The sequence below is a fragment of the Crocodylus siamensis genome, chromosome 2, assembly GCF_052110815.1.
Source record: "Crocodylus siamensis isolate JL-2025a chromosome 2, ASM5211081v1, whole genome shotgun sequence".
Classification (NCBI taxonomy): domain Eukaryota; kingdom Metazoa; phylum Chordata; order Crocodylia; family Crocodylidae; genus Crocodylus; species Crocodylus siamensis.
The window spans coordinates 122,972,536-123,080,902 of NC_143396.1; the positions used below are offsets into that span (position 1 = coordinate 122,972,536).

At 42.3% G+C, this 108,367-nt stretch overlaps 1 protein-coding gene across 2 annotated transcripts; it reads right to left on the minus strand.

Annotated features, from left to right (window-relative positions):
• Positions 1-315: 315 nt before the first annotated feature.
• EGF (epidermal growth factor) lies at positions 316-104,459 on the minus strand. Of its 2 annotated transcripts, XM_090036692.1 has the most exons (25): positions 103,857-104,459; positions 88,711-88,842; positions 83,053-83,252; positions 80,000-80,181; positions 75,577-75,807; positions 74,092-74,294; positions 57,835-57,960; positions 57,277-57,399; positions 48,466-48,588; positions 47,134-47,259; positions 45,200-45,336; positions 41,151-41,299; positions 39,796-39,900; positions 37,387-37,610; positions 32,174-32,341; positions 31,013-31,162; positions 29,263-29,409; positions 25,489-25,605; positions 23,570-23,695; positions 20,923-21,045; positions 17,903-18,053; positions 14,957-15,121; positions 10,029-10,131; positions 5,477-5,579; positions 316-3,241 (listed from the first exon to the last, which is right to left on the minus strand). In XM_090036692.1, the coding sequence occupies exons 1-25, from the start codon at positions 103,981-103,983 to the stop codon at positions 3,018-3,020; spliced, it is 3,765 nt and encodes a 1,254-aa protein (XP_089892818.1). In that variant the 5' UTR covers positions 103,984-104,459; the 3' UTR covers positions 316-3,017. The 2 variants fall into 2 exon arrangements, with proteins under 2 accessions (XP_089892818.1, XP_089892819.1); XM_090036693.1 differs by lacking the exon at positions 25,489-25,605.
• Positions 104,460-108,367: the final 3,908 nt, after the last annotated feature.

Consider the following 108,367-nt stretch of genomic DNA (forward strand, 5'->3'; position numbering starts at 1 on the left):
ACATTTACTTTGTAACATACTGAGGCTGGGATCAAATCTTGAGGTGTGGAGGATTTCCATTAATGAGGACTTCCCTTTAAACAGTCAAAAACAAATAGGTCCCACGATGTCTGTGCATTCTTTACATACACATTACTTTTTACAGCCATAAACCTTTTGGAGTCATCAGTAAGCAGGACCTATGGAGCTGAAGGCATCATTTTGTACTCTATCTTATAAAAACAATGGAGACATTAGGGTTTTTTATTTTATAAATCCCAAATGTTATAAACATACATATAAACCAAATATATTATATTTAAATAGATATTTTCCTCAAAGTTTTAGCACTAAAAGCATTTGTGTTTAGATCTATGTGAGTTTAAGAAATATAAACAAGTTCAATTCATCATCACCAGCACCTTTGACTAAAAACATATACAATTTTACTTTTCAAAAACTCTCCAGTGAAAACCAGTAAATTAGAAACTAGACATGTTAACAAAAATAGACAAAAAGCCTGGGATAGAATTTGAAGAATCTATCACCTTTTGTTTCAGAGATGGTCTAATCCTACAAATCTCAATATCCCCCAAACAGCTTAGATCCACACTTTGATCCTGATTCAATGACACATGTACATGTTTGACTTCAAGCATGTATGCAGGTCTGATTGAGGCCAACAAGACCATGATTAAGGCCCAGATCTACAAAGATTCTTAGGTGTCTAATTCCTACATAGGCACCTAACTCAAACTGAAATGATTTTATGGTTTGGGCCTAAATTCTGGGGGGAGAGGGGAAAGGGGAGCAGAAGCTGGGGGCAGAGGGGCAGGAAGGGGAGCAGAGACAGAGGGGGAAGAGGAGACCCAATACGGCAAGTGGGCTAGCAGAGAGAAGAAGTGGTAGGGGCAGATAAGTAGGAGGTAAGCTGCTTGATCTCCCCATATCACCTGCCTCCTCACATTACCTGTCCCACTACAACAGTTGGAAGCATGAATGGAAGATGACGCTCCAATAATTCAATTCTGTACAATGAAATTATACTAAATGTATACATTTTCTATGTATAGAATCTAATTATTGTGGGGGTTGTTCTAAATTCAGGGTCATCTTAGATTCAAGTAAATATGGTAGATGGCAGCATATCCTACCTACTTAGCAGGAATAATAATAAAAAAAGATTGGAGATGTATCTCAACAAGGACATTTGCAGGCAATGTCCAGACTAAAGCATTGAACCTTTCACACTTTCACCTAATGATGTAATGGGATCTATTCTCTGATCTGAACAATTGCATCTTATGTCATGCCACACATGCATGGGACATGTGATTTTAGGATCAGGAATCAGATGCCAGTTGTACCATTACTATCTGCCAGTGTGGAGGGAAACCAGGATCAAGATCCTGGGCTACCCCTGCACATACTAGCAGAAGGCCAGTTGTCTGTGAGCTGCTGATCAGCTGAATATGGGGCTTAGCCTTGGAACCGCACTGGGGCTGGTCCCAGAGCCCCATCATACAGTGAGCATCAGGCTGGATGGCGGTGATCCTGCTACACCTTCAGTTTAAGGTCTGATGGAAATCAACCACAAAGTTATTATACATATTCTGCAGAATAATTTTCTGGCTTGTTTCCCATTTTATCATGCTGTTAATTATATGAATGTGTGGCTGGGTTACTATTTAAGAGGTGATTAACTGGTTAATCATATCTCACACAGAACGTGTATACCAGGGGCCCAAGAAACTGCAGGCAGTACTGGTAATGAGCAAATAAGTAGAGTATAGAGAGGAGGCTCTATATCAGTGACAGGCAAACCACAGAAAAAGGGGATTGGTTTTCATGGCCAGTACCCAGACGCCTGCATGAAAGGAGAAAGGATTCACAGTAGGAATATTCATATTGTAAGTAATACAACAGACACTTTAGAAACAATCCCAGCAATTTTGAATTGAAATAATTTGAGACCATAATCAACTTTCTATAGAAAAGAGCTTTGTAAGTATGTTAGTTTTACTTAGGTGGTAAATAAGAAGTGAAGTGTAACTACTTGGATGTCAATAACAAACAACTAAAAAAAAGTCCTTGTATATGTTTACGTGGAAATTAATCCAAACTGGATCTTAATTTTTTTTTAATAATTGTATATATTGGACATGGGAATTGGTACTTTTCATGTGCCAAACCCTCCATAATGAACTTCACTCTACTGTCAAGACTCCATTGGAAAATGAGAATAACTCCAGCACGTTTGCTGCTAGGATTGAGTGTACAATTTGGCCCTTTGTCTCACTCCAGAAACAAAACATTTAAAGATCTGAAGGGCTTTGAAGATTGTAGATAGGAAGATTTAATAAATGAAATAGCTTTCTCCGCTGAGGTTGCACCTTCTTTGTTGGGTGTATTTGAGGCTCATTTGAACCATATGTTCACAAACATTCTTACAGTCTGAAAAATACAGAGCCTCATTCTGCTCTCACTTACATACATATATATCAGATGTAATTCCACTGAATTTGAAGAGTTACACTGGTAGGAAGAAGCATAGGAAAGAGGACCAACAGGTCCATAGTGTCCCTCAACACTAAAAAAAAAACAAACCCTTATTCTACTGTATCATATTCCTTTAGAGAAAGGCACTTTCATCCTGGTTGTCCTTGTTCTAAAATTGTTTTCATGACTTTCTGTGTATGTAAACAGAGAACAAAATATCCCAAATTACAACAAAAGCATCTAGAAGATATTTGTTTCTAATGAATAAGTATCAGTCTGAGTGTCCCTTCAGTTGCAAGGTATTGAAATTAGTAGTACTGACCTTTAAAGTGACATTAAAAATATAAGAGACTCTTTAGCAGTGGTACATTCACCACTGATACTTCCAAGCAGAGATTATGAAGAAAGCCTGGCAAGGTAGCTTATTTGTTTTGTTTCATTTAATGCACAGTTTTAAAGAAATTGTTCCTTCAGTGGTCTGTAAGCTTCAATTCCCACTGAAGCCACTCTTCCCACCTTCATCTCAGACCAAGAATTCCTTAATCTGGCTGCATTAAGAGGCTGGATGATGCTGGGGTATGAAGCTCACTTTCCAACAAGGGAACGGAGCTGATGTTCCAGTAAAGCTGGTGAGGGCTCCTTTCTGCATCACCAGACTGCGGTGGCTCCCTTCCACTGGAAAGCTGTTGTGGACAGCCTTGCTCTCGTCCCTCTTCTGCTGACATCTCTGCTTCTTTGTCATACATTGGAGGCTGCACATGTGCTGCATAAAGTAAGAAACCTATCTTTTAAAGCCATTTATAACTTTCAAATGTCTAAGCAAGAAGACATGTAGGAACTTTGAGAAAAAAGATTTGAAAAATAAAATAAAATTACTAATATTATATATAATTGTAAACTAAACAGTGTTAAAAGAGCCTGAAAGACCACAGAGCCATACACTCTATAATTAGGAAATTCTTGAGATTTTTTTTAAAAGTGACTTTTCAAAGTCATATTTCTTAGCCACAGTTTGAGAGAGTTTTTTCCCCACCAAAATAAGAAAAGGCACATCCCTGATTGAAAGGCCTCCTACTTACCAAATTTCAAATCTCTGCTCCAGACTGAAAGTATTAGATCTATTCTATGATACAATGTAAAAATTTTACTTTAACAGAAGCAAATCAACATATTTTTCATAAATCTCATTCATTTTCTGAAACAGCTATGTTTTTAAAATATTCACCCTAAGCCCAAAACCTAGTATACAAAATGACCCATAGCTAAGTCTGTTATAACATTATAAGTTTCTGAAAACTGGGTACTATAATGGGAAGTATAAGGCACCCTAACTGTAGACCGTGCTACTAGATCTATCTATAATACTGAATGAGAATGCTCTATATATACAGTCCTTCATCTAAACTTCTCAAAACACTAGAAAAAAAGTATATAAGTATCACTCCCATTTTCCAGATGTATTTACTGAATTGCACAGAAGTGCCTGGTGTCAGACACTTTTGAAAGTCCCACAAGGAGCCACCTCTAGGCACTAAAAATACCTTTGAAAATTTAGCCATATCTTTATAAAAACATTCTACATTTGTTAGTAGCAATCTGTCGGTGCCATCATGCTGTGTTGCTCTAAGAGTGTCAACTATAGTTGCTGCGAACATCAGGTTCCCTGATCATTGCTGTAGGTGTGAGTAAAATATGGACAGTAAGAAGACTACTACAGTATATGAAGCTTGTTCTCTGTCTGTCACCAGTTAATATTCAACCCTAGTCAACAGTTAGGGAATCCATGGCTTGACCCCAACCCAGACCTGCAGGGGAAAGGCCCAGCCTCAATCCAGATGTAGGGGAGAGGTTGTGGCCCTGCTGTGACCAGCTGTGCGGAGTTTGGGGTTTGGGCTTTTGGCAAGGGAAGGACAACCATATTAATGGCTACCACTCCCCCCCTCTACCAAATGTCCTTCCCCATGGGGAGCTCCACAGATCAGGTGCAATGGTTCTGTTGAATGCATTTGACTTGTGGGCTGAAGGTTGAGCACCACTATGCTAGATCAATAAGGTTCATGAAAAAGCCAAATTCAACTATTCTTCATACTCCATTGATGTAAGGGACTTTACACCTTGTCTAAGGCAGCAATCAAGGAGATGCATCCAGGCCAACTCGAATTAGGATCTGGAACCAACTTCCAAGCGAAGTGGTGCTGGCTCCTACCCTGGGGGCCTTTAAGACAAGGCTAGACAATCACCTCGCTGGGGTCATTTGACCCCAGTACTCTTTCCTGCCATGGCAAGGGGTCAGACTTGATGATCTGCTCAGGTCCCTTCCGACCCTACTAACTATGAAACTATGAATGCTGCACCTGAATCTAGTGGAGAATCAGTCAGAGAGTGTATTTATAGCTATATTTTTATATATAGCTATAAAAGGTTCAGTGTTCCTAACACTACAGAAAATGTTATTGACCCCAAAGGAGTGATATTGAAACCACTGGGAGAGAGCATCAGTGACATCAAAAAAGTGGTCTTTGTTAAAATAAGAGAACAAGGTTTATGGTATGTTTGCAGGTAAAATTGATGCACTTTTTCATCCAGAAACTAAGGATTTAATGGAGTGTTTCAAAAAGGCGTCCCTCGTGATTCTCCTGACAGAAATATTCACATTGCAGTAGGCATCTCACTTAAGGACCCCCTCTGAACCTGTAAACTTTAAAATGTTTAAAATGTAAACAACAGTTTACCTCTCTCTCAAGTAGAAAGATGGTGCTTACACCTCAAATAAGACTGTGCTTGCCAGAATATTTTATATTACAACTCCAAGCTGTCCATGAAGATACAGAAATGTGAAGCTGCCTTGCTTAGGAGCCAGAAATGACCTTTTCCTCCTTGTCTAACTACTAATGTAAATGTCCTTCACTTAATTAGATTTTCAACAGGTCATACTCTGCTTCCATATCCACTGGATTTTTTAAGAGGCTCTCAAAGACTGAAAAACAATCTCACTCACCAGGTTCTGAAATGCAGGAGGGTCCTAGCTCTGCTGTCTCACACTCAATTAACTCAACAGCTCTAGCTCCCTTGTATCCATTACAGGCCGTCACAGCAATGAGCTGCAAGAAAAAAACAACACAAATATTCCTGTAATACAGCCTGCTATTTTTCTTGATGTAATGTATAGTGAAGCATACCATTCCACTGTGCCTGGGTAGCAAAATACTCAGCCCGCGTGGTAGAGCAAAATGCCTACTTTCTTCTGGAGTGACCTTTCCCCTTTCAAGTAAGGAAATGAGCTGATGACCTAGAGGAGTGGTGCCCAACCTCCAGCCCTGGCACACAGTTCCATATCCAGCTCACAAGACTACCTGTGGGTCCAGAAATTTGACAGCAGGGGAGTAGCGGCAGTGTCAATTGCTGCTCCCCTGCTTCCTAATTTCTGGACTGTGGGGAGCCTTGCGGGCCAAATGACATGGCCCTGCGCACTAGATCACTGGTCTGTGGTGAGGCCAGCACATGCTTGTATCTGACATGCAAGATTTAGCCAGCATACTCCCTGCATGTTGATCCCATGCACAAGATTCCACTTTTTCACTCAGCCTCTCAGGATTTGAAAAGACTGGACCTGAAAACCACCTAGAGGCTCTGCCCTCCTAGAAGGGCTTGAATCCATATTTTGTTAAGTATTTACATGCCCAAAATGCAGATGGAAACCATCAGAGATGATCCCAGCACCTAACTCCAATTGATTTCAGAATTAAACACTTAGGGCACTTCCACACATGCTGGGAGGCTGCTTCGATGCACTGTAAGTCCATCACGTTGGAGCAGACCCAATTAACGGAGTCTTCTGCAGCACAGAAATTAATGCACTCCAGCAGCCTCCAGGATCACATGTATCAGCATCCCTGTGCTGAAAAATGGAGGCGGGGCACTTTGAGCTTGTAGAATGAGCTTTAGTTCAAAGTGCCCTGCTGTTGCTTTTTCAGCACAGGAACACTGATACACATGATGCTCAGGCACTTTTAATTAGTGCAGCTTGCTTACTGAAGCACCCCCCTGCCTCCTGGAGCTCATCTAAAAATGTCCATAGGCTTTTTAAAAATACTATTAGGTGCCCATCTGCATCTTTAGCTACCTAGGTATCTTTATAAACCTGACTGTAACACCTCTCTTCTCTCTAGAAAGCTATACTTCAGATGCTCACTATCATGGAGACAGCTCTCCAAAGCAAACAAGCTGCAGCTCAGAACAGGGTGGAAATCTTTCAGAGTGGGCTGGGAAAGAAGCAATTTTCAGAACATACCCTGTGGGAATAAAAGCTCTAAAGGGAAGGCAGCCTCAAGAGAGCCAAGTAACCTTAATAAGGTGGTGAGACTCAGAGAGCATAAAAGGAAGAGGGGTAGTGAACTGAAGAGGGAAAATTACAAAAATATAGAGGAAAGGGGAAATTGATAGGGGTAGAAAAGATGATCAGAGAGCTGAGCCTGGGAGAAGGGTACACAAGGATGCTGAGAGATGAGCTGATAATTTTATCATGTTGAGTGGCAAACTGATGAGTTAATGCAAAGACTATGCAAGTGTATCAGGATATACACACACACACACACACACACACATATATATATATATATATATATATAGAGAGAGAGAGAGAGAGAAAGACAGAGAGAATTGTGCATGGTCTACTTGCATGGACTCATTTGCCTAAAAGCCTAGCCAACTATAACAGACATGATGAGCTCTGAAGGTGATGCAACGACAGCCTTGCAAAATGTCTGCAATTGTGTAAGGTGAAACAAAAATTGCTGTATGACAGGCCTCAGGGCAGCTTCAATACCCAGGACAGGTTTATCCAGAAATTTGCCAAACCACTCCCAAGCCTGGAACCAGTGATATAACAGTGGCAAGCAGATCACGAACCCTACGATGCCACCTAAAGGGAAGCACTGGAATGAAGATAAGGTGGTTCCTCACCCTCTTGTTCTCCTCTTCTTCCCATGTATCCTCTACCTTCCCTGAAGCAGCACCAGCTTGTATAAGAAAAATACATAACTCACAGGTGACAAAATGCTAAGAAAACATTATTGGGGTAGCTTTGGTCCCTGATTATATGGCAACTGATTTGAGGTGGTGGGGAAACACTAAACCCTTTGCACACCTGCAAACTTATCAGGTTTATGTGAGCTGTAAGACATGACCAAATAGTGATAGAAGGATGGAAGCCAACTTGCAGTTAGCCTTGAAATAAGGGTGTAGATCCCATCCCCTAAACTTCACTCTGGGTGCAGCAACACCAAACAGTCCTACTGAATTAAAAGGGTGCAGAAGGATTTACCACTTATTAAGATGAACCATTATAGCTGTTTCATGTTTCTGTTCTATCCTGCCATAAATGAAAGCTTAATAACTGTAATTTAGTGATCATTTCATTCATAGGTAAACTGCCCTGATTTAACTTCTACTTATTGTGGGATGGAATGGACATACAAAATAGTTACCTTCGATTAGCTACCGTGGTTTAAATCCCTCCCTCTCCCCACTTTTACCTTGGTCTAAATGTTTCATCTGTTCATCCCTTAGTTAGCTACACAAACTGATTATCATATAAGCACAGATAAAGGAGTAGCCTCTAAGTCAATGGTTCTCAGCCTTTTGAGGCTCAGGGCACCCCTGGATAGATTTAAGGCACCCTTGGATGGGCTTGAGGTACCCCTCAGAAAATGCCAGCTCCCAGTTTTCTTTTTTTTTTTTTTTGACTACAGAAAAATAATAGAGTTGATTTTCTGTAGCAAAAAACTCAGAAAGGCCACTAGTAGGGATCCCTATTTGAAATCTCTCGGTTCTTGTGAGTTGTGTTTGCAAACCTAACATTGTAAAGCACCCTGCTGCACCCTTGAAAGGTCTTCAGGCATCTCAGGGTGTGATGGCACTATAGTTGAGAATCACTGCTCTAAGTGAACCATGGAAATGGATTACTGCCCACTGCTTTTCTTGGCAATAATGCCATTCCAGTCCCAAGTGCTTCTGAAGACCCCATGGTATTTAATTCTCTTCACTACATCTCCATTGAAAAAACTTCATGCATGATGCAAAGTAATCAAGTACTTGTAAAGTAATCAACAAAATATCAGTGATTGCTTATCTGAGCCAGCAACAAGTCATTTGCAGTGAGTTACTTATATTAATATATTTTTACAATGCCCTAAGATAAAAATGCAAGTGGTGCAATTCTTCCCTAGAATGTATATAACAGCTGAGTTGGTCAGATTCAATTTTGTCTCAGTCCACTATTTAGCTGCTTCATTACACCCATACTCAATAAAAATGTCATTAGCTGTTGGTATTAATTGCAGTGACAACTGCTAGTGAGGGCAATGTTGATCAGCTGTAGGCCTCCTATTGCACAGACTCAAGCCACCATGCTGTTCTCAGTTCCAACAAATGTTTCTGATTTCCCAAGCACTAGATACTTTGCAAACTCTATTTTTCTTCTCCCCCATGAACAAATGCTGGCATGGCTAAGGTTCATCATATTTGTTATCTGATACCTGCCGGAACAAAGTGCTGACTGGCTTGGCAGCTGAAATGTTGGTAATAAAAGGTCCACAGGAGCAGGAGTTCTCATCAACTAAGGAACTATTTCATACCACAACTCTAGGCAAGTCTATTTAATACTCTTTGCATATATTTGATTGCATGTTTCTATGACCACCCAGTTAAAAATACAGCCAGACCTTTGAGCCAGTCCACTTGTAAAATATCATTCTGGCATTGATTAAAAATATTCTGAGCCACAGTTCAGGATATACACATTACATGCTCTTTAAAATGCTTCATCCCTTCACAGATATATCAGTCTATGAAGAAACTGAAATCTCTCTGGACTTACAGATTTGGGGCAATAGTTTAAAACAAACATTATAAACAGGCTAATCAGACCTATAAAATGGTGTTTTTATGGGGCCAAAGTTTTTCTCAGATGTGAATTCAACCCCAGAGATGTCAACAGAGATGGACCACAGGGAGAATTTGTATCCTGTGTTAGGACAAAAGGATTAGAAGCATGTATTATATTTTCTCTCCGTCTCCACCAAAGTCACCATATAATATATTGATTATTATTCTTTCTGAGGCTGCTTCTGATACAAAGGCATTTAGTGGCATCAAATGCCAAAATAAAATTCAACATCTCACATAGCATGCAGAATGCTTGGCTTCCAAGAAACCCTGTAAAGGGAGGGCATAGTTTCCTGTGAAAATATCTCAGTGATATGCCATGTCATCCCATTGCCATTTCCTTAATTTAGAACACAGTGCCCCAACTGTTGTGTTCAAAGCTAACAATAACACTGGCTAATGGTTGCAATACATTCAGGCAGCTGTGAACTTAGAGGGATAACAATGAGGTAAGATGAACTAGGGTTCACAGCAAAGCACTTGATGACTCTAGCAGTCATTTAATATATTTAAGATGTGAATTATTTGATGGATAATCTCAAGTGGATCCCTAATGTCCTTTGATCCTTCTTACTTCCCTCTCCAGTCCATATTAATGTAGTTACCCGAGGCTTGTTGCTGGTAGGTGTCACGTTCTCACTGTGAGCACTGCTGCTGGCATCTCTTATCGCTTCTGCATAGAGATTCTTCTTATAGAACTTCTGACTTCTGCAAGAGAAGAAAAGCTCAGACAAATTAACTGCTGTTGGAAAAAACAGATGTAGCTTTTCTTTTATGCTTTATTCCATTGGTGAAGGGTAATGTTTTGCAAATGTTTGCCAATGAAGGGATATATTTTGTTTTCTGACAAACAGATCAATTTATACATTATTGCTAATTTCAAATTCATGGTTAAATAAAAATGGAGTTTATAACAGTAGAATGTACTGACAACAGGGAGTACAGAGGTAAATGTTTTGTACCAATGCAGCATGGATAGTGTGCTGTTTCTGGGTCTCATCAACAACCTGGAAGATGGGATGAAGTGCACTCTCAGCCAGTTTGCAGATGGCACCTAGCTCAGGGGTCTAGATACTCTGGAGGGTAGGGCTAGGATTCAGAGTGACCTCAACAAATTTGAGGACTGGGCCAAATGAAATCTCATGAGGTTCAATAAGGAAAATTGTAAAGTCCTGCACTTAGGATGAAACAATCTCATGCACCGGAACAGCCTGGCGACTGACTGGCTAAGCAGGAGGTCTGCAAGAAAGGACCTGGGGGTTAAGGTGGATAATAAGCTGAATATGAGGCAACAGTGTGTCCTTGTTGGGAAGAAGGCTAATGGCATACTGGGCTGTATTAGTAGGAACACTGCCAGCAGATCGAGGTAGATAATTATTTCCCTCTATTTGGTGAAGCCACATCTGAAAAACTATGTCCACTTTTGGGCATCTGCTACAGAAAGGATGTAGACAAATTGGAGAGAGTCCAGCAGAGGGCAGTGAAAATGGTTCAGGGGCTGGGGCACATGACTTGTGAGGAGAGGCTGAGGGAACTGGGCTTATTTAACCTGGAGAAGAGACAGCTGAGGCGGGGATTTGATAGCAGCCTTCAACGACCTGAAGGGGGCTTTCAAAGAGAATGGAGCTAGACTGTTCTCAGTGGTGGCAGATGACAGAACAAGGAGAAATTGTCTCAAGTTGCAGAAGGGAAGTTTAAGTTATATATTAGAAAAGCCTCTCTTACTGGGAGGGTAGTAAAACACTGGAACTGGTTACCCAGAGAGGTTGTAGAACCTTGGAGGTTTTTAAGATCTAGCTAGACAAAGCCCTGGCTTGGATGATCTAGTTAGAGATGGTCCTGCTCTGAGCAGGAGGTTGGACTGCATCACCTCCTATGGTCCCTTCCAACCCTAATTTTCTATGATTCTATGCTTACAAAAGGAATAAAAACTCTGATAAGGAAATGGAAAGGAACCGTTAAGATAGAAAAATTTGGTTGCTTACAATTTTGGCATTTTTCCCTTCATTAAGATATTCAGAGCTACCCATATGCAAATTGTATAACTGTGTCTTGTCACAGAAATTGTGCTTGCATCTCAGAAAAGCAAATCCAAATGTTATCCTGCACACTCATTTGAGTGTTTGCAGTTCTGGAAATCCATCTCTGCAATTACTGATGTATGGTAATTCATACAAAACTATGACTAACCTCTGAAAATCCTATAAGGAAAATATGAATAATACAAAGTCCTCAAAATTCTAAGAACTAAAATTGGTGCAAGACTACCATGGATAATTATATGAGAACTGTTTAGTTCAAAAAAAGAGCCAACAATACCATTAAGAGGAGAAACTAGGATACAAGGAAACAGATCTAAGCAGTCAGTTTCAAAGTTCAGACATGCAGTTGTTTTAGCAGTTGGAAGCTAATTCTACAGTACAAGGCTGCAGATTAACATGGAGACAAGTCAGAAAACCATCCATAAGGGAGGGCTTGGGACTGTAGGCAATATATATATATGTGATAGACCACACCTACATCATCAACCATGTAAACTAATTTAATCATCATTTCTTTAAAATGTAATTCAGGATGTTTTCCAATTAGCTCTAGTAGAAACCGAGGCTGATTCTAACTGCCTTTGGTTAACTCTCCTGATGATGAAATTTAACAGCTGATCTAGGTTTAGGTTAGATATCAGGAGGCGCTACTTCATGGTCAGGGCGGCTAGGGTCTGGAACCAGCTTCCAAGAGAAGTGGTGCAGGCTCCTACCCTGGGGGTCTTTAAGAGGAGGTTAGACGAACATCTTGCTGGGGTCGTTTGACCCCAGTACTATTTCCTGCCATGGCAGGGGGTCGGACTAGATGATCTGCCGAGGTCCCTGCCGACCCTAGAAACTATGAAACTATAAATCAAGGAAAATGAAAATTTCCCTCTTCATTTTCATCCTGAGCTTATATATGAATTAGAAAAATGAACAATTCCAATAATTGTCAAATTTTGCTACATTTATATAAGTTAAATATGAAGCAAGAACTGCCTCCTGATGGAGATGAGAAAAACCCATCTCCACCATTGATAAGTACCTTCTGATCATAACTGCTGATCAGCCTAGAGATAAAAAGGGAAGTTAAGTAGATGTGTCTTGCACCTAATGCTAAATGCCATCAAACCAGGTCTCTGTCATATCACCAAAGGAAGTTAATTAAAAAACTAAGGCCACTCCCCACTAGTGTTTGCTGAAGGCACCCAGGAGCTCAATCCTGGAAAGCTGTTGCATGCCCCAAGAGAGGATAGACATGCAAAAGTGTGAACTACTAAATTCTCTAGTCATGTCAACACTTTATATCCACAGAATAATGCCACATAATGTCTACATAATAATAGAGATCTCCGTGTGTAACTTTGAGAAGAAGCAGGAAGAGCCAGGTGAGTGAGAATGGGCTATGAGCCACAGACTTCTCAGTCCTAATTCCAGCTCTGCCAATGACTTGCTCTAAGACCTCAGCCAAGTCCCCTTTCTTGTGTATGCTTTAGTTTTTCCCCCTTTGGAAAAGAAGGATATTGTTTTCCAGCTTCACTAGGGGGACAGGAGGCTTATCCACCTCCTATCATCTTAGAAATGTAAAGAGCTATGGAGTATCATTGATAATAATTCTATTCTACCTGACTAGATCCACTGAACATATTGATGCCCTATATCAGTTGTTGTAGTTTCTAGATCATACATTTTTGGAATGAGCCAATATGGATATTCTAATTTAGGTTCTTGCAAGAATCCTATTAAACAAGAGATAAGTTTGCATCTGGGGAGGAGGGTCAGGGTGTCACCAACTTAGTCAATATGTCTCAAAATATACTAGGCAATGAGCAAAAGTGAAATTGTAATTCCAATCCAAATATTGGTTTCCAGCCTCCAGTTAAATAGGGATTTCAGATCAGCAGTTTCATTTTGATCTAGTTAGGCTAGTAATAGTTGTAGTACAAATTCAGTCAAGCATGTAATTGAAAACTTGCTCTTGAGGTAAACAGTTATATTGATCAAAACCATTTGCTAAAGAAGAAAAGTAAATCAGGGCAAAATGACAAAAGGGATTTTAAGGAGATGAAGCTTTGCAAAAAAGAAAAAAAAAGAAGAGGAAGAAAATTATAGTGTGTGAATGGGCATTCTTATACCTTAAAGCCAGCTGTATATTTGGCTTTAGTTTCAATACATGATACATAAAGAATCTAAGAAACCTGAGAGTTGTATATTTATTCCATATACATCATACAGCTGATTTGGCTTTTGAATCCCAAGTCAGGAGAACAGACCAACCTGCAATTAGGTTTAAATCCAGAGCTCTAAAATCAGTCAATAGAACACGAGAAATGTGCCAGCACTTCCAGCTCTGTGGCCTAATATGCTATGAACTGTTAAATAAAAATAAAGAATATTATAGTAACTTCCATGGCTATTTGAGCCTAATGGATACTGATCTTTAAAAAATGAGTAGGAAGGTACATTTCCTTTCTTCTAGTATATGCAGCAGGAAGTTGTCTTGATTTAGCTGCTGGATATTTTTCTTCAAATACTAACACAGGGCACAGTTAAACCTTAGCCTCAGAGAAGAGTTGGCAGAGGAGGTCCCTGAATTTAAGGGATTTACATGAGGATTCCTTTACCCAGAGGCCTAATACCATGAGGTGATGAGCAGAGGCATAACCAGGCAATTCTGCACCCTGGGCAGTAGTGGTGCATGAGATAGCAGCCAGTCAACACCTCTAGCAACTATTTTTGCACCGCCGACTTAGTTATGCAATTGGTGCTGAAGACAGTCAGCTCCTAATAATAACAGGGGAACTTGAGTGTGATCAGTATGCCACAACATTGGGTCCTCCTATCATACACAGGAAGAGCATATTTATAAATAACAGATAAATCATAAGGAATCTTTCCATCAAGAGAAAGCTCACTCCTGTCCATTTCTTAGTGTCAGGGAAAATCCATGGAAGAATTTTGCCACAGGCGCACTCTATGCTTGTGTTACTGGTATTGCTGCTTTTAATATCTGTAACGTTGCTGCAGCTATCACTGAACAGCCTTGGTGGCAAAAGAAGAATGCATCTTTTTTCCATTTCCTCCAACATAACTCCTCAGACACAACAAAAAGCTAAAGGATTGCTGTCAGAGAAGAGGTAAAGCCCTCCCAGTTGCTTTACAGAACTGGAGTACTTAAGAAGAACACTAGAAAATATATGCATTAAAGACATGATTCCTGAACTCTCTTATCAATACAAATTATGGATCCTCTTCAAACCTAACAAGTTCTAGTCTTCATCTCCCTAGACATGTGCAGCTCTCATTAACACCAGTGTGAGTACCCCAAACAACAGAGATGCCTAATATTTGTGAATAATTCATAGACTAAATTATTTAAAAGAAAAAATAGCTAGGGTGATACACCAGTTTATGCTTGGTGATGACCTGGCCAATATACTTTACCGTTAGTAATATGCAAAAGCTGGTAGCAGTTTCTTGGTACATAAGTTTGGGATGGGAAGTTTTACCTGTAACAGTAGGCACAAAGAGATCCCAGGAAGAGCAGCAGAAGCAGCACAACTATGCAAACTGTAACTGTGATGTTCCGCATCTTCATTTGCTCCACGTGTTGCTTCTCCCACCACTCCAAGTCACTGAACTGACAGCGTTCTCCCACATAACCTGCCACACAGCTGTCAAAGGCAAATGAGATTACTGACTAATAACAGAAAAGGAAAATGTCATTGTTTTAGTCACCTTTGGTATTGATTCATCAGTCCTGAGGGAAATGTCCTGTAGAATTTAACAGGCACAACACAAAAAAGGTTCTACAGAAACTGCTGTAAACCCCCCCTATAGAAATGAATAATGAATGGGATCTCTTTACAATAGAATGTCCCCCGTGGTTTTCCAATTAGCATCTACAAAACAGGGAGTTCAACTTAAAGTTTTGCAAACTAGACAAGGCAATAAGAACGTGTTGAATAATTTAATTAAAGAACACTGACAACCAGATTCATTTTGAAACTTAACTGTTGGTTAAAGACAGTGGAGGAAAAAGAAAAGAGGCATTGCAGAAGCTCTGATAGAAATAACTTTGCACCCTTCCTTAGTTTTAAGCAACAATTTTTGGTTGCTTTTTAAGACACTCCTTTGTGAAAACAGACACAAAAATACATTACTAGCATCTGAGAACAAAAATTATAGAAATAGACAAATAAAAGGGAATCTCACCAGTCTGGTTTCATTGTCCAAACTCTGTGATATGCAAAAAAAAAAAGGAAGAAAGCAATACAAACAGTGAAAGGTAAACTGGATTCTTAGAATTATCTCAATGCTAATGATGTAGCATTGAACCCTACTCTGGAAACTTAAATGACTAGCGTTACTAGAATCATACAAGTGAAATGAAGAGGATTTGGCCGGTAGCACCTGATCTGAAATTGTCCTAAAAACATGTACTAAATCCACGCACTTTGTTTCTGTCAAAAAATATGACAAGCATATGCTCAAATCTAGAAAAATACCAAAACATTTTCAAGGTAGAATCACAATATATTCTGTATAAGCCAAACAGATCACTTTGAACAATGAGCACTTTTATCAAATTAAAATGTTTGGTATGTTACTGCTAAATAACACATTTCTCCACAACTGTTTTTATATTATTTCATACTACCATTGTCCTATGTGAATGAATACTGCCATCTAGTGTGCAAAAAATAATCTTTAAAAATAAACTGCTAGATTATATATGGAGAGAGGTAACATTACTCTGAAGTCAGGCAAAAGGCAAGGCAGAGGGATGCCTTATAAACTAATAGTTCAGCACAGTGGAACTTGAATTCATTAAATGCATCCCATTCTGTTTTTCAGTTTCGAAGAACATGTATATTGCAGGCATTTCACTGTATGGCGAACTCTGGATAAAATACAAAGTGACCCAATGAAAAGTGAAATTTCTTCAATAAATCTAATAGAAATCCCTAGAAGGAGAAAATATAGCTCTGAAGGATTTTTCACTTCTGTAACAAAATGAAAGCAAATATCAGTTATGAACATAAATATCTGATATTGTTGCATCTTCCTTTATAGATCCATGCAGCATGAACTGTCTGTTCAAAAAGGGCCACAGTACAAAACATTCACTTCATAGGATAAAATTTCAGGGAAAAAACACCTTTCCCTTTTCTTATTTTAACCTTGTAGTACCCAAAAGTGGTTCAGAGGGGTACAGCCTGCCCCTCTCTGCTAACACAGAGAATGTCTGTCAGATGAGCAAAAGGATGGTTTCAGATTAAAAGGGTCATCCAGGAATAGCCTGGTCCAGAGCCCAAATCCATGAAGTTCCCTGCATGACCACTCAGAGGGGTGTCTGGAGAGCAGCAAAGGGAGTTGTCAAAGGAGGAATAATAAGAGAACAAAAGATCCTTCTGTGCATAGACCTTCTGACACTTCACTCCGAGGGTTGTGCTAGGGCTGTAGAAGATACTTCTGACATTATGAGAGGTTCTTCCGCTACTGCATAGCTACTTACCCATCTCCCTGCCCCACACGGACACACACACATCTCCTCACAGATCCTCTGAAACTCTTGAGGAAGACACAGGTACTATATTTGTCCCACAATTTGTCCCACAATTGTCTATGCTTAGTTTTAAGTAACCTATAACAAGGCTTCAAGAATGCAATTCTAATTTCTCTTCTATGGTCCAATACATAGTACATACTAATCTACGTGGTTTTGGAGAAATGTTTAAATCTGGTCATATGACTGCCTAGTTACATCACTTAGGTTTCCTTTGGAATCTTATCTTGTAACTAAGCTGGGTACTTTCAAGCAGATTTCCCCTACAAGAGACAAGACTTGTTTGGTCTCTAATGACTGATTCCCCACTCCTTGGTCTCAGTCAGACAGGGTCTGGACATAGGTATTCACTTGTATCACACAGTATCATGGAGGACCAGCAGCCGTGAACATAAGAAGCAAGCAAAACAGCTAAGGGAGAGATGGGCCACAGCAGGTGTATGGGTGGCAATTGCAGCTAAATAATTATTACTGATAAATACATAAAAACATATGTGCAGAAGGAGAAATGAGGAATAACTATTTATGTAGCCATTACTCCACAAAGCCCTGATCATCACTGTGTTTGGCCACTTACCTTACATAGATTCTGAAACAAATATATACAAAAGAATCAAGTACTCAAGCAAGAAATTAAATGCTACTTTTAACTCGAATGTTCGTAACTATAATGACCACCAGTGAACTAAATAAAGTTCAGGCTCAGGCAACAGTTGCAATGATCAGTAATGCACAGAAAATATAGTAAAATATTTTATTGCTTGTTAAGAGGGGGAAACAGAATTGGGGTTAGAAGAGACTTCAAACGTCATGTTGTCCAACTCCCAAGTGCACGTGGCAATATCTGCTCTTCTTTCGTACAGATGAAACAAAGGTCTGTACTTACTTGCATGCATAGTCTTGTAGATCTGAAACATAAATACAAATTCCCCCATGGAGACAGTAGGAGTCGTGTGACGATGGGCAGCCTATGAATTCATCCTGCGCAGTGGGAGTGGCAATACCCCTGGTACTAGAAGTAGAAGGCACTGCTGATTCTGAAATACAGGATTTAAATGCATGCATGTCTTGGGGATTGGTTAGACTGACAAAATGGCTTGCTACAAGACCTCAGGAAACAAGTAAGACACTCATCTCAATTAAGAGATTGTGATTTGAACGTAACACACGATAAAGATAGAACTGTAGTTTACGGTGCTATTTTGTTACCTTAACATAGCCTTGTCAAACACCAGTGAGCAAGATTTAAGAGGTAAGGGCCATTGGATGAGATACCATGCTTTATACATGCTATTTGGTCTGCTTTGATCCCTCTCAAATAACAGAGTATATTGATGCGTACACGGCTACGGGCAGAAGTTACACATAAACCAGTATAAGTGACTGGAAACCAGTTCAAATCTGTAACACAACAGAAGTTCAGAGCACATAAACTACTTTCAAAATGGCTGTAACTAATTTAAGATAAACCTGAATGGAAGTAGGCTCAAACATATCTGATTTAGGTTAAATCAGTTTATTGAAATTCTGACCCAGATCCCCTCTACATTCAAATTAACACACAGTCCTCCAGAATCCCAGGATGCTTTGTACCTTCCCTGCAACTCTCCCCCTTGCAGGGTGGGCAGGCTAGCCTTAGCCAGAGCTGTCTGCTCCAGCCAAGGAGGGAAGTGTACTCTAGCGCCCTTCAGCTTCTGGCCTGGACCACTGCAGGCATGTGGCTACATTTCTGAAAACAAAAGTGAATGTTCACTTGCTTATTGGTTCAATCTATGCAGCTTAGACTAACCTGTGAAGATTGAATTGATTTAGCCTCAGACTTTTTGACTGTCTGTACTTAGCCCATGTGTATAAATAACAGATTCACTTGGGTGGATGGTTGTACTTCCACATACATGTGGAAGACATACTAGCTGCATCTGTGTCAATACACCTTGGATCTCTGGTTACCTAAAGATTCAGAGGTTCCTTGAACTTCCAGAAAATTAAGTCAGGCAACTGGGGAATTAAATCTCCATACAGTCATATTCCACCAGAAACAGTCTCAGAGGGACCTACAGTTACTATAATGAACTTCCATCATGAATGATATCTTGAAGTTAGACAAACTCCACAGGGGTGGCTGTGTGTTTCACACCTAAGGGCCTCATCTACCAATTTTCACAGGAAAGCTGCATTTCTTTCTCAAGTGAATCTGTACTGGAGTCAAAAGTATCACTGGAGCTTGTATACCTGAGCTTTTTTTAAGATACATCAATAATAGTATAGTTGTGGCAAGGCAGAGCTCTATGTGGTTCAACCACTTAAGTATCCACTTGCAGGTTTACTTTAGCAGTCCACATTAAGTTATCTGTTACACTTGTAACAGTATAGGCTGACCAGTTTAAAGCCAGCTCAGATAAATCTACATAAGCTGTGATCATACCTACACTGCTAGGACTACAATTCTGGGTTCATTTACTATGTGAAGACTATTTTTCTATGGAAAGTGCTGTAGTAGTGATATAATAAATTTAGGCATTGCCCAGGCAGCTGCGTAGTTTGTCAAGCACTTGTGAACATAGCGCATCTTGTAAAAAACAGATCTGTACCCATGCTGCCAGAGAACTGGTTTTAATTTATTTTTGTGTCTTTTCTCCTCACCTACATTAATTTCATAACATATACACATGGAGATCGCACTTGTATTTTAATGTAGGTGTAAGGATATGATTGGGTAGCATTATATAGCTCTACTTCAGCACAGGTTCTTGATAGCAGCTACAACTTACTATAGGGTTTTTGCACTGTGATCTGTAGTAGCAGTGATGATTTTTTTTTTAAATTGAAAGTAGTCATGGCATAGAACATACATGGAAAGAAACAACTTATTTCTACATTTGGGCTCCATGTGTGATTAAAAAGGTGACAATTCGCAGTAAATAAGCATGTCAAATAGCAGGTTAGAACATACCAACATATTAGAGCAAATTGACAATTTGAAGTCTTTAAAACACCATTCCTAAATCAGATGTTATTTCAAGTCAAAGTTTCTCAGTTACAGCTCAAAGATTAAACCCCTGAAGGAGGAGATGAGATCCTGCACTGTATCCTACATTGAAACTTTCATTGAGGTCACTGTAGGCATAGACTTTTGATAGTTTTACACAATTTTTTCTGGCATACCAGCAAAATGGCTGTAGCGTGCCAACACAAAAACAATGAATCATTTAGTTCCATATTTTTCAAAACAGCTCAGCTCTCATTTACCCAGCTATATAAGGGTCACGTATTAGGAAGCGTTCAGCTTTTATCGGCTCCCTTTGTGAAATGTATGGCCAGATTTTCTGAACAATTTAGCAGCCAAGACACAGAGCTCTTCTGAAAATCTGGCCATTTATATTGGTAAATTAATGGGAACAGAGCTCACACGAAAATCTGGCCAAGAAACTCTGTTTGTTCTGGGGGGCAGAGATGGTAGCTGAAATTATATGCCAGACTTTTGCTGGCCTTCTGCAGAAGGTCAGAAACCATGGATAGCCTGAAAAGTGACTTAGCACAGTGAATCTGAGCTGACCTCAGAAAAGGGGCATAGTGTTACCCCTAAAAAGACTACAGACAACATTAGTTACACATTATTACAATTAAAGAATGGAAATAAGATCTGATTATCAGTGCCAACGGCTTCAAACAAAAGGAATCAAATCCCAGGCTTTGTGAAACCTGGTCTCTTCAGCCCATCTCTACAGAGGAATGTGCAGTTTGCAAAACAGCAGCATCCAGAACCAATCCAATTAGATTCACTTGCTGCCTGGTGTATTATTGTTCAGCAATTTTTGAATTTCCCAGTGCAACTAATCTGTCTCATCACTTGATCTTCCTTCATCAAGAACCACATTATTTGGCTCATTTACTAGCTTTACTCACCAGTACAGTCAGCCCCAGTTCCAAACAAACCATTGGTGCAAATGCAGGTGTAGTTTCCTTCAGTGTTTATGCAGATAGTATTTTCCCCACATGTGTGGATCCCCAGCTTGCATTCATCAATATCTGTTACCCAAACAGGTTTCAATTAGAAGAATGAATGCCTCAAAACATCAGCCTAATAGTGGCCTCAGCTTTACAGCTTCCTACCACCAGGAAAAATGCTTCAGTTTTCCTCCATAAACTACCTTCAGCAGTGAGTGGAATGAAATAGCTGGAAGTGTGAGGTGGCTAGGTAATCCCACCTTTGCCTGCACCTTGAAGGAAGTGAGTGCTGAAGGAGGGATTCTCTTCCACAACAGGAAGAAAGAAGCAGCATCTCCCATAAAGGTAATAGACCAAGACAAGAAGAGAAGCAGGAGATGACTTTAAAGTGCAGTCTATACAAGAATGTTTTCTCTTAATATTTCCATCACTGCTATGCCTATTCCAGCTTCACCAGTGATAGTTATTAACAATTGGAGTACTAGGGTAGAGAAGCTATTGGTGTTGTAATCCTGTGTTGTCCAGACCTTGTCTAATCCAGTTAGACAGGATGCTTTTACATGTGCTCTGGGAGGAAGATCGGGGGGAAGCTGTAATTAAAGTTCCTGGAGCATCTCGTGTATCAGCATCCCTGCGCTTCAAAATGGCAGTGGAGGTGCTTTATCTAAAGCTCATCAAACGAGCTTTCATTAAAGCGCCCCCACCACCATTTTGAACCATGGGGACCCTGATACATGAGACGTGGAGGCTGGCTGGAGTTCAGTAATTACCATGCTCCTGCAGGCTCAATTAATTGAGTAATTACAGTGCATCGTCACCGCCTCGGCACTCTTGTACAGGCACCCAAAGTGTTTAACAACCTGGCAGATAGTGCACCAAGAAATGCTTAAATCCATACAGAATGTTACACAGTCTAAGGACCTGTTCAGTTCACATGCACTTTGACTTAACACCTGAATGCTGAGGTGAATCTATCACTACTTTATGCTGTCAGCTGTCAGTAAAATGCATATGTCAAGTTTAATATAGGGCCATGAACTTAATCTCACAGTCCTAACTCATGTTAAATTCTTATTGAAATCTTCTCAGGTTTTGCCTGAGTTAAGTCTACTAGATCAAAGTTAAAATATCACGGAGAACTCAAAGTAATTCCTTAAAAACCAAATTATAGGAAAATATCCTCAGTAATGTGAATGCAACAAAACATTTCTGGTGACTTCTGCAGTGTCCCTTGCCATATTGGCAAATTTCCAGTTGTTGTTAAATGCCAAAAGTCATTTCGGTTTTGTTGACATCAGGATTCTAGCACTTGGACCATTTCAATAAAAAGTAGTGGTATACTGTAGTCTTAAAAACTTTGGGGAGAAAATTAATCCTTTCTCAAATAATTGTATTAGGTTCAGTAAGCAAATCTCAATGAAGAGTTAAAGCCCATTTGAAAAAGTGCAGAAGCATGTGATTACCATAAGTAATTACCACATGGGTCTTCACTCCATCAGCAGCACTCTCTTTGCTTCTAACCTGTGCAGACAAAATACCTGCAGAACACTTACCCCAGCGTGGTACAGCCAGAGGTACAGTAGCATCCCAGACAGCTGCACGGCACCCAGGGAAGCACCAGCTCCTGCTATGCCCATTGCAGCAGTCCAATCAGTGACTGCTGTGGCAACAGCTGCTTTTGGGTCCCCCATAAAGGTGGCACCAGAGGTACTGACCTGTCATCCCCCCTCAGCTATTCTACTCATTACCCTCTATCATCTGTCAGTCAGGAGACAGCCCTTTATTTCTTAGTCATCTTGTTTTGCATTAAAAATCTGACCTAATCCCAGGTCTGTTAATGGACAATTTCCCCATTGACTTCCATGTGCTTTGACTTGGGTCACAAAGGAAAGAGACAAAAAAAGGACATAAGAGAAAAAGAAACTCACATGGAGCTTTCAGGAAGCTTTTTTCTACTCTTAGATTGATGTTCTTGATTCTTATTTTAATGCTAAAAATGCACTAGAAAAAAATTGAAGTATAGGAAATGAACAGAAGATATGATATCAGAATCAAAGTTCTGGCCAGCAGGATCAGTGGATCTTATTATTAACATGGCTTGAAATGGACTCAGGTTGTAAATATCAACACCCTGAACCTCTTGTCTATTAAGCTAACATAGCATTATGCTTATTATAACACATTCAGTAACTACTTTAGTTTATATGCATGGAAACAATTTCCAGTAAATCGCCATTCATTCATCCATTTCTTCCTTAAGTATATGTGCCAAAGAAAATGTAAACAATGGGAGGGAGTAGCCATTGACAACTATAGGCTTTGTATATTGATTAGGCACTGATGTTCCTACACTTCAAACAGTAAAGGAAGAGCCAAAAAGGAAAAAATGATAGATGTCAACTGCCTTGGAGAACTTACTAAACTACTATTAGTACACAGGTCCTTACTCCATTTTTCACAAAGAACTGAAATAAATTATCATCATGGACAAGTGACACCTCTCTTGTGTCTTGATCCATGGCTGGTCAGACTCATTAGACACGTTTCTATTACTCACATATTCTGTCCCTACCTAATGCAGTATCACCCCCACATGTTCCCATACCTGAGCAATGAAGTCCATCTCCACTGTAGCCCTCTAGACACTTGCAGACGTAGCCACCTTCAGTATTGATGCACTCAGAGGAGTTTCTATTACAGCGGTCCATATTAATAGCACACTCATTGACATCTATGAGGAAAAACACAGGATTAGGAGCCAAGGGGCACATTAGCCATGGAGCAATTACTGTTATGTCAAGGGATGAAATGATTGAAAAGAGAAGCTTGTATGTAAACCACCTGCAGACTACACTATTACTTGTACCTTGTACTTCTAAAGCATGGGGAAATAAGGAAGTGGTATCCCTACTTCTGAGTCTGAAATCAGATTAGATAGTTAAAGGATCCCATTCACTCAGATGCCTGACCTTTAGCTACTTTGAGAATTCCAGACTTTTAAAAATTTTAATTTCTATCAAAAATGGTATGTATAGGGGAAATCTTCCCTCCAAAGAGTTCCCCAATCCATAGCTCTGACCTCCATTGACAAACTCTTGAAAGCATAATACTTGTAGATGTTAGAATGTAAATCTTTCAAAGCAGAAGCACTTATCCCTTCATGTTATAACATTTCACCTAATCATTGATCATGTGAATTAAAAAAAAACCCTACAAAACTACACGTTTTGAGACACATTCCAATAAATCAGTCTTCCTTCTATGACAATTAAAGTAGATGTACTCTGCAGAGCATGTGGGAGGCCATTTTGTACCACAAAAGTGTTCTACCAGCACCCTCATCTCCTTTTCTGTCAGCTTGCACAGCCCTGCTGATCTCAGTGGGGACACAAAGCATATTTTGAGAAAGCACCGCTTTTTTCAGGGGTTGTTGGCTCTAGCCATGTTGATCTAAGGACATAGGCAGACAAGGTTCTTTGGGTAAATGTGATCTCTTTTATTAGACCAAGTAAATAGTTGGTCTATTTTTTCCAACTATTTAGTTGGTCTAATAAAAGATATCACATTTACCCAAAGAACCTTGTCTGCCACTTGTTTTAGTGGTATACTTCCCTGAATGCATTTGTTTCTGTCTGAAAAGAGCCATAAGTGGAACAAGGCAGGATAAAGTATTTATTTTGGAAACTACAATTCAACTACAAGGGGTGCTGTCCTATAAAGATGCATAATATGCACATGTATTTTACATACAGTCTCTCTGCCAATCTACAGTGCCTGGGTTTCCAAGAAATGTAAGGATAGGCTTTGATTATGAGGGTGTAATTTAGGCTAAAGGATTAAGAGGTAAACGTGCAATGGTTCAACACATGTGGTGAGATGCAGTTTCTCTTCCCAAGTGTTGTTCTTTAAATAATGATCTAGGCAACCACTGTGTTTTCCAGTCAAATGCTTGTCTGTGCTTTATTTTTGTCCCTTTCTTCCCCTAGACATTTGTGATATGCCAAAGTGCTTCCTGGTGCTGTTTTTGCAAGTCCAAGAATGGGTTAACTGTACTATACTTGGTCTTATTGCAGGAGTACCCAACAACATTTTCTAATAGCAGAGACAGACAGACACAGGTGCTCTTATAAAAATACAATATAAACATTATATTAGGCCTAAAAGAATCCCCAGTTCACAGGTCTAAATTATGCATAAGTATAGTTTCTATGTGCCTTGAGCTTTTATAATTAGATGGAGTTTATTAATACACACATTTGTGTTTTTATTATTCCCAGTGCATCACTCATTAATATTAATAGGATTAGCACTCAGGACTCAAGGGAATATAATCTATGCAACCATTAGGTATTTCATCTCACTTGTTCTCTGTTGATCATCCTTTGCAACTAAAATGATGCGTTTAAACACAGATGGTCTCATCAGCCTTTCTGTGATGCTTTTGCAACAGATATGTGGCAAAAAGCAAGCAACTCTTTCAGTTCTATAATTTTCCAGAAAATTGTATTTAATTTTTGTTCTTACCAAGACATGATTTCCCCTCCCAGGTAAATCCCTCCAAACACTGGCACATAGCACCATCTTCCAGTGAGACACACTGGGCACTGGTATTACACTCTAACACAGCACAGTCATCTAGATCTGTCATAGAAAGAAAATTAAAACCTGTCATATTAACTGCATCGCCAGTTCTACTAATTCAAAGAGGTGATGGATTTTAACAAAACTGCATACAGTGCCAAAGTTTTAATATGTAACCATCACTAGACGTAACAACAACCAGCTAACATAATTTTCTTGGTCTGTCTACATGAGGCATATATGGTGTTTAACAACTGGTTTTCCCAAATAAGCAAAATTATAGACTGTGACAAGTATTCACTACTTTCTGTCACAGAGTCATTTAGGACTCTCTATAGTACATCATCATTGGCAGTCTCTCACAGTCAAAGATGATCGTCTTCCATGATTGCCTTATCTGTGGGTCAAAGATGTCTGACAAGGCCAATCCAGGATCAACACGTTGTAGTGCAGCTTGGGCACATATTTCCGTGTGGGTGGGTGGATCCAGATTCTTGATTTGGTCTACAACACGCTGTTTCTGCCACTCCCACTTTTCCATCTCCTATTGTCAGCATTAGGTTTCAAAGTACAGAGATCCTTGCAGCAAACTCTTCCTCCATTTGGGGCAATCCTAGGTGATAGTCTCCCATGAGTTGATGTCGATGTTGCATTTTTTCCAAGCTGCCCTTGAGGATGTGCTTGAAGCACTTTCTCTGCCTTCCTTTGAGCACATGCCTTGACTGAGCTGGAAGAATAAAACTTGTTTTGGGAGTCTGGAAGCAGATATCTAGATGATGTGGCTGGCCCAGAGAAGCTGATGTTGGATGATCATTGCCTCAATGCTCATTAGAGAAGTGTGAAATGGGCCATATTCTATTTAGATTTGGCCCAAATCAGGGACAGTGATTTGATTTGTTGATTCGGACCACTGCCCTGATTCAATTTGGCCAAATCTGAATCTGAAGATTCGATGCTGATTCAGAGAATCAGCAATTCAGCCATAGACACAGCTTTAAATGTTTTTTCTACATACCTCAAGGTACTAGGCGTGGCTCATGAATGCTGCAGTGCTGGGATGGATGGAGCATCACACAGGAGCATGGGAGGGGCCCCACATGCTTGGTGGTGAACCCAGAAGTGGACCAGAAGTACTTCCAGTCCACTTCTAGGTCCATCAGTGAGCATGCTGGGAGGCCCCCCCACACCTCCCAGCTCAGTGATTGGCTGTGGGGGGACGCCAGGAGCCTTTCTGAGCCAGGAGGCACCAGTTGCTAAGCTAGGAGGGGTGCAGGAGGCCCCTGCGTGCTCTCCCGTGGACCCAGAAGTGGACCAGAAGTGCTTCTCGTCCACTTCCAGGTCTGCTGCCGAGCACTCTGGGGAGCCCCCCACACTGAGTGCCCCTGTGGGACACTCTGTCCACCCCAGCATCACAGCATTCATGAGCCACCTGGTACCTTGAGGTATGTAGAAAAAACATTTAAACCTGTGTCTATATCTAAATCTCCAAATCTTTCTGAATCTCTCCAAATCAATTTGGAGTGTTCCAATTCAATCTGGACAGATTAAAGCATCTCCTGATTCAATTCAGATTCAGAGATTCAGCCACCGAATCGGGCCAAATCTCCACCAAATCGAATCAGGGATCAAAGCTTCCCTAATGCTCTAATGCTCATGATGTTTGCTTGAGACAAGACACTAATGTTGGTGCATTTATCTTCCCACCGGATTTGAAGGATCTTCTGCAGGCAGCATTGATGATACTTCTCCAGCAACTTGAGGCTTCTCCTATACGTTGTTCATGTCTCAGCTCCATACAGTAAGGTGAAGATCATGGCTGCTTGATAAACAACGAGCTTGGTTTCCTGATATTGCGATCTTTGAACACCCATTTACTCAGGTGTCTGAAGGCTACACTTTGCACATTTGAGGCAATGTTACAGTTCTTCGCTGAAGTCAACCTTCTACAAGAGATGACTTCAGAGTTATGGAAAATACTCAATATGGTCCTGAGTCTCGCTGTAAATCTGAATGACCAGAGCTGGGGACTGGTCATGAAGAGGTTGTTGATGGAGGACCTAAGTTTTCTGACTGTTAAGCTTCAGTCACAATTTATTGTATACCTTGGTAAAGACAATGATGATTGACTGAAGACCTGCTTCCAAGTTAGCACATACTACAGCATCATAAGCATACTGGAGTTTGATGATTAAGGACAGAGTGGTCTTGGTTTGGGCTAGGAGTCAGCTGAGGTTACAGTAAATGCTTTTACTTTGATTAAATGGATTGCCAAGCTGCAGCTACTTGACCCAATTGTATGGTCTGGCATGGACAGTGGACACTCTTCATAAGTTTGCTCCAAGCTACAAATGTAATAATCTTCATCTTAGGCCAAGTGAACAGTACAAAGTGTTGCTCACATAACTATGTCAGTAAGGAGTGTGAAAAAGTTACACACCTAGCTGTTGCGTGCATCTAGTCTGACAAATTCCATCTGTGTTGAATCAATTTACAGTTAATGTCATTCAGGGAAGTAATTTAGCCCTACCACCCAAATAATTATTTTTCCAAAAATAAAATCTATTACTGCTAGAGGACATGCTTGAGCAGCAAGGTCTTTTAAGGGAAAAGTACTCATTGTATTGAACCCAAGACTATTTTTGGATATGGATTTTTACCACAAGGTAAAAAGGGAGGGATTTACCATGCGGTAGCTGTCCTGTGATAACTGCTGGTGTGCATGCTCTTACTCTGCAGTAAGTACAGTAGAACCTACAGACTTCTCAAAGTTAGATTCCTTAACCCACTGCAAACATGAGAGGTTAAAAAGTAAATGAATGCATATAGAGCTTCAGTAAACAGCTGTACAGAACCAGTGAGGTGCTCCAGCTGTTTGCTCCTGCTTTCATTTCAAAAAGCACCACTTCTCTGACCAGCTGCATGGGACCCTCTGATGACCTCTCTTTGAAGTGGAGTAAAGAAACAGTGCCCTCTGAAGTAAAAGCTGCAGCAAACTAATGAGTGGTTCATCTTATTTTGCCACCCACTTGCACAGCAGGTTGCCAGACCACCTGGATGTAAGTGATGTAGGATTTATTGTAGAGGCTAATCCACAAAGGGGCAAGGATTTATTACATATCATCTGTTCTGTGGTAACTGCCCATGTGTATGCTGTTACCCTGCACTAAGCAGAAGCTAACCTATGGAAACTTAGCATTCAATGAAAGAGAGGTAAATTATTGTGGGTTAGCTTCCACTTGCCATGAGCTAAGAGCTTGCTTGTAGGCAGCTACCAAGGAGCCACAAACATACAGTAAAGAGGGTGGCTTTTTTACTTCATGGCAAAGTTTTTGTCTTTTGTCTACACTAAGTCCAAAGTACCATTAACTGCATCGGAGAAATTATTTTTAAAATATAAATATTTGTAACAATTAATCTGAGGGGGGAAATGGCTAGTGAAGAGAAACTCCTAAGGAATAATGACTGTCGGTGCTCACATACTTCCCAAGTTCATATAATTCATTCCTGCACTATAATATAGGTTTCTTTCTTTCTTCTTCTTTTCTTTGCTGGTTTAATATTCAGTGTAAATGCTACAGATTAATGTACTTCCCTTTTTCCTCTCAGCTCCACCACTCTTCTCTGATCCAAGTGAAAAAGCTGATTTCTATCCTGCTCAGAATTGCACCTTCAGTTGAGTGAGATAACCCATGTGAACCAGGGAACTATGCACCTTACCAGATACCATGATTTCAGCCATCAGCAAATGTTGGGTTTGCTGCTTCTCCTCACTGGTAGTATCCCCACTATCCAGTGGGCTCTGGTACAAGGGTTCCAGTATTGCTGTTTGATTCTTTGGTTCCACCTCTTTTTGTACAAAGACTCCTTAAGAAAATATTGTAGAAAAGGTTGAAGTAGATCAAATCAGAGTTCCAATTTTTGGTCATGCATATATAATTTCACAAGAATCAGATTACCTGTGGTTTTCTATTTTCAAAAATCAGTTTGATGGCATTCTGGCATTCTCAGTGCCGCCCAGCATGCCATCACTGACTGATTTTCTCAAATACGAAGGGAAAGGAATTCAACTCATTGCCTGACTTTTCCTTGCTCTTATGAGCATCAATATCAATATGTTAAGGAAAAGTGGTCAGTTACATATGTTAGTCCCCCCAAGGTTTAGTGTACTGAAAATTCCCCTTAACAGTATTACTTCCTTCATGAGACAGTAGCTTGTTCAAGTGAGCATGACTACAAGTTTTTTGTCTAATCCATCCTAAGGCAGGTGGTGAAGAATTGTGCTCTTCTTTATATAAATACTAGTGCTTGATCATATGCTTTGTTGCTCTTCTCAATTTTTGCAGTATAAATAAATGTGGATGAACAGGAATCATTACTCCCTACAGGGCATTCATGTGTAAGGACTTTCTGCTTAATTTTAACGGATGAATTTTTAGAGCTGATTTTTTAAGTTTATTAAGGGAAAGTTCTATTTTCCAAGCCAGATGTTGTGAATTCTAGTTCTTCATTTGAAATGTGCTGTTACATGCAGGTCCTACCTGCATTTGAGAATAGGACCACGTTTATATAATAGTGTCCCGACAGTTACAGTTAACAGAATTCAGTGGAAACAAAGTAGTATTTTTTCCAGCTCAGCTAATTTGTCAGCCATGCTGGCTTCTCCAGACACTGCTATTCTACATCACCCTTACATATAAGTGCATTCGGAAATAATCAGTTTTCTCAGATATCTCATCTACTGATGCTAGGGTACCACTAATGTTGTTTCACATGCTTCAATGCACTTACAGAGACTGCCTTAGGTCAGTGACAGATGTTAAAAAGAAGGCACATTAGGATCTGATGCAGGATCCCAGCAATCACACTTCCTGTCATGCCACATGTGCATGACAGCTCTCAGGTGCAGAAGAGAACCATGTGCTCCTGTGGCTGGGAGCTCTGTCAGCTGATAGGGGCTCCCAGCAAGGGCAGCTCATTGTGCTCCCCCCAGCTGAAAGCCATGACCAGCTGACTAGTTCTCCTAGCCTACAGTGCACAGAGATGAAACACAGTATAGTAAAATATATAGTATTCATCATTCTGTATGGATAGGAACTGTATGTGGGGACAGCTGGATTATAAACTCAGTGATGCTCTGTCATACAGACAGCATTAAATAACATATATCATACAGTTTGCTTCAGTGGATCTAAACGTCCTGCATAATGGTGGACAAGCATCATTTTCCACTTACCAGAGATGGGGAAACAAGGCATAAGAGGTTAAATGACATGGAAAATCATACAGAAGCCATGCTGATTTGACCTATGTTCAAACCCCAGAGTGGGAGAAGGGAAGGAAGGGGAAGCTTGAAGCAGTGAAGAAATATTTATAGGGCAAAATGAATGCTATGTAAGAAATTATATAGTATTCATCTATAATATGAGAGACAGTTTGAAAGACACTTTTTAAATTAGTAACATCATACCTGGTGTTGTAAAAGCAGTATTTAGAGCTTGACAGGTTTTCCCATCTTGTTTTCTCAAAAAGCCTTTGTGGCACAAGCAACGGGCAACTCCAAAGCTGTTTTCACAGATCTGATCACAGCCTCCATTTTCATGAAGGCAAGGATCTGCCCCTAAAGGAGAGATACAATACATGTTCTTCAGCAGGGAGCAGCCAAATAATAGTGGAATCTGCAGCCAATATCTTGCTGATAGTACAGATATGGAGCATCTGAAAAACTGGAGCTAACAGAACAGCTAGACCTGTTCAATAAAGGATTCATATTTCTTTTGATCTGTGGTAGAGAAGTAAAACTGCATTCTCTCAAGCAAATACAGATATAGGTATTAAAAATGTGTTTTAATTTTTCAGTAAACATCTAGAAATCCTCTAGAAGGACATGGAAAACTGGTCCAAACCATGACAGCAAACAGAATTTTTTGTGCCCTGGCCAGCAACAGCCCTGAACAGCAATGACAGCTGGGTAGGTGGTAGCTGCTAATCCTGCATCCTCTCTAAGTCAGTACCTGGTGTGAAACCCAGCTCACCCACACGTAGCTATCACTACTGATTAGAAAAATAGTCTACCTGAAGTCTATAGTCACTTCAGTAAGGCAGGCACAGTAGACAAAGTTTCCTGCAAATTCTCCTACTGGATGGAGTTTGCCCCTACAGAAAAACAAGTGTTTCAGCCCCAAACTAATGGATGTTAAAAGATGTTTTCAATTACTACCCAATAGCGTTACTTGTTTAGAAGGGTGCTAAAACAATAATTGAGATCGTTATAAAAAAAAGTCTGATGGCTTTAGGGCAACTAGTCAGGTTTCAGATACAGATTGCACCTCCTTAACTAGAAGAAAGCAATTTATATATAAAGTTCTCTTTGTCTTTGTGGGAGTTATATGTCCAAGTAAGCATACATCCAGCTGAAAACAAATCTGCTAAAGTTCATGGGGTTAAGAAGTAGCGTACAACAATGACAAATTTCCAATGATCTCAAAAAGTCAGTCTCATTGTGTTTTTGAGGCTTTTCAAAGTTCCATACAAGATGAACCTTCTTACCCAAGAATATCTTATTCTACTGACATCAGTGAACAAAAAAAGGAAGCTGGTAAGGGAATGACTGCGTAACTTTGCAGTATACCTGGTTTCGCCAAAGGATGAACTACAACCACTGATGAGGGTCTCAGCATGCTGCCTCGAAGACGTACCCTGTTTTGGCTGGTCTTCTTATCCATCCTCCTTAATGATGGCTTATCCCAGTCAGAGAACCAAATGTGATCCTCAAACACTGCTATATCAAATGGCTTGCCTAGAAAGTGATTTAAAAGATCAGAAGTTGAAGACAGTAAATTGCCCAACTTAAGAACTTTAGCATATGACTAAAATAAGTATTCACACACACAAACTTATTTCTAGCAGGGTGGCAGTGCTGTACACAGATATCCATGCATGCACTTTTATTGATGTATTAGCACATCTTCCTGCTTTGAAAGCATAGGTCCATGTCCCTCAAGATTTTCTTTTTGCTGTTACCAATATGGCAAAGGTATCCATAGCTGAGCTGGGCTAACTCTATCCCATAGACTGTGATGTGTGCCTGCCTGCATATTTATATACACATGCCTACACAAGACATTCCATCACACATTAGCTCAAAAGTGCTCCATGCAACAATTTTGCTAGATTTCAAAATTTAGAAATTAGGGTTTGATTTCAAAACAAAAATGCAGGAGAGTTCAGGGGACATGTTTGACCCCTGCTGTCTCATCCTGGCTAAATTAATATCAATGTCAGAGTAAGACACTGGTGTTGGCTTGCTGTAGGCCTCTACATTTAGAGAAATCAATTCTCACATTTCCGTGATATCCTGAATTGCAACAACCCAAAGACTAGGTACACATACAGAACCTTCAGATTGTTCTAGGAGTTTTCATTCAGGAAGCTTCCAGAACAAAATGCTCTTACCTCTTCTTCTTTTTCCATAATTTGAATAATTTCCCCCAATTTCTGCCTCTGTAATTTAAAACACTGCTGTTGTGTGAATGGCACTTTTTGCAGGAAAACTTTTGTTTTTCCATTTGGGGGAAAGCCTTGTCTATAGGGAAAAGTTTTCCTAATTATACCATTTCAGGTAAAGTGACATATAACCTTCCTAAGCATTGAATAAACTAAATTTAAAAAGACACAGGGGATTATACTGCTATGAATATATTGCCTTAAATCTTCACACCTTTAGCATATAACTAAAATAAATATCCACACACACAGATGTCTTTCTAGCAGGGTAGCAATGCTGTACACATGCTGACATCCATACATAGTTGTAAACAAGGCCACTGAATTTCTTTTAATTTTTTTTTGGGTTGCCTCTGCACTCATCTTTAAATCCTCTGTATCTGACTTTTGTATGATCTGCAATTCTTTCATTGTAAGAAGTTTGATTAAGATGTCAGTACCCTAGATACTGTTTCTTTTCTATTACAATTATGTTAATTTACATCCCAATTATGTTAATTTGCATCCCTCACATTTCTGACATCAGTAGTTTAGCCTTCACATCTTCACTTATAATTCCAGTTTAAAAATTGAAAATAAAAGGAAAAAACAGGATCAAAGATAAAATATGATGATCCATCCTACATGGATGTCTAAGCAGGATTATATATATCCCAATTGCATGAACAAGCAAATTTCTTTGTTTGGGGGCCTATTAGACCACGCACTTACCAGTTGCTTTTACTCAGACCTACAAAGCAGGATTAACAATAGAGCAAATCTAGGAAAACTGAATCTGCTTTGTATGCGGCCACTGTTGGATGTCCATAAATTCCACCCATTGGCCACAAATGAGCTGTAACCACAGTGGCACTAGGTGGGGCTACAGTAATAAGAGTAAGTGCTTACAGTCAAGCACGTCTATTTAGATCCTGTTGGTTAGGTTTGCAATTATATTTGATCTGGATATGCTGTATTAATCTTGCCTGACATGCTCCAAGGTGCAGCTGTTCCCATAAAAGCATTACCCCTTTTGAAAATGTATAGTAATTTTATATATATATATATGTATGTATGTATTTATGTGTGTGTGTGCGTGTATATATATATAGATATAGATATCTATATCTATCTATCTATATCTATATATATAGCTATATACATGCACGCACACACACATAATAATCTCTGGCCACACATTTGCAGGAAGACATTTTTTAAAAGACAATCAACTAGGAAAACATTCCATTGGCTTTAGTTAAAGACAAGCTTTTCTGCTTCCTTTCTTGATGACCTGTAACACCAAAAGTGAAATCTTGGCTGGACTGAAGTCAATAACAACACCCACACTGACTTTCAGTTACATCTTTCATTTCTCATTCCTGCACTCAAGACTTATGATCACCTCCTCTCTTTTGCTCCCATCTTCGCACCTTGGTTTGTTTCACCCCTCTGCTCCCCCCCACACACACTCTCATCTCAGACCCATCTCCTTTCCTTCACTCTTGTTTCCATGAATGTTGTGTGCCTCCTGAGGCTGGCAGGGCATGGCAACCACCTGCAGGCAGCAGTGTCAGCGGTGGGGGTGTGACGGCGGGGAACGGGGAGCTTCCGCAGACAGCTGCGGAGGTGTCAGTGGCGGTGGGGGGGAAATGGTGAGTACCGACCGAAGATCAGCAACCACCTGCAGTTACTGCTGGCAGCAGCAGCCAAGAGTGATCAGCAACTGCCTGCAGATGCCGCTGGTGGTGTAGGTGGCAGGGGGTGGAGGGGTGGCAAGTAGTGACTGCACACAGGTGCAACTGGCAGTGTCACTGGCGGCCAATCTCAGGGGGTGCACTGCCAATAAGGAGTGGACGTGCACCTACATGCATCCCCTACACATCACCAATGCTTGCTTCTGATGCTGCTTTTTGTCCTATTTTGCTTCTCTTCCCAGGCAACATTCCCCCTTCGTCACTGACTGTGGAGTGAAACTTGCAGCAGACTATAAGGGGCTCAGTATTGCTGACTTGTACATTTGTGATGAGGAATCTGGCACAGAAGATCACAAAAGCCACCCCAGAGAACCAAAGCTACCAAGGACTGTAAGTTAGCTGCTTAAATGTAATCTCTGATAGAACAGCAACAGCATGAGGTAAGTGGCAGTGTGGTCATTACCCATGGAGCTCCTCTGGAACCTCATCTGGCCTGTGGTTTGAGTACAAAACTACAAAATATACATGGTCACCAGTAAAATATAATGCATAAATGTTTAACATCATCAACTTTTCCTACCAAATTTTTCTGTCAGTTTTATTCACTTGGGCTAGTGACAGACATTACACATAAACTGGTTTAAGTGATCAGAAACTATTTTAAACCTATAACAGAACAGATGTTCAGTGTACATAAACCAGTTTGAAAATGGCTGAAACCGGTGTGAGATAAACCTGGTTGAATGTAGTATATCAGACTTAACTGATTTGGGTCAAACCAGTTTATGCAATGTCTGCCAGGACCCCTTGCTGGTTTAAGATAAATCAGACTCCCCATGCATTCCAGCATGCTCTCTGGGTTGGGAGGAGCTCTTTACTCCACAGCAGGGCTGGCGCCTCCCCTCTGCTCCCTGGCTGCAGCTCCAGCAAGACTGCAGGCTGTTTCCCCCCTCCCCCTCACCACTCCTTGCTAAGCAAGAATTCCCCGCTCCCCTCTGCCTTGCTAAGAAGGTGTCTATGTATTAGCTAGCAGACCACATGCTGACTACCCTTTCTGTTGAATCAACAAGTAGAATAAGGCAGAATCAACAGGTAATGTCCCTCTGTCATTTTCTCAGTGAGGTGATGAACACTGTTATCAATTCTCTGCCGGCCTAATCAAAGCATCCTGCCAGGGCCTGGCTACACCACTCCCTCATCTCAGTGCTTTGCAAGGGAACAGACAGCTGCTCTAGCAACCCCCAGCTTCAAGCCTGAGCCACTGCAGGCATGTGCCTGCATTTCTGGGATGTCTGTCTAGTTACAAAATTGACTTAGCCTAGCCAGGTTAGACTAACTTGCAAAGATTAAATCAATTCAGGCTCAGGCTTCTTGAATGTCTGTCCCTAGCCATGAACACCTGGCTAATTCTACTCATGGTACAGTGCCAGTTACCTTCTAATGAGACTTCTCTTTCCTGGTTCACAGGCTGATGCTATCTTGTCTCAAACAACATTCCACCTCTATCACCACCATCCTGTTCCATAAAAAATTTTCTATTAGCTATACTCTGCATGTGTCTACACATGCACATTTAATGTTCATTAGCCCAATTTAGGCAAATTAAGGGCATGGATCTACATGCGCATGCCCTTAATGCACCTTTAAAATGGCAATTTTAAGCTATTCAAGCCTAAATTTGATACCTGCATAAAGCAGGTATCAAATTTATGCACAAATAGCTAAGTTGCAATAGAGAACGTGTAGACATGCTAATACTCATTAACACAGCGTGTGTCCATTGACTTGGGAGTAACTTTAGTCCCAAGTTAGTTCACACACCCACATTAATGCACCTTCGCACATGCACATGTAGACACATGCCTAAATCACCTTAATGATCATTAGGCTAATGCACATTAAGTTTAGGCACACATAAAATCTCATGTAAACACACCCTCTGTGTTAAGAGACACATATCTAAAGCCACTCATATGTCCAGTACTCCACAGGCATAGTATCTTTGAGACAAAGAGATAAAAATCTAACAACAGGTCTATTCTACTAACTTAATATGTCAGGCAGTATTCTACTTAAGCATACGGGTCTGCATACCTTACTTCCTGAAGCAGTATAAACACATTTGCTCAGCACTGTGGCTGTACTAATTAGCTGCCAAGCAGAATAAGTGCATGACATGCAGCTACTCTGCTTTCAATTTGGGAGCTAGCATGTTGGAAGCCACAGGGCATGTGACAGCATAGTATTACCTGCACAAAAGGTTGGTAATACAGACATGCCCTTCTTTTCTCACTTGCACTGGTATTGCTCCAATGACATGTGTCTGCAGCAAAACCTGAATTAGACTTAACCAACTACTTAAGAAATTAAAAACAGCCTTCTAGGTGGAGATGGATCTTTTTAGTAGAGGCAGAACAGTATTAAGTGCAGTATTCAGTTTACACTAATATTTTAAAAGTGGAGGGTACCTAAAATGGGCGGGTTTTTTGCTGAATCAGCAGAATTCTGCATTGACTTATCCTGACTGCAACCCCATTGATCGTAATGCAGTCACATGAGTTATAAATTTGTGCAGAATCTGGCTCATCATTTGCATCTACAAGCATGCATACACACATGTATAGGGATGCATAACAGGAATTCATCAACCCCAAAACCTCACCTACATCATTCTGTGCAAGTATTCGGCGTTTAGAACCATCCAAATTTGCACTTTCAATAACAGACTGTTTAGCATCACACCAGTACAACTTGTCTGCTAAGTAGTCGATAGTTATTCCACTAGGCCAAACCAGGTCCGTGCTAGCAATAATCAGACGATCATTGCCCTCTAGAGAAGTACTTTCAATCCGTGGATTGGCCCCCATATCGGTCCAGAAGAATCTCCTTCAGGAAGCAAAACACACAAGAAATTGGTAAACAAATATATTTCCTTCACTGTTTTCTAGTTTTCTGGAGTTCTAGCAAAGGAGACTGGAATCTAGGCACACAGCAGATAATAAAATATTTTTTTTGATACTGACATTAAGATTTTAATATAGTCCGATCTTTTGCCTTTTGAAGCAAAACCTTTGAAAAAAATAGCTCCCAATTTTGTTACCCATGTGATTCCAAGCCTGTTTCCCCTGCAAGAGATAATGATGCTATAACAAACCATAACAAATGAAGGGATTCCTTCAGTAGGCATTGTAACAACTGCTCTCACAGAGAATCCTAAATGCACATTTATGTAAGGCAAACCAGAAAGGAAATTATTTTCTTCCATTTTGTTAGTAAATATATAAATATATTATTACACCCCGTAAGTAGATTCTGTATATGGAAAATTTACAAATTTGTTACAATTTTCCAGGTATAAAAACTAATTATTTCAGGTTTGCCTTGAATTTGTCCCCTTCCCACAACTACAGCAGGGGAAATACATTGGGGGGAGTCAAGTGGCCCCTTTGCCCTCTGCCCCCCAAGTCTTCTACCCACCTGCAGCCCCCTTCTCCCCTCCCAAGTATCAGACCCTGCTCTCCTTGAGCATATGGAAGAGCAAATTTGGAAACACTGACTTTGAAATAAACATGCCTGGAGTAATTTGTCTATATGCACATTACTATAGGTAGCCATAGACTTTATTCATCCAGAATTGATGTATTTAACTTTTTTTTTTAAACTGGTGCAAGTTTTAACACTGGTATTACATAAACATACTTTAAAGAAGCACTTTTATACTTACTTATATATAGTACAAACTATGCATGATATTAGTTCAAAACCAAATGGCTAATTATTTGCCATGTAGTTCATTGGGCTGGGCCCTAACAGAATCACTGATGTTCCAAGCAATCATGACCCCACAGCTCAGCACTGCTCAGGACGTGCATGTGCTCCAGAAACACCCCCCCACACACACACACCAAAGGGGAGCCATGTGCTAAATGGACCCCTCTCTCATGACTAGAACTGAGTGTTCTTGGTCAGGTATTGTAGTAGCTCCAGGCCCAGTGCCAGTCTCAGCCTTCTGGCCAATCAAATGTAACATTTTTGGCACCAACGGGAGGGTGTCAGGGCTGGCTCTGACCCCCTGGTGTTGGTGCTGGTATTGCAGTACCTCTAGGCCCAGTGCTAGTTCCCTGTGGAGGGAACACCTGCCCATTTTTTTCAGAGCCAAAAAAAAAAGGTTCCCATAAGCATTTTTGGCACCAGGGGAGGGTGTCAGACCACTGGCCTCTACAAGTGCTCACCTAGTAGTACAGTACCTTGGTATTGCAGTACTTCCAGGCCCTATGCTCCTTTCCTTCTGCCTGTTTTATTAAATTTTTTTTAGAGGGCTACACACACACACACACACACACACACACACACACATACGCAAATAAAAGGTTCCAGTCACCATCTTTGCCCAATATCGGCCATGTGTTTTATAGTCATGCTCACTGCTGGCTGCATTTAATCATCTTCATGGTTGGTTTCCATTACTGAGCACATGCTGCTTTTGGCAGCAATTTAATTATAGACAATGTATTTAATGAGGTTTCCTTGTATTCGAATATAAGATGAGGAATATATAAATAGTTCTACACTTCTAGATTCCTATTGTTACAGCTTCCCACAAGTGCAGAATTTTTCCTTCCCCACAAAAACAGGGAGAAGACATAGATTGTGCAAATCTGACAAACATAAAGGCTGATATAGACTTACATACATATACATATACACCTCCCCCTGTACCCTGCCCCTCTCCCACACGCACTAGGTAAATGGAAGCTGAGCTAAAGAGCAGTCTTCTAATGGGGTCCTCAAGCTATTGGAGGACTGATAGGACTGTGCCAATCCACAGACAAGGATGCAGGTGGTCTGCAAGCTTAAACCACACAACTCAATCAGTTTTCAACTATGACATCCATTGTTGCAGTCCTGTGCAGAGGCTGCACACAATGGGAAGTAGACAAATATCCTTGGAAGAGATCAACAAACTCAGTTCGTGTGACTGAAGAAACACTGATATCCTGATTAAATAATGCTTTAGAAATTACCTTCAGCATCACCTACTCTTTGATTTATAGCATTTATTACATCTTACTTAGCAAGTGGATGAACAGCAATCCCACGTGGCTGGAAGATGTCCTCCTTGACTATCACTTCTCTATACAGTCCATTCAAATCACTCCTCTCAATGTGTGACTTCCTGCAATGTACATGATACAGCTCAATCTATTAGGCAAATAGTTCCATAACCTTCTCTAGCAAAATACATTCACTCGTTTTTTATCCTATTGCTTGCTTTAATAAATGTAGTGGATTATATATCAAATATAGAAGAAAATACAGGTTTCCCTAGCTTTATGCAGGTTCTGTATGTGCAAATTCGTTCTTATGCAATGACCATTTTAATACCAAAAATTGGTTATATGAGAGGTAATTTCACTTTTCCCTGCTTAAAACACCCCCACCCTCAATTCTGGGGGGCTGATTTTTCAGATGTGTGTGAGAAAATGCAGTAAAATCCTTCCTGTGAAAGCACGGTGAGGAAGATTTAGCTTGCAAACAACTGTGTTGGGAATGAAAAGATCTGGATAGACAAAACAGCTCTACTGATTAACAACGGGAGGGAAGACTCACTGATACTTAAATTAATCCAGTGTAAACATTTCATCTATTTCACGGTAAGTAGGACCTAAACAACAACACTTTACTACCTGTTTCATTCAGGTTAAATCATTGCAGTTTGACTTCATTTACTGCAGGATAGGAGCAGACCGAAAAACAGTTACAAAGCATGCAGCATGCTGCTGACACCTGCTTCTGGTCAGAACATCTCCCCAACATACATTTTTTACAGCAGTAAAATCAGTTGTCTGTTCACACCAAAGATCCTAAGTTCTATCCAGATGTGCCCTACATGAATCATAACTCAAACCCAGGGTGCTTACACACAGCACATATTCAGTACAACTGGGCCCTCCTCACAGAGACAAAACACCCACTGAAATCAGTGTGGATTTTGCCTGTATAAGCCATACAATATCACACTCGCAGGACTACTGCTACTGCATTGTAGCTCATTGCTACTGCACAGTAGCATTGCCAGGGACTAACCATGATGTAACATTACTGCGCAGTAGCTCATTGCATTTAGTACTCGCATAAGCAAGATCAAGGTTTTTTCCCCATTATGCCGAATAGCCTAAGCAAGTACTAAATGACTGCACAGTATTAACTGCACAGTCCACCGCATGTGTAAACACAACCACAAAGTACTTTTTTGTTTATATGCTCCCAGCACCTGGGCATCGATTTTTCAGAGGGCACAAACTTTCAGTTTCTATATTTAAAAAAAAAAAATTAAACAATCATTGTTGTTATTCACAGTTCAGTTATTCCATATATATTATGACATTTTATTTGACATCTAACAGTGCAGCAAAAAGATCATACCCTCTATCAGTCCAATACAATTTACGGTTAATCCAGTCCACAGCAAGCCCTTCAGGTATATCTATCGCTTCACGCATAACTTTTTCACGATATGAGCCATCCAGATTAGCCCGTTCTATCCACTTCAAGGCTGTGTGGGCAAAATAAATCTGTAAATAGAAGACATGAGGGTTTTTTCTGATTATAAAATAAATCTGTAAATATGAGGGGGTTTCTGATTATTGTATATATAAATTCCATCAGGTTTCCCTGATCTTATCATGTTCTCTCCAACTAAGAATTTTCTCTTTAGCTACGTCTCTGTTCACTTCTTTATAAAAGTGACCAGTGATTACTGTTCACAGATACTTATCCTTCAACCAGACTAACTTCTCCAGGCTGAACATGCTTAGCAGTAAATCCTAGTTGCCCTATATACCACCTCCTCAATGTCCTAAGATTTTCTTTCAGCCATCAATCTCCTAATGTGAAACACAGACTAGAAAACAAAATGAGTAGGAGCCTCTCAGGAGCAGGAAAAAGGAAATGTATTAACGTTTAGCTACCAGTTTATTTTTAAAAAACAAAGCATTGGTATGGCATGTTCATAATTTGCTCCTGTTCCATATCTTTCAGCAGTACTTGTTTTTAAATATTTAAATAGCATGTCCCGATCTTACAAAGTAATCCATTTGGGCAGGCATCCCAACTTTACCCCGTAGAAAATCTTGTAAAACTGGGACCTCAATCTGAAGTTCTTAATTGCCAGGAGTTATAGGGTAGGTCTACACTACATTTGCAGAGCTCTCAGCTCCAGCTCATCTTCTCCCACTCACAAATCCCACACTCAGAAATGCAGAGTTGAATCCCCTTCAGGGGCATCCCTGCTCTTGAGATTTCTGTCTCCCCTGTGCTTGAAAGTGGCCCCCAAGAACATTCCTAGAGTAGCTTTACATTATAACCAGTGGCAGCAGGTCTGGTGAATGCAACTGAGAGGCGATCCATAGGTGTGTAAGCTTAACAATGCATCTCCCCAACAGCAGTGGGGGGACATGGTATAAACATACATATAGTTTCACTTTTCATGGGAGGGGAAAATGCCGTCTTATATTGGGTGTCAGTGCGAATCACGATACAAAATAAAATGAGGGTTTCACTGCAAATACTAAAAGCAACAAAACAAATACCTGTGCATCAAGAATAATTTTTTCTTTACTGGTCTGTAACTCAATTTAAGTAAAAATTCCATTAATTTCATAGGTATCCTGGTAGGAGTGAGGGCCAGGCGCAAGGCAGGTACACAATGACCCATAAGGCAAACTTAAAAGATCTATATAAGGGTTTAGTTTTAAGCATGAGTTGCCCTTTTTAGCTCAATGCTTACAGTTGTGTGTGCATGTGTAAATTGCTATATACAAAGGTATGTAAGGCTGATATTTTTAAAATCAGGATTTCAAACCTTTTCTACTACTACTCAGTATTTGGGGAAAATCTCAGTTACTATACTATTTTCTACTATACTAGAAAATTAAGGTTGGAAGGAACCTCAGGAGGTCACCTAGTGAGTCCAACCCTCTGCTCAGAGCAGGACCATCCCCAGCTAGATCATTCCAGCCAGGATTTTGTTGAGCCAGACCTTAAAAACCTACAAAGATTGAGATTCCACCACCTCTCTACGTAACCCATTCCAGTTGCCATCTTGTCATTTCCATAACACGAAGTAACTGCTGCAAGTATCCAATTAGGTCTCCACCCTGAAAGATACTCAGGATCTGGCCCTGGAGCAAGCCCACTTTTATGGGCCTTCTTGCACTGGATCAGGGCCAAAGTCCTCAGGACCTTCCGGGATGAAACCACAAAGAAGTGCTGTGTATGTCTACAATGCATAGTGGTGCAGTACAGATAATCCCTAGCTACAGGGTTGCCAACCCAAGAAATATTTTTACTGACAACCTGCAAACTTTTACTGACAACCAAACTTTCTTTCTGACATATGTTTTATAAAATGTAAATGTTATCCTTCCATTAGGCCCCGGACAGCAGCAACAAAGGCTGGGTTCAGATTTAGGGGTTTAACACCAACTTTCTAAATCTGGTTCAAGCCCCAGAAACCTGGGAAAACAAATTTTAACTGGATGTCATAAAGTGAATAAACTTCCCCTACTCACCCGATACCACAATACTCTTGACCAAACCCTGTACTGTGCTACCTGACCAACCAACCCCTCAATTTTACTCTAGCCAGCCTCATTTCCCACTGTCCCAGCACAGACCCCCACCTGCAGCCTCTCTATCCTCCCAGCTCCATCACAACCACACTACCCCCATATCTGTCTTACCCCATGCCTCAGACTGCCTGGAGGCACACAGCCCTGCCTACCTTGGAGGCAAGCAGCCCTTAAAGGCAGTGGATAACCCACAGAACATAGCAGTAGCACATGGCTGGGAGGAAGAAGGTGCTATGGAGACACCCATGGGCCACAAAGCTCTGACAGAGAAACCCCTGGAGGACACCAAGCTCTGCACTCTCATTCAGTCACAAGTTGGCACTGCTGTCCATCGACATTTGCATCCAGCCTCATTCGGGTGACAGACCTTCAGAGTAGCTCATGGTTTCTTTTCTCTCCCTCTCTCTCTCTCTCTCTCTCTCTCTCACTCTGTTTAAATAAACAGCTAATTTTTTTTAGAACCTTATGGACAAGTTTCTGGGTTGTTTTTTTTATGGCTGTTGTAAATGTACAGACAGTTGGCAACCCCACCTAGCCGGCTCTAAACAAGCTAGCTTGGGCAAAATAGCTGTGATAGTTTGGAGCAAGAAAATTTCCATGTAAGACAATTTCCTCTCCATTTTACTGCAACTAGACTGCTTATGGTACCTTAGGTACCAGCTTAGGTACCACCGTACAGCATCATAGCATGCAGTGTAGTCACACTTACAGTGATAAAAACACAGGTATGTCTCAGCAGAAGAATAGAGTTACCTGCCCCACTGAATAGACTAACTTCCAATTACACCGATCTAATAAAGAGCTCTATTTTATGATGGAGATGGCTACATTCCAGAGTGAATTACACTTTTCTTCTCTGCTACAGAACCATTACACTTGTGTTTACTTAGTTTTGGGCATCCAGAGTCTGTTCTCCAGCCTATTGAATTCAGTGAAGATTTTTACATTGAATTCAGTGAGCTGTAGATGTGGTCCACCGCGAGGCTGCTTTCTCCCGTCGGTTACTGGTTTTTTAAAAAATCCTCATTTTTTTATTGCTTTAGATAAATTCAGAAATCTTTACATTCAAATTCTAAAATTTTTTTTCTCTACACTTATTTTTCCCTATTGGAAAAAATATGTAAAACTAAATTTATAAAAAATAGTTTTATAACTGGATTTCCAGGTGTATCTTACAGTGTAATTATTATCTCACAGCCTAATAGGTACAGGGTAGAGTAGATTTTGCAGCATTTAACCACTCCTCATCCAAATTCTCTAAACACACCAAACAACAGTTCTAAAAGGGGTAGAGTGAAGAGCACATTTTATAAGGATAAGAAGTCCACCAAGTTTTCAGCAGGTCTGTTTGATAATACTGGGCAATGTGAATGTAATTCTTGTTAAAATAGCTTTTACACATAATATGGATTGTGGTACATATCAATGGTAGAGATGACTTTGTTTTTTATGACTGCCCAATAAAAGCATATCATATATTCCAGAAAATTATTCTGAAATCTAAAATAAGAAATGAGTTGATTAGACATGCATGTTTTGGTTGTAAAAATACAGTCATTAAAATAATGCAGATTCCCAACTCATGACGGCTGGGGCATGTTTGCTTACAAACCACATTAAATGAAATGCAGAACTGAAAAATGAAAATTAACCCTTCAGCTTGTCTTTATCACACTACACATGGCAGAAGAATAAGTCACTCGTGCTCCTGGATATTCAACAGAACGATGGCAAGTCCAACATGTGATCTGGATCACTGACAACCAAAAACGCAAGGCATAAGGTAACAAAATCCATTTGTCCTTGTGACACCTCAAAATCCTCTCATTTTTAATGCCTTACCTTATTTTCAACTGGGTCATAGTCCAGTGCTAAGACTGCTCCCATCTGCCAATCGAGTAAACTTGAATAATCTGTTCCATCAAAACTGATGCGTCGGATGTCTTGACCATTTGCAAATAACAAAAATGGCCTGGGACCTGTTAATGAAGTTTTACACATGTGCATTCTTTTAGGTCCAACATAATCTGTAGTTAGGATGCTTTAAGTGTGAAAAACAACTAGTATATACATTTCTCCTCTTCGTTTCTCCTCTCTGCTCTTCTTTTTTCCTCCGTAAACAGCAAGATTTTTCAGTGAAAACAGAAAAAAGCTAATGGTCTTTTACTGGAAACAGTAGCCTCTTTTCTTTCTTTTGCTATGTTTTAACTGGCATTTATTTATCTCTTCTGCATCATGGAATGAAGGCTGATACTAGGCTTATGCTGACCAAATCATGATGTCCTTACTTAGTGATTACTCAGTATTTTACTCAAGCGCACTTCACAATTAGTGCAGGGCTTGTCTCAGGAAGGACAGCAAGATTGAAGCCCAGTATTAAAAAACTAAGCCAGAAAGATTTCCGTTGATAAAAATGTATAAATGGAATTATAAAATAAAAGAGACAATAAACATCAACTGAAATCCATGCTCCAATCCCTGCACTGCTAGAAGCAGGAAATGAACAAATTAAAATGAAAAAGAGTCAATGCTTTATTTTACTGCACTTGCTTTTCAGTCATGGGTACTGCATTTTAATGCCACATAGATTACCAATGAAGTTAGTCCAGCTGCTTCCATCAAACTAGTTACAGTTGCTGTTTCTGTTATTAGGGTAAAAATGAGGTTAAGGTCTCATTGTGCTGGGCAATGTACAAACACACTGTAGGGAGCAGTACCTGCCCCACAGGGTTACAATCTAAATGGACAAGGATGAAAGACAGGATGGGGAACAGAAGCACAGAGAGATTAAAGTCCAAACTGCAAGTGTGCAGATAAGAGTAAAGGTAGGCACATGCATAAGCAATTTGCAATGTCAGAAGCTTAGGATTTACCCAGTATCACCCAGAGACCCTGTGGTAAAGTCAGGAATTGTTCTCAGATTTTGAATCCCAATCCAAGTGACGTGGCCACCAGCAAAACTTCTTCTTACATAGTGTGTGTCTAACTCTAAGCTCATCACAGCATTACCACACAAGCCAGCTTATGTGAGAGTGTGTGTTGATTAGGAGCCTTGAACATAGCAAAGAACCCACAGATCCATAGAGACACACTGTGAAAAAGCCTGCACAGCACAGTTCTGTACTGTTGAATTGCTGTGTGCCTGGTGTGTACTGGTGGGTGCCAGGTGTTTGCCCATACAGTATACACATCTTTAATATACCAAATAGAAAATAAACAAAGTATTTCTGTAAGATGTTCATCATACCATGTCATTTGGACTAAAAATCTAAAAGTAAAGGTGCATCCAACAAATCGAATGCTACAGAGGAAACCCATGCGCATGTCATACTGATATGCACTCAACAACTCTGGTTTTGGGGGGGTGGGAGAAACAAATTATGGGAAAAGGGCTCTCAAAGGGCTTTGCCCCACCCAACTTCCAAATATAAAAGCCTAGATCCCCATATTAAATCACAAAGCATGTGGACAGACTGTTGGACATATATGGGTCACCATTTATTTGTGTGAAACAACCTAGATTCCCCAGTGCAGAATCAAGAGCTAAGGTAAATATGGGCATTGGCTATGTGGGGAAGACTGAACTATAACATTGTGTATGTCACAATAATAATTTCATTAGCTTTTATGTACTCAGTCCACCAATATTGCCCAAATTCATGCCAAGCAATTAAAAAAAATTAAAAGACTGATCTAGAACAGACAATCTACTTCAAACAACAATAGAACTTTTGACTTTTGTTGCTAAAGATATACAAGAATATTACAATACTGACCGATAGCTGTACAGTGTTTTTTATCTTCCTGCAGCTTATATCCCGGAAAACAAGCACACTCCCAGGAGTATGGGCTTAAAGGGGTACAAATCTGGCTGCATCCACCATTATCTGGAGACGTACAACCTTAAACAGAGCATTTTGTTTCAAGTTATCCTGTAGTTCTAAGGTAAAATATCATAAAAACGCATAAGGATAAGCCACAGAGCAATCTATCACACAGCTGCGAACTAGAGCTGATACTGATTTCAGGAAACTGGCATTAATTACTGAAGTTTAGTCACATGAGTGGAGACGAACTGTCACAGCCCTTCTTGGCACTAGAAGGGAGTAAGACATATGAACGGTGCTTACATTTGATGAGCATTACTGCAGCTCACTTTAGTCAGCAAAAATCCAGTCCAGCCTACAGGGAACTAGTGATTTCTATCTGATGCTGAACACCCATACTGGGTGCAATAGTAGGGCCAATGAAAGCCATTCTCCCTCCAGAAGGTAAAATGGATTAGAATCATGACACAAAGGAATCTAGTAATCTTCTCATTTGACAGACCAGAACTTCATGTTTAATTTAACCCACACTGCTTTTTTAAGATAATGGCTCATGCAATATCCAGAGATGAAAAGTGTGAGCTTTTTAAAATCATTACACAGTTGTACTCATAGCAAAGAGACTATTCCTTCCCCACATGGACATGTAAGGATATTAACTACACTAACTTACTGAACCTTGTGTACCTAGCACTGTGCCTGACTAATCTATCCCATGTAAACCATGGTCTAATGCAGACAGAAGCTGTGAAAGGGCCACAATGGCTCTGGTATTCCCATGGCACAAGAGCTGTAGGGAGGTGGAATAAACAGGTCTAAACTGTCTCTTAATTATTGTACCTGGTGTGGAGGACATGCTGGGAATGGGATAAGAGCTGGTGAGCAAGTAGAAATAGCATAAAGCAGCACACACAAAGCCCAGGTAAGACCTCTGCATGATAAAACAGCCCAGAATCCAGAGCATGTAAAGACAGTGTTAGGTCACCTTTAGCCCTCCAAATCTTAAGTGTGCTCTCTAGAAGAAATGCCTAGACTACCACTTGCAAAGCTAGACAGCCTAAGAGACTTCTTCAATTGTAACAAGCAAAAAATGCCAATTAAGTGACAAAGATGAGTTCTGCTGGTCAAGTCAAAGATTCTCCATTGCATTGCCTGACATACAGTCATCTACAGCTGTGCAAAATGAGTGTGAAATATTATTATTCAGTTTTGGCTTTTAGCACCAACAACAAATGGAGACCTTGGCGGCTACTAGAGCAAGAAATATGATAATATACCTACCCATGCATGTCTTGCCATCTGCTTTAAGCACTGATCCCTCAGGACAAAAGCAAAGTGGCCCTTCAGAAGTCTGAAGACAACCGTGGCTGCATTCAGTGTAATTATCTGTACAAGAAATGAGTTCTATACCAATTTGGAAGAGAGAAAAAAAGATGATTTAGAAAAACCCATAGTTTAGCAGCTCAAAAACAATTTGTTAATTAAGTGACAGTATAATATTTCCAGTTTGCTTTTCAAAATCACTCCATGCTATGTATGGTAAAGGAAAAAGTTGAAAGTTGTTGTGCTCTGATGCTGTTAAACTTGCAATCTGAAACTTTATGACACTTTACTAAAAGGTGTGAGCCAAGTAGCAACACCTTTATAAACTAATCGAGACACACTCACCTACTGCATGAGAAACTTACCAAAACACTGAACAGACAGGAGTTCTGAAACTTTAAGAAAGGTTAATACAGGCAGTCCTCGACTTACAACATTTCAAGTTACAATGTTTCGCAACATTACAACATTTATAAATTGACACCCTGTTTCAACTTTATGACATCAGTTTCGACTTTACAATGCTTGGTCCGATGCAATGCCATGCCAGCGAACTAGTTCGCTGCGTCGCTCATCTCCCTGGAGAACATCTGTCCAAACTTCCTTGGACACTTTCTTTAAGAAAGCAGACAAGACTCCAGAAAAACCTGCAGCCAGGACTCCTGGGAACACTCCAGCCAAGAACCCTTCAAAAAGTCCAACCAAGAGCCTTTCAAAAAGTCAAGCAAAGTCACTTCAAAGAAGTCCTTCCAAATCAATGTGATTGCTGTTTACAATATAAATACATTAATATTACTTATCTATAATTGATAGAGTACAAAATTCTGGGGTATTTTTGGTGAAAATAGGGTATCAAGCCTTGGTTCAGGAACCAAGCCCTATTTATAACATGTTTCTTACAAGAAAATTAGTTCTGAGTTACAACGTTTCGACTTAATACAGGGTTTTCAGGAACCAATTGTGTTGTAAGTCCAAGGACTGCTTGTATATAGGTGGAGATGGTCTTATGGGTAAGGCATTAAACAGCAAATAAATCCCAGAAACATAGAAAATGAGGGTTGGAAGGGACCTCAGGAGGTCATCTAGTCCAACCCCCTGCTCAAAGCAGGACCGTCCTCAACTATAATATCCTAGCCAAGACTTTGTCTTGCCAGATCTTGAAAACCTCTGAGGATGGAGATTCCACCACCTCTCTGGGTAACTTTTACCACCCTCCTATTGAGAAAGTTTTTCCTGATATCTAACCTAAACTTCCCTTGCTGCAACTTTAGACCATTGCTCCTTCTTCTGTTATATGCCACCACTGAGAATAGTGTAACTTTAAACGAAGAGACATAGATGCAGTTTCCAGCTCTGCCACGTACATTGTGAAGAAGTCATTTAACCTGCCCAGTGCCTCAGCTCATTATCTGTCTAATAAGGATAATAGCACTCACTTTGTTTCCTGCACACTTTGCTTTGTCAAAATTCTCACAGCCATGTCAGCACTGAACTATTCATGTGCTTAGAGTGAGGAATCTCGAATCTGAACCTTAGAATAAATCATCAGTTCTTCAGGACAGGAACAATCTCTAACTGTGTGTAAATACAGAGCCTCACCCAGTGAAGCACTAAGTGCTACTATAGTAATAACTACATCAGGTGACACATAAGTGCCGACAGTGGGGAGGGGGCACAACTCCGCGCCACTGCCCCCACTGCTGGTGGGTGTTGGATCCGGCTGGTCTGCACCCCCAAGCTCCACTGTATAGGAGCCCTAAGGTGCTACCTTGCCCTGCCTTCTGCCTGTCTCAAAAATTGTTACACTGCTCACTGTGCGCAAATTGTTTGTTATTATAACCCTTTTATTGTGTTCATTTATAGCCTCATCAGAGGCTACAACATAGGCAAGTATTTATTAATACATAACATTTATAAAAACAGTCCATTATATATAGCTAGGGCAATAAAATAGGCTTCCCACAACCACATAGTCTATCACAGAACTACTTTTACAGCTTTCAGCTTCAGTGGGGCCAGATCACCACCTAATGTAAGGCAACTCTGCTGCAGACAATGGAAGTAAGAGGTGAACACTGATCAGACAAGATTTAACTCATCAATGGATAATTCTTGTGTGGCAGTTAACACTTATTAAAGGTCAGTGTTTACTTCCTCTTACAACTGTTGATAGTACCAGCTACTTTTTAGGTGTCTTTAAATTTAATTTTCTTCCTCATTTCAAACAACTAGGCAGGAAAACAAACCCTAGGTCTCCTCCTTTCAGCCAACATGTTGCTGTAACACTGTTTTTCCTTGTACTACCCAAAGTGCCATATGGCAACACATGCTAGAAGGGACTGAGACTGGAACAAATACAGGTTTCCCACAGCTGTTTCCTTGAATCAACAGTACGTACTGGCTTGAATGGTACAAAGCTGCCATAAATATTCCTTCTCCAAGGCAACTGCAGTGTGAACTGTGTTGTTCCGACCTCTTAAGTATCAAGAAAGAGATCTAGAAATTGATCTCATATTTATACCCTTTATACTCCAGTAAAGCCTCTTGGCTTTAGAATTAAAAGATTCATGTCATAAATAAGAGGTCATCAAAGCTTCAAGCTGTTGTGTGGCCTACATTTCTGTTCTGGATTGAGACAATATGCTGCTGCTTTGGTTATGTGAATACTTTCTGGTGTGGGAGACATTATTACAGAAGTTTTGGAAGTAAATGAAGAATTACATTATCAATATTTGGCCTTAAACCTGGGCCAAAAGCATGTTACTTTTTTGTCATCCTTACCTTACTGCTCAGCACTTGGACAATAAGGGGTAGGTGCCTGGAAAGCTAAAATTATTGACAGACAACTGACCTAGGGAGTGATGAGCAGCATTGGAAATGTTCGCTATCCCAACTAGTTGTGGTGTCAGAAAATTCAGCAGATTATCCCAGAACAGGGATATATTGTGCTAGGGAAGATGCAGAAATAATCTTCCTCCTACCTCAGTGCACAACTGCAGTTCTCAGCCATAAGAACAGCTCCATCTGTGTACTGCTAGCGTTTTATTGCATCTCCTCTATAATATGGAGGAAGACAAGCACACCAGCAGGAACATACTGTGCCACCCTAGAACATCACAGTATAGCCTTTCCCACCTCATTATACATTAAAATGGGACTTTGCCTTTTTTGTGGCATGCTAATCCTAGGGCAGTGGGAGTCCTTATCACACCAATGCTGGCCTGAGCCTAAATGGCACAATTCAGCCCATGACTCTTTGAGCTGAGACTCCTGCTACATATTCAAATGAAAGCTGTCTAGAAACCAACTATAGAGTCATTACACATTTTCAAGCACTAACTTCATAGCTGGTTGGCTCCTTTTATAGCTGGATAATCATTTTTATCATGTGACAATTACTTTGCTGTGTGGTTGGTCTAAACGTATTGAGTGATTAACCAGATAATTCTGTGACAATTACTTTGCCTCTGTGGCCAGTCTTACTTTGCATGTGTAGCCAGTCTAAATTTATTGCACGATTACCCAGTTAATTTTGTAATGTATGTAATGTGTAGTAGGGGCTCTCAGTTAAATGAAACCCCTTTACAATCTGCCCAAGCAATAGAGGCAGTACTAACATTTCACCACACAACTACATCCCAAAAGAAACTACGCACACATTATTCTTTCCTCGTGAAATACCTGTAGAATGTGAAGGCAAGGTACTTTCCTACTACTGTCTAAAAATGAACATATCATAGGTAGCGGTGAGGATTCACAGAGCATAGAAATCCCTATCCTAATCAAGCCAATAATGAAATTTATTTAAAGAGCTCACTAATAACTACATTTTAGGCCTATACTTCCAAATACTTTAAGTAGGAAATCAATATGAGTTAAGTACCAAGGGACTCCTGAAAACACCAGTTGACCTGCATCTTATGATACCTAAATAGCTATGGAAATCTGAACTATAAGGCCTGATTCTGCTATAAATTGTATATATACAGAAAGTTACAGCCACCATAAAAAGTGAAGGTGGAACTTTCAAGCTTAATTCTTACCAGAGCTAACACACAGTCCCCAAACATCACAGGATGACTGATCTATTGGAACCTCCCATCACTGTTCACCTTTCTTGGTCAGGTCTGTGGTCTATTCACTCAGCTCAATCACATTAAACCAGCCTTAAATGGATTTCTTCCTGGTATCTCCAAAATTCATCTGCAACTGTATAGATGGCTATTCTCTACACCTAGTACTTACTTACCAGCTATGAGTGACTACCCAGACAAAAACAAGAGAATATAATTTTACACTTGTGTTTAAAACATGGTTATTTTTATAGTGTAGATACAGGAGGGAATATTAATTATAATGGTCCTAAAGCAGGACATGGCTCCATGCAATGATTTAGTACATACTTTTCAGCTTGCCTGTCACCTGTTCAGAAAGCTTCTGGCAAGATTCATTGCTAAGATAAATGCTAGATTGTCTTAACCTTATTGAAGCTGCCATATTCCCAGGAACTTAATCCATAATGAAAAGATTTTCATCCTTTTAACCAGTGGGCTTGTGGGCAGCCCCAAACAAAGGAAAGTATTAGGTTGTACTTTGAGCAAATGTATGCAAAATTTCTTTAGAAGGTAGATATGCAAACACTGTGCACCTGCCTGCTGTGCTCCCAAACGCATCTAGGTCTGCTTCATCTGGGAGTAAGAGTTCTGTGAAACCAGCAAGGACAATGTCCCTCTGAGTCCTTGCTGGCTTAAGCATGGGAGATAGACACTAGGGCTGTGCGAAATGGCACCGTTCCATTTCAATTTGTGTTTTGATGTTTTGACAGAACAGCGTTTCATTTTGAATTTCATTTTGATTTGAAAATGCTGTTCTGTTTCGTTTCATTGAAACAGTTTCACTGTTTCGACACTGTTTCGACATTTCGCCCATAGACTATAATGGGGAAGCTCAAAACAGCCTGTAACTTGTCATTTCTGGCCTGATTTAGATAAAAGCTGCAGGAATGGTAGCCCCTTCTGAGGGCATGAAGCCTGCCAAGTTTCAAGGAGATCGGTGCAGGGGCTTTAGGGAAACTGTACCTCAAAGTCTTGAAAGCAAAACTCATATTACGTATATGTGTTAAGACACAGCAGGGTCAAACCTGCAAGCATGCTAGCCCCTGCTCAGGCCACAAAGCCTGCAAAGTTTCAAGGAGATAGGTGTAGAGGTTTGGGGAAAACTGCACCTCAAGCTGTGGACAAGCAAAGTTGTGACATGGGTGACAATGTGTGTGTGTTAAGGCGCAGCACGGTGAAAGCTGCAGGCATGCTAGCCCCTGCTGACGCCATGAAGCCTGCCAGCTGTCAATGAGATAGGTGGAGCGGGAATCTGGGTTCCACGGTCCTGCTGCTGACTGGCAAAACATGTGTCATGGGTTTTTGTGAGACTGTGTCTGTCCTGGGGCATGGAGTGGGGGGTGAAAACTGCAGGTCTTCTAGGCCCTGCAGTGGCCACGAAGCCTCCCAGCTGTCAAGGAGACAGGTGCAGGGGGAGTCTGGGTTCTGGGGCCCTGCACCTCTAGCTGCTGACAGGCAACACTGGAACACCCAGCTCAGTAACTGTGGCAGATAGGAGGGCAGTTCAAACAACGCTGCCTTTTATGCAGTTTTTCCATCCCTCCCCCAGATCACAGGGATTGGAAGGGACCTCAGGGAAGGATGATAGTCACTGGCCAGCTACACAGTCAATAATGTGAACAGTCCTTTTCCCCATCTTCCCCCCTTTCTCCCTCTCTCTCCTTATTTTAGTTTCTGTTTCCCTGAAGGCAAACCCAGCTTGAGCTTTGAAATGTTTCAAAAATTTGAAAACGTTTCAACTTGCTTCGTTTCATTTTGAGGCTGTTTCAAAGCTCTCTGTTTTGTTTCAATTTCACTGTTTCAAGCTTGAAATGAGTCGAAACAGCATTGAAACAAAACTGCTGGCAAAATCTTGCACAGCCCTAATAGACACTGCCTTGAACCATTGCAGAAATTGTTCCTGCTGAGCAGGGATCCTGGTTTTTCCTGATAAAAAAACCTGAAAATTCTGATAAAAAAATAGCAAATGCTCTAATAAAAGCCTTAAAATCTGTGATTAAAATTAAAGGCCCCCCTCCAAACCTCCCCTCCCAGTCCTCCTGGTACCCCTCACTTCCCACTCACAGCCCCCTGGCCCTGCTCATGCCTTACCCCTCACTCCACAGCCTCACAGCCTTGCTGGTGCCCCTCGCCCCCCACCTCTGCCTCTGCTCCCCCAGCCCTGCCAAAGGCAGCTGCAAGCTGCCAGGGCTACGGATGTGGGTCCTCAGTCCCCCTGCCCTCACTCCCCACTGCTGCCTGCTGCGGACTTGGGCAGCAGGAGGCAGCTGACTCCCCACCTTGCTGAAAACTCCCAGACTTATGTGTGGGGTGGCTGTGGGCTCAGGCTTCCACCCTGCTGTCCTCCCCCAGGGCCTCTGCAGCCCAGCAAGTGTAACCCAGAACAGCAAAGAACAGCAGGACTGCACAGAGAAGCTGCCTGCCACTGCAAGCTCCATGCTGCCCTGGCAACGCGCCCCCTGTGTGCGGCTGCTTTGAGGGGCGCAACCCCATGCGGCTCCCCTCACTGCAGCTGTGAACGCAGGGGGCACATTGCCAGGGCAGCTCACCGCTTGCAGTGGCAGGCAGTTTCTCTGCACAGCTCCATTGTTCCCTGCCACGTCGGGTCAGCCCGCTGGGTGGCGGAGGCCCCAGGGGAGGACAAAGGGTGGGAGCCTGTGTCCTCAGCGGACAGCCTGTGCCTGCACCATGCGTAGATCTCGGGGGCCCAGGTCCCCCTTGTTCCCCTTGGGAGTGTGCACCACAGCAGAGAGCCAGCCCCACCTCATCACATCACACCCACCCCCGCTCCCTGGACAAAACGTGGCCCTATCCCACTCCCCGCTGGGGCCCCGCAGCTGCGCATTGTGGCCCCAGGCCCCGTGCACCACCCAGCTGGGCAGCAGCCCCAGCCCCAGCCCTGTCCAGCTCCATCCAACTGCCAGCCTGCAGGGAGCTCATTGCAAAACTGCAAAATCCCCAGGCTTCTCCAGTAAAATGAGAAATCTGGGTTTGCTTCCAGTAAAAGGTAAAATCCTCTGTTTTTCCATGGGAAACGGAAAATCTGGATACCTGCTGCTGAGCCAAACACAACCAAAGAAGAGGGTTAGGGAAGGTAAATTGAAGTGCCCTCTCACTTGTTTTAGTGTAAATTTTTATCCTTCCACAGTAACCTCTCTCATTGTCTTACTGGAGTTGGATACTGTTCACCACATCATGGTGTTATATGCTATATTATGTTGTACTAATAAAGCTGAGGCCTAACACTTTATCCAGTTTTAGTGCATTCACATGAGTTTCCTAATCACTACAGCTAGATGCACGTGACTTTCTGATCCCCATGTAGAGATTTAGCTGGATAACACATATTCCAAAATCTTAAACTTGATAACAAGCTCAGCCTCATAGAAGTAGATGCTGACATGCTCAGCTTCATAATGATACATATCAGAAAATTACTGTCAGTTTTTAGTGATATGATTTCAGTTTTCATGCTTTAGGTTTTTATTTGCATTATTAATCAACCACAACAAACAATATTATGATATATATTACTATGTTTTATTGAACTGACTAGGAGCCATTTGAAGTTAGATAAACAGAAAGTGTATTTAGCATTTAAAAATATATTATAAATACACATTGCTTGTTTTCGCATATTAAGAGTTATACTGCTTACAAAATACCTTGATCAATTAAATAAACTGCTTCACTTCACAAAGAAGATTTCTTAGATAAACGGAGTGTATGACCCTAAGAAGTGAGAGTATGATATGCTTTAACCTAAGTCCTACACATTTTTGTGAATTCTACACAGTTCCAGTAATACATGCTTGAATGAAACAACACTATAGTTGCTCTCGTACATTTGTGCTACTGTAACTCACCCAATATTTGATAAGGGTCAAGCTCTGTGCTAACAATTTAAGACAAGAGCCTGTTATAATCTTTTACTGGAGAGCACTGGCTCAGGCCACAGCAATTTATGCTTTTAGCTGTGGAAATCCTTGCTTCAAACTGTAGCACATTAACCAAGATGGAGACTATTGGAATTAAATAATTTTCAGCAGTGTCCCTATATTGCACTTTTTGAAAATGATGGGTGTTTCACAGCTAGGCTGTTCTAAAAGTTCTTTTAGATATACTGTGATATACTAGCATAACAAGCTTCATAGATTTCACAGATTTCGTAGACATTAGGGCTTGAAGGGACCTCAGAAGATCATCGAGTCCAGCCCCCCGCCCAAAGGGTAGGAAGTCAGCTGGGGTCATAGGATCCCAATTGCTTCACTGCATTTCATTGTTGCAATATCCCACTGTGAGCACTGTATAAGTACATGCAAAAGTAGCAGGAGGACCCCAAAGATTGAGGTTTGGCAGTGGCTCACTGAAACGTCCTACAATTTGGCAGTGTAACTGAACTATCAAGGATATATGTAGATATCTGTAACTGCTCATCCTGGTTCTTGTCTGGGCTCCTATTGGCTATGTGATTCTCACACTTGCTTACCAACTGGCAACTTATATCCCTTTAACTATGACCTCCGCATTTGGGTCATAATTTACCTTTCATAAGAAGAAAGAAACCTAACAGCACCATAATCACAGGTCATGTTGTGCAAATGATAACTTTCACAATCCACGCCTCATATGCTTATCTATTATTACTACTTACCATGACACGTTTTCCTGTCAGCCAGCAAAACAAAACCTCTTGGGCATGTGCAATAATAGGAACCAGGGAGATTTACACACCCCAGAGTGCAACCATGGTTCCAAAAGGCACATTCATTGACATCTGACAAAAGAAAACAGAGTTGTGTATCAGAATATGGTCATCAAATCCAATACATACAAGTGCTGCTCTCTTATGGAAATTAAACCAACACAAAGTTCAAGAAAAAATTCATATTCAGTTGTTCAAAGACACAGTGCATCATTCTGAAAAATATGCTGGTCTGACATTATAATAAGCAGGATAGTAGAGTCCATGCAAATACGCTTTAAAAGTTCTCTAGCGAACGTAGTAGTTTATCACTATAAAGGGTATGAGTTTTTTTAAAAATGCAAAATGGCCAGATTTTTAAAGATATTTTGGATGTGCATAGGCACCCAGTGTGATTTTCAAAAGTGCCTATCCATTGATTTCAATGGGATTTAAAGAGTGGGGAAAGGGAGGAAGAAAGCTTAGCCCCCTTGTTCATCCATCCCATCTTTTGAACTTATACATTACCTTCACAGTACTGCTTATTTCTACTCAAAGCAAATCCACTAGAACATCTGCACCAATGGGTCCTGGAGTCCTGCCTGCAGATTCTTCTCTTACAGTTTTCTTTGTTAAAATTGCAGGATCGTTGTTCTGGAAAAAGAAAATAGTCTCCAGGATGGAAACTGTTTCATAACATACAGGATATATCGTTAGACAGAAACTAACGTTGTAGTCAATTCTTGGGTGGAACCACCAAGATCTACAACAGAATCAGACCCGGGTTATTAAGTCTGGAAAGGAACACTAGTATCCTTCCTCTCCTTATCTAAAGTCCACTTCAGAATTCACATTGGTCACTTTGTTTCCCGATGATGATTTCCTCTCCTGTTTTCTGTGGTTTATGCTTCGTTTTAAGCGCAATCAAGAATCAGAGCCCCATTTTAACTGACATTGCACAAAAAGATAGTCCTTGTCCCAATGCTTGCTCTGCCTTCATTTATTCTTGAAAACAACATAACTTACCTGATTTTCTTGCTGTTAAAGTTGATATGGATTTTGCTTTATTTTTGTCTCCCTCCCCCTTTCCCTGGAATCTTCCTTTCTCTGTTATCTTTATCTTCTAGGTTTGCTCAATTTAGGCCCTTCAGGGAAGGGATTACAAAGCCACTGAAAGGCATGTTAAACATATGATTAATCAGAATTTGCCCCTCCCTGATCACCGATCTGAACTAAGTTGATCTCCCATTAAACTTCTCTGCCCCAAAACAGTCTCAAAAGTTCCAGCTATTACATAAGCTTGACAGCCTCCATTGACAGCTAACAAATGGATGCTATTTGTAACCAAAGGATGGAGCTAGTTCCAAAGCTAAGGTGTCCCCCCAGCCCTCCTGGATTACGTCCCACAGCATATTCCCTTGCTTTTAGTCAGGAATGGGCAGCTTTAGTGGCCCCATCAATCACAGGAAGACCTGAGAAGTGTGGTGGGATCTCCAGTATGTAGATATAAAGGTTTGTCAGCCCATATTGCATTAATTTGTCAGTTTCAAGGAAATCCCTCCTCTTGTGGTAGGCTGTGATTTTGATCCTGTCAACAAAGAGCAGAGATGCTTGGGCCCTAACTGTTTCTTCTCATCAGTTGTTTTTTTGAATTGGGAAGATAACCCTCTTTTCCTGATGGTAAAAACAAATCAGAGAGCTAGTACTTAGATTTATTTCATAGATTTATTTCATAGACATTAGGGCTGGAAGGGACCTCGGGAGATCATCGAGTCTAGCCCCCTGCCCAAAGGGCAGAAAGTCAGCTGGGGTCATAGGATCCCAGCAAGATAAGCATCCAATTTACTCTTGAAGGTGTTCAATGTAGGTGCTTGAACCACCTCCGCTGGCAGACTGTTCCAGACCTTGGGGGCTCGGACAGTAAAGAAATTCTTCCTTATGTCCAGCCTGAAACAGTCTTGCAGGAGTTTGTGACCGTTCGACCTCGTCATCCCTTGGGGCGCTCTGGTGAACAAACGTTCCCCCAGATCCTGGTGGTCACCCCGATAAACTTATAGGTGGCCATCAGATCACCCCTGAGCCTGTGCTTTTCCAGGCTAAAGAGTCCCATGGCTCTCAGCCTATCATCGTAAGATCTGTTTTCCTGACCTCTGATTATGCGCATGGCTCTCCTCTGGACTCTCTCAAGCTTCTCCACATCCTTTTTGAATTGTGGAGCCCAAAACTGGACGCAGTACTCCAGCTGCGGCCTCACCAAGGCCGAGTACAAGGGGAGAATGACGTCCCGGGATTTGCTCAAGAAGCATCTATGGATGCAAGCCAGCGTTTTGGTCGCTTTACTAGCCGCAGCATCACACTGGAGGTTCATGTTCATCTTGTGGTCAATGATGACCCCCAAGTCTCTTTCTTCTGTAGTGCTATCCAACGTAGCACTGCCGAGCCTATACGGGTGCTGCAGGTTTTTCCTCCCAAGGTGGAGAATCTTGCATTTTTCGGTGTTAAACACCATCAGGTTCTCATCTGCCCATTTGCTGAGCTTGTCCAGGTCAGCCTGGATCACCCGCCTATCTTCTGGCGTGGACGCTTTGCCCCAAAGTTTGGTGTCATCAGCGAACTTGGCCAGTCCACTCCTGACTCCAATGTCCACATCATTAATGAAGATGTTGAACAGTATGGGTCCCAGGACAGAGCCTTGAGGGACCCCACTGGTCACAGGGCACCACGATGAGTGACTGCCATCAATTACTACCCTCTGGGTCCGACCACGGAGCCAGTTTCCCAGCCAGCGGATCATGGTGGAGCCAAGGCCACAACTGGCCAGTTTGGCCAAGAGGTGATCATAGGATACCAGATCAAAGGCTTTTTTGAAGTCAAGATATATGACATCAATCTCTTCTCCCTTGTCCAGGTGATAGGTCACCTGGTCATAGAAGGAAATGAGATTGGTCAAACAAGACCTACCCGCAACAAACCCATGCTGGCTATCCCTTAGAATGTTAGCCTGGGCCAGTCCATCAAGGATGGCCTCCTTAATAAACTTTTCTAAGATCTTCCCCAGGATAGAAGTCAGGCTAATGGGCCTGTAGTTAGCTGGATCCACTTTCCTCCCTTTCTTGAAGATCGGCACCACATTGGCCTTCTTCCAGTCTTCGGGCACTACACCAGAGCACCAGGAGTTTTCAAAGATCCGTGCCAGGGGCTGGGCTATGACGCTCGCCAGCTCCTTGAGTACCCTGGGGTGCAGATTGTCAGGGCCGGCTGACTTGAAGGTATCCAGCTTCTCAAGGTGTTCCTTCACAAGGTCAGCATTTATGGAGAGTAGAGGATCCCCATCACCCGGATCTCCCTGTCCCATAGCAGGCATGGGCGTCCCATGGGACTGACGAAAGACTGACGCAAAATACCTATTTAATAGGTTGGCTTTTTCCTGGGCGTCAGTTGTCAGTTGCCCCATCTGATTTAGCAGGGGTCCAACATTGTCCTTGCTTTTCCTCCAGCTCCCCACATATCTGAAAAAGGACTTTTTGTTGTCCTTGATGCTTGAAGCTAGTTGGAGTTCAGTTGTAGCCTTGGCTTTCCTGGTTTGCTCCCTGCAGGACTGGACCAGTGCAAAATAATTCTCCTTGGAGGTGAATCCCGTCCTCCATCCTTTGTAGGCTTTCCTTTTTAGCCGTAGGAGGTCCGCTAGGTCCCTAGAGAGCCAGGAGGGCTGCTGTGCCTTCTTGCTGCTTTTCCTCCGTGTTGGAATAGATTTAGCTTGTGCATTGAGGATCGCTTCCTTGAGAAGCAACCACTCTTCTTGAACTCCCATCTCCCTGGGGTCATGGTCCCTGAGGGCCTGACCGACAAGCCTCTTGAGCTTGTCAAAGTCGGCTTTTCTGAAGTCAGGGACTTCTGTGTTGCTGACTGACTTGCCAGCTTTACAGCGGATGGTGAAGGTGATCAGCTCGTGGTCGCTGTCACCCAGCTTCCCATCGATCACTAGGTCGCCGATTAGGTCATCCCCCGTAGCCAGTACCAGGTCGAGCAGCGCTTTGCCTCTCGTTGGCACATAGACTTCTTGAGTCAGGTAGAGGTCATTCACGCATGAGAGAAAGCTTTGCGCCCACTCGGATTTTGCTGAGCAATCTTCCCATGAGATATCCGGGTAATTGAAGTCACCCATGACAACCAAGGTCCTAGAGCAAGTGGTCTCAGTCAGTTCCCGGGCGAACTCCTGGTGAAGCTCAGGACTTTGAGTGGGAGGTCTGTAGTAGACTCCCACCATTGTGTCCCCTGTGCTGTTTTTCCCACAAATTTTTACCCAGAGGGTCTCTAGCTGTCCATGCCGGTCGCCAACATCAGCTTGCAGGGACATGTAGCTTTCCTTCACATAAAGAGCTACACCCCCGCCCCTTTTGTCAACACGATCCCTCCTGTACAGGGTATAGCCCTCTATACCCGTGGTCCAGTCATGGGTGGAGTCCCACCAGGTCTCCGTTATCCCAATGATGTCATAATTCTTTGCACTGAGCAGGAGGACGAGCTCCTCCTGCTTGTTACCCAGGCTCCTGGCATTAGTGTACAGGCAGGCAAGTGTGCCCTTGGGGGCTCTTGCCTTGCCCACAGATTGTGCCAGGGCTGGGGCAGGGGTGGGCTCCCTTAAGTGCCTTGGTCTTCTGGCTTTGCAAGGGTCGCTCAGTGGGCCAGCAGTGGCAGTAGTCCCCCCATCCCCCAGTGGGCTTAGTTTAAAGCCCGGTAGAGCAGGTCAGCCAGCCTGGCTGAGAAGAGCCTCCTCCCCAGGGGAGAGAGGTGGAGGCCATCTCTTCCCAGCAGCTCGCTGCCTCTCTTGCCAAAGAGCGGGCTGCGGTCATGGAAGCCAAAGCCTTCCCGATGACACCAGCTCTGCAGTCTTTGGTTCACTGCATGGATTCTCCTCTCCCTCCTCAGCCCATAGCCCAAGACTGGGAGGATGGACGAAAACACCACCTGAGCTCCCAGACACCTAATCCCCGCTCCCAACTCCCTGTAGCGCCTCATGATCTGGCTGGGGGTGCTCCGAGCCATGTCATTGGTACCCACGTGAATAAGGAGCATGGGGTAGTGGTCTGTGGGCCGGAGGAGCTGCGGGATCCTCTCCGCAATGTCTCGGATGCGGGCCCCCAGGAAGCAGCAGACTTCCCGGGCTAAGGGGTCGGGGTGGCAGATTGCCCCCTCAGTGCCCCGCAGGATGGAGTCTCCCACAACAAACACCTTTCGCTTTGACTTGGGGAGAGCGGGGCCAGTAGATGTGGTTGAGCCTAGGTTGCCTGCGGGAGCTGGCAACTGAGCAGGCTCTGCTGGGGCTGCAAGAGGTGCTAACCTGTTGCTAAGCTCCGGCGAGGGAGGGGCCTTTGTGCGGCAGGCCTTGAGGCCCTTGACCACCTGGGTCCATGCCCCTGACTGGGCAGAGCAGGAGGTCCCAGAGTCCTCCTTAGTCATGGAGGGAGACGATGCTCTACCCTGCAGCTCCCGGGGGAGAAGGGCCTGGCAGTAGGAGTCTATCTCCTGCTCGCAGTCCCTGATGGCACGCAGTCTCTGGACTGTGGCCTGGAGCTCCTCCCGCTGGCGCGCCAGAGACCCCAGTAGGGAGCAGACCCCGCAAGGGGAGGTGGCCATGCTCCCGGGCCCCAGAGCCTGAAAAAGGGACAGGCAGCCCCCGCAGCCAAGAGCCAGGGGCTCTGTCTGCATGGAGCCTGGAACCATGGGCTCCGTCTGGGTGGCCGTCTCTGCGGTGGCCATTGGGGGGGCCGCAGAGCCCAAGGGGACCCTCGGGGTGCGGCGCGTGCCCATCCGTGTCATGCCTCTGGTAGGCTGGCTACGGCTGGGACCGACTACTCTGGGGGGGTTGCAGGCAAGGTCTCGTCTCCTCCCGCGCCCTCCCCTGCGCAAACTCCATGCTAACTCGAGCGCCTGTTTACGCAGCCTGTTTGTGCGGCTCCCGTCGCGTGGCTCCCTGGGGGGCTGGGCCAAGTAAGGGCCTGGGTGGGGGCTTGCCCTGACCCGGCTCCAGGCAGCGGCCTCCTCCCAGGGAGCGAGGAGTTAACCCCTTCCCACCACGAGCCCGCTTATCTCCGGCTGTGCTGGGGGTCGGCAGGGGGCTCAGCGGCTGCTGAGGGGGTGTCTGGGGGCTTCGGGGGAGCGGAGGCGCCGTGGGCTTCACCCGCGCATCTCTCACCGCTCTGGATCCTAACTGAGCTTTTTTTTTTTTCCCCCTGTTTGGCAGGCCCTTTTAAACTGCGTGCATGCGCAGTGGGCCTGCCGTTGGGGAACGCTGGTTTCTCAAGCCAGGGGGGCCCTGCCCGGGATTTGGGGGGCCCTGCCCTACAGGAGGGGGACTGGTGAGTACCCCACTCTTTCTCTTGTCACTCCCTGGGGGGCTGGGCCAAGTAGTGGCCTCCTCCCAGGGAGCGAGGAGTTAACCCCTTCCCACCACGAGCCCGCTTACCTCCGGCTGTGCTGGGGGTCGGCAGGGGGCTCTGCGGCTGCTGAGGGGGTGTCTGTAATGACCTTCTTATGTATTAATAGTCTAGTTGGCATGACTGCAAAAGATCTTTTCTGGCCACCTGTCAGCTCAAGTACTTTCTGGGAACATCTGGAGCAGAGATGGGACTGATTTCACTAGGGGCACATGGGCAACAATTAGAAGCTCACAAGGTGATTTTTGCTGATTGTCAAAGCCCAAATGGTGAGACTTGTATGTGACAAATACAGGACTACCCACACCACTGCATCTTCTCCCCTCCACATGTTCATGCACAAGGGAGTGATCCCTTCACACCAGGCTTATCACCTTGCCAACAAAATGTGCATGGTATATTCTTGTTTTATATATTAAATGTAATTTCTTTGCTCCTGTTAATCACATGGGACTGGTACTAATCATCTACTTTGCTCTGCTGAATAGACGTTATGGAAATTTTATGGCAATTATCTTCCTTGTCATGTTAACTGTCATTTTGGATGGTGGGGATCGTGTTTGCCTTGCCTACTATACACTATTTATACTGTCACAGTTGCAACTTTTTCCTAGCAGGTGCAAGAGGGCTTTATGTGCCAGGAAATAGGAGTTAAGTGTTGACAAAACCACAGGTAGAGGTGTTCTCTGTCTACATTACAAAGGGTGTGTGCTTAGGGGAAGAGGCGGGGGAGGGGAGGGAGTGTGCTTAAAGAAATTAATTGCTGTAAAACAAAGTTGTACCATTTATACAGATGAGGTTGTAGACATCTCTACAAGAACTAATTTTGTATCCACTTTGGCCAGAGCAAGGAGCCAAGTCAGATAAACACCCAACATCAAAAGGAATGGAATTTGGTAATCAGTTTCCAGTAAAGACCAACAGATCAATATATGGAGATGCAGCCTGAAGAGGGGTTATGCTCCCTCAGAAAGCATTATTTGGCAACCTATAGTACCAGTGCCAAAGCAAGCTGCCTAAGGAACATTGCACAGTTTCAACAATAAGGAGCATCTTCCTCTATCTAACACTGTATTTCCCAAACTTTTGATACCCAGAAAACACTTTTTTCTGGATTAAAATTGGCAGAACACATCACTCTTACACCCAATAAATGTTTTTACACATCTGCATATATCCATATATATATATATATATATATATATATATAATATTTTACACACTCACATATCCATATTTTTTTTTTACAAAACATAACATTCCCCATTCTCCTGCCAGGGGAAATAATACCAGTGCTGAGATGTACAGTTAGAAAAAGAACAACAGATACATCTTTCTTTAAGCAAGGATTCTCAAACTTTTTTAGCCTCAAGGCCCCCCTCTATAACTTTTCTGAATTTCACAGCACCCCAGTTAAAATCATGGAGACAGATCTACATTCTGAAAAGTTATGAAGGGTGGCCTTGAGGCTAAAAAACTTTAGGCTCACTGATCTAGCTGGTGCCACTTAACGGCAGGAGGGGCACTCTGCACTTTTCAATGCCCCCCCCCAAACCCCTGATCTATACCCTCAGGAGGCAAGGGCAAACCCCCTGCTGAGGCACTGCAGAGTCCCAAATGCCAGCAACTACCACCACGGCATTTCCTGCTGGCCCTGGGAGCATATGAAGAGTGGAAAGGATGCAAAGCACAGCTCCATCTGTCTTTCACCTGCCCACCTGCTTGCTGCAGAACATGCTGGTGGGTGGCCAACAAGAGCTATCTGGGGGTGACAGTCCTCCAAGAAGAAGCTGCAGGCACTGCTGGAGTAGCTGGGGCAGGCTCAGGGTGCCAGACAGGAGAGAAGAACATTTACTGCCTAACACAGGGGGGTTTTGTGGCACACCTCTTGCTCCTGTGGCACACTAGTGTGCTGTGACACACCCTTTGGGAATCATTGCTGTAGCATCGTAGTTCCCAAGAAAGAAAGAGAGAAAGAAGAAAAGACCTTTTGGAATCAGTTTATCCATAACAACAATGACTAAATGTCCCCTGCTGACTTTCTCCTTTGGAAAGGTTTCTCTCATTGAGCCAAGAGATTAATTCTCAACTTGTTTGTTTTTGTATCACTTGAAAGTCTCTGAATATAAGGTTGCCCAGGATTCAGAAAGGTTAAACATGCAACACTGGGAAATCTCCTTTCTTTCAGCACTATTGAGAGTCCTATGCCTGTTAAAGAAATCAGCTCCTACATATTAAAAATTTGGAACTGGTTTTACTGCTCTTCTCATCTAGGTTGAATCATGGTACTCATGCCTTTAGGAAATAAGAGCAGACTCTCCAAGAAGATTCCATTGTTTCCCAGTGTCTTGGAGGAAACACCAGAGTTTACACTACAGTTCTTATCCCACTACATCTGGCATTTTTTGCTTTTATTCTGGGAGCATCTTGAGGTCTGACCTCTCTTTTCAGAAATGAGTAACTCAGCTCCCATAGCAAGTTCCCTGTGCCCTGCAGTAGGAGAACTGGAGCACAAGCATTCATGTTAACCATGAAAGATTAATTTCCTACATTGAATTTGCTTTCATGTTCCTTGCAAATTCCAGTGATTACTGATACAAAGCCTGAGGTAGCTTTCACATATGGTGTATGTATATATTCAATATATTTGTACTGCATATATAGAAAAGAACTTTCAAGACAGTTTTTTAGAAAAATCTGGCAGTTTTCATTTCTGTTCATTGCAGGGACTGCTGTTTTCCACACTGAGGACTGCTATTTTGAAAGTATATTTCCAATAAACAATCTGGTTCTCATTGTTATTGTATCCAAAGTTGCATGGGATTGGCCCGGAGCCCCACTCCAGCATAGACTGGGCAAACCCCAGCCCGGAGCTCTCTCCCCTCCTTTTTCTCCCTCCCTTTCTGCAGACAGCACCAGGGGCAGGGCTGGGCTGCATCAGCCCAGCCAGGATTGTGCACAGGGACAGCACAAGTTAATGAAGGTGCTCCACTTTGAACCACTTTCATCTGAACCCTCATTACACGAGGGTTAATTTGCTGTGTGATCAGGCACTTTTACAGCGCTCTGCAGCCATACACTTCTGTCAGCACATGGCTGTACAGCACTTTCAAGGGGTCAATCATGCAATAAATGTCACTTTTGTCAGTGCCCTAAGGAACAGGTTGGCCAGGTGTCTGAGAACATGGATAGCAAATAGAAAATAGCTACAATCATATAATAATTGTTGGTTCTGTTCCAAAAGACACTGAAGCATGTTAGCAAGGAAATCCAGTTATCAAAAGGTATTAACATCTGAAAGTCAGTTTCTAGAATCTGCCCTCACATTGTTAATTCAGTCCATAGCCTAAGCTCCTTTTGGACTGGAAAGCTATTGGATCCTCAAAGGGCCACAGTAGCAAAAAACACTACTTCTAGCTACAATTTCCATATCCATCTGATCGGACACGGGCCACTGTGATCCCAGCATAACTCCAGCTGAGATTACTGCAATGGACATCCAGGAACAAAATCAAATATCCTACAAAACAAACAACTGTAACAATATACACAGTTGTTGTGAACACATCACTTCAATGCTTTGCTTTCTGTATTGGCTCATCCTTGAATACAGAGTCCTGTTCAAAAATCTGTCCCAATGTTCACATTTTAAGGGACTGGCCTTACTATCTACTTAAAAGATGATAATCTCCACTACCCTTCCTTAACAATCATGACCTCTGCCCACAGCTACATTCTTGCAGAAGAAGACATAATTAGAGTCCTTCAGGCTTTGACTACACTGTCAGAAACGTGGAGATTAATCTGCCACATGGAGATTAATTGTGCCCAAAAAGAATGATATTATTATTAAGGTGAACTTTTCCAATCAGGAGTTAGCCTTGCTGACCACATGGCGAAGCTAATATTTTGTAAGAAAAAGTAAAATTGAATTCAGGAAAAACTTCTTTACAGTAAGGGTTACCAGAATCTGGAATGGGCATCCAAGGGAGGTGGTGCTTCCCCCTATCTTGTGGGTCTTTAAGAGAAGACTGGACAAGCACCTGGCTGGGGTCATGTGACTCCAGCTCTCTTTCCTGCCCAGGGCAGGGGGGGCAGACTTGATGATCTATCAAGGTCCCTTCCAACCATAACAACTATGAAACTATGAAACTATAATGCTATATACAGAAGTTTAGGGAAACTAGAGAGAGGTTTGATCACATTAAAAATTACAAATTAGTTTGACCAGGTGCGGACTTTACACTTAGATCTCTAGTTACATCAATCTAAGAGTGAACTTCGCAGAAGTTCAGGACAGTTAGATTGGTCTAAAAATGGCTGACCCAATCTAAATTAATACGACCTCTGAGACTGTCTAATTTAGATTGGGTTGGCCATTTTTAGACAGATCTAACTGTCCTGAACTTTTGTACAGGTCCCAACAAAGCCCCAGAGCTGGGAAAGCCTAGCCAATGGCCCCATATCCAGGGCCACTCTTTTCCTACCCCCTCCCTGACACTGGTATTCTTAAGCTCAGCCCTCCCCGCACTCTCAGATGGACAACCCCCTTCCCCCCCATCCTGAGCCCACTAAATCCCCATACCACAAGCATCTCCCAGTGTCAGTTTTACTAGTGTTTGCCAATGCCGGGAGCTGAGGAAATAAGTCAGGGGAGAAGAGGGAAGGGGAGTGGCGGGTGGATGGGGGGAGTCGATTGTCTGGGTGGTGGGGATCAGGGGACTAAAAATAGCCCCTGGTCCCAAAGTGTTGGAAAGAGCCCTCCCATCCCCCCAAACTTCCCCATGGACCCCTTAAGCTCCCCTGATCCCACCAAACCATCCCAGACCTCACCAACCCCTTGAAGACCCTGTCTGTCCCCCTGGGAGCCTGCTTACCTCCCCAGTTCCCCCAAGCCTCCCCACTAGCCCCCCCCATCCTGACTTTCCTTAGATCAGGTGGCCATTTTTGACTCAATCTAACCTCCCCAAATGTCTCAATATACCCTTAGATGAGATGCATTTCTGCATTGGAAAAAGTCATTGTTTTCCTCACACTATCCTGGGCCAACTGGGGATACTGGGGATATGTAGCAGAACAGAGTTTTTATGTCCTATATGCTCACAAAAACTGGTTGGATAAACCAACTGAGCCCAGCAACATTTTATTGAGACAGAAAGGATTGCCTAAGTCTAATACAGAATTCTTTCACTAATCTGGGCTTTAGTTTTTGGATTGTTATAACTAGAAGTACTATAAATTATGCACTGCCCATAGAACTTTGAGTCTTTATTGCTACCCACAATACATGCAAAATAAATAGAAAGCTAAGCGAACCCCCCCACTCTCCCCCCAGGATCACTCTCCCTCCAAATTAAAAATAGCTATCCAAACAGCTCTTTTAGCAGGAAGGGTTTGCAAACTCCCTTGGCTGGCTTGGCCTAGCTCTCTTCAGCAGCTGTGCTTCTGTAGTTACCAGTCAACGTTCTCAGTCTTATTTTTGTCTCTCAAACTCTTATTTTTGGTTTAATCTTCCTAATCTTCTTCTGGGGTTGCCTGCCCCCTTATCAAGCTAAGAATAGCCTGTTGCTGCTGCTGCTGAACATGAGTATGCAAACAAATGCACGCACGCACACCCCCGTCTTCCCTCTTCATCCTGCCTGGCTGTGCAAAAGGCTTCCTGTGACCACACAGACCACATGGACAAGCTATCTTGTGCTATTTTCAATTAACCATCTCAATTCAACAGTATTACAGTTGGATTTCACAGGCTACATTCTATTAGCTGTAATAGAGGAGATACCTGCCAAATGAGTGGAATGGCACATTTTTAAAAAACTATTTGATCAAATAAGAAAACCAGAACCCAAATTTAGATTTGGTTCAAAGTCTCAGGATTTGATCTGATGCAGATTCATTCTTATGTTCTCTTGTCTAATAGCTTTTGTTAAACAAAAAAAGTTAGATAAACATATATAGATAGTATCTATGTGATTAATTAGATAATAGACTATTAAAGGCTTAGCTTTTATCATAGCTTTAATACAGACTCTATTCTTACAGCCATAATTTTTCACAGTATTCACAAACTGAACCCATATTTTCTGGCCATAGAGAACTGAAAATGTAAATATTAGCAGTTAGATGCAGACAAAAAAGGAAAAGAAAAAACAGTTAATTTTCTCCCTTTATGCCCACAATTCTTTACAATGACATGAGTGCAATCATGGTTCAAAACCATGCCCACAAAAAGAGGCCAAAAGCTGAAGAAATTTTAGAAAATTAAATTTACTTGTCAGTGTTAGTTCTTTCTGTTAATTTCTGCTTTTCTCACATTTCAGTCAGAGAAAATATTCAAGTCAGGTTCTCATGCACTAACCCAATACCTGCAAAACACTTAACAGTTTATGTACTGAGAACCACCATGTTGGTCTGTATGTCTATAAGTTATTTGTGTTACACTTGCACTGGATGCTCTGTGGATAAGTCTTCGTGTTCTGTGTTTATACAGTGTCAGAGATAGTGAGGTCCTGGTCCATGACTAGAGTTTTGATAGACACTGCTTTACCAATAATAAATAATAAAAATGCTATAGTGTAGCAATGTAATCACTGCTGAGGTTGCCATTTATTTGTTTAATGCACATGAAAATTCTAAACTGGACCCCAAAATACTATATGATTGGCTTAAAAGTTTTGAGATTTAAAAAAGAACAGATATTGTTTCTTTGATTTTTGGTGTTGAAGACTTTAGGATTCATATTTTCAAGCTTTTCTTCACAGCCAAGAGAAACTGAAACGTTACTTTATTAAAATGAAAGCTGAGATTCTCAGGACACAGTGATTCCAACAGAAGGAGCTTTGAGAAAAAAGTCATGTTGTAACTTTTTCAGTAAAATTACAAGTCAGCAACACTGCAAAGCATTGTCATGGGACAGCTTCAATATCATGAAAATATCTGTCAGTCTCAATTAGCTTTGATTCATCACATAGGCCCTTCTTTGATTATTATTTCTGTTTCGATGGTCAGTGGACACCCTTAAGTTTCAAAATGCTTTTATTTAGATATCCAAATATTAATTTAGTATTTATGGATTTAGGTTTTGTGGATTTAGGAGCCAGACACTAGCATTTGAATCTTTTGGTCATCAAATCTAGAACTGGGGTTAAGCTTCCTTCTGATGCTAATATCCACTTAAGCAACTCAGCATCTGCAAGAACAGGAAGAACTGCTAAAATCAGTTAATCAGTTAAAATCTATAAAGGAGAAATGCTAAAATCAGTGTAAGATGCTAGGACAATGGTGACATTCTATGAAACACAAGTAGCAATGGCAGGTTCCAGTGAATTAATAAACATATCATCTGTTGAATCTAGGTTAAGTCAGCATTTGTGTAGAACACATGTGAAAGAGGCTGTCTGTCAGCTTTCCAAATGGATCTCCTAACTGCAGCAGGCAGTGAAAACCACAAACCATCTGCACAAGTCCACTCTAGTCATAATGCCAATGCTAATGTGTGTGTACAAAACTGTCTAGGTTTGTAGCATTAAATATTTACATGATTTGCTATATCAATATACAGAAACAGGGATTCCCCCTGAATAAAAGCACATGCTCCCTGAGGTCATGAACACATGTTTTATATTCATGAAAGCATTTACCATTTTTTAGGCTAAATACAGACAGAGGCTGAATCGATTCAATGTTTGCTGGTTAGTCTAAGCTGTGTAGGCTGAACTGATAATTAAAATGAACTGACATTCGCTTTTGAATCTGGAAAGATAGCCAGACGCCTCCAGTGGCCCAGGCCGAAAGCCAGGGGGTGCTAGAGCATGCTTCCCAGCCTGCCGGACACTGGCAAGGGCACCCGAATGCAGCTGAGAGGGACCCATCCCTGATTGGCTGCCCAGCACATGCCCCACCCAACTCCTTGCTCCCCCAGCCCCCAAGGTGTCCCTCCAGCCCAGGGCCCAGCCCATGGTGGGGGATGACCAAAACTCAGCAGGGATTCTTGGCCAGACATGGTCCTCCAAACCCTGCGGCTGGTGCAGAGGGGGAATTCACCCATCCCACCCCTCAATATGGTCCAGTGCTAGCTTAGTCCCTCCAGCCCAGAGCCAAGAAGGTGCCTGGCATCAGCCCACGAGGGGGATCCCCAGGCTTCAGTGGGGGGTTCCCCTTCCCTGGGAAGGGTCCCCTGATCTCAGCCCCAGGCTGGAGGGACTGTCCCTCCCCGACACCTGCAGTGGTGGGAGTAAGCCAGGGGTGGGCAGAATGTGGCCCGGGGGCCAGATGCAGTCTGCCAGGCCATTCTATCCAGCCCACAGGGCCCCTAAAAAAATTAGAAAATTAATATTAATCTGCCCTGGGCTGCCTGTCATGTGGCCCTTGATGGCTTGCCAAGCCTCAAGAAGCAGCCATCTGCCCAGAATAACTGCACACCCCTGGACTAAGCTGTCTCCGGACCACAGAGAGGGGTGTGAGGGGGAAATTCCCCCTCTCTGCAACATGGCAGAGCTCAGGGGACCCTGCCTGGGAAAGAAGATTCGCCCCATGTGGGCTGATGCCCAGTGTCAGCTAGGGTCCAGGCTGGAGGGACTGTTTTCCCTTGTACCCGTGGGGGCAGGGCTAAGCTGGTGCTGGACCATGCTGAGGGCTGGGAGGAGTGACTTTCCCTTCTGAGTGGAAAGGCTCAGGCCACCCTGCATGGAGTGGGAACCCCACCTCCCTCTGTTGAGGCAGAGGGATTCCCCCATGTGGGCTGATGCCAGGCACCAGCTCAGCCCCAGGCTGAAGGAACTGTTTCCCCAGCACCTCCATGGAGGGATGGGAGGAGGGAATTTTCCCTCTGCATCAGCTCTAGGAACCTGACTGGGGCAGAAGAACCCCACGGAGACTCGGGGCTCTGGGCTGGCCCTGGGCTGGAGGGACTGCTCCCTCCCCCCTGCCACCTGCGCATTAGTGACTCACGCTGACCGGGAGGGCGGGGAGGGCAGACCCTAAGAGACCAGGGCTCTGGCTGGGGCTACAGGAGGCTGTCTTCCCTCACCAGGCTACCAGGCACAGCTCTGTGACAGCCCAGGGGAGCAGACAGCTTGAGCCAAGCCTAGCCCATCCACTCTGCAAGGGGGGTGGGGGGAGGTGTAAAGCAGCCTGGGATGCTGGGGGACTGTGAGTTAACTTAAGTCAGGAGAGCATCTGCGACACAAGTTTGATAGGCTGGTTTACCCTGAGTCAGTTAAGTTTGATACATACACACAGGTCTATCTTAAACCAGTTTCAGCCATTTTGAAAGCAGTTTGTGTGCACCGAGCTGCTGTTCTGTTACAGTTTAAACCTGTTTCTGATCACTTATACTGGTTTATGTGTAATGTCTGTCCCTAGCCTTAGTTACCAGCTTCTTTGCTGAAGCAGAACAAACACCTGCAGTGAAAGTGAGATATTTCTGGGGAGATCCCTCTGGAAAATCTTAGTTTCTACCACCCAGCCCACAACACAGGAGGAGCAGAAGACATCACTGTGAAGGAGTGAGGGGTGTGTACTGGAATAAAGGGGATGGAGGTTTATTAGGAAAATAAGAGATTCAAAATTGCTAAGTGCCCAAGGGTTTGTCAGATATTCATAGCTTGCTATTTTCACCCCTCAAACTACTCTTCATTTCATGGACCTTTATTCCCCCTGGAAGTTCTGGAACTACCACAGCAGAATCTCAGGTGAAGTGGTTTCCAACACTTTTAGGCTCCAGGGAACCCCTTGCTAAACTCTTGGCACCTTTCAGAAAATTACAGCTCTTAGCTTTTGCTCATTTCTTGACTACAGAAAAATAATAATGCAATTCTTCTGTTGCAAAGACCTCAGAAACACAACAGGTCAGAATGTTCTTGACAGTGGGCACACTTACACGAGGTGCTTAATGAGCCAAAGACTAATTCTACTACGCATTAGCGTGGTGGGCAAAGCCCATCCTAATGTGTTAATGCACAGTAGATTTAGTCTAATGTGTAGTAGCGTCACAAAAAAACTATTCATCAGCGTTAATGTACAATAGCACTGATTACAGTGCATTTAGTACCTGTCATTACAGGTACTAAACCTAATGCACTGTAATTACAGTGCATTAATGATCTTGTAAACACACCCACTATGTATTACTCCTTCACATCTCTAGATTTGTCTTGTGCATAGGTGTTTGCATGCCTAACAGCGCTAATATTACACAGCTCCCCTGGGTACACTTAAAAGGATCTCATGGCTTCTCAGGGTGAGGTGGCACCCTGGTTGAGAATCTACCCCCCCCCCCAAAAAAAAAAACAGGCTATCTTATATATATATTCTTGTACATATTAAATGCCATTATGCAGTGACTTACCAACATCTTGAGAATTCATTCTAGCACCGGGCTGTTTAAAGGGATGCACCACTTTTATATCTGCTGGTGGCAAATAAGATGGTTTCAGGCTAACTGTGACTGCAACCTTGCCAGTAAATTTGTTGGCTCTCCAAATCATACCAGTTTTCAACTCTGTATAGTACAAGTGCTCAGCAAACAGAGACATGCCAAACAAATGTCGTCTGAAGCAGAAAGAAAACAACAAGTAACATGTTATTTCACTGCCATTCATTCACCTGCTCATAAATTTATCCCGAGAACATAAAAGCTTGGCTCATTTTTCTATATCACTTATGTTTACTTTGAATACCCTGACATTTTTTATCACAAACTACAACAATGTGAACAACATTGTGGAAGGAACCAATCCAGCTAACTTCCCCTGTTTCCTTGGAAGAATTTAAATGCCTGCTACTGGCCCCCTCAGAAATTAATAACCCAGGAGAAAATACCTGACATCTCCCTAGAAGCCCTGATCTATTATAGAACTGTACTCCCCTTCTCACTGGAGAGTGTTAATCTCTTTGCACACCTCAGTAGTGCAGATTAGGAGGAGTCAGAGGGGGCCATAAATCTGTGCATCCACCTTGAAGCGTAAAAAAGAGCCAGGATTCTGGCTTTCATGTTCCAGCCCATATGCCGTTGGGATAAAAGACCTAGAAACAGGTGGAGAAAGTCATGCTGCCTCAGGGAACACATGGAAACTAAAAAATGGTATCATAAGGATGGCTGGGCAAATTTGATATGAGCCCTTGACACTGCCTAAAGGGAGAGAGTCAAAAAGGAGCTAAGCCAAGGTGCCCGCCTTCCCCTGTACTTCCCAATTCCCTCTCACCTTCCCTGTAGTGGCTTTGAGTCCAGCTCTGGAAGCATGAAGGCCAGAGCAGCAGCAATGACACAGGAGAAGGAGCCAGAGACTCAATAATGTTGTGAGACGTTGCCTCATTTTTTTTCCCTAGTGAAAATTCATGGCTTTGGTCGCTCAGTGTGTGTCAGCAACAACAAAAATTAGGTGATATCTACTCCTGTGCTATCACTGCTCTTCTGCCCTTCCCGATGCCAGTGCCAGATCCTGGGGGAAGGCAGAGGGAGAAGGAAGGACAGGGGACTGCCCAGTACTGGCAGTACTGGCCACTTACACCTCTTTGCCAAGAAGGATTCCTAATCCTCCACAGAAGATTCCTCCTAAGGACTCATGAGTTGTGATTGTTTAAGGCTCTGAAGAGATGAGCCAAAAGGCGGTATTACCCAGGCAGCAATGGAAATGGGTTCTGTTTGGTCTATTTTCCTGTCATCTTCTCACTATATATCTGCTGTTATGAGAATGCTTTGTCATTTTCCATATCTATTTTATATTCCTGAATGTTTTCCAAAGTCACAAAATAGGGTGGGAAGAAGATGAATTTATCTCACAAAGCCTAAGAAAATATTTTCTTTCTTTCTGTCTGGCTCAGTAAAACTTACTGTGCAGAATGCTTGAGCAAATGAATAGAGCCACCATTATAGTCACATGATCCTACATGTGAAATATCTTCTTCACTGTCATACTGAACCCAGAAAATTCGTACATCAGGAAAATCCAATGAGATTGCCTTTATTTTTTCAGTGGTCCTTAAAATGCCTCTCATGTCAGTTCCATCAAGCCTTGCCCTAAGAATGCTGGGAAGAGCACTGTCTGAAGACCAAAATACGAATCTAAAAGCAAAAGAGAGCCATATTTCAGAAAAGTAATTTGATAGTCAGTGAAGGAGACGATGCAAGTTATTTAACCCAGACTTCATTCACTTTTATTCATCTTTATTCTGTATGCCCAGATTTGAATCATCTCATTCTGAAGTGCAATACTCACTAAGATAGCTGTGGCACAAATGAAAAACCAGCTATGCAAAAATCCAAACCCAAAAACTATATTTACAAGATATTCTTCTTGGATTCTTAATTCAGCAACACCTGAAAATCTGCCAAAGCCATATGCCTAAGAGCATCTGAATATTACCCTTGACACATCGTTGCCATTTTTAGAGGTGCACCAATACATCGGTCCCATATCATATCAGCACCAATGCATGGAAAATTGATATTATCAGCAATTGGCTTTTTTTGGCTGATGTGGCAAATAATGTCACCAATAAATGCCCCGTGCATGTGTACAGCTGCAGGGCAGCATGCTGGCAGCCAGGAACACAGCCTGGTAGCATGGAGGGCAGCTTGTGTTGTGTGGGAAGGGGCCAGGGGAAGTGAAGGGGCATGGGGGGTCCAGACCAAGGCCCCCATAGTGAGGGAGGGAATGGAGCTGGGGCAGAGGCAGGCACTGCACAGCCAGGGCTGGACAGAGTGGTGGCACAGAGAGGAGGGGGGATGGCTCCTGCTGCTTCATGCACCCCAGTAGGGTACGGGGGGAGGGTGCCTCCGGATCTGTGTATGGGGCAAGGGCAGGCTGAAGCTGCAGGCTGGGACCTGGGCTGTGCCAAGTTCTTCCTGGCAGGAGGGCTAACCTAGGCTGTGCTCAGGGTGGGCAGCAACAGCACTGGAGGGTACAGCCACCCCGAAATTCACCATAGCCCCCATCACAGCACAATCGGATCAGTATTGGCCAATTTGGCTCATTAAAAATCAGCATTGGTATCAGCCCAAAAAGTCTCTATCGGTGCACCCCTAGCCATTTTGCTTTACAACTGTTAGAGAAGTTTGAGACTTGCAGGCTTTAATGCTTTTTGTTGTTAGGATGGAGTTCGGTGGGCGAATGGTCCTGGTTACCAGAATCACTTAAAAAACACAAAAAAAATTCCTATTTTTCTTTAGCAGTATCAGAAATGTCGTATCTAGTCTCCTTCTTCCCCAACCACAACCTTGCTGGAGAAAGTACCAGTTGAAAGCTGTACATTGTCAGTTCTCACCTCAAAATGCCCATTAGTTAGTGCTGTTAAGTTAAATCATAAACAAAAGAAGGAGGTCATACTTTTTAATCAACTGCTTCCCCTTTCTTATCTTTATTTTTAACCTCTTGGTTCCTATAATATTTAATTTGTTTTCAGGTGATGATAGAGCAGTTGTTCTCAACTTTGTTAGACTTAAGGCACCCCTCAGAAAATGCCAGCTTTTAGCTTTCACTTGTTTCTTGACTACAGAAACATAATAAAGCAATTCTTTCGCTGCAAAGAGCAAGCCAGAATTTTTTTGACACTATGGATTCCTATTTGAATTCTCTTGGTTTCATTTTTTGAATCAAGTACAGTGCTAATATTACCATGTCACTGGTTGAGAATCACTGTTATAGAGACACACAATGTAGATGAAAGCTTCATGTGTAATGTAGAAGACTAACAAGAAAATAAAGACTTAAACAACAAAGGTAAATATGTTATATATGAAAAATAAGAAGGGCAAAAGCCTCAAGAGGCTTACAATGCAATTACTGATATACATTCTATGACTGCCACAGTCTATTAGCCATGGATGAAAAAATGTTTTAGTACAGACAATTCAAGATGGATATCATTACCATTTTTAAACACTGCAATAATAATAGCTCTTACTTGTTATCTAATGCTTTCAAAGGTTGGGTAAGTACTATAATTCATCTCCATTTTACAAATAGGAAAGCCAAGGAACAAGAGTGTGCTTAGAAATCACATAAAAGTCAACAGAATTTTTTCCCTTAATTTTGGTGGGAGTTAGATTGGACACAGGAGCGTTGCACGAGATTATGCAAGAAGTCAGTGGCATGAATAAGATGCAGAAACCAGATCCATTGACTCACGATCCTTTGCTGAACAAAAGTGTGCTCTCTTACAGTTTCTTGATCATGTCTAAACTTTTTACAGAAAACTATTGGGTACAACAATCATAGAATTATAGAAAATTAGGGTTGGAAGGGATTTCAGGAGGTCATCTAGTCCAACCCCCCACCCCCGGTCACAGTAGGAGCATCCCCAACTATATCATCCCAGCCAAGGCTTTCTCTAGCCAGCTCTTAAAAACGTCCAAAGATGGAAATTCTAAAATTTCTCTCAGTAGCCTGTTCTACCGCTTTACTACCCTCCTAGTGAGAAAGTATTTCTTAATATCTAACCTAAAATTCCCTTGTTGCAACTTGAAAGCATTCATTATTCCTTGTTTTGTTATCTGACACCACTGAGAGCAGTCTATCTCCATTTTCTTTGGAACCACCATGCAGGTAGTTAAAAGCTGATATTAAATCCCCTCAGTCTTCTCATCTCCATACTAAGCAAACCCAGTTCTCTCAGCTTCTCCTCAGAAGCCATGTGCCCCAACTCCATAAACATTTTTGTTGCCCTCCACAGAACTCTCTTCAATTTGTCCACATCATTTGTCATGCTGGCAAAACTCCTACAAATGCAGCCCAGTATGTAGTTAGCCTTCTTTGCAACAAGGGCACACTGTTGGCTCATATTCAGCTTATTGTCCACTGTAACTCCCAGGTCCTTTTCTGCATACCTGATACTTAGCCAGTCAGCTCCCAGCCTGTACTGGTGCATAGGACTTGTTTTGTACTAAGTGCAGGCCTTTCATGAAGTCCAATAAGGACAAAAGCAGATTTCATTTGGTCTAATCCTCCAATTGCCTAGGTCTCTCTGAATCCTAGACCTACTCTCCAGCATACCTACTATGCCCCCAGTGTAGTGTTATCTGGTAACTTGCTTTATTCCATCTTCCATATCACTGATTAAAATACTGAACAAAACCAGCCCTGGGACCGACACCTAGAGCACTCCACTTGATACTGGCTGCCAACTAGACATTACTACTTTTGGAGCCCAGTAATATAGCCAGTTTTATATCCACCTTACAGTCCATTCATCCAACCCACATGTCCTGAGCTTGCTTGCAAGAATGTAGGAGACGGTATCAAAAGCCTTGCAAAAGTCAAGATGTATCACGTTCACTGCTCCCCCTGCACCCACAGGCAGTCATCTCATCATAGAAGGTAATCAGGTAGGTCAGGCATGACATGCTCTTGGTGAATCCACGAGTACAAATAAATTTATTCACTACTTGACAACTAAATTAATATTATACACAAAAGCATCAGGACAGACTATTCTATAACATAAGAATAATAAACCAAGTCCTCCTAGAAGTCTGTTTTCTTAACAGTTAAGTATTAACTTATGAGACTGACCGGTATGTATATGAATAATGCTTTAAAATGCATCCATGATGAAGCTGTCTATAGAGTTTATCAGTTTAGCAACGTTTATATTCTTCATTAAAATATTTCTATATGGTTTTAGGATGCAAAAGTTCAAGCGCTGTGGGAACTTCCAAATCAGTAAACTTACCAGTAAGTAGAAGATGGGGGGGGGACCCCAAACAAATAGCAACCTGGCATTCAGAGCAATAACAGTAGCTGCAGAACAAATATGCAAAGCTATCCAAGAGCAGAGGCAATATATTAAAAGAGGGGAACAAAAAACCAAATATATTTAGTGCTGCTTTAAAAGTCACCTATTTCTAAATAAACACTAATTTCTTAATCAGGACCATGGTATAGACCATGGTTTCCCAAGATTTTCAGGCAACTTTACCATTTTACCTCCACCTCCTTCTCTTGAAGCCTCATTGGCTGGCCCTTCCCTTGCAGTGAACAACATCCTCATTTCTCCTCTTCCTTGCAATCACAGCCCTCCCTCTGTTGTTTTAACAAGCTAAGAAGTTGAGTTTCTGTGCTGAAGTCCAACATGCTGCTGTCCCCTGCCACTCTTAATTCTGTGCTAATTACTCTTCATTATATTTTTGTCAAAGTTGTAAAAATTATTTGGCTTTAGGATCAATCTACTGCACACGGTCTGTGTCCCATTAGCCTACAACTAATAACAAAAGCACTTCATTTATTTTGTGAATGTATAAACCCATACAGATTTACCTTTTTCCAGGATCAACAGCAATACTCGTGGGATGACCTACATCTTTTAAAAGGACTCGGGAGTTGTTTCCATTCATATTGGTTGTTTCAATGGTTGCCTTCTGCTGGTTGGCCCAAAGAATATCTTGATTTATCCAATTGATGGTAAATCCTGAAACACCTTTTCCTACATAACACAGTCTCTGTAAAAAGGAAAATAAACCACGCCAATAAAAATACAGCCAAAATTATCATATTGAACTCATCCACAAATACAACTGGATAAGGTACAAATACATAAAGAGTTCCACCTCATTTCACAGCACCGTACACCGAGAATTTTCTCTCTCAGGACTAGTCATAAGGCAGAACAGTCAAAGTGCCTCATTATGTAGCAAAAGCCCCTTGTACATTTCCCTTCTGGACATGGATATAGCAGAAGCCCCTTCTTACCTGCACCCCCCACCCAATATGGTGCATTTCTTTTTCTTCTAAGTATTGGCAGAGACCTAGCACACTCATTGTATGGGTGTAGCAAGGCTCAGAGCAAGCCAGAAAGCTCACAATCACTACAGCAGCTACAATACACTATACTAGATGGGTTTGAACGACATGGGTTTGAATGAGTGAGTGCGTGCATGCATGCGTGCGTGCGTGCGTGTGTGTGTGCTAAGGTGACCTGTACCACCCATAACTCGAAGTTTCCATTTATGATCTTACTGGTAACTTCACATCCTGTCCAATAAACTAGAATTTATTATGATCCCGTGACTTGGTCTTTTATAGCCAACAAGTACACCTCCAGAGGTAAGAGCCAGGATTATCCCAGTCAACCCAGCTGTACATGGGTACCTGTGCATTTGGACTGAACAACCAAGGTCATTGGCTGCAACTCTTTCATGACTAGTCCCTTCATTGCCAATTCAAAAGATGGCATTTCCATGGCTAAAAATGAGGAATGGTGCAGGATTTAGGGGAATGTCATGCTTGTCATATCACTTTCTTGTGATCTGCTGTGCCTTTACCGTGTTAATCTAATGTGTCACTAGGTACAAGAATACCGGTGACTTTAATCAGCTTAATTTCTTCTGTATTTCTCCATGTCTGCCTTTATACTCACACCTACATTTATAAATGCAAACCGTTAAGTTAAATGATGCTTAGAATGACCTGTTCTCTAGTGAAAACTGTCTAGATTTTTCTTCTTCCTAACATGCTACTCTGCATGCGCTCACCGTAAAAGGACTCAGCTTCCCAGTCCTACTCTAAGGTCCAAGATCCTTCAAGCTCATGCACTCAGAGTAAATTAGTCACGTCTGCAGGAGCAGAGGCATTTGCCTGGGTAGCACCCACTGGGTGTGTCTACACAAAACATTTACTGTGCAGTTGATTAATTAACTCTGCAGTAAATATCTCAGCCTCTATACATGCACCCTAAATACAAGTCTTACCCTGCTGCGGAGCTATCTCATGCACGGCACCACATGTGTAGGTGCTGAGCCGACTGACTGGGGTACTTGGGTGCTTCAGTGTGGGGGTTGCCTGCTGATTAGCCCCACACTGAAGCAGTCTTGTACCCCGGACAGCCCCCCCCACAACACATTGATCCCAGTCAAGGAAGCCCCAGGCTTACAGACTGACCCTCTAGGTCCCCTGACAGCCAGGGCTGCTACGACCTGGCTCAATGTGCTGCGCTCCAGGCACACATGTAAGGCACGCACCCGAAGGCAATTAGCTCCACAGTTTACTACTCCCCGTTAATGGCACTGCTGCCAGTATATGGACCCAGTCAGTAGCAGAAAAAAGCACCCAGTCAGTACCAGAAAAAAGTTCTAGAAGTGCTGGCCATCGTTCAACATACATTAGCCATTGCCACCAAATACAACATACTGTGCAGCTGTTTCTGAACCAAAAACAGAAGGCTCAAAGGAGCGTTTATTGTGACTACAGGTCGCAATAAATCATTTAATACGTTCAAAAATGTGAGGGAGTATGATCTCTTTAATTTAGGTTTCTGAAGATGGAAAATTCTCACAATTCCAGTAATATATACTAAAAGCCAGTAGAAATTCAGAGTTAGAATCATAGAAAATGAGGGCTGGAAGGGACCTCAGGAGGTCATCTAGTCCAACCCCCTGCTCAAGGCAAGACTATCCTCAACTAGATCATCCCAGCCAAGGCCTTGTTTACCCAGGTCTTAAAAACCTCCAAGGATGCAGATTCCACAACCTCTCTGGGTAACCTGCTCCAGTATTTTACTACCCTTCTCATGTGAAAGTTTTTCCTAATATCTAACCTCAACTTCCCTTGCTGCAACTTGAGACCATTTCTCCTTGTTCTGTCATCTGAGACACTTAGAACAGTCTAGCTCAGGGGTGGGCAAAATGCAGCCCACAGGCCAGATGCAGCCCACCAAGCCATTCTTTCCGGTCCGTGGGGTCCCTAATGATTTTGGAAAATTAATATTAATCTGCCCTGGGCTCCCTGTCATGCAGCCCTCAATGGCTTGCCAAAACTTAGTAAGTGGCCTTCCACCCAAAATAATTGCCCACCCCTGGTCTAGCTCCATCCTCTTTCTAGCCAGCCTTCAGGTAGTTGAAGGTTCAGTGCTGCCTTCAAAATTTGGTTTGTCTGAATTTCTTGATTTTCATTCTGTTTCCAGTTACTCACACTGTGGCAGCCATGCGCGCTATGAATGCCAATGGAACAGTCTACTAAACACAGTTCTCCGAGTTTCTGCTGTGGTCATTATGCCAAAGCTCCACACTTTAAAGCTTTGGGAGCGAACCAATAAGTATAAACTGCTAACACAAGATGTGAGGAGCAGCCACACATCTGATGTGTTTGTTATACCTGGTATCCCAGAGAATTCTGTCAAAATTAGTTATCTCGAGTTAGTTCAAAATTCCGTAGAGAATGCAAACAATGGCAAATTATTCAATAGTGACCAATTATCAGAGATTCACAATGGGGGACAATGGGGGACTGTCAAGGAACTGGAACAACAATGAATTAAACCATAGTGGCAAATTATCCCATAAGCAAATTAACCAAAAATTACTGTATTACCTTACCTCTTGTTTTGTGCCATTTAGGTATACTCGTTGCAGAAGCCCTTTTTTGGTGTCTACCCAATACATTTTCTCTTCTTCGTAATGAAAATCTATGAGGGTTGATTCACCAGCATTGGCTACTATTCGCTCATGATTAGTGCCTTCACTATCAATTCGAAAGATGGCATTTCCATGGCTAAAAATGAGAAATGGTGCAGGATCTAGGGGGAAAAAAGATGTGTTCATAACTATTGTACTTTTATGGGACTAAATTCCTCTCATCTCCATGTTAATTGTAGAGTAAGTAGAAACTGATGATACTCCTAACACTCAAATGTTATGCATTTTGTGGCATTGCCCATATAAGTCTCATAATTACCAATGTGTCACACAAAGTTGATGTTACCTCACTTTGATTGTGGAAAAATAACTACTTCAAAAATAAAATTGAGATTACAGAAGGAGGAAATACAGGAAACCCATGCTCTTCAAGGGTTCGGCATTCGCTGTTTCAAATATTTGTGAATGCCAAACCCGCTTCTTAAATACACTTAACGGAGCTCTGCGGGAGCTCCATGGTTGCTGCTGCCACTCTCCCACCGCCATCGCCATGCTCCTGCCATTGCTAGGGCAGCCGTGCACCCGCCTAGTCACTGGGGGCACTGAGTTTATGAACGCAGATGGAGTTTATGAATGCAGTGCCTTATTTGCGGATTTCGCCATTCACGAGGGATATGGGAACGCATCCCCCACGAATGGTGCGGGTCGTCTGTCTCTAATTCTACATACTATAGTCAAAGTGAAGGGGGGAGGAGGACAATGTTCTAGTCCTGGCATGGCCAGCCTACAAAATGAGTGCCATAAGTGGCATGGGCACCCTGTGTGTGGCACATGGCAAACCAGGAAGTGAGGAGGCAGCATAGTGACAAATAAAGCAGGGAGCAAAAAGCCAAGTAGCAAACTGAACAATAAGCACAGGGAGGGAAGCAGAAAACAGAGCAGCAGATCAAGCAGGGGAAGGGGACTGGAGTGACATTTGGTAAGGATGTGGGGCTAATTTGAGGCATGCTTGCCAAAAAGGCCCCCTCTACGCTAGTCTATGTTTCTTTGGTTAAAGTTCTCCCAGCTATGTGTATCTGGTGAGAACAGCCCCAGCCCTAGAGGAACTCTAATGTCTCATCATCTCCCCAGACTAGGAAACTAAAGCTTTTAACAGGAAGAAGCATCTGGAAAGTAATCATAGAATTGAACCAGATGCTCTTACAAACTGTTCCAACTGTTAGTATCTGAACTTTTATTAATCATAATAACAATTAATTATTAAGATTAATTCCCAAACAAAAATTATGTTACTGAAGAGTTAAGAGTGACAGCACATTTCATCAGCTTTGTGTCAAGTACATCCCAAGGATATTCAAATGATCGCCAAAACCCAGGAATCCAGACATGTGGAAATGCACAGTTTGGGCACCTAGACAACCTTAGGTAAAGATAGGGCAATTACTATGTAGCTGGGGTTTTTTGTATTTTAGCTTTTGTGGTCCTAGATTAAGCTAAATCAGTTTATAAATTCACATTAGATTTTTTCCCCCCTCTCCTGGTGTCAGTAGAGGCCAGAGCATGTAATGCTCTTTGGGTGCCATAATTCTGCATTTTTGTTACTTAACATGCTTTCAAAGATGCGTTCTGCCCCCATCCTCTTTCCCTGATAGACCCAATTAGACACGTGCTGTACTTGGACGTCCTTAGTGCCAGTACTTGTACTTCTCACTCTGATAGTGCAATCTAGCCATACTCTGCCTGCCCACTGAGTGAGTATGCTTGCAAGAGAAAAGATTAATTTGTCTTAATTTGGCTTTCATTTAAAAAAAATGTTTTGAAAAAACAAATCCAATGACTAATCACCAATTTTCTGACAAAAACACCTTTAGAGGTGAAAGCCATAAACCTTTTGGTGGCAGCTTTCACCTGTATGAGATGTCTCTCTGTGACTAGTTAGCATATGAAGGGATAAAAGATTCATGATAAATTTTATTTAATCAAGTTATTAGGAAATGCAACTGTGAGATAGATACAGAAGATAGCTAACTACCCAAACACCTATTGGATTTTGTTTCCAAGGAAAAAGAACTCCTAGATCAATCAAACCTATACCCTACTGCCCGCTTTCATTGATGTGCTTTTAGCATGCGCAAGTATGAATAAGTACACCCATTTTACTGTTTTCAGAAAAGTTTTTTAAAAGTTCTTATTTGCACAACAAAATAAAATTGGGTTCTGAAATAAGTTGACATTTAATAGTATTAAGCTGGACAACCCTTAGATGGACAAACTTTTACAAGGCGAGGGCAAAATAAACCTCCAGGTCTGAACCGTCTCCCGTCAGAATAATGGAAAACCTCACACCTCAAGACTGAGTTTGAGTCCCCTTTCATAAAGCATGTCAGGCATCAGGTTTTGACTAATACGCAATATATGGTTTACTGTTCTGTAAGAAGAAATTTACCAGTACATTTATCTTTAGGATAAGTTGTGCTGTACTTGGAGTTTTCAAGGTATTATCCAATTATAACAGCTGCTTTTAGGACATTGGTGATTCTTTTTTTCTGCTGTTGTTTGCATTGAGCATCTCCATGTGAGAATATTTGAACTATGTAGACTTGGTTTACGTAAATAGTAAATGAATGCTGAGCTGTAGCAAGGTTGATTTGTCTCAGGAGTCTGACAGCTGCACTGCTGGTATTTTTGCCAGTTATTCCCTGGACCAAGAGCTTACATGTATTTTGTTTTTGTCCTTTCCAGCCAATGAATTTCACACTAGGAGAGTCAAACTGAAGGCTCTCAGTGTAATGGCACTGAATATACTTGGGGATTCTGTACTGTTCGGGTTTTCCATTGCCATTTAATATTTACAATGCAGAATCACCCAGAAGCTCCCAACTGGGTTTGAGGCTTCATGCTATCAACACACTGTATCTGCAGAAACAGATAAGCAGTCCCCTAAAGAGCTATAAAATATGAAGGAAATATGTTTGGTGGACTTCCTATTGTAGAAATTATACCCAGAGTAGGGGTCACAGTGAAGACTAGGTCCCTGTAGAACCCCTGAAGAGAAGGTCCACATCTGATAAAAAATGTTTATATCTGACAGAAGTGGATAAAGTAGTAATATTTGCATTATTCTTGCAGAGAAGCACAAACCGTCACCCAAACAAGAGTACCATAGACCCTACCGGGGTACTCCTTTAAATCTCAGAGCTATCTTTATAAAACAATAATATCTGCCAGTATTTTTTATTCTATAATGTGTGTTTGTTCTTTGAAAACCATCTATGTACAAACAGTATTGGAAGATTACATGTTAACTGTCACCCTACTGATGTTCAAATCAAATGTACATTCCTTAAAAATAAATCCAAAATAAAAGAATGCTTCTTTTTAAAGAGCTAGCCTTGTAAACTCAGCAGGGCAGACCTACATCAAGCTTGGTTCTTTCTCGTTATAGCCCCCAAGCCAGAACTGAATTAATAATTCTGTTTATTTGTGAGCCAAGCAAAATAAGGCTCAGGTCCCCTTAAATATACTGACGTGGGAAGGCTAACGTACGTCAGCAAAAAAGTGTTAAAATGTCCTTTGGTCCTGTGCTTAAATACCACAGCACTGGAAACCCAAGAGAGAGTAAAACAGAGAGTGATGAGTATTAACAGCTGTGCCTAGTAACCTCACTGTGCTAGACTTTAGGGTTGTGCGAAATGGGCTGTATTCGATTTGGATTCAGATTCGGCACCAATTGGGGACAGTGATTCAATTTGCTGATTCAGATCACTGTCCTGATTCAATTCAGCTGAACCTGAAACTGAAGATTCAATGCTGATTCAGAGAATCAGTGATTTGACCATAGGCACAGTTTTAAATATTTTTTCTACATACCTCAAGGTACCAGGTGTGGCTCATGAACGCTGATGGAGCATCCCACAGGAGCATGTGGGGGGGGCCCCATGTGCTCAGTGGTGAACCTGGAAGTGAACTGTAAGTACTTCCAGTCCACTTCTGGGTCTGCCGCTGAGTACACGGGGGACCTCCCCCTGTGCCCTCCTGGCTCGGCAATCGGCTGCAGGTAGACCCCGGGTGTCTCCCCAGAGCCAGGAGACACCAGTCACTGAGCCAGGGGACAGGGGGAGTCCCCCACGCACTACCCGGTGGACCCAGAAGTGGACTGGGAGTGCTTCTGGTCCACTTCTGGGTCCACTGCTGAGCATGCTGGGGACCACCCCCCATGGTCCTGTGGGACACTTCATATGCCATCTCAGTTTTCATGAGACACTTGGTACCTTGAGGTTTGTAGAAAAAACATTTAAAGCTGTGTCTACTTCCAAATTATCGAATCTCTCCAAATCTCTCCAAATTGCTTCAGAGGGTTCCAATTCAATTCAGAGAAATTGAAGGGTCTCCTGATTCAATTTGGATTTGGAGATTCAGCCACCAAATCGGGCCAAATTGAATCAGCGACTGAAGCTTCACACAGCCCTACTAGACACTGTACATGCGCAGAGCAGTAGAAAGTCTATCCCTCACAGGACTTGCACTCTAAAGATGTCTACACAGAAGACGGCAGTGTCAGATGGAGAGCCTTGATCTAGATTTAAGCAAGCTATTGGGACTGTAAAGTGAGATAATGGAAGATAATTAGATTCTGAAAGCAGTCCAGTGATGACAACACACCTGTTTTTCAGCACAGCATATAATCCTTCACACAGTTCTGTGCTGCCAGAGTTAAAAGATGACTTTAGGTACCCAAAACTAGCTCATAAAGTCAGTGCAGGTATAGACAAGATAAATGCAGGGTAACAGAAAGGGGGACAACATACAGCAGATTTGAGAATATGAAGGCAGCAAATGTCTTGTGAGTGCCATGATTGTTTTGGGATGGGAATGGTTAGGGGAAGGCTAGGAGGGTACACTCATGAGAAGAGAGAGAAAGAGAGATGCTATCATGAATGGCACATGCTCCCAGTAGCTGGCGGGGCATGACTGCACTGGCAGTGGTGGGAGTGCAGCGGCAGGAGTGCAGCAGCAGTAAGCACAGAGCTCCCACAGACACTGCCAGCGTTGTCAGCAGCGACAAGCCGCGGGTGGTGAGCACCAACCAGGGGCAATCGCAGACTGCCCGCAGACACTGCCAGCAGTGTTGGTGGCAGGTTGGCAAGTGGCAACTGCTCACAGGTGCCACCAACAATGCCAGCAGCACCTTTTTGCAAGGGGTGCACCGCCTTACTCAGGGAGTACACATGCACCCACATGCATCCCCTACGCATCGTCCATGGATGCTATCTATGACTCTGAAAACAGGTAGGGAGTAAGTCAGCTAAGTAAGAAGCGTCCATCTTAGATGCTCATTTTCTTACCACAACCACACCTATGACATCCATGAAGTATGAAAAATAACTCACTAAACCAGAGAACCAGCCCATTTCACTTTCACCTTCCATTTGATTTTTATGTTAGAAGAGGCAGCTGTACAGAAAGTGAATGAAACTGGCCAGGCACTGTCCATTAACTGAGGTATTTTGAGTCTGTGCTCTGAACAGAGTAGTAGACTCTTTCCACACTGTAAGCTGATGCTAAGAGCTAGAGAAAATTGTAAAGCTCTTTTCAGCCATTAAAAAAGGATCACTTTACCATCAGCATAACAGGACCACTTGTCATTATCCAGTGTGTAGCCAGGCAAGCAGGAGCAGATATAGGACCCTGGAACATTGGCACAGATTTGGCCACAGGTACCCAGGCCACCTTGAAGGCATTCATCGATATCTGAAATGCAAGTATGTACAGGTCAGGACAATTCAGAATGCAAGAGAAAAACAGAAAACAACATAAAATGCACTTCTTAGGTAATATGTTGGCTACAATTTTAATCTCCCATTTTTAAACTGGCAGTGCGGAGATATTATTCCCTGTTTCCACAAAAGCCCTGAATAAATTTTAGATGTAGGAAATAATCAGAGAAACCACGCACCTGTCTAATGACTATGTAGTCTGAAGTACCTTTTAATAACCCTGCAGACAGAAGGAATGCTCTGTTTGTTTTTGTGGCTTGCACCATTATGTGCTAAATGATTAGGATGCAGAATTTATCTCAGTTTGCTGCTGCAAGCTTTTTTTTTTTGTGCAATTCCCTTTGCTGTCCCTCACTACCCCCCACAGAAATTTCACAAATAAATCACTGAGCTTTATTAAAACATGCCAAGGCATTCTTATTTCAAAATGCAATGAATGGAACAACTATAGTTTAGATTCAGTTGAGTCTTAAAAAAAACCCCAACCTTTTGCTTCCTGAGCACCAACTGTTCAAACTAAACACCAGTCCTGTGCAACGAGCAAATCAGAATACCAACTTCTAACTGCTGGATTAGCCTAGAGCTGTTAAGAATTAAAAAGATGCTTGGTGTATTTACACTGTATTATTACGGCTTGACGCAGTAACTGCAGGGCTGAAGAAGGTCATTTCTGAAGAGAAGGTTTTATTTGGGTTGTGTGTTGGAGGAGGATTTAAGCACTTAAGAACCAATCCTGCAAGCTGCTGACCACATCCAGAGACATACAGAGAAACCTCAATTCTCATTGAAACCAAAGGCAGCTGATGGCAACTCTCTGGAGGTGTCCTTCTTTTGGGAGCTTCCTGCTCTTGTGGTACGTGCTTGCAACAGAGGCCTAGACCTAGAAGGTGCTCTTAATGAATGACTCTTAGCCTGCATAAGTTCCAAGTTTGTGCCCATTATATATAAAATCACAAAGACTTCTGGTTTTGGATGTTGTTAATAAAATCAAGATGTGATAAGCAGGGAAGGAAGCAGGAGGGAATTTCAAAAAGCATGGGATCAATTGCAAGTAAAAAATAGATAGCTATTCATGACCAAAAATATTTTCCTAAGAAATTCAGTGCACCTCTCAGAGTATAGTAATCCAAACACAAGTTTCTGAGAATTTACCTTCTATGCTCCTGCCCAAAATGTACAATCAAAAAAAGACTGTCCCTGGAGAACCTACATAAAATCTGAGCCTAGTGCAAAGTGACATAGAGTTTTGGGAGTTCTGTAAGTGCTGTGTGAATACTTCTAGCAAACAGAAACAATAAGTATCAAAGACGTGTGCATGACCTGATATAAGAAACGTTCAGTGATTTGGAATGCAGCTGCAGCACTTATACTCCAAATAACTCAAGACACTGCTGATGACCTCTACACCATGCTAGAGGTCCACGTTTTTCACAAAGTATTTGTTTTTGCATACTTTCTTCCAATTTTTTAGGTCGAGTAAAACCAGATCTAACAGATCAGTATCAGGTGTTTTTGTTTCCTTTTTTCTATTCTTTGTTCATAGAATTGTAACCCGGGTGGTACTCCAAGAGGTACCCCTTCTCCAATTGAAAGGATCAAAGCAGGTGGACAAGCGCTGTGGGAGGTGTAGGGACTCTCTTCCCCCTATAGAGCAGAGCCAGACCACCAATGGGGACTTAACCATATACCTTTTAATGAGAGAACAACACTGGGAACATAACAGGCATAAATCAGGGGGTATAGGGGACACTACAATGCCCCAAGGGGCAGGATTCAATCAAAGGTTAGACACTTACAATCATAGACATATTCATCCAGTTGACAAAAGACAGGGTTAACCAAAATGTAAAACAAACAGCAGAACAAACAATACTGGTTGGTGAAATATAGAAGGCACAAATACACAATGTGAAATGACAAGGAATATAGGGCCTTGGTACCTGCAGGGGGAGAAAGGGGAAAACACAATGGCCCCTTTCCACTGCAACAAGAATTTCTCCTGTTAATTTCACCCCACCTAGGACTTGAACTTGGATCTCCTACATAGTCAGCAGAAACGCTACCACGCAGCCACTAGCTATGGCACTAAGCTGCAAGGGGTCTTGATCATCCCAAAGCCCTGCCTCATGTTGAGTTGCCTGGCCTCTGATTGGAGGAGCTGGAAGCAGAGCTGGGAACCTCTCAAGTCACTGCTCAGATTCTTGCTGTAGCAGGGGAGCCTCTCCTGCTGGCTGCAGCCTCCCTAGGGGATCCTGGAGCCCAGCAGGGAGCCTCTCATGCCAGCCGCGCACCGTGCTGCTGAGGGTCTAACTGCCGCATGCAGGTTCCACTCCTTCAGGCTCTTTTGGAGCAACTGCTCCTACCTCGCTGGCCCAGCTCTTGCCATCTCTTTGAAGCTCCTTCCTTCTGGTCCCTGACTGGTGTCTCCTGACTCTCCCTCCAGGTGACCCAAGGGACCAATCAGGGGACAACGGGGGGGGGGGGGGGTAGGGGGTCTCTGGGGCCTGATTGGTGCAGAAAGGGAATCCCAAGTCCTCCAATCATCTTTTGCCCTTTCAAAACCCCTGGGCTAAGTCACTTCCAGCTAGCCCATCACACAATGAACTTATTTATTTAATACTGGCACCTGACGTTGCTTCCAAGAATCAACTACAACTATTTGATTGGCTCCTTCCTGAATAATTCCAGTTCAGACACTGGTGAATGTAGCTTCTGCCTTGTTCCTTGCCATTACAAAGTTACCTAGAGTAGATAGCATAGATAGGTCTAGGTACCTAGAGCAGATAACACAAAGACTACAACTTCCAGTGTTTCCATTACAGTAATAGCTGTTGGCACGAAGTAACTTGCCAAAAGGTACTCCAATACTTTCCATGCCCACTGTGCCATAATGGAGAAGCTACTCTTCTGAAAATGTGACTTCTGTATAAACATGTGCACAGAAATAATTTGTACAGTTAATTTTTCACAGTATTACTTTGAATAATAGTAATAATTATTCTTAATATATGTACTAATAAGTTAGCACTAGAGGCCCTTAGCTGCCTCTGCAGCTATCTTCATCCATTCCTGTCTATTCTGTATCTTTGTCCCCCTGTCATCTACATTTAATTTTTGTAGATCTGATACTACATCTCCCTGTATGCAGTGCTTCCCCCTCTATGCGGTGCTGGTCAGGCCGCAGCTGGAGTACCGTGTCCAGTTCTGGGAGCCGCACTCCGGGAGGGACGTGGAGAACCTGGAGAGGGTCCAGAGGAGGGCCACTCATATGGCTGAGGGCCTCCATGGCCAGCCCTGTGTGGAGAGGCTGAGGGACCTGAATCTCTTCAGTCTCTGCAAGAGGAGACTGAGGGGAGATCTTGTGGCTGCCTACAACCTTATCAGGGGCCAGCAGCAGGGACTCGGGGAAAGGCTGTTCACCAGGGCCCCCCTTGGAGTCACCAGGAACAATGGCCACAAGCTGAGGGAGGATAGGTTTAGGTTAGATATTAGGAAGAACTACTTCACTGTAAGGGTGGCCAGAGCCTGGAATAGGCTTCCCAGAGAGGTGGTGCTCTCACCTTCCCTGGAAATCTTCAAGAGAAGACTGGACAGGCACCTGGCTCGGGTCTTATGACCCCTGCCACCCCCAGTGCTCCTTCCTGCCCATGGCAGGGGGTCGGACTCGATGATCTGTCTCGGTCCCTTCCAACTCATTGATTCTGTGCTTCTATGATTCTATGATACATCATCTAGCCATATGGTCTTCTCCCCTCCTGTACCCTAAGGAGCATTTTTTTGGTGTCCAGACTGCTTCCACTCTTTTAGAGTGGCCCAGCTAAAAGTAGTCATTGTGCTCAAACTGAATGCACTTGCAAATTCTGTAAGTAGTGAGAACTAGTAATAATGCAACAACTTGATGCTTACAAGTAATGGTGTGCAGAAATGACAGCCAAATCCTGATTCTTTGAAAAGTTAACCCAGAAAATCCAAACTTGTTTCTCCTTATTTCTACGCTTGAACTCTAACTTTTCTTAATTTTTACCTGAGTAACATTCCCTCGGCTCTGCTTCATACCCCCTGTCTGGCTGTCTTGACCTTATACTCTGAACTGCCTCCCACTTCTCTTGTGATACGCAATTTTTCCTCTTTGAAATACATTCTTGGCACAAAACCTTTCAATGTCTTTACCTAATTTTTTAAACAGTAAATGTTATGTACCTGAATTAGTCTGCAAGATCCTTATAGAAATATATCAGTGACAAATAATGATAAACCACATGCCCAGCTCCTATTGAAAGTTCTGTAATTACTAGTAGGAACCATACAAGACATTCCTTTTATTCACAGACCACAGGTCTGGTTGGGCTTCTCTTCCTTAACATTTACCAGAAAGCTGTGATGGGATCCAGATATTTGAATACCATGTGCCCTTTGCTTGCTAGGGCTGGGCAGATTTCAGGCATTGAATCTAGCTTTAGACCTCTATGGATACCCTCCATGTACAGACCTTGCAGCTCATACCCCTTAGACATTGAAAACCCCCTGATAAAAATGTTTAGGCCAAGAGACCACTGTTGCCTCCCCAAAGGTTGCCCAAAAACTCCTGCATATTCCACAAAATCCAACTGAAGGTGTGAGCCTTCCAGTTTAGTTTACCTCTTCAGGCACATGTAACAGCTGTATCATATGACCACACCAAAATTTTGCGTGAGAGTTTCTGAACTCTGTTACTCTTTACTTAAAAATAAAGTACATGGTATACAGATCAACCTGAAAACAGACATCCTAAAGACAGTTTCCTAGTGCTAACTTATCCTTCCTTTGGCGATCCCTGAGGGTCTTCCTCAGGTTGCAGGGTTCTCCCCTACCTCATCAGATTCCTGAAGCAATTTAATCTCAGCCTGAGCTAGTGAAAGTGGTTGAAGACTGTTTCTCCTGTCTTTTGAAAACCTTCTCTTCTCCTCTGTCATGTCACATCCTGATCAAATCAGCACTGACACGTCGTTACATCCATGGTGGCCCACAACTGATTACCAATGCCTTTGTCTGGTTACAACAGAGGTATGGAATATATTTAGCCATCAATGGATTCATTTACAACCCTTTACGTGACCTGTGGGAGTGTTCAATTCATCCTTGACCATGAGGGATCACTGCCACGGATGGGAATATGTATGGTTTTTCCCCTTTTCTGTACCAGCACAAAAACTAGGAACACATTTAGCGGCATCATTTAAATTTGTTTGTCTTGAATTCACAGAATCTGTTCATCAGCGATGGGAGAAATTGACATGTCTTGCACCGAATTTCTCCTAAAAATCACAGAGCTAACTCATATCAAAAAGATTCATTGTTACTACTTGCATTGAAATTAATCTGAAATAAGAGGCTTCTCAACAGATTACTTCCAATGTGTTCCTACACAGATTCATGGGATAGGTATTACAGCTCTTCAGAAGCTGCCACTAAGGGCTAAATTCTGCAATCCTCAGTCAAATTCTCACTAAAAGTCAGTGAGAGTTTAAACCAAATGTAGGTTCTGGGGCTTTGATTTGGGAGGATCCACTTATCTGTCTACATTGCAGATGGAATCAAGGAGGATTATATTCACTTTTATTGGCTTATCAGGGCAACAGGCATCTGCAAGGCAGAGGTGAAAAACAAATAACTGCCCTGTCTTGCCAAGGTCTACCTTGCTAGAAACAGATCATCAGAGGCCCTAAGAACAGTAAGAGGGGGCAAAATAACTGCTTGTAATGCATTTGCAATTGTCCATGTTTGGTGACATAAGCAGCAGCTCCTGTTTGTTTTGCCATGACCTTCCTCTTCCTAAGTAAAGTAAACCACCATGACAGTAACCAATAGCCAGCTGCAGGCAGTCCTAACATTTTTGAAGATATAACAATGACTGCCATGTGCAATGGATCCCTGTGTTTTGGTAAAGTAGAGTGTACTACAGATGTTCCAGAGAAAAATGAGGATCTAGAGAGACTCGCACTGAAACCGCACATTGTCTATAGTCCTAAGGTTGCCTATAAAGACAGTGAATAGAAAATAACAGGAAAGAAAGAATTTCAAAGTGGAATGTTTACCAGTTTCAGCTAGAGTGAATTTCAATCTAATTTTCAATAAAGTACATGGAGCAAATACAGCAGCAGCAGCAATCCCTCACAGTGGAGGATGGTTGTTTTTCATGTTTGTCTTATCTGTGGGTCCAAAGATAGATAACAAAGCCAACCTGGGATCTACAGACTGGGTTGCAGCACAGGTACATGGTGCCATGCAAGGTGGGTAGCTCTGGGTTCTTGGTTTGGGCCTCTACATGCTGTTTCTGCATTTCTGTCTCCTGTTGTTATTGTAAGGTTTCAAAGTACTGAGATCAAATACACCCCTTTTGCCATTCAAGATAATACTGTTTGACATTAAATAGAAACACTGCCACAGTATAAGTGCAAACTTTGTATGAGTCTGAGACTAGAAAGCCAAAAGTTCTTATACATCAAAATGAAATTCCTGGTGAGTAATCAAATGCCATCAAAACAAAAATAAAAAAACCTGAATCATGTAAAAATTTGCCTTATCAGTCAGAGTAACTACTCTATTGGACTCAATCTAGAAGGCCATGAGCCAAGCAACATCACATACCAGACATTCTAAATTAGGCACTTGTGAACAGTAGGTAGATGCAAAATAGAATTATAACCAAGTCTGGTGCCAAAACTTGCTGTTTCCCCATCAGACATGTCCAGCGATCAATATAATTCATGCTTCATTCCAGCACCATGAACAGAACTTATCCTTTAGGATAAAATTTTTGAAGGAACTGAAGGGAGCTAAGGCAACCAAACCCCACAGATATTTGGTAGAACCTAGATCCTTCAGCCTCCTTAAGACACATTTCAATCTCAGCTATTGTGGAAAGGTTTGTTGATCTCTCTGATTCCTAATGTTATTCCAAAGGAATCTTGTCAGGCAAGCATATAGACAGAGATCCACCTGTTTATCCATTTTAAGTAACATTTGCATATTTTCCCCAGAATTGCTCCATAATCCATCTTCTGTACAGTGGAATCTTGGAAGGTTGTCCAACATAACCAAAAGGTGAATTGCTGTCTATTTTTTTAATGGGTGACAGAGAAGAGAAGGGGAGGAATTTCAGGAATTCAGTCCCATGAAACTACAGTTCTAAACTACGTTATTTTTCAAGAATGAGCCCTGGCATTGTATCTCTCACAGATGCAGTTAAGAGGTGGGAGAGTGTATGATTTCCACTATTAACAAGAATAACTCTTATAAATCTCCCCTGTGGCAGTTTGAATGTCTTGGGAGCATAGGGCCTTTGAGCATTAAGCTTCCCATTCAAATCTAGCCTAGGCTTTCAATGATGACTGAAACTCATTAACATCTGATGGCTGTTGGACAGCCTGTGTGGAATGGCTTTGGTGACTTCCCTCCATTTCCTGGTATACAGGTGTCCCCTATCATCGCAAGTGTCAGGTTTAACAGAGATACCAAGGACTGAATGGGCACGGCAATAACATAAGTATCTTATCATCAGAAGTTCTAATGTCAGCAGAGTATGAGTGTTGTGCCAAAAGTGTCCCTCTTGGTCCAGGGAAGGCACTTTTTTTTAAAGGCTATTTAAAAAGGGCAAGGTTAATATAGATTACCTCAATGAGGCATGTAAGGAATTCTATCTGGTTACCTTATCAAACAGAAGAATAAAAGGTGACTTAATTACAATGTATAAGTATCTTCACAAGAAAAAAAATCAAATACTAATGGGATTTTTTTAATCTCCTGGAGAAAAGTTCAAGTTTAATCAAATACTAATGGGATTCTTTAATCTCCTGGAGAAAAGTTCAAGTAGAACCAGTAGCAAGATGCTGAAGCCGGAAGAGCTAAAATTAGACACACATTTTTAACAGTGTGAGTGATTAACCAGTAAATCACCAAAGAAAGTGATACAATTTCTATCTCCTGCTGCTTTTGAATCAAGAGATTTGAAGTCAAGCACAAATTATTAGCCTCAATACCAAAGTAACTGGTTGAAGTGTAATGGCCTGGGTTAAACAAGATAATACCATGGTCCTTTCTGGCCTTGAATCGATGAAGCTGTCCTTCAGGACCAGGCACGTTGATGGGACAGTATGAAAGTATTTACACTGCCTCTGTTGCATTTGGTTTGTGGGTTTTATTATTTAGAGCTGTTAGTCTGCCAGCCCTAAAGTTCAGATGGCTAAAGAAAAGCCCACTCAAACTAATGACTGAGAAAGGATACTAGCTGATAAAATGATAGAGTGAAACAGTAAAAGAATAATTGTCCAACATAAAAATCAGAGGCAAACTGGCAATCCGCCTCTGCAGTCAGAGAATGTTCAACACAGCTGCAAACAGGAAGACCCAATAGTACACAGCGTTATTGTTGAATTTATTGGTTCTCTGGGTTTATTGTATGAACAATGGAAGGGAACCCAGTACTTAATACGTTATCTCCTTTCCTTGCAAAGCTTAAAATGAAAGGCAGTTTCTTAAGGTCTCAACAAATTTGCCCATCAGGTGCAACTAAGTATTCACTTTCACCTGCACTCTTTGCGCCAAAGTGAAGTACAGCTGCCATCCTGCTGTGGCTGCATTCTGTATCCCAGCAACAACTTCCCCAATGAGAACTTTTCCCTGTGAAAGAAATCGGCTTAGTGAACACAAAGGCTGTGTCTGCAGAGTCCTGACAAGCAGTACTGAATGGAAGAATAAGGTTCTGCTTAGTGCTCAAAGACGTCTTTATGCTGAGAATGCCTTAAGAATCAGGGAAAACGATGAATCATGTCATCGTGATGCTGGCAGCCTTCAATGCCCTTAAACACAAATATTCCAATTGATTGAAAGTCCAGAGAAATGCTCTGAACTCAAAAGGTGAAGTATTAGTATGCCAGGCAGGCTTGCAGAGAAATAGTGAGTGAGTGAAGGCAGTGAGTCAGAGCCCACTTCCCTTTATTTATACTCATGCAACCTCACTGAAGTTTGGCTCCTGTGAATTTATAATCATGGGCAAACTCAAACCAATACATCTATTCACTGCACAATTGTATTGCCAAGGGTGATCATAAAATTTATCTGAGTAAAGAGTAGAATGCCAACCAAGGGACTATGCTTTTTTCCTCTTATGTTTAAAATATACTGTTCATAGTCCAGAAGATGGAAAGAAATTTTTAAAAGTGTACACTTTAAAACAAATAGGGAATACTGTTGCTGACTAAGCTGCAAAGGACTAGCCACTTTCTTAGTTCCAATCAGACATCATTTAGGCACCAAAGAAGTCCCCTAAAGGAGAGGTACTCGCCACAGGTACAAAGACACTATATCTGGTTCCTCTACTAACTAGTCCATGGTCAGCATAGGGGATTGTTTGCAAAGCAGAGGAGATAGTTTGGTTAGGGGAAGGAAATGGGCAAAGGAGAGCATGCAAACAGTAGACATGGCTTCCCTCACAGCAGCTCCCCTAAGTGGTTCTGAGGGGGTGTATACATGTCAACACCAGATAAAACGTAGCTAATTAGTAGGGCTGTGTGAAGCTTCAGTCACTGATTTGATTTGGAAGAGATTTGGCCCAATTTGGCAGCCAAATCTCTGAATCCAAATCAAATCAGGAGACCCATAAATCTCTCCGAATCAAATCAGAAGCCTCCAAATCGATTCAGAGAGCTTCAATGATTTGGCCATAGACACAACTTTAAAAGTTTTTTCTACACACCTCAAGGTAGCAGGCACGGCTCGTGAACACTGAGATGCTGGGGCGGATGGAGCATCCCGCGGGAGTGCAGGTGGGTCCCCTCAGTGGTGGACCCAGAAGTGGACCAGAAGCACTTCCAGTCCACTTCTGGGTTCGCCATAGAGTGCACAGGGGACCCTCCCCCCTACCTCCTGGCTCCGTGATTGGTGCCTTCTGGGTCTGGGGGGGCACCCAGGCCTCACCCCCAGCCAATCGCTACAGCACAACACTGCACAAATGTAGACATAATCTTTCCAACTCTGGCACTACTAGGTAGAATTAGCTCACAGGACCTCTGCACAGGGGTATTTTGTGTCATATAAAAAATACTATATGCCTGATCTCCCCATCTGTAAAATGAGGATGACAGCACTTCCTTACATCCTAGGGGTGGTGTGAGGTTAAAGCATTAAAGACAGAAGTGCTCAGGTGCTGTGCTAATACCAGAAATGCACATATAACAAACACAAATCATCCATACTCTTTGACTTTTTCCATGAAGTGACATCAGAGAGAGAGGAGAAGGAGGACTAGTGGGATATTCATAAATGAAAACTAAGTAAACCAACTGAATGCTTGAGTGTCAAGTTTGATGTCAATGCTACCAAAATCTCAGAAGCTTATGTTAGGGAACTCAGCAAAAAATGGCAGAGGTAAAATGCACTTATTAAGATTTCTTCAGTCTTAGACCCATATCTCCATCCTATGGTTATGTCTAAATAAGAATCAGCAAATAAACCGCTTTCATTTTTGGACTGGATCCGGAAAAGATCTCTAAGAGCAAGTTAGCGTCCAGCAATTCATATTCAAACAACTTTAAAAAGCTGTGAATGATTCTCTGCTTCCAAAATTTTCTCATCCATGAATGTGCTGTTAACTTTTTAATTAGTATTAGTTTATTATTAATAATAGTATTAATAATAGTATTAATAATAATATTATGATTATTACCACTGTTATCATTACTGCTACTACTACTATTAGCTTGACCCTTTCCAAGATAAATGCTATTTTGTTTTCATTGTTATTTTTTTCTTTTTGTAAATAGCTCAGCATTTTATAGTCATGAGTTAGACACCAAACATTTGAGGCACACAAAACCATTCTAGGGCTCCTCATTCTAGTGGTCTTACTGATCCACTCCTAGTAAAGTAGCTCCCGACTTTCCTGTTGATCAATAATGTAGTCCTGGAAGCCACTGTGATTTTAGGGCACTACGTCCTTCAAAGATAGGATTCATGAGAGGAGGTTTTTTTATTATTATTTCCTAGCAATTATTTCCCTTGTTTTCCAAAATGTTGATGTTACAAACTTTGATGCATTGATTCTTTTGAGCTACAGCCTTTTCAAGATTCCAAGAAAATGTCCAGTAGTCCACCTTCCCTGTGGTAAAATGTTTGGAAATGAATATATGCAATAGCATATTCACCATAGCTTCTTTCAAAAGTATGGTTGCTGCAGGTATATGATTGTCCATTCTGCTCAGTAATTCCTCCCTACAATATTTACACCACATAACATATTCTGTTGGGTGTAGAGGAGTTGGTTATTTTCTAATTAAGAACAAGTATAATATAAATATGTTTGTATTAACCCCACCAATCACCCTTCATATCTCACTTATCACCAGAAATGGCTGTCCAGGCAAGGATAATGCCTGCTTATGCATTTGCATTGACAGTTACCACAGTGGCCTAATTCTGGACATGTAGGGACATATATAATAGGACTGTGCAAAACAGATGTTTCATTTCAACATCTGTTTCGCTGTTGCAAAGGGACAGTGTTTTGTTTCATGGTTTTGTTTAATTTTGAAGCACCGTCCTGTTTCATTTCGTTGAAACTGTTTCACTGTTTTGATGTTTCACCCATAAGCTATAAGGGGGAATCATGAAAATACCTAAAACTGTAATTTCATGCCTGGTTCAGATGAAAACTACAGGGATGGTAGCCCCTTCTGAGGGAATGAATCCTGCCAAGTTTCAAGGAGATAGGTGCAGAGGTTTCTCAGAAACTGCACCTCAAACTGCAAAAAGAAAAACTCATGACACTTGCTGGCAGCAGCAGCCTCCCGTCATCCAGGGCACAAATCCAGGGACCCGCACTCCCAGGAGGGATGTGAATCTCCACCAGATGACAGGAGGCTGCTGCTGCTGCCTCTGACTGGCACTGGGCACAGCCCACACCCAGCATTGGGGAAGACTGATCTTGCTCCTGGCCCCAGGCAGCAATGGCACCCTCCTGTCATCTGGCCCAGTGGTGGGAGGCAGGGGAGAGCCAGGGCTGCACTACAAGCAGCTCTGCAGCCCCATGGTCCTCCACCCAGGGGTGGAAGGTGGAGCACAGCCCTGGCTCTGTCCACCTCCTGCCACCAGGCTGAGCTCCATGGGGCTGGAGGAGCCGACCGGAGTGCAGCCCTAGCTCTGCCCACCTCCCACTGCCAGGCTGTGCTCCATGGGGCTCCAGAGACACTCAGAGCACAGCCCATCGGCGGGAGGCGGGGAGACTAACTGATCTGTTTAGTTTAGTTTCTTCCTCAGTAAGGAAGGGTAGTCCTTTTTTGTTTTGGTGTGCTTTGCCCTCTAATCAGAATTTAAATAAGATGGCTTTCATTATCACAACAAAATTTAAAATGTATAGTGCCCAGTTATGTTCCCCTTTCTCATGATAAGTAGGGACCTACCTAAGTCATAGTAAGATAAAGGATTTTTTGTGGCCTGCTCACAGCAGACATTAATGATTTACCGGGCATTTCACAGTGGCCCTGCTCCTCACCACTGATTGGTGCAGAGGCCCTGGCAGCCCTGCCCTTCATCACTGATTGGTCCCCTACCCTCAATCTTCATCACTACTGCTTTTTTTTGTTGATTGATTACGTGGGAAATAACAGCCAATGCTGGATTTCCCAGAGATTGTGGACAATGTTTTCACAGTTTCCATGATTTAATTAGGTCCCTAATGAATATCCCTTGAAATCAGTGGAACAAGAAGAATTAGGAGCAAAGTATTATTTGGCGTAATTAAGTAGATTGTGTTCTGGTCTTTAATTAGTAATAATGTTAGAAACAAATCCAGAAAAGCCCATATGCTTTCTGGTAAATGTTCCTTGAAGGACCCTTTCTGTTGTTATCGTAGGCAGTTGTCTACTCAGTTTGGGGAAGACCATTACAGCTAGTATGGCAACAATGAAGTAACAGGAAAACAAATTATGCTTGGAACACTTATTATTAATTGGTATATTCGCTATAACCTACAAACACCAAAGATATCTACTGAGCTTCAGTCAGTGATTTTCATTACACAAAGTTTTCTATATGAGTCATGTCACCCACTCTCCACATTTAAACCCTCAGTTTCCTTCAGTACCTGCCCTCAGCTTCCTGGCATGTGTTACAACTGCACCCTTATATGCTGAACACTTTTGTGTACTTATTTTGGGACTCATATCAACTATTAGCAGTTCTATGCTCATAAGAGAAATCTTAGGACAGAGTCAAATAAAGAAAGAACTGTGTAAGATTTTCTTATAAATTATAAAACTCATTCCACAGAAGGACTCTTCACTTTTATACACTGGGCCAAATTCTGCTCTACATTACACTGCGTCCCATAACTGAGGGGAGTTTTCAGCACATTTCATTTTCCATGCTGTAAGACACATGCCCACATTATCTATGAGTTCATATTGTTACTGCACAAAATCCCCAATGCCTACTAGGTTGCCTTGAAAGACCATATAAATACAGATTGTAGTAATTTTTCCTCAATTCCTAGTGGCATAGTGGCAAGTCTATTTCTTGGTTTTAGGTGATTTTTAAAAAATCTTCTCCCAAGCGTAGTTCAAAAATGCAGTGGAGTCTCATTCTCTATGGGAAGGATCAGGAGGGAGACCATTGGAATGCATATCTCAGTTTTCATCTGAATATGAAAGTGATAATCATCAATTCCACTGATCCTTCAAAAGCCAAACTCTATTCTAAATTACAGCTAAGCAAGCCAATTTGCATCAATGAAGTCATCCTAGTGTAAGTGAGGACACAACTGAGCCTTTACAACATACTTGGAAGTCATAATTATCAAGGATCTCCCAAATATTCACTCTCCAAAACATTCTCTGAAAGGCTCTCAGTTAAGTTTCTTGCTCACAGACTGAAATGCCTTGTTCCTTTTCTTTTAATAGTAAGGTATTTAACATGCATACTTCTTTTTCTGTTTACAACTTGCTATTTCTTGGCAAAACTCACCAAGATGCACCTGTTTTTAAATCACTGGAATCCTGTCAAAGCTTGAGTCAGAACTTCTGAAGCACTAGCAAAGTGCTTGCCTCTAATATTAGGGGTCCTCACTTAAAGACATCCAGAGCATTTCTTCACTGCCTTTCTGTATAGTACACTACATCATCGGCTCTGCCTTTTCAAAATTTCAAATTTCAGGCTGTCAAGAGAAAGGCCTTGTTTCACTTTTCTTCTTACTGAGTTATAAAACTTTATTTCCAAAAATATTAGCAAAGTCCTGTTGGCCGTGCGAGGCAACAGCTAGAAAACCAAATCGCTAAGAGCTTGTCACAATAATATTAGTTTAATGCATTTTACCAATATATTTTTAGCATAATATGATATCAAATAGGTCCTTCCAGCATGAGAAGCAATACATTTCTATTACATAGCTTGCTGCCATTAAAAAAAGCTCTCTGTAAATATGCATGTATATAAATGAATACATGGACACTCTATATTTATATTTATATATATATGCACGTGTGTGTGTGCATGTACGCTATATATATATATATATATATATATATATATATATATATATATAGTGTGTGTGTGTGTGTATAAATAGACACAAATGTGTGTGTGTCCATACATGTGTGGGGGTTTATACACACATACATGTTACAGATACCCATATATATGAACAGCAATACCCAGAGAATAATCTGTATCTCTTGATCAATCATATTCATCTTTTCCTTTCTTTTTACTTTCAGATAGGTGAATTGTCAAGTGGCTGCTTTTGCTATAATATAAAAGTACTAGCAAAGTCCTGATGGTCGTGTGAGGCAACAGCTAAATAAAAGCTGATGTATCAATGCAAACATATTAATGTATATATATACTATGTAAAAGGCAGAAGTAAACACAAAATTAAGAGGCTAAAACTCTTAGTTAAGTTAAAAGCCTATACAGCTTTCTTAACACTTGAATATTGTGACATTAAAGTTGCTTACTTACCTATACAAGTAGAGTTTTCACTCCCTAATCGGTATCCCCTAGGACAGTTCCAGTGCTGTAGAGCTGAGAGGTTAACAAAACCAATTTTAAACACCACAGACAAAAAAGCAGCACGTAAGAGAAACATAATCTTGAGATTTGTGAACTGTCAATCACGAGCAACTTGCTTGTATTCAGTCATATCCAGGATGAGAAGAACATGTGTAATCCCAGAGCGTTTCTATAACAGTTTGTTTCTTACACTGGGACATCTTTTCACAATACCAGTTTTCTCTTGCTGCCTTGCTTTTCTTGTCACATTTGTCCTTACCGTGTCCAACTACAAACTCTGAAGAAATTCCAGCAAGATTTCTTCCCCACGCACATCATTCTTGCTCACTCACTTGCTCGTGCTCGCTCTCTCTCTTTTTTCTGGAAGCCAAGTATGAAATGCCTGACACCCTTGCCACAAATTTAACACAGTTTAAAAGGAAAGCTCACAAGGATCACTGCAAATTCCCTTGCAACAAGCTGCTGGATAAATCTTAAAAGCAGAAAACCTATATAAGTTGTTGCCACAGTCCTGGAAGGAGCATGAGTGATATCTATAGGCACCATCCTTCCCCAAACATAGTTGGTGTTTATATACAAACTTGAAACCACTCTCCTTTCCTTTTTAAAGCTCTGCTTGCCCCACCTCTTTTCTTTTTAGTGCCACCTGATCAAAGCTTGTGTTGCAAATAGTAATGTGGTCACTCCATACTGCAGGGAAGCCAGCCAAAGTGCAGATATGCAGCCACTCATAATAAATACTCTGCATTTAAAAAAAAAAAAATCTTCTGGTTCCTAGGAGGTACCTGATGAATTCGGGCCAGGCTTTAGCTTCTGAGAGGCTGTACAGAGATTTATTCTTTGTCTGTAAAGTCATAAGTATCACCACTCACATTCATTTTAAAAACATTGTGTGTTTCATGACCAGGCACAAACTTCATCATAAATATTCATTTGCATACAGATGAGAAGAACAAATGCCTCCAGTTTCTCCTATATATATTTTCAGCTGCAGAAGCCAATATTCAGAACTATGGCAAGTGATTGCAATTCTCCTGAGTTCATTGGAATTGCAGCCATTTATACCGAGGCATGAATTTGGCCCTTCTGAAATCATAGGAAGATATCTACTATCAGACCCTAAAGACAAAATATGGTCCAATTCTCTACTACTTTGTCCCTGTTACAGTTGCTTGGATCCATGCAGAGAAAGTGAATGGAACTACTGTTCTAATTTAGTGGTCATATCTAATTTGTGCAAGGCAGTGATGCAATGAGCTCACTATCTTCTAGCTACTGCAGAAATCCTCCTTCATATAATCTTGACAGGCCTAATTCTGTAAGGCACTTGTACATATACATGCCCATATGATTTCTTAATTTTTAAATGGGTTAAATGAAGCAGATGCTTCAGTGCTTGACTGAACCAGGGCCTAGTGTGAGGTGTTTTGTTGTTATTGCATATTATAGGTATATAATTGTTACAGCATTATGCTGGAATAAATAATGATAATGCAACAGCTGGGAACACTGGCAGCACCAGAACCCAACACAGCTGTAGGTTAGTCCATCCATGGGAATTTTTTCTATATTTGCTTGAATTGACAAGACTCATGGACTTGGACTGATTGAAAAAAAGCAGCATGAAACATTGATTACAAGCTGCATCACTTTCTGCTAAGAGCAATTGTGCAAAACTGTTTCTTGATGTTTGTGCCCATGCACAGCAACGTTCTGCTGGCTTAATCTGTTTCCCTTCATTGCTCCAACAGGGATAAGCAACTAATTAAATCTGTTCTGACAAAGGCAAGCCAAGTTTTCATGCAAGTTGTTCAGAAGTGGATTCATGACTGAGTTCTATAAAACACAACAATTGTAATGCAAATTATGCAAAGCCAGATTCTGCAACTATGACGCGTACTGAATAGCACTTGCTCATGCAAAAAGTCCCATTGAATTCAGCAGGCCTACTGAGTGGCATTCATTACTGGTGGAGGTAGAAGAATCTGGCCCATTAATCATGAAGGATTCACATTTGCACTAACAAAATAACTTTGGCTATGAGTTCCCCACAAATTTCTTCTCTCTTCGAGTTGGGGGGGTGGGGTATGGAGACTGAGCAGCACAAAAGGAATGTGTCATTTACTTGTGAGTAACCACCACAGCAGTGTTTGCCAAACTGTGAGAGTGGCCTCCCTGGAGAAGCTCTGACCTTTTCCAGGGCAAATCTTACATTATTCCTCAGGAAACATGTGCCCTCCATCTCTCTTTCCCATACAAGATGCTCTTTAATCTCTCCTCTGTCTTTTACCCCACTTCTTTACTTCCTCTTTACATCCAAACACCTGCTTAAACCTAAGAACTACTTCACAGTTAGGGTGGCTAGGAGCTCGAACCAACTTCCAAGGGAAGTGGTGCTGGCTCCTACCCTGGGGGGTCTTTAAGAAGAGGCTTGATGGCTACCTAGCTGGGATCATTTGAATCCAGTTTTTGTTTTTTCTGTTTTTTTCTCCCACCCAGGCGGGGGGGGGTCTGACTTGAAGATCTACAAGGTCCCTTCCGACCCTACTTCTATGATTCTAAGGATTTCCTTTTGCCCTTCCATCTGTGGTTCTACAGGCACATCCACACATGCAGGCATGTATGCTTGCAGCAGCTCAAATGCAGAGGCACAAATTTGTGCCAGAGATTTGTACCTCAGCACACGTGCCTGAATATACACTTTGGTGTGGGGCAAATTTCATAGACATCAGGGCTGGAAGGGACCTCGGGAGATCATCGAGTCCAGCCCCCTGCCCAAAGGGCAGGAAGTCAGCTGGGGTCATAGGATCCCAGCAAGATAAGCATCCAATTTACTCTTGAAGGTGTTCAAAGTAGGTGCTTGAACCACCTCTGCTGGCAGACTCTTCCAGACCTTGGGGGCTCGGACAGTAAAGAAATTCTTCCGTATGTCCAGCCTGAAACGGTCTTTGCCACTTGGGGCAAAATGACCCTGCCCAGCTCCTCCCAAATCTTCAACCAGAGGCTACAGCCAGCACTTGTGCTGGCCCCAGCAGTATAAGAAGCTGCCTGGGTGAGCAGCTCAAGGCTACCTGCCCTCAGGAGCTTATGAGGCCCAGCCACTCAGTATTTGGGGACACTACCCTTTAGGAATGCTTAAGCAGCCCTAACCTAGAGTGGCCCCTGCACCCTCTACCCACTGCAGCAGTCTGGCAGTGGGGGCTGCTGCCTGGCTGTGACCTGCTGCCACCTGCGACAGCATCCATCCCCTTGGACCTGCAGTCCCATGGCTGCACACCTGCCAGACCAAGTCGGGGACTGCACGGCCACCTGGGCTCTGGTATGGGCACTGCAGCACAGCTGCCTGCACCTCTGGACCAGCTGCCAGTGAGCCATGGCTGCACAGTTGGCCTTTGGGGGGCACTGCTGTCATGCCTTCTGGTGTCTCTACTCTGCCATCTGGGCAGCTATCACCCAGAAGATGTGCTTCTTGTGGCCTGCTTCAAAGTGTCGACAGGTGTCCTCCTGGCCCCAAATAGCTAGGATGTCAGCCACCTTGTCTGCCCTCCAGCTGGGTCCCCAGTGCTGGCCCTGGACAGGCTCCTCTGCCGGGGTCCCACCACTTGCCTCACTAGCACAGATCCTGGTATTCCCTGTTTAAAAATTGCAAATTCCCTGATAAACCCCCCCCACCACAAATTCTTTCATTAAAATACACCAAAATCCATGTTCTTCCACTATTAAAATGAAACGCCACTAAGTATAGAGAGATCAGTTAGGCAAGGTTTTATTGATATAGTTACAAATTTAAAGCAATTTGGAAGCCTACCAGTGCCTCTATCGTCATAATAAAATGGATTCTAATATTCCCACTACACACTTTGGCATATGCTGTTGGTTTTATTGTCATACAAAAGCTGAGCTGCCCTCACCCCCTTTGCTCATCAGGATGTGGGGTGCCCTGCCCCTGCCCTTTCCCCTCATTCCCAACCCACAGCCCCACCAGTGCCCCCTACTCCTGACTGGCAGCCCTTGCCTGCACCCCACTAGTTCCCTCCTGGTAGCAGCTCTGTTGCAGCACCAGGACATGAGTCCAGCTGCAGCTGTTTCAGCCACTGCTTTATGGGTCTGAGCAGTGCCAGCCCTTACTATTCTGCTCCCTATGCCTGTGTCCAGGCCCCAGAGATCCCCATGCTGTTGCTGAGAAGCCTTTGACTGGGGGTCAGGAACTGGGCTGGGCAAGCCTCTTCCCTTCCAGGCTGGTTTCCCCCCTGTACAAACTGCTCTAGGGGGCAAAGGGGACTCTAAGCCTGGCTCTGGCAGCCTCTCCTACCTGGAGCTATCCACTATCCCTGACCCCCATCTCTCTCTCACACACACGCCTCTGTTGCCACCTCCCCCTTCCTCCCCCTCACCCATCACACACCCCCACAAGTGGTTCCTGGGACCAAGAGCTCCCCCAGGCTGGGGCCACACATACC

Coding starts and splice junctions, on each gene's coding strand:
- EGF (XM_090036692.1), bottom strand. CDS start 103,983: ATGTTTCTCTTACGTGCTGCTTTTTTGTCTGTGGTGTTTAAAATTGGT. Junction 74,295..75,576: donor TTGCTCAAGCATTCTGCACA/GTAAGTTTTACT, acceptor TTTCTGCTTCAG/ACGACATTTGTTTGGCATGT. Junction 32,342..37,386: donor ACTTGCACAGAATGATGTAG/GTGAGGTTTTGG, acceptor ATCACTTTCTAG/GCAAGCCATTTGATATAGCA.